Source organism: Hydra vulgaris, chromosome 02 (assembly GCF_038396675.1).
Source record: "Hydra vulgaris chromosome 02, alternate assembly HydraT2T_AEP".
NCBI lineage: Eukaryota > Metazoa > Cnidaria > Hydrozoa > Anthoathecata > Hydridae > Hydra > Hydra vulgaris.
This window is the reverse complement of record NC_088921.1, coordinates 41160082-41304260: the sequence shown is the minus strand read 5'-3', so window position 1 is coordinate 41304260 and position 144179 is coordinate 41160082. Positions and strand designations below refer to the sequence as shown.

The 144179-nt window shown below is 28.3% G+C and overlaps 3 protein-coding genes and 1 pseudogene across 3 annotated transcripts; 2 read left to right on the top strand and 2 right to left on the bottom strand.

Annotated features, from left to right (window-relative positions):
- Positions 1 to 29960: 29960 nt before the first annotated feature.
- LOC136077589 (small nucleolar RNA U3) lies at positions 29961 to 30049 on the bottom strand (annotated as a pseudogene).
- Positions 30050 to 31401: 1352 nt separating this feature from the next.
- LOC100213744 (E3 ubiquitin-protein ligase TRIM71) lies at positions 31402 to 53725 on the bottom strand. Its single transcript, XM_065790942.1, has 9 exons — positions 53464 to 53725; positions 52967 to 53303; positions 49394 to 49608; positions 48872 to 48989; positions 48383 to 48604; positions 47044 to 47197; positions 32942 to 33288; positions 32724 to 32864; positions 31402 to 32077 (listed from the first exon to the last, which is right to left on the bottom strand). The coding sequence occupies exons 1-9, from the start codon at positions 53592 to 53594 to the stop codon at positions 31502 to 31504; spliced, it is 2241 nt and encodes a 746-aa protein (XP_065647014.1). The 5' UTR covers positions 53595 to 53725; the 3' UTR covers positions 31402 to 31501.
- A 1254-nt stretch (positions 53726 to 54979) lies between these two features.
- On the top strand, positions 54980 to 58066 carry LOC100210204 (E3 ubiquitin-protein ligase TRIM71). Its single transcript, XM_065790941.1, has 4 exons — positions 54980 to 55694; positions 55996 to 56837; positions 56926 to 57241; positions 57312 to 58066. The coding sequence occupies exons 1-4, from the start codon at positions 55091 to 55093 to the stop codon at positions 57836 to 57838; spliced, it is 2289 nt and encodes a 762-aa protein (XP_065647013.1). The 5' UTR covers positions 54980 to 55090; the 3' UTR covers positions 57839 to 58066.
- Positions 58067 to 70958: 12892 nt separating this feature from the next.
- LOC100213688 (apoptosis-inducing factor 3) lies at positions 70959 to 125941 on the top strand. Its single transcript, XM_065790940.1, has 17 exons — positions 70959 to 71100; positions 71210 to 71429; positions 80021 to 80065; positions 81570 to 81651; positions 85931 to 85981; positions 90602 to 90663; positions 94911 to 94997; positions 95118 to 95289; positions 106857 to 106907; positions 107764 to 107879; positions 107951 to 108019; positions 112895 to 112958; positions 115180 to 115256; positions 120166 to 120280; positions 121006 to 121104; positions 125460 to 125535; positions 125659 to 125941. The coding sequence occupies exons 1-17, from the start codon at positions 71054 to 71056 to the stop codon at positions 125762 to 125764; spliced, it is 1539 nt and encodes a 512-aa protein (XP_065647012.1). The 5' UTR covers positions 70959 to 71053; the 3' UTR covers positions 125765 to 125941.
- Positions 125942 to 144179: the final 18238 nt, after the last annotated feature.

Sequence of the window (144179 nt, the reverse complement as noted above, 5' to 3'; positions counted from 1 at the left end):
TAACATTGAGCTTATCATGTATAATAACAGAATATTCACCGTTTACCCTAGGCGTTTTGCTTTTTTCAAGAAGTTTCTTTCTAATTATAGTAGCTTCAAGCGAAAAATCTTCGTTAATATAAATTCCCGAACCTTTTAGTTTGTTGGCGTTTTTTAGAATCTTTACTTTGTCTTTATAGCTAAGTAATCTAATTACAATTGTTCTAGGCTTTTTATTGTTGATTATACCAGTTCTGTGCGCTCTTTTTATGATTACACCATTTAGGTTGAGGTTATTTTCAAGAAGGTTTACTACTTTTACTTCCGCATCATCCCAGTTTTCGTTATCATTTTCTTTGACTTCTTCGATTCGAAGATTATTTCTCTTCTAGTTGTCTAAATCTATTTGTTTCATTCTCTCCAATGGTTGTATTCGACCACTTTTTTTTTTTAAAGATGTTTTTAAGTTTTCAAAAAACTTAAAAAAATCTTAAAAATGACACAAGTGTTGGTTTTGATAATAATAGCATAAATGTTGTTAAATCAGTTTTTCAGTTTATAGAAACCTCTTTACATCACATTTTTAATCTTTCTCTTCAATCTGGTACAGTTCCAGAAAAATTAAAAATTACATGAGTCTTATCTTTAAGTCTGGCGATGACGCGGATTCTTCAAATTACAGACCAATATCAATTTTACCATGCATTTCTAAGTTACTCGAACATATAATGTATAAACAGCTACTTAACAGTAAATAACATGTTGTACAACAAGCAATTTGGCTTTAAAAAAATCATTTAACTGATCACGCTTTGACCGAGTTAGTAACTCGTGTAATCAATGCCTTCAATGATGACCGTTTTACATTAGGAGTCTTTATTGATCTGTCTAAAGCCTTTGACACAGTCAACGACGTCATTCTTTTAAAAAAACTTGAACATTATGGAATAAAAAACAATAGTTTACTATGGTTTAAAGAATACTTATCAAACAGACAGCAATACATTCAATATGGTTAAAACAACAAAAAGTATAATAAAATGTGGAGTTCCTTAAGGCTCAATCTTAGGACCGTTACTATTTTCTTCTTATACAAATGATCTCTTACCTCGAACTTATTAAATTTTATTTTGTTTGCGCATGACTCCAATCTGTTTTATTCTCATAAGGATATTAAAACCCTTTTTAAAATAGTTAATAAAGAAGTAGACTGTGTCATATTTATATACGTGTATCACGGCTTGAAGGGATAGTTCGGTGCCGATCTTTGAAAAAAGAATATTATGAACACAACACGGCGCAACGAGTATGTGAATAAATGTGCGAAAAAAAAGTTTTATAGTATTTATTAATTATCTTGAGAATCTTTTATAAAAAATGGCAGAAAGTGGTAAAGTTGGTGTTTTTCCTCCAATGATTTAGTTGTAGATAGGTAAGCTGCATTTTACTCCTAGATTGAAAAATGACATGATTATGTTTTGTTGTTGGATAAAAATCACTTGCATATCAAGCTGCTATGTTAAGGTATACATTTTCTTCAGAAACTCAAAACATTTATGAATCATTAAGTCTAACCGAAGATGAAAAAATAGATCCTTCTGTTATATTGGAGAAAATGGAAGTCTTTGCCAAGGGTATTATTAATGAAACTTTGGAAAGGCATAAATATTTTAAACGTTTTCAAGAACATTGTGAATGTTTTGATGACTTCTTGACAGAAGTAAAATTATTAAGTAAAAACTGCAATTTTTGTAAAACAGCCGATTGTCTTAACAGTTTATTAAGAGATAAAATTGTATTGGGGATACGATGTATCTCCGATACAATTTTATCTCTATTTCACAAACCAACCAAAACAGGAAACCTTCCTTTAAAACTACCCAATCTTAAAATTAATAATATAAATATTAATAGACAAATAACTGTAAACTTCTTAGGTGTTATTTTGGATGAAAATTTATCATGGAGGAATCATATAAGCACTCTTGAAAGAAAAATTCCAATAAACATTGCAATGATGTATAAGAGTCATTTTTTGTAAGAATCAGGCAGTCAATGGAAGTGACCTCCTCCAAATTGCTTGAATTTTTTATATATTGATCAGAATATAAAGAAAACCTGTTGGGGAAAAAAAAATTTTCAAAAATGTTTCGTTCACTCGGAATCTGGGCTTAAATTTTTGAGATTTTTTTAAAAATTTTTAGAAATTTAGTTTTTGCCACCTTTGAACCCATTTTTTTGGCAAGGCAAAAAGTTGCACATAGCTTTTGTAGTTAATATCAGACGTAACCCAAAAGCTCTCTCCAAAAAATATAAAAAAGTTGCGTGACACTGTGCGGTTGGCTAATTATCATAGTTCAAAAGTACAAAATCAATCACTTTTGTCAATTTTTAATCGGAGTTAATTCTAGCGGCGAAGTGTTGCACACAATTTTTCTTTTAGGATTTGAAATTATCAAAGGTATTGAATTTAAAAATGCAAAGAAAGTTATGTGATACCTAAGGCCTATTAATATATTAAGGCTTGAAATTGGAAAAAAATGTTTTAGTATACTTACAAAATGAACCATTACGGCAGAGGCGCTTAGTTTTGTAAAAATGTAAACATATCCAACCGTCAATACAAAAAGGTCCTAACATAATAATAAAAAAAATTCGTGTGATCTTTAGATATTAAGTTAAAAATAAAGGTACAAATTGTTAAAAATGATTAAGTACGAAGAGATATTTTTTTGGACACACAGATGAGGTTTTCGCTCACAATAAAATTTCTATCATCCAAAATTAGCATTTAGCATTACACAAAACATTGCACGTAATGTTAAGAAAAAATTTAAGCGTTTCTGACTATGATATAGAAATCATAACAATTGAAATAAATAATAATAAAAAACAATACATGATCAGAAGTGAATTATTTAAATTTACGTCATAACCAAATAACTTGTGGTGATCGAATGGAAGAAGAATCGCTGATATCACGATTGTGGAGAAACAAGTTAGTGGGCGGTTGTTTACTTTACCATAAAAATGTCTTAACTTTATTTTAACGATCTTTAAAATTTGCATAAATAGAGTAGATATTTTATCATTGCTATTGAGAAATAGGTACTGCATAAATAGAACTTGTTTTTAGTTGAGTATGAAACAAAACAAATATTTTTATGAAAACTGTTGTTGCTTTTCAAAAGGAAATTGTGGATCATTCAAAAAACATAAAATTATAAACAAAATGTTCTACATTCATCAGCTGGGAGATGTTGATGTTAAGAAACACCTCATCAACTTAAAGGTAATTATGTATTTTAAATTTACGCAGACTGTAATATAATTTTTATAATTACATACTTTATAACTTCTCTGCAATAAGATTTTGAGACAAAGTTCTTTAAACAAAAAAAAATAGCTCTTTTAATTAATTCCTCACTCTTTTAATAAATAATCACTAAATTAATCACACTCTTGCAATATTGTATTTTAATAATAACAACAATTTATTTCAAACTTGTAAACATTTTTCGTGAAGAGTCAGATTATAAACAATGCTTTAAATGACACACTTAATAATTGTTTAAAAAATTGTTTTTAGGTCATGCGATTAAACGATAATAATATTTGGGAAGAAAATGGACTTATTGCAAATAGACTTAAAAGAAATCTTGAAAAGGATGAACAAATATGTGCTTTTCACCGGTACACGTTTGGTATTGCATGGAGTCCTCCAAAAACATGCTTTCATCCTCACCATCTAAATATAAAAGGAAAAAAATCTCCCGCTTTAAGGGCGTCACCAATACATGTCGTCATATCAATGTCAAAGCGATACAATGAAGTATTTTCAGTTGGTGCAATGCTGTGTTTTACCCATTTAAAGCAAGAAACTGCTTTATCTAGAGTCAACGAAAACACCAATTTATGTACAGAAACACAAACACTACAAGAACGAACATATATGACACCTGCTACTCCAGATGAAGAATTTGATCCCAGTGAAATTAATGTTTCACAGGAGATTTTGGACGAATCTCTAAGAAGCCGTGAGAGTGTAACTGAGGTTCTTAATGCAAGTCCAATAAAATTTAGATTAAAAAGGAAGTTCGAATATCTGGAAGATACTACTAAAGATAAGTTAAAACGCAAGTATGTTCGCCTAGAAAACTTATTAAAGAAAAAATTTGCGGAAGCTGTTGCTCCTGGACAAGAGGAAATACTTATAGATTTTCTTAACAGTAAAAATGTTGATGAAATAAATAGCCCTCTCCCAATTGAAATTATTCGTGCTCAGAAAGTATATAAGCAAAGTGACTCCATGGGAAAGTTAGTTATCCTCTCATTATTAGACCATACCAAGTATACCAAAAAGTTTATAATGAACACATTTGAGTGTACCAAACATCGTATAGAAACAGCAAGAAAATGGCATGCATCTCATAAAGGGTTGGCATTTCCAGAGAAGAAAGTATTCGTCCGATCTAGTCTTGATCAAACAAAGTGTGAACATTTCTTAGACTTTATATTTACAAGCGGTATTTTGCATGATGTTGCTTATGGAATAACCAAATTAAAATACGACAGCGGTGAAGAACAAAAGATAGTGCATGCAATACTGACGACAAAATATAGCCACGCTATCATGTTCTATCGAAAAAGTTGTAGTGAAAACAATTATATACCATTATCTGGTTCAAGTTTGTGGAAAGTATTGCATGCAATAAAACCTTCAAGTCGAAAAAGCTTAGCTGGATTAGATGATGTTACTGCTTCAGACATGAATGGTTTTCAAACATTACAAAAATTGGCACAAAGATTTAGTTCTAAATCTCTCGAAGCTGCCCTTGAAAAAGGAAAAAGGTATTTGAAAACAAGTTATCAAACCAATTGTAGTGTCAATGACTCAAACATTTCTTCTCATAGCTCAAAACATGCCTTATCAGATCCATCTGAAAAAAATCTTCAATCCAACACAGAGATATCAGAAGTGGTATGTGCCGATTGCTATGATTTGTGCAAAGCTATCGAGATGATCAAAGAACTAACAATTCAAAATTCTGACGATGCTGATTCTATTTATGATTTGGAAATTGCTGTAAAGGATGTATTCAACTACATAAAACACCTGATGAGAGATTCTCAACAGAAAAAGGCAAAAATCGAAGCTTTTAAGCAATTAAACGATGAAACTGCTTTCTGGCTTAAAGATTTTTGTCAAAAAATTCTTCCGGTTCGATACAGAGAGGGCCAAAGAGAGTATTTTGGCAAGAAAGGAATGAGTTTACATGTGGATATATTCTTCATAAAAATAGCAGGAAAGTTATTCAAACGTGTTTACTTTACTTCAATGTATAGGTGTGATCAGGGAATAGGTGATGTTGTTTCGTTAGCCACTGCAGTTTTAGACCAATTCAGAATTGATCAACCGCATATCAAGAAAATGTTTACCAAATCTGATAATGCCGGCTGCTATCAGGGAAATCTTTCAGCTGAAGCAATCTACAATGTATGCAAAGAGAGAGAGATATAAAGTTGCTGAGATATGATTATAATGAACCCTGTTGTGGAAAAGATCAATGTGACAGGGAGAGTGCAGTTGTAAAGACAATTTTAAGGAGTTACGTTGACTCTGGTAATAATCTTTTGACTGCTGAAGATATACACAAGGCTATGCATTATAGTTTTGGCGCTAAAGATGCAAAAGTAGCAGTTGCTCAAATTAGCAATGATAAAACTGTAGTCACTGGACCAAAGATTAAGAACATTAGCAACTATCACTCATTTGAGTTTGGTGAGAAAAGTATGAAGATGTGACGTTATTTCAATATCGGTGAGGGAATTGAACAAGAGTATGGAAATCTTAAAATTCAACCCTCGATTAAGTTGTTGTTGCCATATAGCAAAACAGATAATTCAATTAAGCGTAACAAGTCACTTAAGGAAAAACAGAAAAGAAGTGACAGGCAATTATATTCATTAAGATTTTGCACTGAAATGAATTGTACTTTATCATTTGAAAGTGATGCTGAGTTAGAAGAACACATGCTATCCGGTCTTCATACAGTTACGAAATCATTAACATCATTGGATAAAGTTCGCAACTCGTTTGTTCATAAGATGAAAATTACTTCACAACTAAATATGCCAATTTCTTCATCCTCTAACAGTGCTTCCGTAAAAGACTAACCACATTGCATGAACATTTTTCTATTGCAAGGTTGGGCATTACCAGTTCGAAGTTCTTTTAGATTTTCAAATCAGCAGAAAGAACTGTTGTATAAATACTTTATTCGTGGAGAAGAATCAGGTAATAAAATGAGCCCTGAGCAGGTTCACATGCAGCTGAGGAGAGAACTTCCGCCTGATCAATATGTAACTAGCCAACAGATAAGATCTTTATTTTCAAGGTAGGCATTGTTGCTATCAAAACTTTTGCAAATTAGATTATGTTTCTGACTGTTAAATAGTTCTTTTACAAATATGAAATTAAAATTTAGGTGAAAGTTATAATTTTGTGTGTTTGTTTACATATGTTTAAAAATATGTACAATTGATATTGTTATAGATTTAGTAACCTGAAAAGAAAAGGTAAGCTGGTAGAACCGACAACAGAAAATAATGAAAATAGTCAGGTTAACGATAACAAAGAAGTTTATGGCGAAAATGATGACTTTAATCTGGCAGAAGACAATGAAGATGATAATAAATATGAGGAAGACATCGCCAATCTTGCAAAAGAAATTTGTCTTGTATGGAAAGTGAATGATTGGGTTGCTGTTGCATATGAAATACAATGGAATATTGGATATATTGTGGAGGTAATATTATTCAAAGTATATATTAGTTTCAAGTTTTTATTTTGTTTTACAAAACAGTGCTCTAAAATAAAAGGAATATAAATAAAATGTAAAAATAATTTTCAGAATGACATTATATAAGACTTTACAAGTTTTATTGAATGTAAGCAAAATTAAACAAATCATAAACTCTTTATTATATTATTTTAAATGTTGCGCTAATACTTTTAGGTATCTATAACTGGGATCAGAGTTAATTGTATGATTAACGGGCAAGAGAAGAATACTTTTCGCTGGCCAGTTACTACCGAGGAGATAAATAACCAAACTGATAAAATTATCTGTTTAGTAAATGCTCCTTTTCTAATCAGTGGTTGTGGCGATTATTCATTATCCGAAGAAGACTATAATACAGTCATATCATTATTCTTAGAGAAACTTACTGCAGCAGAGTAGAAATTATGTGTGATGTGGTGGATAATGTGTGTAAATGACTCTATTAATAAATGAAAAACTAATTTTTAAATGGAAAAACATTTAAATGTTTGATTTATGTTTTATTTAATTAGCAATATAGTTATCTTGATGTTTGATTTTTGTTCAGTTTTTAATTCATGTTATATCATGCGTGTGACAAAATCACACGAATTTTTTTTATTATTATGTTAGGACCTTTTTGTATTGACAGTTGGATATGTTTACATTTTTACAAAACTAAGCGCCTCTGCCGCAATGGTTCATTTTGTAAGTATACTAAAACATTTTTTTCCAATTTCAAGCCTTAATATATTAATAGGCCTTAGGTATCACATAACTTTCTTTGCATTTTTAGACTCAATACCTTTGATAATTTCAAATCCTAAAAGAAAAATTGTGTGCAACACTTCGCCGCTATAATTAACTCCGATTAAAAGTTGACAAAACTGATTGATTTTGTACTTTTGAACTATGATAATTAGCCAACCGCACAGTGTCACGCAACTTTTTTATATTTTTTGGAGAGAGCTTTTGGGTTACGTCTGATATTAACTACAAAAGCTATGTGCAACTTTTTGCCTTGCCAAAAAAATGGGTTCAAAGGTGGCAAAAACTAAATTTCTAAAAATTTTTAAAAAAATCTCAAAAATTTAAGCCCAGATTCCGAGTGAACGAAACATTTTTGAAATTTTTTTTTTTCCCCAACAGGTTTTCTCTATATTCTGATCAATATATAAAAAATTCAAGCAATTTGGAGGAGGTCACTTCCACAGTTTCAGGAATTTGCCTGATTCTTAGAAAAAACGGCTCATAATGCAAAACCATTTTTAGATATTAGATCTTTAAAAAGTTTATATTTTTCCTCTTATAGCTATTTAACGTACGGCAATGTGTATGGGCACCAGCAACGCTAAGTTAAAGATGTTAAACAGAAACATGCATGTAGAATTATATTTGTAGCAACAAGAACTGCGTCTTGTGAGCCACTTCTACGTAAACTCAATGCATTAAATGTGTTTAAAATCAACATATTCCTCGTCATGCAGTTTATGTATAAAAAAAAGCATGGACTGTCTCCAACGATATTTTATCTATATTTTAGAGAAGTAAACCATAAATACCCCACCAAGTTCTCAGAAAATAATTTCGTTACTCAAAAATATAATCTATAGTTATGTTCTTATTCTATTTAGTACCGGGGACCAATTTTGTGGAAAAACGTTCAGTATGTTGTTAATATTAAAGAAAAAACATTTCCGCATTTCAAATCGAAATTAAGACGTTATTTTTTGCCAGCCAAAAATGGCGGAACCGTAAAAATATTAAAACAACAAAACAAAACAAAAATTTTCCACTTTAAATAGAAATTATATTTAAAAGTCAGTAGAATTGTGATGGTTTCGTGAAACTTTAATAAACAATATTTTTATAAATGTAGGCTAAAAGTAACGTCAGTTACTTTTAATTTGCAATTATAAAAAACAAGTGCTGAACTGGTAATTCTAGTTTAAAGGAAAGAGATTCTGAACGTTCGGAAAATATCATAAGTATGTATATTTGCATTATGCATACATAAATGTTTAAATACATACATGCATATAAACATACATACATACATATATACACACATACATACATATATACATATGTATGTATGTACATACATACAAACATAAATATATATCATTGTTATTTTCAGTTTGAATTTAAGAAAATTTCAAAAATTTATAACTAAATTGTTATAATACTAATATTTATTTTCAAAAATATTGTCTTTTAATATTTAGAATCACAAAAATCAAATATGGTTATTTCATGCTCAGCCTATGGCTGTAAAAGTAGATTTCAAAAGGACAGTTTTATTTCTTTTCACAGATTCCCTTTGAATGATCAAGATCTTTGTGAAAAATGGATAATGGCCACTAAACGTGTGCAATCTACACCTAGCAAATATAGTCGCATCTGCAGTAAACATTTTAAATTGGAAGATTTTAATTACCAAGAGAACAGAAAACAGGTGTTGAAAAAAGTTGTTGTGCCTTCAATTTTTGAATTTGTTGAGTAGATGTAAGAGAGCTAAAAAGCAGAATCAACTGTGCAATGATGATTTAACAAACACTAAAATAGCCGTGTGTTTTATCTTAAATTAAGAGTTAACAGAGATTACAACTACTAATGCAGTAAACCAAAAATTTATAAACAAGTTTTCTAAACAAAATTCTCCATGAAAAATTTTACTTAAAAAAAAGATTAAAACTTTGAAACAAAAGCTTAGGCGAAAAGAAGAAAAAATTTATTCACTAAGCAGAGTAATTAAAAAATTAGAAAAAAAAAAACATTTCCAACGGCGTTGCTAAAATACTAGAAAACAATTTTTCAGAATTAACCTTAGAACTTTTGAGATTAGAGTTAAAAAATAGATGCAGAGAAAAAAAGGGTCATAGATACTCTGAAGAAATTAAAAAATTTGATTTAATGCTGCGTTTTTATTCACCAAGGGCTTATGATTTTATTAAATCTACTTTCTCATTACCTGCAGTTAGATATCTTTCAAATTGGACTTTCTCTGTAAATTATTTGCCTGGGTTTTTTGAAGATGTTTTTAAATTTTTACAAAAAAAAAACCTTAGAAGATTCATCATACAAAGATTATCCATTATTATTTGATTCTATGCCTATCAGGGCTGCTCTGTGATATGATATTATTACTGGATCATATAAAGGGTTTGCGAATTTTGGAAATGGTATTCTAGCATATGACCCAGATAAGGTAGCAACAGAAGCACTTGTTTTTATGGTAGTAGGTATAAAAGGTCATTAGAAATGTCCTATAGGCTACATACTATTTGACAAAATTTCATCAGCAGATAGAAGTTGTCTTATTACAAATGCTATAAAATTATAAGTCTCTAATAATTTGAATATTTGGAGTGTAACATGTGATGAACTTATTTCAAATTTTAGTGCTATGAAGATTCATGGCTGTTTATTTGGTAGTAAAATCAGAGAGATATGTGGTAGTTTTATCCATCCCACATACGATCATCCTATATATTACATCCTAGATCCTTGTCATATGCTAAAATTAGCTCAAAACTCTCTGTGTAGCATTGGCATCATTGTTGATGAACAATATTGATATATAAAGTGGGACCACATTAAAGCATTGCACAAACTACTTGAAAAAGAAGCATTGAAATTTGGAAATAAACTAGGCAACTATCGCATTGACTTTCATAGGCACAAAATGAATGTTAAAACTGCAGCTCAGATTCTTAGTAATTCAGTGGCTGATGCTATTGAATCTTTGATGGTTTCTGGTCATTCAACTTTTCTAGATGCTCAAGGCATTGTTAATTTTATTAAAACTTTAGGCTTAGTGAGAGTATTGGGAGAGATTCAAGGAAATCCCAGTCAAATATGAATTTTAAAATATCAAATATTGATCAGTCTTTAGCTTTGTGGATATCAACATCTGCTGTCTTCATGTGTCTTCTCAGTCATGGTATTTCTTTTAAAAGCTCTACTTCGGATAGCTCATCATAGAAAGTGGTCAATTTCGGAACTGACACTCTTAATTCTTTTTCAGTTGTTGATAAAAGACTCTTGGCTTAAACAGCCTAAAACATATTTGCTACATCCTTGATCGCTGTTGATCTGGTCTGCAGTTCAGAAATAAAACGATCAATACACTCCAGCATCGCCCTATTGTTTTACTTCTTGCATAGAGAGTCCAGCATCTCTGAGTTGTTACCCTGTCATTCTCTTCTTGAACGTTAATCTTCTTTCAACTGTTATTCCAAAGTAATCTGCTTTTTGTGCATCTTCAATTGCATGCTCCACTAAGTGACTGCGCTTCTCCTGCAGAAAAAGTCTTAATGCCTCCAACTTGGTCACTACTTTGTCAAGACTTAAACCTTTAGTCTGCAGATACTGCTGTGTTAAATTAATTTCCTCAAGTACAGCAGCCCAAAAGTAAAGGTAGAACAGAAACGTGAAATCACAGACAGCATGTAAAAGACCTTGTGCTGCACCTCTTGTTTATACATTTTTACAAAGATCACATAGGGCTTCAATCGCCGCCACACATTCATCAAACTTATCTTTCACCGGCTTAACAGCAACATGATGTGCTCTCCAGCGCGTTGTTGATAGCCTTATAACCGACACTGCAGTGTGTTTAAGTAAAACATCCCATCAATGGGTGGAAGCAGGAAAGAAGGAATACATTCTCTCTAGAGTTGTTACACATAAAATGTTATGCATAAAGCATTTTCAGAAAAAGAGTGTTGACCACACAAGTTAAGCAAATGGTTTACGCATCCGTTAAAAATAGCTTTCTTGTTCTTTCTTTTCAGAATGGCTTGAACACCTCCATGAATTCCAGACATTGTGGCAGCATTATCATAACTTTGCACTCTGCACATGATTATGTCAAGTCCATCACTTTCTAAATTTTTTTAAATGTCTAAACAGAGGTCATTAGCTTTTTTACCCTTTAAAGGAAAAAATCCTAGAAACACTTCTCTCACTTTAACTTTCTGGATTTTCAGACATCTGATCAGTATGTGATATGTCAGGTGTGGTGTCAAACATGATTCCAAAATACCTTGCAGCCTTTATATCATTTAAAAGAATTTCCTTTACATGAATTGTCAGAACAGTTATAAAATCATTCTGAGTTTCTGGTGAAAGATAAGATACAGTTACAGATGCTTTTACTGTTGTAGATTTTACTTTGCTTTTACTTTGCTTTAATACCATTAAGTAATCTTTCAACACATTTCACATTTAGAAAGCATCTTAACCATCTCAAGAATGTTTCATTTGTTCAAAGAAGATGAATCTTCCTTATGGCCACGAAATGCTAGCTTTTGCTTAGCAAGAAACAATGTGGTATCAAGCAACCTGTGCAAGATATCCTTCCTTTTTTTTTATCTCATTACAGCAACACAGTCGGCATCAATTGTTTTGTAAACCTTAAGGCCTGTTTTCTATTTTTCAAGCCAATCTAGATGGTCATCTGATATCTCATAATTATGTAATTTTAGGCTCACTGCTGAAACCCAGTGACAAATTTTGATGTTTGTTCTGTTACATTAACAGTAAAGAGTTGACAGCAAAAACAGTATGATTTCTCACTAATGAGCAAGTAAGCCATTCATGACTGCAGTATTTTCTCACCATTTGGCATCTTCTTGTAGAATCATTCTTTAGACAGATGGTGCACATCTCCTTTAGTCTTTGCACCTTGCCTTGTCGCAGTATTGAAAGACTCATCCTTGTTCTGAAAAGAACAGTTCTAAAATGATCTAAAACAGCATTCCAAAAAGAAGCATCAGATAAAATATTCCATTTTTTCTTATATACTTGACACAAAACATTTACAGTATCATGATAAGAATCATTTTCAGCATGAATTGCTGTTTCATAGTCATTCACTGATGCTTCATTGTGTATTTCTGCATCAATCTTGTGATTATGATTCTCTTCCATTTCTGGCTTTAGTTGTTCTTTTGAAGATTGCGTGCTGCCATGATTTGAGGAATCTATATCAATTGTAGATTGTGGAAGAATATCATTTGATGAACTTTGGCCTGACATATTTGAAGCATGAATCCAGTTAGTGATTTTAGTGATTCGCTTTTTGCATCCACTAAGCTTCTTTGATTTGTGCACTCCATGCGGTATGATGGAATATTCTAATCTAATATATATATATTAAATCAGGGATTTAAAAAATACAACTAAACAAAAAGATGTAATATATATATATATATATATATATATATATATATATATATATATATATATATATATATATATAATATGTTGGTAATGATGGCTATTTGGTAAACAGCCAATTCTCAGTTGAATATCATTAGTCATTGCTATGATCAACATTAAGAAGATTTTTTGCAATGTTAGTATGTCTTTTAATCTTAAAATAATAATAATTAATGGGTTTTATTAATAAAGTATATAAATTATTATTTATAAATATATAAGATCAATATACTTTATTTTAAAAGTGCTGCTGAGCTGTAATTGTAAGAATTCAAGGTAACCATGTATTTTATTTAAATTAGTTAATATTTAAATTATTTAAAATAAATGCTTATTTCGTTAGATTTTTAGAATTCGTTATTTTTAGAATTATTTTAGAATTCGTTATTTTTAAAATTCAATTTTAGAATTCGTTAGCTTTTTGGTGTATTTCAGTAGATTTTGGTAAAATAAATAAAAATTTTTATTATTTTTTGGTGTCACCCCTTGATGGTATCACCCTGTGCGGCCCGCACCCCCGCACCCCCTAGCAACGCCCCTGCATTCTTCCCAGCTTTTTAAAAAAATTATAGAAAAGTATTTAACATTGCGGCTTTATTCATATGGTCAGCTGTACACTAGAAATAAATTGGATAAAAGAATGAGACCATGAACTCGAACGGGTTTGTCACCGATAATTAAGGAGTTTAACCAGCCGAAAACAGTAGTCGAATCACACTTTATGGTAATACATTCTAATCCCCATTTTGTTGCTAGATTAATTCCTTTTACCACGGCTCCTAACTCTGCAAGATTAATGTAAGCCTAAAAATCTTGTTTCTTCAGCCACTTCCAAAACTATGCCAACAGCTAAATTGCTCGCATCGTACTACACTGTTGCTTCAGAAGTGTTTTTGACGTCCCATGACCAATCATGAACGGGATTATCCTTTGAAAGTCTTTCATTTAAACTGCTTACTAATTTGAAAACACGTTCGTTCACCAAAGAGTCCCATCCACAACTACTCGAAACCCTTTTTAGATAGCTGAACGATGCTATCTAAAAAGATTGAAAAATGTCCGGTCAACTGTCCGCACCAAGAAAGGATTTTCCTACGTGTAATTTTTCCTTCAGGAAATTTGGGTATGTTGTCACGTTTCTAACGGACTTGGTTAATTTTTAAGAATTCTTGAACTCTGCAACTTGACACTATGTTATTATTGACAATGATATCATCAATTAATAAATCCGTCCCAGACTCGACAATTTTGTCTAAGGATAATACCTTTTTAAGATTTTAGTAATTATTCTGGGCGCCACATTTAAACCAAAACCCAATCTTGTTAGACAGTAACGCTGCCCTTCATATTCCACAACTTGATATTTCCATAATGCTTTGTCAACACGAATCTATAGATACGTTTTCTTTAAATCGGTTATCTCAAGATTTTCTCCCAACTTTCTCTAGCTGCAAAGTTTGGTACTGCAAACATCGCCATCTGCAGTATGACTGGATACAATTTGATTAATTGATTCAGCTCCCGGTAGTTCATTACTGGACGTACTTTTAATTTGTTTCATTGAATTACTGCCATCGACGGAATGATGCCATTATATCTCCCTTCAAAAGGTTTTAGCCATCTCTGGGCTATCCATTCACTTATTTCCATTGCGTACTCACTTTTAACGTCCTCAGAGAAAATTTGGAATTTTGTTTGTTAAAGTTGTTGGTACCATCAGCCATTTCCAAGACACGCTCCAACTGCCATTTTTGAATTCTGCTACAAAGTTTTTATCAATCAGCTTTTGAATTGCAGGCAAGGATACTTCATTTTTTTTTTCTTGAGAGACTGCAGTAGCACCAATATTTAGTTGTTCCACATTGAAGTTTATGGTTTCGCCATCTCTCCCAACTTGGACACCTCCAAGCAGTCGTATTGCGTCCATACCAAGTAGCATTTGATATTTGGCAACGAGGCATTCCAAATCGATGGTGGTATCATTTATAGAAAGATCAACAACAATCTGGTGTTTTACTTCAATTGCCTTTCCATTCATCATAACAACCTTTTCTCTTGTGTATTTGATATTTTTTGCGTTTACAATATCCCGACTTAAAATTGGTTTGGAGCATCCAGTATCCAACAATGCTTCTATTTTTCTTCCATTGACATATACGCAGAGAGTTGGAAATTTTAAATTTTGTGGGAAGCCGCTCGCACAAAAACGGGTGGCTTCCCTTCCATGTTTTTTGAGTTCGTACACTTTTTATACCAGATGATTGTCCATTCCACACACAAAACACCTCTTCTTCTCAATTTCTTCGCTGCAGTTTCGACTGATATGCGCAACGATAGCACGTTATGGTCTTTTTTCCGCGTCCTTGAGGAACCTGTCTTGGACTAATGGCAACAAGATTCACCTAACTAACAAAACACGATTCTTTACGGCGTAAGATTACCAAACTTTTTAATTTTTCAGCGATCTGGTACAGCGACATTGTTGATATTGAGCATACAGTTCGTAGTTGTTTTCTTGCTTCGTCAGGTAATCCAAGGATAAATGCGCACCTTATCCAGTCTTTACTTATGTGAGATGATATTACCTTGCTCAGCCTTGTTAATTCTGCGAGATATACGTCAACGGATTCGTTCTCTTTAAGACGGCGATTTACGAACTCTTCGTATACTGTTAGCGGAGAAGCAGAGAAGGCAGTAGTCAGTGCATTTTTTACTTCATTGTAGTCTTCTTTCATCTCATCACGAAGACCTTGAAAAACAGCAAACGCCCCGCCAAAAAGAAATATGAGGAGCGCCACTTGCAGCTCGTCAAATATACGTTCAGTTAATAGCCAAAAATGGAAAATTTCGTCATTTTTCTTACTGTATTTTAATCATTTCTTTTTTTTTTTTTAAATTCTTTTTTTTAATTATTTTATTACTTTTTTGTTTCTTAACATCTTAAAATTGTCTTTTTTTTCTGTTGCTTATATATTACGGATAGTTATTTGCATTACGGTTAGTTATTTGCGTGAAATTTATACGTTTGCTAAAAATGACGTTTTGAGAAAAATACAAAAAATAAAGAAAAAGTTTGTTAGATTACAAAAAGAAGCATGACCCCATTAAAAACATAAAGCAGAAGCTGAAGTATAAATAATATAATGCTGTTTAGAAGCTTGAACAAGTTAAAATTTTCTTGTTTAGAAATGCGTTGCTATGGCATTGCTATGGATATCAAAATCCTATTATGGCCAAAGTACGCACATTTTTACATACTTTTTATTTATTTTATTTAAAAAAAAAATCTCAAAGATATTTTATGAACTAAAAATATCAATATTTAAAAAATTAATTTTTTAAATATTTATATTTTAAAAAAAATTTCAATATTGATATTTTGAAAAAAATTTCTGAACTAATAGGGGTGTACCATATTACAGATTATGAATTTAGCTAACACTTTTAATTGCGTTCATTTGAAAAAAAATTTCTTGAGGCCCTTCTGGGGGACCTTAAAAAAAAAAAAAGTTAGCTAAGTTGGCGCAAACTATAAAAATGATTATTAATGTACTATTTAGGGGTCCTCCATAAATTACGTCACACTCTAAGGAAGGGGAGTTGTAGTTTTGTGACAACCCATACAAAACTTGCGACTAGAGTGTACAATTTTGTGACGGGAGGAAGGTGGGGGAAGGGGGAGGAAGAGGGGTGTGAGGTCAAAAACGGTTGAAAATTACGTGACGTAATTTATGGACGACTATGTGCAAAATTAAAAAAAAAATTACTATTTATTTTGGCAGCAATTTTAAGCCAGAAATCTAATATTACTTTTAGCTGGTACCAAATATAAGTGCGTATAACAGCCAAAACAGTAGCCCACTTTTTATCTATAAAAAAAAAAACCTAAACATTTTTTTTTGTAAAAATAAACTTTTTCAATATTGTTAAAAATTGAAAAAAAAAAAAAGTAATTTTATAAAAATATATTTTTTTTTCCGTGGTAAATGCCATGAGCCAACTTACCCCCGTGAAAATTTTGCCTACTAACCTCAAAATAGGGAGTTTTGTAGCATGATATTTTATCGCGGAAAAAAAATACTTCGTTTGGTTTTGAAAAACTTTGACCAAAAAACCGTGTCAGATAGTTAGACCTACAAAAATCTCGACCTACTAAGTTGTTCTACTAAAAGAACATCTAATAAAAAGTGGAACTAATTTTCAGATAACCCACTGAGGCCTAAATTGTTTTAAACCGATTATAGTCTTTTATTTTCAACCGATTTATGACGTTTTCGTTTTCGACCGATTTATTTTTTAAACCTATTTTAAAGATTTTCATTTTCAACCGATTTCAGATAAATTAATTTTCAGCCGATTATCTGGTCTGTGTTTTTAACGGTTTTTTTTTAAAAACTACGATCTTTTTTTTTTAATTAACAATCAATAAGTTTTCCAAGCATTCATCAAACCTTATACCTCCAGATTCAAAAGGACAACGCTTTAACCATTGCGCCAAGGTTGATCAAATTTCGCTTGCATTCAAACCAACAAAAAAATATACAAAATATATAATATATAAACAATTACAAAATATTTACAATAACAATTACAAATACAAAATATATAATATATAAAAATATACAAAATATATAAACAAAATATACAAAATATATACCGGAAAGGCGTAGTTATAAAATTGAAAGTACAGTGGGTTGAATATTCAGTTGGTTGAAAATTTAGTAGGTCAAAGATACAAACTTACTCATGAAAATTAATAGTATATACGTATATATAGATGTTATTTTTGTTAGAAAAGGATGTACTACAATAATTCGTTTAGGGACGATGTTTTGCTTTAGAATTGATAAACTTATTTAATTTTAAATGTTTTATTTTTGTTTAAATATAAGTAAATTAAAATAACTCTTTCGTCCCCACATAAAAATAGATTTTGCAACTATTTGTTTATTATGTGAATAAGTTGTAGTTTTTTTTTTTTGTTTTTTTTTTTGTAGTTTAAAAGGGTTTTTTGTTTTCCAAGTGGAGATTTTTTAAATTTCCCCCGTCTTTAGATATTTTTGAGTGCAATCAAAACAAGACTAAAAATTTTTACACACGTTGAATTTTGTTTTTTATATGGCTGAGATTTTATTACAAATTTTTACTTTGTAGCATTCTAAAAATTTTTTGTTGTTGATGTTGTTGTTGCTAACCAATTAGTAATTTAATTACCAGTTTATCAGTAAGTTTTATTTATAACTTACAATTTACTTTTTTTACAACTTGCATGTGTGTCTATGTGTGTGTTTTTTGTGTTTATGTGTATGCATATACCTCATCTCTATTTAGAACAGTTTGCTCAATACCTATCTCGTGTCGAAATCTTGCTTTATTTATCTCTAGGGGTTCTCGTTTTTTTCATTACCTGATGACGCTGACCACAATAGGTCAACGAAATATCGTTAATATATTATTATATCTAAAATATATTTAAAAAATAGTTATACGCTGCCTTTTTATTAAAATCAATTTATATATATATATATATATATATATATATATATATATATATATATATATATATATACATATATATATATATATATATATATACATAAATGTATGTATATATATACATATATAAAGCAATATATACAGTACTGTGAATAAGTTTTAGACCACTTGTATGATTAGACGTATTTACAAGTTTTTTGCAATGTAATTTTTTAAAGCGTCCTTAAGTTTAATAATATGAGAAAAGAAAAGTTGAAAGAATATATTATTTTGAATAAATAAACAAAACTGATGATATATATAATACATCTAAAATGTATATAGACTACAATATAATACATCTTATGATGATATATATTGTAGATGTTGTGTGGATTTCAAATGTTAAACTGTTTTGCAGCAAGAAAGCTTTAACCAAAAAGAAGAATAGATTAGTTGACGCTATCAGAAAATTAAAGAAACGATGAAAAATTATTATTAAAAGTTGTTAGATGTAGCCTTTTTTCCACCGTGGCAAATTTTCCTCATAATACAGTGAATGCATCTGAAGTTCCTATAGAAACAATACTAATAAGCGAAAACAAAATGCTTAAACTAGAAATTAAAATTTTAAAAAGGAAAATGGAATCTATGATTTAAAAATGGGTTATTTTACATACCTAATAGATTTTAAAGATTTGTTTGAAGATAATATAGAAGAGTTATTAAAAGCAAAGTACTCTTTTCTGAACTTTTATCGCATAATCTTAGGTGTCGAATGTGACAAAAAATTTTTTTGTAAAACAAAGACTCAAAGAAGGAAGCAAAAGAATAAACTTGTCTTCGGAGAATTATGTCAAAATCTCCTTATTTTCATTCAAATAAATTTAACACCAAACGAACAATCTTTAATTAATATAAGTAATAATTTAAAGCCTCGTATAACACGTGATGCAACTGTTGAAAGCAAAAAAAAAGAATTAATGGAAAAAATTCAGGATCCAGGATTAAACAAACCGATAGAGCAACAAAAAAAAAAAAAATTTATCGAAAATTTATTAACAATCCATCTGATTTTGTACAGAAGAAGATTCTTATAAGGTATTTTGGGAACGTGAGCAAGTGGTACAAATTGATCTATTAAATGCTAAATGAACCACATACCTTGTTAAGTATAATAACGAACCTGATGAAATATGGTCATTTCCTTTATTAATTGATTTTGAACAAGGTGATCTTATTCTTTTTAGCTAGGATTGTGAGGTACTTTTATTTAATGAAAATTTAGAATTATGCTGTAGTATGTATTTATCTTATTTCTTTTATTATTATGTTCCAATAATTTGTTTTTACTGCATTTACAGTGGTTTTTTTCTTTATAAATGGTATAAATCATATTTGATATGTTTGTATGTGCCAATTTTGTTTAATTTAAAGATATTTTTATATTATCAATAATTTTATCTTTATGCTTTATTACACATTATTATAAATAATAAAATTAAAAATAACAAAAAAAAGGCTTTATGCAAAATTACGATTACTTTTACATAAACTGCCTATCAAATAAAGTAAAGAATCCAGAATTGGAGGGCTAACGTTAGGTTAAGTTAATATTACTTCTACATGAACGGCCTATTAAGTAAAGGTAAGAATTCAGAAATGGAGGGCTAACATTAGGCAACATGACGGCTCACTAATGGAGTTCAAAGTCTTATGGGTTACCTTCTTGCTGGTGTACTTTATTAAATAAGTCAGACAATTCTGTCTAATTTATAAACGGAATAGCCAAGGCAAGTTTTGTATAAAATTGTTTGATGACTCAGTACGCACGCACACACACACACACACACACACACACATATTTATCTGTGTGTTTGTACTGTTAGAAAAGGGCGGTCAAATTTTTTAAAACTTTAGTAAAAACTTAGAGAAACATTCAAAGCTGTCCGCTATCCCCTAATTTTTTCTAACAGTAGGTTACTCTTATCTTAGGGTAGCATACTCTGAAGTTTGAATTGCAGTTTGATAATAAAAACTTTTTTTCAGCAAACTTACCGATATGATGTCCGCGAAGTTTTAAATGAATTTTAAAAATCTAAATTTCTGAGTTCAAATAAATTGCATCATATAGACAAATTTGAGTACGTTAATTGTACGATTATTTTTTTAAGACAATGATTTAAGACATCTTTTAAAACATTTAAGGCATATTTTGCAACTTGAAATACAAGATAGTCCATTTAAGTATTCTGTTGACTAAATCTGTTAATTTAGGTACACAATCAAATAAAACAATTCAACGAGTTTTTCATTCATTATTTTCTAAAAAATTCAAAACCCTAAAATTATAAATTAAAATTATAAAATAAAACCCTAACCCTATTTAAAAAAAGAAAAGCTCTTATATTATCATAGGTGGGGAAAATAATAAATTAGTCTAAAGAACAGACTCTAAGCGGCTAAATTTCTTTTTGAATCAATGATAATACTAAAATTATTAACAAATCATTGGCTAACATTTTTTTTATTTGTGTAAAAATAAATTTTAGCTTTATCCTTATTTTGTACGTATTTCGACGTTTTCGGCCAGTTTTATATGGGTAAACGTTTTTCACTGGATAAGTTGTTGAAGAAAGTTCAAATAAAAGTTAATTTAAATTAGTATTTCTCCTCAAATTTTTTTACGCCTAATGTATTATAAATTAAACCATATAAAAATTTAAGTTATGTTAAAAAAGTTTAAAACATATTCTACTGATAAAAAAAATTATATTTATAAATTGTTCAAGTAATTTTGATTTACGATTTAATTTCTAAAAAAATTTTATTAAAAGTTTGTTTAACGCGGTAAGTTTTTACGCAAGAAAATAGATTATAAAAAACAAAAAAATAAGTTAAGTAAGAAAATAAATTATAAAAAACAAAGAAATAAATTACGCAAGAAATAAGTTATAAAAAATTTTTTTTTTCGGTGCCAAAAATATAACAAAAAACTAAAAAGAAAATATTTCATAAAAAGTCTGTGAATTGAAAATATTAAAACGCGTATATCTTTGGAAATAAATAAGCTACAGAAGTGGTTGGAACCTTTTAGGAAATGAAATATATTAAGGAATCCAATGCATTTAAATGAAAAATATTTACAATCGCAATAAAATTCCCTACTCAAAAGCCTTTATTTCAGAAAACAGTCTAGAAAAAAGTTCCTGAAAAACGGCAACTTATGAAAAAAAGTCTGACTGGGAACAGTTTTTTTTTTGTTTGTTCTTTATTACAATATTTATGATACAGATACAAATATTTAAAAAAAGAAAAGTTAACAAGTTAAGATATCGTTAAGAAATAAATAATAAAAATAAATATAAAGAACGCGGATACTCAAAGAAACCCATCTGGCCTTGTCACAGAGAAACTCCTATTGAAAATATAAGGTTTTTTTAAAATTTTTTTTCAATTTTTTAATGGTTATTTCTTTTTGTTATGGTGTTTACGGCTTGCATCAATCAAATTACTATTATATAGTAAACCAATTGCGACTGGAATTTTTAAAATAATTTTTTTTTCGTAAGGCTATTTTTTTTTGTAAAGTAAAAAGGAAGCGATGTTCCAAAAGTAACGTTTTTGCCCAAAAAACAAATAAATCCTAATATCTCCCATACGCATGCGCGAATCCTAAAAAACTATCGATCTAGTTGCTGAATACTGTTTTGGAATGAAACTTATTATATGCTACAAGGTAAAAAGTTTGTGATGAAAATCACAAACCTGATTTTCACGAATTTTTCACAAACTTCAGTTTGTGAAAAATTATCTAACACAAAAATAAAAAGTAAAATAAACATAGATAATAAACATTTTTTGAAAAGTCATGAAAATTTCGACAAACCAACATAATGCGGCATCCAATACTAAAAATGATGTTGAGAGAACCAAGATATTCCTTCTAAAATTAACACAAACCTAAGAAATATCCAACAATTGAATCAGTGGAAAAACACTCGAAATATTATTAATTGGTTTAAGGCCAAAAAGACCATAACTTGTTTATTTTTTTATTTGTTTCAAGGCCATAATACGCCTTTATATATATATATATATATATATATATATATATATATATATATATATATATATATATATATATATATATATATATATATATATATATATATATATATATATATATATATATATATATATATATATATATATATATATATATATTAAACATCTTTACTTCCAAAAAAGCTGCAAGCAACCACATTAGAGTAGGAAGTTACTGGAAAAGAAAAGATAAAGTTTATAGAGCAAAATAACAATTAACAGACGATTTAAAAGATTGCAAACTATATGAAACAGGAAAACAAGATGAATGGAGCGAATTCCTCAGAAATTATGTTCGAGGAAAAAAGTTAGACGAATAAAAATTTTCGGGGCACTTAAGAACAGTCACAGTAAAAGGATGAGTCTTGGTTGAATGACTAGTGATACGAGAATGAATTTTAGTAGATGGCACAAGAGACGCTAGCTCTTCAAAGCAGCGCCCATTAAAGGATTTATAGAAAAGAGAAAGAGAAGCAACATTACGACGATATGACAATGGTTGAAAATTGGCTGCAAAAGCGGGTTCAACTAAAATTACACTGCGTTTTTGCACGTCGTCTAAAAGAGAAAGGCTATCATTTGAAAATCCGCCTCAGATATGGTAACAGTATTCCATATAAGGACGGATTAGAGATTTATAAAAATAAAGAATAGAATCCTGAGTAAGAAAATGGCAAGCACAGTAAAGAGCCACTAAGAACTCCATGCTGTATTAGAAGTGAGATCCTGTTGTGTTGGCTTCTTATCAAGACAAGAATAAATTGCCGTATTTTCAGCAAACAATGGCACTTTAGATGAGTACTGTTCATACATCTAAAAAAAAGTTGTTTAAATTTCTTAAAGATTTTAGAAACATAAAATAAATGATAGAATCCAAACCTGATCGTTATTAAGAAGAAAAGATTTTCTCGCGTGAAAAATCAACGGTATGTTCTTTTTATTTATAGTGAGGTGTTGTTCCACAAAAATTGTTTTTGTGGAACAACACCTCAATGTAAATAAAGAGAACATATCGTTGATTTTTCACGCGAGATAATCTTTTCTTTTTAATAACGATCAGGTTCGGATTAAGCAATCATTTATTCGATGTTTCTGGTGTAGAGATTTTGAGCCGGCAGGAAAATTTGTACATTTTCGAATTTCATAATTTTATAACAAGTAATACGTTGATAAAACGTTAGAACAATGTTAGAAGTTCTGTTGACACAACATCGGTAGGGAACGTTATTTTTATATCATTTTGGTTACAAATGCGAAATTGCCAACAAGAATAAAAGATTAATTATTTTACGTTGATTCAACCTAAGATTGCTTAACGTTGCATTTGATATTTATCGAAACTTTTTTTTATATATAAAAAATTTTTGTTTATATATATATATATATATATATATATATATATATATATATATATATATATATATATATATATATATATATATATATATAATATATTGGTTTATTCTCCTTCATACAGAGGTCACATTACCAAGGCCCGCGATGGTAATGTATAGTAAGTAATATATATAGGTATTGTGGTTTATCCTCCTCCGGCTAGTTGCGATATAGAGGCCACATTACCATGGCCTACAAAGACAAATTCAGCTCATTAAAGTGTATTGTATCCCGCTTTGCAGACCAAGTGTAAGTGATTTTGAGAAGAACAAAGAATTAGAGTGAAAGTCAGAAGAAGTCGAGTTAGAAAGATAGCATAGAGAAAGCGGACAGATATTGCACTAGATGTTAGAATGTGCGATTATGGCTTATATATTTTAAAATATATATGTATATATATATACATACTTATAATATAACAGTATAACTTAATATAAACAGCATCATAACCCGCTTCGCAGACCAAGAGTAAGTGAGTTTAAGAAGTACGAAAGATAATAGAGTGAAAGTCAGAAGAAGCCGAGTTAGAAAGATGGCATAGAGAAAGCAGAGAGATTTTGCACTGATGTAAGAATGTGCAGTTAGTACTATTAATTAGATTACCTAATTAATATACTACTCTGGAAGCAATTCGCGAGTGAGTAACACCGCGTCAAAGGTTATATAATATATATTGTATTTTTTACCGTCAGCCAGCTACTTGTCTTATTGACGTCCCTCTTAGAAGGGTTAATCTCGTGATCAAAAAAAAAAAAAAAATTCGAATAAAACGAAAAAGCGAAATAAAACGAAAATACGAAATTCGAGCAAGTTAAGATTACCTATAATAGTTCTTTATATCAGCGACCAGATTAAGGTTTCCATTTTTAAAAATGTTTCTTATCTCATTAATGTGATTATCTTGTGTCTTGTTTGTTTTTATTATTAGAAGTTCTTTTTTTAATGTACTTTTAACTTTATCATCAAATTTCTTGAGTAAAAATTTTATACTAAACATTTTCTTATCATAATATGACTTCATTCTGTTAAAAAAAATTTCTACCATGAGAGTTTCAAGTTAAATATTTCCAAACTCTCTATCATGTTTCTTTACGCTATATCCACATAATAAAAATTTAAGAGAATTTTGATGGGGGTATTCAGAAGGGTAAAGTTGATCAAGAATGTCTAAAACAAAAAGTATTAAAGGCGTATTTGGTTTTATTGCAATTGTACATCATATGCTCTATAGTTTCGTCTTGAGCTCCGCATTGCGGGCATATTTTGTCTACTATTAATTTCCTATTAAACATGTTTTCATTTGTTGGTAGTATAAAATGTGCTATTTTAAATAGTGTATCACTTGCTTTTTTATTTGTGTTTCTTTTGCGTGTTTTTAAAAAGAATTGTTTCCAGTCATCTTCGTTTAGTATTTTCATACAATTGTAATCACTCAATGACCATTTTTTATATCTTAGATTCAAAGGGTTTTTTGGTTTGTTTAGGAGTTTGTACATAGTTAGTATTGTAATATTTTTATATTCATATTTATCTTTTCGTTTTGCTAAGAAATTGGGTACTTTGTTATGGTCATAACTTTGTCCTTCCTGTTTAATTTTGTTATGCTTTTTAGACATACTACTGTACAATTAATTTCAAATACCTTTTGAAATTAATTGTACTGGGCCTTCCAACCTTGGGTTATGTAATTTGGAGACCCATTGCATTTAGATTGCCTTAAGTTTGTTTATTAGACTTACAACTACAACTCCACCATTTTTATTTTTTGTTGTGTTGTTTGTTTGTTCAGGTTGGGTATTTTCCTGCCCCATATAAAGTTATTTAGTTTTGTTTCCATTTTGCTTAAAACTCCATCATTTGGGAGGGGTACTATAAAGGCTAGATGTGTTATTTGCGTGATTATTAAAGAGTTAATAATAATTTTCCTTTCTTTTAATGAAAGTTTATGTTTACTCCATTTCTTTAGGGTATTATCCATTTTCTAGAATCGGTTACTCCAGTGGGTGAAGTAGGAGAAACTGCCTAAAGCTGAGAAAGTGATACCGAGGCTCTTAAAGGATAATACCCCCATTCAAAACTTAGTAATGGTTCCTTATCTTTAAATCTATTTTCTCCTAACCACATTCCTTGGCATTTGGCTAGGTTTATTTTAGCGCCTGTGGCTTTTTTGTTTAGTTTTAAGGCTTTTCCTACCATTTTTATCGAATTATCACCCGAGAGGTAGAAGTTGGTATTATCAGCGTATTGCTGGATTTTTGTTTTTTCTCCTCCAGTTATAATCCCCTTAATATCCTTATTTTATCTTATACATGTTGGAAATATTTCAGCCTGAATGATGTACAATATCATTGATAAAGGGCAACCTTGTCGTACTCCCCTTAAGATATTTATATTTTCGGATAAAAAGTCATTAATTTTGATTTTAGCATTTTATTATAGATTGTCTTAATATGAGAAATAAAAACCTTTGCAAAACCAAAGTGTTCAAGACTTTTAAATAAAAAAGTTCTATCTATTCTATCAAAAGCTTTCACTTGGTCTATGGAAAGTATACATGTTTCTAGTTTATCAGTATTAGAAATGCTGATAATATCTCTAGAGTAACTTAAATTGTTATTTATAGTTAGGTTTTTGATCGAGGCTGTTTAGTTACTATTTATAATTTTTGGTAAAACTTTGTCTAATCTATTGGCTAAAGTATTTGTTAGAATTTTATAGTCTACATTGGTATAGGTCTCCAGTTACCGATTTCATTTTTATTTCCTTTTTTGTAAATACATGTAATTAAGGCTTCTTTTTGTGAGGGCGTCATTTCGCCAGTATTCAACACGTTATTTAACGTGTCTTTAAGGTCATTTTTTATCAGGTCGAAAAATATTTTATAGTATTCTATCGTTATGCCGTCTGATCCTGGTGAATTATTATTTTTCATTTGTGATAGGGTTTATTTAATTTCGTATTCTGATATTTTTTTTTCTAATAGCACATTATCTTCTTTAGTAACTTTATTAACTTTAGAATTAATTAAAAGAATTTCCTGGGAATCGTTGTCGTTTTTTTTATTTTTGTATAGATTTTTATAGAACTCTCTGAATTCATAAAGGATTTCTTCAGATGTATATTTCAGATAGATTTTTATAGAACTCTCTGAATTCATAAAGGATTTCTTTAGATGTATTTTTTGTTTCACCGTTTTTGTCGTTTATTTCTGAAACGTATTGTTTTGCTAGTTTGTTTTTCTTCAAACCGAAGAATAATTTTGTACAATTATTTCCCTCTAATCGCCATTGAATTTTTGCTCATATAGCCGCCCCTTCGGCTCTTACTTTTTTGATTAATTTCAATTTTGTTTTAATGTCTTAATATAAAATTTTCATATTTTTATTTAAGTGCATTTTCTTGGATGTATTTTTTAGAAGTTTTTTTAGTTTATAATCTTTTTTATTTATATTTTGATTTAATTTTTTACAAAATTTTGTAGAAAAATTAAATCAAAATTTTTTTTGTCTCCTCTCTTCTTTTTGTTGTCTCCTCTCTTCCCAGGTCGTTTCTATTAGAGTTTTGTATTTGTTGTTTTGAAGGAGCGCGTTGTTTAATATCCACGTTCCTTTTCCGAAAGTTGTTTTGTTATTTGTTATTTCTATAACTTGAGCATTGTAATGATCCGTTAATATTGTAGGTTCAAAGTAGGTTTTTATATTTTGTCTACTTTTCTTACTTATATAGAAACGATCTAGTCTTGAGTGAGAAACTCCATTAGCGGACGCAAATGTATATTCATTTGCATTCGGATTAAAAACTCTCCACGTGTCTTCTATTTCTAGAATATTTAGAAGAGTTTTTAAAACTTTATTTGAGGGACATTCTTTTTTATTTGAGAAAGGATATCTGTCTTTAATTGAAAGGTATCCACAAAATCTCCTCCCATGATAATAATAAAATCGTTGAGATCTTTATTGCGAAATATATTTCCTAATTCAATATATAGCTTTTTCCTTAGGGACTGCGTGTTTCCGCCTGAGGGAGCATATATATTTGTAATTAAATAGTTTACGTTTTTATTTTTATTGCTATATAATTAAAATTCCCATGCGTATCATCAAAATCACGTGCTCGTGATGTGTTTTGCATAGAATTGCAGTTCCACGGGTTTCGAATTCCTAGGAGAGAAAAAAATGTCTTCTTTCTATTCATTTGCTAGTAAATTTATTTTCTCATTATCTAAATGGGTCTCTTGTATTAAAAAGAAATCGTGATTTTTGTTTTATTTATAATTGTTTTTCTCTTACTTAAATTATTCAAACCATTAACGTTTGACGTAAAAAAACTTATTTTCTCCATTTTTAATCGTTCAAATAAACATTTTTTTTTTTTTTTTAATATTTCCTTTAAATCTCATGAAAAAAGCATAGTGTTAGTTTTTCGTATTTCTTTCCTAAATCAAGGGAAAGGTTTTGATTGGAGCACATAGGCGGATAATATATAGTGTAAAAAACGGTCAACATTATATAGACTACAAATAAAATAAATTGCAATAACAAACTTAGAACATAGCAAAAAATGCACATACCACCGTATTCTCTGTGTGGATAAAATTACTTTTGCCATTTTTGGTTTTGTTTTTTTTGGCGTCTTTTTTCTTTCAGGATGATTTTCTCTTTTTCTGGTGTTGGAGGTTGCGTTTGTTTCTTATCGCTCGTTTCGTTTTCTTGATCGAATCTTCTGCTCGAGTCTTCCTTTATTTCGTCGCCATACTGTGTATTTTTGTTGCATCGGTTGGTGTCTTCTTCATTTTCGCTTTCTTCTTCTTCTCTGTCAATAATTGCGTTTGTTTCTTGTTCTTAATCTACTGTTTTATTTATTTGTACTTTTATGATTTTTTCGATTCTTTATTGTTGTTTTTTTGGTTTAAAATCTATGTGTGGTATTTCTTCTGTTGTGGTTTCAGAGTGTTGTTTTTGTTGCGCTTGTTCTTTTTCTTCTTTTCTTCTGGCTTCAGCAAAGGCAGCATCATTCCTTTTTTGTGTTTCTCTTACTTTCTTTTTAATTTCCTAACGGAGACTAATACCTATTTGGTCGTCGTCGAGGACAACAAATTTAGGAATATTTTTTTTGCTTACATATATTGAGTTTTTTACCTCTCCTTTTGGTTCTGTTTCGCGTTCTTGTTGTCTTTTAATTTCAATTGGGATAGTCATTGGGATGGTTGTTAAGATGGGCTGGTTTATTTGAGTTTCTTTAGTTTTGCACCTTTCTCTCGGGATATGGGTTGAGCCACATGTTCGGCAGAGGAATTCTTTCCGGCAAAATTAACAGTTATCCTTTGCCCGTTTATTTCGATTTCGTGTGGCAATTCTTTAACTGCTTTCGTAAGATTAACTCTAAATAGTCTTCGTCCGTCTTCTATGGTTCTGTCAAAATCATATGTTGCATGTTTGATTGAGTTTATATTTTTAATGTGTGGTTTTAATTGTTCCGAAAGTACTTCGTCTGTAATAATTGGATCGCATTTGATTGTTATCAGGAAGCCAAAATCTTCTCTTTTTCTAAAATAAATCGGTTTTTGAGATTCGGTCAACTCGAATTCCGATCGAGCTATGGTGTTGGCATCGTTTATATTTCTAAACACGGCTATCCAGTTTCCGTCTCTATGATATGTCAGATTCTCAATTTTTCTTTTACCAATTTGTTCGGCAATTCGTTCTGAAATTTCTTGAGCATTTTCAGTTATGTATCTTGGATTACTAACTTTTGAAAAATCAATTCTCGTCTTGAATTCAACAATTCTTTTGGATCTGTTTATATGAAGCTTGGTTGCATGCATGCATGCAACCAAGCTTCAGGTCCGAGTTCTTAGTTATTTCTTTGTCATTGCAATTTCATATGTACATGTGCATATGAAATTGCCATGACAAAGAAATATAATCTGAAAATCTTCTTCCTTGAAAGTCTTTCACTTAAAATCGCATTTAAAAACTTTTAAATGTCTGAACAAGCTTAAAGACGCATACTAAAGAAATGATCCTAATTAGTACGGTCTTCTCCTATTCTATTATACGGTCTTCTCCTATTAGAAATTTACCTATTAAAAATTCACCTATCAAAACCAGAGGTTATATGATATATGTGAATACATTATATATATATATATATATATATATATATATATATATATATATATATATATATATATATATATATATATATATATATATATATATATATATATATATATATATATATATATATATATATATATATATATATATATATATATATATATATATATATATATATATATTTATAATATATCAAATGTAAAGAAATAGTTCATCTCTGCTTTGATTGCGGTTTGATTTTTCAATACCCACGGAAGATTTTATTTAAGTTATATATGTTTGCGCTTGCAACCAGGGCTGGCGCGAGTAGGTGACACGTTATTGGGAGGGGGAGGGGTAGCCATTACAGTTATTTGGCGAATAAAAAAAAAAGCAATAATGTTTATAATCTAATTTTGATTCAACGCATTGAATCAAAATTAGATTATAAACATAAGATCATCTTTAGGTTTAGATTGTAAAAACAATCAACTTTTACGATGGTTTCACATAATTGCCACAATGTGCCTTAAGTGGAGCACACATATTCTATCGGATGTCTCTAATTCGCTATAAAATCTTAATATGCTAAAAAAGACATTGTTTGATGAAAACATGACTCTAAAATTATATAAGTTGTTTATAAGACTACACCCTGAATATGCAATGTCTCTTTGGGCTCCCTATTTAAAAACTATAATTGATTGAATAGATCAACCGAATTCTGGAACGAACCAGAGCCGACAATACCGGGTGTGTGTGTGTGCGGGGGCTTGTGCAACCCAATTTTTTTCTAAAAGACCTTTTTTTTTATTATTATTATTTTAATTTTTTAAGAAAATTCAAGATATTGAAGACTTTTTTTAAAATTGACGGTTTTGCCCCTCCACTTCGAAACCTGCGTCGTCGGCCCTGCGAACTGCCTAAGCAAGTAATTTTCTACTCCACTGTGCTTTCTATTAAAACTAGAATAGACACCTTGTTGTGGAAAAATATAGAATATTTAAAAAACTGGTTGTTTATAGTGGAGTATTTTCTCTGCTCGCTGTATGCAGCCTTAAAGTATATATTATATGTATATTTAAACGCTACAGTTATAAAAATAATAATAATACCTATAACAACATCAATAATAATAATAATAATATCAATAATAATAATAGTAATAATAATAATAATAATAATAATAATAACAATAACAATAATAGCAATAATAATAATAATAATAACAATAATACAAATGATAATAATAGTAATAAAAATTTTATTAAGGTGCTTCAAGAAGTACTAAAAACTCAGTGCACCGCGCATATATTTTTAGTATATTGATATTTTATCTTTTAACTGACATTATTAACTAATTAAATATATAAAAAACTGCAAACAAAATAAAAATTAAAACAAATAAATTTTGTGAGTTCCTCTATCTGCCACAAGAATATTTCCACTAGATGACACAAATAAACCAGTTGGCTTTGAAAATATGCCTGCAGAAATACTTCCTTCCGAGCCAAGTACTTTAAGAAAGTTTCCTTCCTCGCTAAAAATCTGCACGTTGGCGTTTCTAAAGTCAGCTATGACAATGTTATTTTCGCCATCTAATCCAATTCCGGATGGGCACATAAATTGCGCTTCAAGCGTTCCTTTTGAACCAAATTTTGAAATAAATTTTCCATTTCTATCAAATACTTGAACGCGATAGTTATTTGTATCAGATATTACAATATTGTTTTCCATGGTTACAGAAACGTGTCGGGGAGAATTCATTTTTCCATCTTGGATTCCGTAACCACCAAACGCAAGTAAAAATTTTCCATCAAGATCAAATATTTGAACACGATGGTTGTCTCTGTCGGTAACTATGAGCCTATTTTCCCGATCAATACATATTCCGCAAGGACCTTTTAATTGTCCATCTCCTGTTCCGCGCGAGCCGTACTTCCTAATAAATTTTCCATCTCCAGTATATGCCTATGCAAAAGTTATATTGTTGTTTTAAGTGGTTGTATATTTATGTGATTATTTTTATAATATCTCTTACTGTAGATATAAAGTTGACTCGATGTTGTATGTTATGAGTTGTCAGACTTTGTTTTTATTTATTTCGTCATTGTTTGCGGTACTTTCCTAGTGAGAAATTGGCTAGTGATTACCCAGTGGGCACGGTACGTTTTTAAAACGTTTTTTAGACGTTTTTATAAGGTTTAAACCTAATAAAAACGTGCAAAGAACGTTTTAAAAACGTACTATGCCCACTGGGTAGCAAGCAACATTTATGATAATAAAGACAATTTGGTAAAATGATTGCTAGTTGAATCCAGCAGCTTGGAGAAAATAAATCTATGTTGTTGAAATAACCTTTATTGCCTTAGAAACGAGTACATACAACAATAATAAAAATAAAAAAGTTGCTCAATTGTTGCTAGCCTATTTCCCACCGGGTTGTTACCTTGCGCAATAGTTTTACAAATTGATGCATTTGTGCTTACGTGTTGTGTTCGAATGGCTTTTATTTATTTTTTTTCATTTGGTTACATATAAAATTGTTATAAATTTATATGTAACCAAAGAAAATCTAAAATGCAAAACTATTTTAATTTTATAAATTTAAAATTACTTGAATTCTATGATTCCCATGATCTGCCACATAGATGTTGCTATATTTATCTACGGCTATTCCAGTAGGGTACCATATTTCTCCATCGTCTTTTCCTCTTACACCAAATTGATGAAGTAGTTTCCCGTTTACATCAAAAACCTTCAAATAAAACTTATAAAAAATTTTTCAAAAAAAAAGTTTGCTTTTATTTTAAAAATTAAAAGAAAAAATATTACTTGAACTTTATGATTACTATGATCAGTAACTATGATATCGCCATCTTTATTACAAACCAAGCCCCATGGTTCATAACTGTCATCTTTTGCAAGAGAACTTGTGACTCCTCCTGAACCAAATTTTGTTAGCATTGGTCCAATTTTTTCTATATCTATTCCTGAGGAAACATTTACTTCAAACGGACTGTTCTGAATAGCTTTATCGCGTATATAAACAGCTACTAGATGTTTTCCTTTTGATTTTACTTTGTAGGTAACAGAATATGTTCCATTATTATAATCAAGAACTTCTGCATTTGTCGTAGTTCCCTTGGAATCAGTTACTTTTACACTCAAAGCATCTCCTCCTAAACAATGCTATTGTTGTCTTTAAATTATTTTTTAATTACAACGGCCATTACAAAAAATGCGTTTAACTGGTTGTATTGTAAAGCTACTAATATTTTTATTTAAAATATACGTTTATTTAGTGTTTTTTTTATTTATTAACATTATAAATGATTTTTGTTATTTAATATATAATAATTTATAAAAATTATAAAATATAATTATATGAACTTGGTAAGAAGCAGTATTTCAGTTGAAAAACGTACCGAAAACCGAAAATTTTGTATGATCTTAAATTTCTATTTAATTTAGAAAAGTAGTTTTTTCTGACAATTATCACAAAATATTTTACTATTTCTAAATGGAATACAAAAAATTTCACTATTTCTAAATAGAATATAAGCCCATCGTTCATAAATTACTTTAAATATAGAGACCGCAAATAATCAAACCATTGTAGTGCTCATAATATTTTAATCTTACACTGATAGGGGTCGTCCATAAAGTACTCACGCTGACGCTTTTATATAGAACCCTCCCTCCCCATCCCAGTACAGGATTTCGCTGTAGGCTTTTTTGAATACCCTCCATCTCCCTAAAAGTACCCTCGCTTTTAACTACCTACGCAACATTTTATGATTGCAGACCCCTCTCGGATGGGTATCCGAGCGTTCGTACTTTATAGACGATCCCATAACGTTTTGTTTAAAGTAAAAAAAATTGTTTAAATAGTTTAAATAGGGAACATGTGAACAAGTGGACAAGTGGACAAGTGTGAACAAGGATGAACAAGTGAACAAGAATGTTTTGTAGATTTACGCTTTTAGTTACTTTTATCGAATTTTCTATGAGTAATTTTATATTTTATATTATTTAATTATGACTTAATTGTTAACTTATTATTATCATTATTATATAAGATGGTAAGAGAAAAAATATATAAGAAGTCCTCAAAAAAAAAAAATTAAAAAAAACAACAAATCTAAATAAACGACAAATGTAAAATTTGTTGTTTATTTAGATTTGCATTTTTTTAGATTTTCTAATGAAATTAATTTTTGGTTAGCCGAAATTTCGGTTTTAGTTTTGATAAAATGTATTGTCGAAACGTCAGTTTAGGTTTGGGCATCGAACTAGTATACCCGAAACTTTGGTTTATTTCGGTTTCGACATATTTTCTGTTTCGGTCAATCACTAAAAAAAACAAAACAATTTTTGGATATAAAGTTGCTAAAACAGAAGCTAAATTTCAAGGCCTTAAGCCAAATGCTGCCACACTCATCGGGCGAATAATTATAAACGCTTTTTCAAAATAACAACTAAAAATAATGAAAAACGCATTATGTTAAAACCCAGAATTTTGTTCCACAACATTATTTTTAAAAGTCTCCTCAAACCTCTGGATCTTCAATTACATTAATTTAACTCTTTTTATGTTAATTTTCTATCCTCGCTGTTCAAATGATGAATGATTACATAATATACCAGCTCCTATACATCAGTTTTTTTCATTTTTTTAAAAAAGAATATAATAGACTTTTTGAAGAAATGCTTTTAAAATTTAAAAAAATATTTACTAATGTCTCCTCGTGTAATAAAAAGATCATAACGGTATGCAGAAATACCCCACAATGCTTGTAAAAATATTGTCTCAACTTACTACAACGTATAATTACCTCCGTCATTAGCACATATGAAGATGATGAAGAACATATAGTTGTCAACAACTTTAAGTCATTTCCTGAAAATATATGATACGAAATTTCGGAACAACCAAACACACAACATTTTTCTAAACATATTGTCCCCTCAGTATTATCATGTTCTATTTACAAATGTAATAAATAAAATGTTCTATCTAATATATTATATAAATGCAAAAAAAAATTATGTATAAACAAATACAATGTTCTATCTAATATAATATAATATATTTTATCAGGTAGAACATTGTATTTATTATATGTATATATTTTTTTGTATTTATTTTATATATTAGATATAACATTTTATTTATTACATTTGTAGATAAAATAAGATGATACTAAGGGAACGATATAGCTAATTTTTTTTAAGTTTAAATAACCCTTATTTTTTTTTTTTGAGATGATCAATAGTGTTGGTCCTACCTAGGGAATCTAATACCGTTATACCGGGATACCGAAAACCGGGATTTCGGTCAATTTTGTCTAATTTCGAATACCGGTATTAAAAGGCTTAAATACCGGTATTTCGGTATTTGAATGGTTGTTTTGTATTTATTATTTTTAGCAATATTTGTATACTTTATATACTTTTTTAAATTGATTTATAACGAAAATTTTAATTAAAGTATTACAACATTTAAGTCCCAGTGGGCACGGTACGTTTTTAAAACGTTTTTTAGATGTTTTTATAAGGTTTAAACCTAATAAAAACGTCCAAAGAACGTTTTAAAAACGTACTGTGCCCACTGGGGTAGATATCAAAACGCAACTATTTTTGAGACGTATCGCATTGTCGTATTTCAGATTATAAATATACAAAAATTCGTAAACATTTGTTGCTTATTTTTAAAATATCTTTTATTCTATGTGTTTAAACTCTTTGTTTAAGTAAAAACCTAATATATAAAAATAAAGTTGTCAAACTCTGATTCATTGACAACTCTATGATGAAACTCTTCTCATTATTACATGACTCATTTTTAAAAATTAATTTAAATTCCCAGGAGGTTTATAATTACGGGTTGTCGTTTTTATTCTTTTTTGAAACAATCTTAAGCGGGTATACTTTAAAGCAATGGGTTAAACATTCTTTAGTTCTTGAGTTCTTGATTTTACATTTTTAGTTATACGGCGAGGATCTAAAAGTAAAAAACGAGTTCACATTTTTACCGATTACAAAATCTTTACCTATTTCTTTGATAGATTTTTTAAAATAATTACCAAGAACAACTTTGGTAAGTTCAAAAAATTAACATTTTCAAGTTTAAACTTATTTAGATTCATTTCATTTAAATATTAAATGTTTTTATGTTATTTTTTTAAATATTTAGTGTTTATATCAGTCACATTATGTAATTGATATTAACATTGTGAGGATAAAACATGTGACACATATTTACAAATTGAGATAATATTCTAATTTAGCCGATGGAGAGTGAAATTAAAAATTTTATTATGCATTCAAAAGGTGGAGATAAATATTCTGTTTGATTTTCTTTCTCAACGACGAAAAAGGGCATAGTGCAATGTGTAAGAAGTGCGCAAAAGTTATAAAAACAGCAGGTGGCTCAACAAGCGGCCTTCATACACGTTTAAAAACAACCTCATGGTGAATCTAGTTCAATATCTGATACGCCTCCTCCAAAAATTACTAAATATATTAAAAAACAACGGAAGACTCGCTGGCAGCAATCTTATCTAGAATGACAGCACTTGATGGGTTTCCATTCAGAATTTTTATAACATCCAATGATCTTTAAAAATCATTAAAAGCATTAAATTTAAATGATAAACTTCCAAAATCCGCCACGACTATACAAAAAATTGTCACTAGTTATAGCGAAACTATTCGACAGTTAATAATTAAAGAAATATCAGAATATAAATTAAATGGAAAAGGTTTCAGTATTACTTTTGATGAGTGAACTTTCTTAAGGAACCGGTAATACATAAACGTGAATCTTCACTCAGAGTCAAAGTTTTGGAATTTAGGACTTCTCCGAATCAATGGAGGTTTACCTGCAGAAAAATGTGTCTTACTTTTAAATGTAAAATTGAATCAGTATGGTTTGTCATTAGAAAAGAAAATTGTTTGTTTAACAAATGATGGTGCAGTAGCTATGCAAAAAGTAGATAAATTAATACCGGCTGCTCAGCAGTTGTGTTTGGCCCATGTAATTCAACTTGCAGTCGTAGATGTTCTATATAAAAAAGAAACAACCGAAGAAAGAACCTTTTGCGATTACGATATGCAAGAACGATACGATATGCAAGAACAAGATACAGAAATAACACATAACCAAATTGGTCCCCTTAAACAAAAAGTAAGGAAAGTTGTACAAACATTTAAACGTTCACAATTTTCCTTACTTTTCCACAGAATTCAAACGTTCACTACAGAATTATGTTAAGTTTGAATTTCGTAAAGAATACTTCTTAATTGCAGATTCCAAAACTAGATGGAATAGCCTATTAGCAATGCTCGAACGTTTTTACAAATTAAATTCATGCATTCAAAAATCAGATATAGATTTAAAACCTAATATAAACTTTACAGAAACTGGTTTTGAAACAGTTTCAACTACTATCTCAGCACTTTTGCCGGTAAAATTAGCCGTCGAGTCACTTTTTTGCAAGGATGCTAACTTAATTTCTGCGGATGCAGCATTGACATTTATGTTTGACAGGCTATGTGAAATTAAGTCATCATTGAGCATAGAATTTATGAGTGCATAAAACAACGTATTATTGCAAGAAGAAAGCATTGTCCAATTTAATTTCTTATCTGCATAAAAGTCTAGAAGATGGTATAAGGAACTCAAACTTATTAAGTTTTAGCTTTCCACGTGCATCAAAAGCGAGTAATCTCAATTCACTTTTGGGTATTGTAAATCAGAAGGGACTTTAGAATCAAAGCACTGCTGTTAAATAACGAGCCCAAAAAATTCTTCACTTTGAGGTAGCGAAGTTGAGATTGATAAAGGAAAAATTCTGAGAAATCAATGAAAAAAGACATGTACAAGACCATTTGTAAACAAATAAACTATAAGGTTGTCGGGAAACAACCACAACGCGCTGGTGATATAATCAAGTGTCTAAAAAATGAAATGAGTCCCTTCGAAGATGAAGGTGTGCGAGGAAAATTTCTCCAACAGGTTTATGATCTTCTTTTAACAATTTGGTCAACTAGCGTTGAATCCGTAAGAGCATTTTCTGCTGCCGGTATTATTTTAAACAAGTTGCGGTGCAGAATGGCAAAACTCTAGATGCTTTTGTTTTTTAAGAGGTTTAATGGAATAAAGATTAAAGATTCTACCAAATAGACCAATAAATTTGCATTCTTTTCAAGTTTTCGTGATTCTTAAATTTATTTACTTTGCTTTAAAAGTTTAAAATATTTAATACCGGTTTTAATACCGATATTCCAGTATTATATTTTTATAATACCGAAACACCGGTATTGATTTTTTGACCGGTATTAGATTATCTAGTTCTACCTATATAAACATAAAAAGCTGATTAGTTCATTTTATATTTATCACAATGTATTCTTGAAAGAATTATCAACACGCTTAACTAACTGTCAAGTTTTTTTTCTCCTTCACATTTAAAAATGAGTAACCGTTTACCGATCGTTAGAAGCATTGATTTAAAAAAAATCTGTAATAAATAATATACTAAAAAATATTATAAACTTCCAAAAGTTGACAAACTTATCAAAATTTATAATCTAAATTTCTCAAAATTTTTCAATTTGAAGAAACAGTAAATATAGGCCGGTGGCCAACATTGATTATCGCTTCATCCCGTTGGACACATCTAATAACTGAAATTTCTATATTGAATCAAGCGTTTCTTAGTATTAACAGTTTAAAAATGTAAACTTGCCCCTTTTTTACTCTGCAGTTTTTTCACAATCTATCATTTTACTTTCCTTTATCGTGCTTGATCGTTTTCTAACGATTAGTCTATCGCTGATAATTAGTAATTTACGGAACAACTAAAGCGACCGAATGTTATTTAAAACTTTATAATAAATCTTTCCGTAAAATATCTCTGTCACGTTTGGTTAAAAATATAAACAGACAAAATGGCAGCATCGTTAAGCGACAATATTTGTTTAATTCATTTTGATGATATACCTAATAAATGCATTAAAAAATGCAGTACTAAAGCTATAAAAAAAATATTTAGCACACGAAAAAGGTGGTGCAAACTTCGAAATAAACATGGAGATGTGGCAAGATTTTCTTTTAGAACCATTAACGCTAAAATAGAAGAGGAATTCAACTCAATGGCAGATATTGTAGAAATGGAAAGCTTTGCCATGGGTTATTTTTACCATCCAAAATGTTACGAACGTATTTGTAATGTTTTCAAACTTGAAAGTGCAGAAAATATTAAGCAGACAGAAAAAATTGACTGGGATGTACACCAAAAAACTGAGCTAAAAGAATGTAGGAAAACTAGTATAGATGATGAAATACAACAATCGACATCTATAAATGCAAGCACTGACAAAGCTCAGCCAAAAAGAAAAAATTTCGGTGTAGACAATTGGGTGAGAGTAATTATTTGTGGCCAGATATTAATGTGGCCAAACCAGTTTTATCTTTAATTCAAGATTGCATTTATATAAGTTCAAATCGGCACAAACAAACACCTAAATCTGTGGCATTGTCACAATGGCAACAAGGCAGATAACTGGATCAAAAGAGTTGATAAAAATATTGAGTGGTTTTGGTCATTGTATATCATATTCAGCCACAATGAGGTATAAAACTGCATTAGCATCTATCAATCTAAAGTAAGATGTAGTTTTACCACAAGGTAAGATTAAACAATATCTATGATGAAAAATAATTTTAATTCTAAAGTGATCAAAACAAGGCTTTTGTAAGTGTTATCACCATAATATAAACAATAATATATTCAAAAAATCAAAATAAGTATATAATTTATCTTAATAATAGCTTAATTTTTTTATCGGGTTTATACAATAAATTTCTGGTCTTCTAAATCTAATTTTTATTCAGGAACTAAAGACACATCACTGTCAATTTTGGTTTGGGACAACATCAATTTCGGTGAGGAAACAAGATCTGGGAAAGGAACTACTCATATGGCTAATGGAATCATTGTTCAACCTTTAAATATTGAACCAACCCAAGAAAAAAGAGAGGTATAAACAGTGCGCAATGTGAGGGGAAAAACTAAAGGGACAGTTTTCACTAATTTATAAATACAATTTTTCTTGTCTAATCTTTGCTATGTTAGGAAAGATATAGAAAAGAATGGATTATAGTCTTTAAAAAGGTGGCTGGATGACATCTTGCTCTTCCCCCCTCACATGGAGCACTGCATCTCAATTATACCAAATCAAAATTAGAAACTTTATGATCTTTTTTGAAACATTTATGTTGTTTGTTAAAACTACATAGTTTTATAGCTAACAATTCTTTTTTTTTAGTAGGTGTTCATTCATTTATGTTTCTATATTGGATTTAGCTATTTTCTATAAAAAAAACTTCATTCTTTTAGTAACCCACTTCATACCATTTCACTTTTTTTTATTAGATAACAGTTTCAAAACGACCTCGATCTATTCAAGAACCACTTTCTAGCATATTATGTTATCAGATTGGGAAAAAAAAATCACCCAAGCTTAAAAAGCTAATCGAAAAAATAAACATTGATCTTGTTATTTTATCTATATCAATAGAGAAAGTCAAGGATCAAGATAGGGCTTATCTATTATGCAAAAGTCAAATTCAAGAAAATTCCTCTCCAAGTTTGACTGCTTTCAATATTGGTCAAAACAAAGCTGCCTCTCATGTCTCGTACATTGGATATTTACCAGTTGTTGATGCTCCTGTTACTGATACTGCAGCAATATACACAATATTACGTAGAAGTGTTGATATTATAAACAAACTAAATTTGAAGTATGGAGTAATTGCCTGTGATGAGGCTGTGTATTAAAAAATTCAAATGGTTCGGTAGAAGGAACCTGAGTTTTCGAATAGATTTGTAGTAAGACTTGGCGAATTTCATACTATGATGTCATTTATGACTGCTATTGCTAAAAGATTTGATGGATTCAGGTTTAAGGTATTTAATTAGTTTTAAACATAAGGATGAAAATTTTAGAACATAGCTATTTCTATTTAGAGATAAAAATATTTTGACAAATTTTGATTTTTTGTGTTAAAGTTTTTGATAAAATTATAAACTTTAATTTTTTTTAAATATTTGCTAGCTATCATTTATTGGTTTATTAAAACTGTAAACTTTGGGCATTAGTATATCAGTCTCAATTTAAGGATATTGTCATTGAATCTGGTCTAGTGGCAGAGGGAGCAATTAAAGGTATTCTCACAGGTTAACACTATTACAGAAGCATAATGGTGCATAAAATCATGTTTGAGGCTTTAAGTCGCCTTAGATTTGAATCATTCATGAACTCCTTGGATGTTGACAACCGACGTGAAGTAGAGGATTTTTGCTTGTTATTAATGGAATTACATGGAACTTCTGAATTCCACTGGTATATTGAAAGTGGTTTGTTTGTTGAAGTTAGAGTAATTATTATTGAAAGTAGTATTCCCGCCTCAGTTGGTATCATAAAATCAACGAAGTCGAAGCTTATAAACATACTCGAAGATAAATGTATTGATAAGTTATCAGTGGATATTCCTAAAAACAACGCATTAATTTTGGACGGTACGGCTTTATTGCAAATAGTTAAACCTATACCCGAAAATTTTGAGAAACTCAGTCGATTGATATTCACTATGGTAATGAATTTTGCCATAAGTCAAATAGAGTTGACTTTGTTACGGACAGGTATCGAAATATTAGTATCAAACACGCCGAGCGACAAAGACGAGCTGAATCTGGTGTCCAGAATGTTACTATATTTGGGCCTGATCAAAAAGTACCCAAACAATGGAAGAAGTTTATGAGTGTTGGCAGCAATAAAGAGGAAATGGTTAAGTTTCTCTTGGAAGAATGAAAAGGTTATGCAATAAATGAAATAGAGATATTTATTACACATGGTGATAGCACATACTGCTTCAGAAATTCGATTTCAAAAATAATGTATTAAATTGTGCTGTTTATCTAAACTAATTTTGTATCTGAAAACGTAAATGTTTGAAGTGTTTCTACTTATTACTTAGGTTGTGATGCAGTGTCTGCTTTTCAAGGAAAAGGTAAATTATCTGCTCTAAAGACGACAGGAAAGAAAAAATAATATTGTACAGCATTCCGAGGTATCGGAATGTCACAAGATGTATCAGATGACGTTGTTAATGGCATACAGAAATTTGTTTGACACCTTTATGGTGCAAGCAAAGAAGATGTTGTCAATAAAGCACGATATTACTTGTTCAAAATGGGCAAATCTATAAAAGAGATGCTCCTCCAAATTATGATTCGCTTATTTTACACATTAAACGTGATAATTATGATGCTTACATCCAAAAAAATGCATTGAAAGGTATATTAAATGTTCCTTCGCCCGATGGTGGGTCTTTAAATGGAGACCAGGTAAACTTGGTTTGGACAACAATTCCACCTGCACCCGATTCACTTCTTGAATTTGTTCACTGTTCTTGCAAACCTGTTTGCGTCACAAATCGATGTTCTTGTAAACAAAACAAAATCACATGCACTGATCTATGTGCATGCGGTGAAGCGTGTGAAAACACCTCGTTTGAAGAAAGACTCTATGATGATGATGATGATGATGATGCAAAAATGGGGCAAGTTTCTGTTTTTCGTATCTTGGTACCATGCTCTAACAATATCGAAACAAAAAAATTAGTTATTACAAGTGTCCAACGAAAACTCATTTTTAGTCACATTTTTGCTATATGGCCACCGGCTTAATAAAGAAGTTTAAACATGTAAAAAAAACAAAAAAAAATTACTGTTTTATCAATGAAAAAATGTTTCCAACAAAAAGAATTCCGCATTTGCCCTGAATCATGACGGACAACAAAACTTAAATTGCGCAAAAAAAATACTTTCTTTCAACTTAACTTTAAGGGGTTAAAAAAACTAACTACAACAGATTGCATAAGTTTACTGCATTTAACAGAAACTGGCTGGCTCGTAATGATTTTGAAAAAATGTGTAAAAGCAGACCATAGCTTCAGAATCAAGGAAATTAACAAAAATATTAAATAACTTTAAAAACCTAATTACAAAACTTGAAAAAAGTTTTGGAACAATATTAGAAAAATCCAAAAATAACTGAAGAATCTAAATTCGAATCAATTCTCGTTCTTTCACTATTGTTACTCTCCTACAATTACTTACAATAATTACTAACAACAATTACAAATGCTGTCATATTCCTCAGCTCATAGCTCATATATCAATGAGATACTCACCTCATATTCTTTATATGGCTTTAAAAGTTTTATAATTACATTTAATTGCGTTTGTAATAACGGAGCCGTGCCAGAGTATTTTTCAACTTACACAATGTTCCACAATCATCAAATGCCATCAAAAGGCCCCCTAATTATTGAAATACTGCATATCTAGTACCATACATATTTTTATAAAAATCTTTGAATATATTGTAATGCATTATGTGTAAAAAAAAAAGAACCACTCTCAATTTAGTTTTAAGCAAAATAGCTCAATCCTTCATACAGATTTTGTTTTGAGTGAAGCACTCAATCTCATTCATTAAAGTTCATTCAAAGAATATTGATAAAAATGATAAGAGCGTTACATGGTTAACTTTGTTTGAGTACATATATTTCACATAACTAAAAAAAAATATATATGAGTCAATTTCTCATAAGATGGTTTTGTCGCAGCTAATGTTGCATGAAAATAAAGTTTGGACTATCTATAAAATTTTATCAAGTATGTTAATTTTCATCATTAGGGATGTACAAAATAGATTTGGTTTTGCACGAATATGCTTTTTAAATGTTTTTGGAAATCATCAAGTAATGAGGCCCAATAATATTTTCCACTCCGTTACCGTAACATAAATGTAACTACATCTGTGAATTATTATTATTTTTGTAACAAATTCTATTTTTGTAATAAAATATACTGAGTACTATAACTACAACCTACATGTTAAGTATATTAACCAAATTTAATGACATAAAAAATTTAATTTATGTGACAATGTCTGGTCCGTTACTGACATTTGCTAATTATTTATTATTTAAAAGCAAAACAATGTAAGTTACATTTCAAATTAAAGGGAAAATCTTAGTATACAAATAAATTCAGTACATCGTTTTTTTAAAAAAGGTAAAGCGTCTTTAAAAAAAGAAACTAACTCGAAAAAAATCTTTTTCGGATTTAAATTGTACAAATACCGTCCGCTCCGTTACTGGATCATTATCAGTATCAGTATCAGGCCCGTTGGAACAAAAATTATATTGGGGGACAGTGCTCGATTAAAGGGCTTTGAAATAGTTTTAAGGACCTTTTATTTTTCATTTTAAACTTATTTATTTTATAAATATTTTATTACAAAAAATTTTAACCAATCTATTTAGCGGTTGTTGACGAAAAATCCTTACGTCCTTCTAAGAGCTCCCGCGTTATTCTATTTCTTGATAATGTTCTTATAAAATTTTAGTATATATCTATATTTTGTATTTTATCATAAAAATTATAAATACAATGGATAATTGATATTGTTATTTATGCATATTGCGTATACATTAACATACTTACATTATGAAAATCAAAAAATCATTTCTTGAGTCATGTCCGCAATCGGTAGAACATGCTTTTGTTTAACAGCTCTCTCAATACTCTATTGTTTGTTATGGTTTGAAAACAATGAGAAATCCTCGGATTTTCTCCGAAACAGACGTATTACTTTTATATGAACCCTTTCTGTTTTGAAGTACCTGATTCGCTCCATAAACTCTTACTTCTTCTACAAAACTGCAAAGCAAACAGAACAGCTCCAATGTAAGAAAACCATGCTCCTTCCATAAACTAATTGCCTTAATATCAAACCCACATGAAATAGTAGACCCAAACAAGAACACTTCACAGTAATATCAAAGCCACTTAGATAGTCGACCCAAACAACATATACTACAATTTGCTTTAAACTATCATATTATTGCCCACTTAAACTATGAGTGAGACTATATTCTTTGAAGTATGTTTGCAATTATCAGTCATTTGCTGTGATTAAGAAAACCATTTTCTCTAAATCAACTGTTATTTTACCAGAATTCATAGCAAAAATTATTTTATTACTGTAGTAATATGTTTTGTAATGTTTTATTAGTTTCAGTTTCAGTTGAAAGATCATTTCATCATAATCCAACTCCATATTTTTGTTTTGGAAATCTTTCAGAGAGTATTACTATGTGACACATTACTATGTAACACAGTTTAAAAATGAATCTTCGCTGAACCTTTTATTGAAAGTTATTTTATCATCCAGATCTTGAATAAGATGCCTGAGATACATAATCAAGTTTTTATTGAACAAAATCTCTATTCTTTTTATGGTCTTAACAAATACTATAAAGTTAGTAGCTGTGGAACTAGCATGAACTGTAGATCATTATCAAATTTATTACGCCAGTCTACTATAAGCTTGAATATCATTTTAAATGAAGAGATGGCTGTAGATGTTTTCAAGAAGATGCTGGTTTTTCTCTAAGACTAGGTTAATTGAAATTAAAAAAAAAAAAAAGACTTTTTTTTTTTTTGGTTCACTAGTATCAGTCTATTTTGTCTATTCTTGAACAGTAATTTAATATTGTTTCATCTTGTTTATTTACACAGTTTAACTTTTTTTTCACGTTAAAAAACAATCCTGTAATCAGTACTGACGTATACCTCTGTGAATCTTCTTTGTAAAACTTTTTCATTAATTTTTTATATTTTTATGAACCGAATATGAACAGAATTGAATAATAGCTAGTGTATTATTTTTTTAATTTACAATCCCAAGATCCTTTTATGATCTTATTGGTCTTAGTATAAAAAAATGGTTGCACGATTCACTCATCTTCTTGAAAACATCTAAAACCATCTCTTCATTTAAAAACTGTTTAGTATTAAAAAAATGGTCTTTTCTAGATCCTTGTTAATTTTTTCAGACTTTAACTTTTATTGGGCTTTCTCAATAATTAATTCTTTTCTATTATGGCTTAACTTTTTTTTTGTTTGTTTCCACTAAACTTTGATAAACATTAACGTGTAGAACAATTGTTTGTGCAAAAGGAAAAGGGAGATTAGACATGAGAAGTCACTTTACAGCAGAAGTAATATAAATTGGTGCAGTTGCAACTTTTTCGAAAAGTGCGATTTCAAACCTTGTATAATGGATGAAGTGCTCATTTTTTGAGGGGGTTTTTAAAAATTAAACTTTTTTTCTTGATACTTAATAATTTATTATTTTAATGCCGTGTATAGCTCATTTTCAACATTTTTTGACTCATCTCCGTATTCTTTTTGCACACAGAATTTATTCTATTGGAATTTAGTCATTCTTCTAAAAAAAGTTTGACAACTTTTTTTTTTTTTTTTCACAGTACAATATAATGATTGTGCTGTATGTAACACCCTCAATTTAATTTAACTATAATAATAATTTTATTGGAATATGAGCAAACTAAACGTTGATAGACTTACTATAAAAACCTTAATAAAGGAAAGTTTGTCAGCTTCATAAATTATTGAAAACGAAAAGATCTTCAGATTTTTTTGTTGCAATAGTTGAATTTAATCAACTTTTGACCAATTTTTTTTTGGTTATTACAATAGGTTTAAAATCTCATCGACATCTTTTTTTATATAAAAGATTGTTACCAAGGAAACCTAACAGCATTATAAAAATAAAATTACAATATAACTATTGAATTTAGAAACATTAAAAAATGAATTTTTTTAAAAAAAAAGTAGCAATTTTGATTAATAAAAATGATTTAAAATTTGAAACTTTAGTTCAAATTTATTATAGCCGTAGATTTTATTGAACAGTTGGTATTATTGTCCAGAATTTTCTATTTAAGATATTTAGAGTTAACCAACTAAAATAAAAATAAAGTCAACCTCTAGGTATAAAATTTCCAAATCTGTCTTTTGTAATTACTTTGAACTCCGTTGTATGCCCCATTGTAGCCTGGTGAAGACCATCACCTTTTGCAACGCAAAATAAAGGAAATGTATTACTTGTGCTAAGTTTTCCAAACTTATCAACTTCATCCTTTTAAAGTAAAAAAATTTTAAAACTAATATAGCTAAAAAAATGATTTTCCTTTTAAAAGTTAATGCAGTATAATCTTTATTTTATTCAAAAGAAAAACCCAATAAAGGATAGACGATACCCATTCATAAATAAGTGAATAATTTCTAGATGATACCGCATTCACGTATAAAGAAAATGAATAAAGTGGCAACTCGAGGATAAAGTAAAGCTAGAGAAAATCATTTAAATGAAAGTTACCGTAACGGGATTAACATGGGTTTGTGTGTGTACATAACCATTGAGTTTTCATTCTTGTGATTTAGATTTTTAATTAGAAAAAAACTTGTCGTTATTAACCCTACTACAAGATGTTACTTGGGGCAATGGATTAACTCAAGTTCAAGTAACTTAGTTCAATTAACTCTTTCTATGGGTTTACTTGGCTTGCATGAATGTTAATATACTAACTCAAAATACAACGGAAAGAAGCATTTTTGGTGAATATTTATTAAAAAAACAATAGTATAACAACAACTAAGTTTGCAGATTTTCGTTTATAATTGCAACTCGTTTTTTTGTGGAATAAAGCTAAAACAAATGAAATTACCTTTTTTTTTTTTTGTTTGTTATTCACCTCCTCAAGGCCGAGATGGCCACTACAGATGAGGAGGCTACTTAATAGTGGTTATAACCCTCTCTCAACTCAATAGCTCTGAAACACGAACCTTGACGAATAAGGCCGCTGCGCGGAGAAATAAGTTGAGCGCGGTACTACCAGGGACGTGGTGGGGGTTGAACTCGGAACCTCACGCTTATGTAGCGAGCGCTTTACCACTACACCACTACCGCACCTACTTCGCTATTATTAGTAGGTCTATAAGACCTAACCTTATGCAAAAAATGAAACGAATGGGTGAAAAATGATAAAAACAAACATATTAAAGGGAATAAGCAAAATTTTGGAGTCAATTCAAATATGTCCCAAGAAACACTGAAGAAAAACACAGCTAATAAACTTTCATCCAACTTTGTTATCTCAGAAAAATGTTTGTAAAAGCTCAAGTATGAATTAACTGTGAAATATGAAATGTGAGGTGATATCAACCTAAAAAACTAATATTACTCATTTTGTTCCAAGTAACACCACTGTCCCAGGTAACCCCGTTTTACGGGAATAGAAAAAAACAAAGTTTGAAAAACTACCTTTAGAGGTGCGTCTTCAAAAAAAAATTCAATAACATCGTTTTCTTCGGGTTCTGTTTGAGGTTGATAACTACATAAATCACGCAATCTCTTTGTCATAAACCTTTTTACAGTCATTACTTCAGCTTCGTTTCCATAGTTCATCATATTTTCTACAAATTCACAACTTGAATGAAAATTATCGAGGTCGAGTTCCAATTCATCTTGTTGATCATTTATTACCTATGTGTTAAAATTTTAATTATAAATCTATCAATTTAGTTTAGTTAATATCATTATAAACTTTATCTTGACTGACAGATTTTTTAAATTTATAAATTTTAATTGCGGCTGATTATACGAAAAAAGTACGCAACTGTTTTTTATTTGGCGTAACGTTTTCTAAAAAAAAATAACTACGTAAAATTTTTTTTTCTTCATATAACTAAACTCTTGGTTCGAATATTAATAACATGTTTATCACGTCTATATAATTTTAAAAGGATTTACCGATTCTTTTTCCAAGTAGATTTCATCGAGCTGAGAAAGAAGTTGTGTTTTTCTTTCTTCCATGTATTTTATAAGAAGATCAATCTTGCTTTTTATCAAATGGGCAATTGAGATGCGTCTAAAAATAAATGTGCAATTGAGAATAAAGAAATGTCTAAAGAAACCCTTGGTAGACTCTCTTGTCAGATCCTATTCTAACGCTGTCCTTTCAGTCCACAAGTATGAAAAAAAAAATTCTCCTCAAACCTAAATCCTCAGTCGATGTATGTATTCTCACAACACCTCTCCCTATTCAAGCCTGTCAAAGTATGTACGCTCCAATGCGCCTATTCCTATTACCCCAATTTACCTAGCCCCTATAAATCCAAGTAAGCGGACGCGATAGACGCTCAACGTCGGAACAGGGGTTTGACAAGAGAGCCTACTGAAACCCTTAGTTTGCAGATGATTGAAATTTTTATTATTATCATTTTATTATAGTTTGGAGTATTTAACATTATTAATCTTACGAAAGAAAAAAACCTTTGATTTAAGTTTTCTTTAACTTCTGCTATTTCTTTTAAGGCAAGTTTTATAACGGGAATTTTTCGTTTAGCATTGTCCAATAGATTAGTTACTCCGTTTCTGTGGAGTTTAACTGCTTCTTTAAGATCCATATAATTGTGATCTCTGTGTTCACATATTGCACAATCTCTACATATTGCTTCATCACACGTTTCACAAAAGTATTTTAGTATCTAAATAAAAAGATTGAAATAAAAATGTTGTTAACGACAACAATTATTCAAAATGTTCAAAAACTAACCAATCCTGTTAATATCTTGTTCTCAACATTATGTGTTCCTTGCTAACAACTTTATGCTAAATCTATTTACCATTAAGTAATTGGGTTCAGGTTGAGTCAGAATTGGCGGGTTGAATTCTTTTGACACAAATATAACTTGTATAATTAACAGATAAGGCTTGTCAAGTTTTTCGATTCAACTACTTAATTATATTGCATTTAATGAACGAATCTTTTAGTTTGTTCTATTCAATAGTTTCAAATTAATAAAGTATGAATATACTATCTAATAAGTTTAAAGAAAATTAGATTTATTAGAAAACTAAATCAAAGAATTAAATGCTTGCTTTCTTTTACGTTTACTGGTAGAACTTTCTCCACGTATAACTTTCTCCACAAATATAACTTGTCAAGTTTCAGAACTTTCTCCACGTAATACTGCATATGATGATAGCACATCTTTACCCGTAACACGTAAATTTGTATTGTACTTAGAATTTTATTTAACTTCTTGGAAACCAAAAAATAAAAATTTCAGGTTAAACATTTGAAAATGTTTTAGTATAAATTAAAACACCCGGTAAGAAGACTAAAAATGCTATATATATATATATATATATATATATATATATATATATATATATATATATATATATATATATTATATATATATATATATATATATATATATATATATATATATATATATATATATATATATATATATATATATATATATATATACATATATGTATATATATATATATATATAAATTTATTTTTTTATGATAAGGTCTCTATTAATTCAACTTAATTTTACTAATTTGATTTAACCATTTTTACATATTTTAACTGATGATGGCTATGATATAGTCGAAACATGTTTTTATAAAATAAATGATTTTAACAAAAATTAAAAAAATTGTCTTATTTATTAGAATATTTACTCATTTTGTGCTGAAGAGAAACTTTATATATATATATATATATATATATATATATATATATATATATATATATATATATATATATATATATATATATATATATATATATTATATATATATATATATATATTATATATATATATACATCGCGATTCTACGAATAAAATGTGTGAGGAGGAGGTGAATCCTTCAAAAAACTAGTTTCTTTAAAAAAAAAAGGTCCCAAAAGCTAAAATTCACCCGACTGAATGTGTTAACGCGACTACCTAAGTATATTTGTTAAAAAACCGACTGAAAATCACCTTCTTTGGAGGAAAGCGGGTCAATACCCCCTCCCCATCGCTCTTAAAATCGCTTCTTTATATATACACACACACACACACACACACATATATATATATATATATATATATATATATATATATATATATATATATATGTATGTATATATATATATATATATATATATATATATATATATATATATATATATACTATATATATATATATATATATATATATATATATATATATATATATATATATATATATATATATATATATATATATATATTTATATATATATATACATATAAATGATACCAAATATAGCTATTAGAATATTATATTAGAGTACAAGGAAATATACAACTTGAAGTGACATAAAACTTTTATTCTTTTATATTTTTTATAATATCATATTTTTATTATAACAACACTACATAACAAAATCTTTTTCCTTGGATAAAAAGTGTTATATTTCAATCACTCACATCTAAAGACTGTGGAAAAACATTGAACACAAATTTTGATTTTATGATCAAGAAAGTTTATTTTTATATTTCCTGCGATTGTAAGTAAGTGCTCCAAACGTTCTTATTTGCCTGGTTTTTTTATTCGAACATCATCCTATGGAACTCGCTTCCTTCGTCTTGTTATCCTGATATTTCTTTTTTTAATTTTATTTATGTGCCCCAAGAAGTTCTAACGATTTTATGAAAGAGCATCGCGGATGAGCATTAAATTGGAAGTTCACGCCTCCTTCCTATCCGATGTCGTAAAACTTACCCAGAAATGAGGTTTGAACAACGGATCTTTTGTTTTTGAGGCAAGTGCGGGGGGTGATTAAATCCTTCAAGTGCGGGGGCCCCAAATGCAATACCCCCGCAAATTGCAACTTACCCCCAAATGCAACACTCCTGTCATACTTTAGTTATAGTGTTTTTAACCCAATTTTACGTATTTTATTACTAGAATGAGAATAACTCCATATTGTTTTCCATAAACATGGAAAACTGCGTGCAATGAAAATAGACGACTTCAAAATATGAAGTCGAAATAATAAAATAAATATAAAAGCCTGTTCCAATTCAAGATAAAATAGCTTTCAAAATGAGTTTCTAAAAAGAGTTAAGATCTTGGAAAGACAGTCACACTTTAAAATCTTCTTGATCACTAGTTCAACAAAGATAAAAACCCTAACCTTTGCTTTGTACAGCTTCAACCACATTTTTTTTGGACATTTAAATGAAGAAATTATTTCAACTATACATATACTGTAATTGCAGTCAAATAAATTATTTTGGTTATCCTTTTCCTAAAACAAATCTCCATCAAAAATTTCATTTTTAAAGTCTGGAAGATTTGTTTCAAAGTCCCCGTTTTTTAGGCAACTCAACTACTTCAGCTTGTATATCGTGTATAAAACATAATTGCTGATTTGCAACAAGCAACAAACAAACCACCCACCATCCGTCATTATAGCAAAAAATATTGCGTGTAAATCAAGGCTGTGATCATTAAAATTTTTTCTAATAACAAGTAGGGTCAATTTTAGCAGAAAATTAAAGCATTTTTCTGAATTGACCTCACTGTTTACAATGAAATAAGGTTTTTGGTCATAAACGTTATACTTATACCAAAACAATTTTGTTGTCGACAAAGAAAGACAATAAAAATATTCTACCCGAGCTTTGTTTGTTTTTTATTTTTAAGTTGATGAAGGATAAAAAGTATAATGCTGACCTTATTTTTGCTTTATTTTACCACATGACAATGAATACCTAATTAAGATTGTTGTTATTGGCATATTTATTAAATAACATAGCAATAAGAGTTGTACGTAAGTATGTAATCAGTAAGAGCTGTGCGTAAACCTTTAAAAACAAAATCTTAGACTGTCATACACCATGCGTGTATGACAGTATGAGTTTAATGTTACTTGTATGGTTATTGTAAAAAAATCGGTATTATTTATTACAAAGTAACAAAAACAAAATTAAATTCTCCTGAGATTTATGGCATACAATAAATGTCAGGATTGCATATCAAGACTATAGCATGTGTATTAAAATTTAAGTTTACCTCTCTATCATGTGTTTTGCAAAAAGAATGACACTTGAGTGCATCATGAACTGCATTGTTTTGCAGTTCCTCAAATGTAATTATTTTATGCCCCTTTGTTTGCCTAATACGTTCATGTGCAGTGACGCATCTTGTACATAGATTTTCGACGCAATCTAAACATCTTGAATTTGCTAATTCACGATCTTCACAATTTGAGCAATTGGTTGGATTTTCTATGGCAAGAATGTTAAGCATGTTGATGGCAAAAGAATTTGCAGGAAATGCATCTAGTCCAGTAGGATCAACTTGAATTTCAACAGTACATGTTGGACATATCAATGTTTGCTCGTGCCCTCTAAAGATATAATGTTAACAGTTATAGGAAAAATTACAAATATAACTGATTTTCGAAGATTTTACTAATTAGCATTTTTATTGATATAAAGCATTTTTATTGATATAAAAATGCTTAATAGAAAAATATAATACAATATAAAAATAATAAGAAAACTTACCGAATGAGCTCTTCCAAACACGAGTAACAAAAGGAATGCAAACAAGGAAGAACTTTTGGATTCTTAAATGTTTCAGAACATAATATGCAACGAAAGTCGTAAATATCTCGAGCAGTTTTTAATGTTGCCATATTTTGCAACAAAATAAAAAAAAGTGTTTTATTTTATTTAAAACATTTATTGTAACTAAAAATAAATTTAAAAGTTTAATTTTGACACGTGATATTTACTTGGAATTTTAACTGGTTACTTGAAATAATATAAAGGTTGTGTAACGAACCGTGCAGATATGAAGAAAGCTCACATTGTGCGTAGCACACGTGACATAAAATTATTTATTAGCACACGTGACATAAAATTATTTAATTTCATTATAAAAATCTTAAAGTCTAATTGATTCGGAATAAGTTAAAATATAAGAATAACATTTGTACTTTTTCTTTTTTTTAATTTTTTAAAAATAAATTTCAATAATAGTATTTTTTTTTAATGTTAAGAGAATGGCAATCCTTAAAAGCACCTCAGTTTCAAAACCTCAACCACTCCAGTTTCAATCAAACAATTTTAATCACACCTTCAAAATAAAATCTAACCAAATGAACAAGGATGTGATTTTTAGTGTAACATTTTTTTGTAAATTCTTCTTGTAATCGAAATAGATATTGATATTTAAATCAAATTTGTTTTTCGATTTTAGGAAAACTTTTAAATATTTTGTCTAAACAATATTACCGCATATCAATTGAAAGAAATAGTAAATACCAAGTGACTTTGCAAATAAACTTGTTGGAACCTTATTTATATATATATTTAAAGTAAAGTTACAAAAACAACAATGAAAAAAAGTTAATTCGTTTACGGTGGGATCTATTAAACAGCGCGCGAGCTCCCTAAACAGGGCAAGGTTAACCGAATTGTAAGATTTGTGTTGTGCTAATTATGTCACTGAAAATATCAATATATTTAACAAGATACTAATACTATTATTTATACTATTATTTATAAATACTATTTATAAAACTATTAGATTATTAAGCTAAAATACTATTAAACTATTAGATTATTAAGCTAAAATGCGGTAAAAACTTTATTCTTATTAATTTTTAATACCCAAATAAAAAATACTAACAAAAATATGTATATAAAAGTTATATATAAAAATAAATTTAAAAAAAAAACAATAAATAAATTAAAAAAAAACTTTTAGGCAAATACTTTGTTAAATTTATAAATATAATATATATTTAGCATAAATCTATTTAGATATCGAATAAAGCGTGCGGCATAGAGGTTTTTTTATGCTCATCGAGAATCATTGGTTTAACAACATCAAAGGCATCGATGCAAAACATCTCTTTTATGACAAAAAATACGGCTATTTGAAACTAGCTTTTTATTGCTGTTTTATTTGCGTTTATACTTCAAATAAAATGATGGCAGAAGATTTTAAACGTTTTTGTCTTTTGCTTGTGTTTTGTTTGCATGTTACGTGTTTGCAAATTAAAATTAAAATTTATTTCATTAAAAAAAAGTTTAGTTCAATTAGATTATAATTAAAATTAAATTAGAAATTTTTTCACTTTATTAATTTTTTAGATATAACGAAGATATAAATATGACATGAAATATGGAGAAGCTTGACGATAAATGTAACAGAATTGAGTTACAAAAAAAAGAAAAGGATATTGACATCACGTGTTACATTTGTAAACAAACTTTCCGTTATCCAAGAGTTTTAGATTGTTTGCATACGTTTTGCGAAGAGTGTTGTGCCAACAATATCAATAAAATAGATCATGAACTTGGAGAGCGTAGTATAATTAAATGTCAACGTTGTTTTGAAGTCACTATACTTCCTGATAACGATCTTCAAATGCTTCCTTATAACTTCTTTGCTAATAATGCTATTGACTTTCTCCTCATACAAAGCGCAAAAGAAAATGCTATTTTATGCACGTGCTGTAGCGATGAATCTGACGCAGTATCAAGATGTGTAGAATGTTCAGAGTTTTTATGTTTAAAATGTGTTACGGCTCACAAAAGGATTCGTGTAACAAAAGATCATAAGGTTATAGACTTAGATACACTCCGTTATGATAAAAGTTCTGTACATCGTCCGGTGCATTGCTTATTTCATGAACAAGAAGCATTTGCATTTTACTGCGAAGATTGCGATGATATTATTTGTAACGAGTGTACAATCCTTCAACATAGAGGTCATAGGTATGAAAGTAAGTACGTTTTATATTTTTACTCACCAGCAACCACTAGTGACCAGAAGCAACCACTAGTGGCATAAAGCTTATAAGCAATTAAAATAAGCAGACATTGAACTATCCAAATAATCTAAATCTCTGTCGCCAATTAATACACTCTCAGGAAATAGTTCATATAAATTTTAGTTCTTTTTTTGTTTTCAAAACAACTAGATCAAAATAAGGGACTAAACTGAAGCCTAATTTCTCCATTATGAATATAAACCTACATATTTTCATGTATTCTTAAATTCTATAAATTTTTTAATTTCTCTAGAGCTTAAGGAAGCGTTAAAAAATAAGAAACCATACATGATGTCAATTTTGGAAGATAACGAATCTAAGAAAATTCGTCCTATCGAACGTGCAATTGACGAAGTTCAAGACATGGCTGCAAGGTTACACGCACGTACGGTGGCAACAAAACAAGCAGTTAAAAATTGCACTGCTCAATGTATAAGGGCAATAGAGTTTCGCTGTCACGAACTACTTTCAACAGTTGATGCAATTTACTCAAACAAGAGTAGGTTGCTTTATGAACAACAACTTGGTCTACAACTTCGATTAATGAAAAATAAAACTGCTAATGACTTTGTAAACTACGCTCTCAAAAATGGAAGCGAAGCAGAAATATTTGAACTTTTAGATGTTATGAAAATACGATTGGAGTATTTAAATAAAGAAGAACTAGAGTACAAAGAGCCGCATGAAAATGATGTCATAGACCATTTGTTTGACTTTGATTCTGTTGAAAACATTGCAAATAATTTAGGCGAAATTTCAACATCGGCCATTTTTTTAACAAACACGATAGTTAGCGGCCAGGGTTTACGCACTGGAAAGGTTGGGATTGAGACATTCTTTATTGTTAAAGTTTTTGATCGCTTTGGATCTCCTTGCATAGAGACAACAACCAATGACGCAATTAGAGTTAAAATCCAAGCTCCTGAAGGTTTTTACGTTAATAACAAAATTTTAAACAATAACGATGGATCTTACTGTATCCGGTATACACCAGTAACTCGGGGGAAATATAACATCACTATTAAGATTAGGGGCCGTCAATTTCCAAACAGTAACCATACTGTTAGGGTTTACGATGGTATAGATTATTTAAAGGTATTGTTTTTGAAAAATGATTCAATATTTTTTGGTTGAACCCTTTTTATTCTGCTTCATTATATCTTTTTGTTTTGTTTCCCTTTAGATTGAGAACACGTACTTAAATTTTGGTGTTCTAGGCAACAAACCTTGTGAAATGAATCTACCTTGGGCAATCGCTATTCACGAGGATGGTAGAATGTTTGTTACTGATCATGGTAATAATCGTGTGCAAGTTTTTAATGAATTAGGTAAGTTTATTACTGAATTTGGTTCAAAGGGTTCAAAAGATGGACAGTTTCTTGGACCCACCGGCATTGCTATAGATCAAAACGGGTGTATTTTTGTTTCCGATTGGGAGAATCATCGAGTTCAGCAGTTCAATCAAAATGGAGTGTTTATGGGAAAGTTTGGATTAAAAGGTAACATTTTAGTATTTAGATGTTATAAAAATTCATAAACAGTTATAAACATTAATTATTTTCTGTATAGGACGCGAAAAAGGTCAACTACTACATCCAGCTGGCTTAGCCATTGACAAAAATGGATGTGTTATAGTTGCAGATAGAGACAACCATCGTTTACAAATATTTGCATCTGATGGAAGACCAATATCAGTAATTGGCAGTTACGGAAACGAATGTGGTCAATTAGATTCTCCAACACATGTTGCAATAATGGATGACAATTTATACATTGTTTCAGACGCTGGGAATGACCGTTTGGTACTCTTTGAAGAATCTGGTCGTTTTAATTCTTTCTTTGGTTCCAAAGGAAGTGATCCAGGTTTTTTTAATCGACCATCAGGAGTTGTAGTTGACAAAGAGGGTTATATAATATTAGGCGATTTGTATAATCATCGAATACAAATATTTGACCCAGAACTAAAATACTATTGTCACTTTGGGGGAGAAGGAAATCAGGATAAGCAGTTCCGCTATCCATCTGGTATAGCGTTAACAAATGAAGGTAGAGTTGCTATAGTTGATCGTTACAACCATAGAGTTCAAGTATTTTAGAAAAAAAAATTTGTTTTAAGTTTTTGTAAATTGCCTAGAGTTATAGATATGATGTTGTTTTAAAGAACAAATATGACAAACGTTTATGCAACAAATACAACCGCAGTTTTAAAGAATTCATTTTAACAATAAATTTGTATTTTTGATGAAATATAAAGTTTTAAAAATGTTATATAAAAAATTGAATTTATAAAAAAGATAAGAATGGTAAAAATCTAATTACAAAAACTAATTTGATTTTATCAATATATTTATTTGAAAAATATTCACAACATGATAAAAAACACATATGTTCAGAAAGTCCCAAATATCACTATCTGGGTAATTTATAACTTTTTTTATATCATAAATTAAAATTATTTTTAAAAAAATGGTCTTATTTAAGCTACGAAAAATTTAGAATTTTAAAATGGAAAACTAAATTTTTTACTCTAAACCGTATTATCTTTAAAGACATACAATCCAACGAATAGTTGGGTTGTTACTCTGTACCATACAGTGACATTAAGCGTATGTAAAGACACACTTTTTGCAGACTTTGGATATATACTCTGTACGCTGTACTCGTGATCCTCCAATTCAAATTATGTCAGATATTGTCCATAATTTTTGAATCAGTAAATAAATTGGCAAACTATTGGTGGTAAAGGTGAATTCTTGTCAAAATTCGCGTTGTGTTGCGATTGTTAAATTGTTATTACATGCATAAATCAACACTTTTACATCTCAATGTAATGGTAATTATCCATTATTAGATATTTTAAGTTTATCTTTAACTACCTGAAAATAGAGTGATTAGGTTAGAGGGAATAAGAAAAAAAATTAGTTCGTGACTTTATAGTTAAGGTGTCATATATATTTATAGTTAGAGATAGGGTACCATATATATTTATTGTTAAAGAAAAGGACATTATATATGTTTGTAGTTAAAGGACACAATATATTGAGAATGTTGAAATATGAGAATGAAAAATCCGAAGGCGTGGTAATAAGAGCAAAGATTCAGTACAGGTTAGAAGGTGAAAGATGCTCCGGTTCAGTACAGGTTAGAAGGTGAAAGATGCTCCGGTTCAGTACAGGTTAGAAGGTGAAAGATGCTCCGGTTCAGTACAGGTTAAAAGGTGAAAGATGCTCCGGTTCAGTACAGGTTAAAAGGTGAAAGATGCTCCGGTTCAGTACAGGTTAGAAGGTGAAAGATGCTCCGGTTCAGTACAGGTTAGAAGGTGAAAGATGCTCCGGTTCAGTACAGGTTAGAAGGTGAAAGATGCTCCGGTTCAGTACAGGTTAAAAGGTGAAAGATGCTCCGGTTCAGTACAGGTTAAAAGGTGAAAGATGCTCCGGTTCAGTACAGGTTAGAAGGTGAAATCTAGAAGAGTAGAAGAACAAAAACTAGCTAATCAATATGTCTCTGAAATGAACGACAGAGACGGGGAGGTCAAAACTGAATCCAAAGAAATGTTATAAGAATCTAAAAATTTTAATAGAAATTAATACAGGTTTAAAAAAAAACGACAAACCATCTTGAGAACTTTTGTTCTCAAACGCCAAAGTTAAAAAAATAAACTAAAGAAGATAATATAATGTTGAAAAAAGAAATTTGCGAGAGCGAGATAAAACAAGTTCTAAGGTAAATGAAAAATAATAAATCCCCCGGTTTATCCGTTGATTACTACGACGGTCTATCCATTGATTATTACAAACATTTTTTCAATATAATTAAAAAAGACTTGATTAAAAGTTTAAATAATATTTTGTTTACTGGAGAAATGACAAACTCTCAAAATAAAGCTCTATAAGAAATAAAAAATAATATGGAAACCATATTATTAACAAATGTGGATTACAAAATCCAAACAGTTTGTTAATAATATGGGAACCTATATTATTAACAAATGTGGATTACAAAATCTTAAGTTTTGGCTAATAGCCTAAAAAATATTTTACTGAACATAATACATAGCAACCAAACAGCGTGTGTTAAAAACAGAACAATATATTTTAATATCAGTCACATAAGAGACACTATTAGCATTGCTAAAATAAGTGATTTAGATGCTTGCATACATTCAATAGATCATGTGAAAGCTTTTAATTGGGTTGATAGAGCTTTTTTATTTGAAATATTTTATATTTGGGAAGGTTTTTACATCTTTTGTGAAAACAATTTATAATAAGATAAATGCTAAAATTAAAATAAATGATTTGTTATCAGAAAAAATAGATATTTTAAGAGGGGTAAAGTAACTGTACATCATTCAGGCAGAAATTTTTTTAACCCATGTTGAAAGGAGAGAAACAAAAATGCAGCAAAACGCTAACGACACCAACTTTTTTCTAAGCGGAGATGATTTCTTTAGAGATGGAAAGCTCAATCGAATACCACAGGCGCTAAAATAAACCTTGCCAAATGTTAAGGCATATGGTCAGATAAAAATATTTCTAAAGACAAAAATCTAAATTTCAATTAGTATAAGAACTCTTTTAAAAGCTTAGGAATATATTTTTCTGAATAACGGAAACTTCCAATACGATACCCAATGAAAGGAGCATTTTAACAAAATGAAAGCTCTTTGCGAAAATAAAAAAATTACAAATTATCTTTAAAAAGCAGAAAAGCAGTTATAAACACTTTAATAATCCCACAAGTAATACACTTAGCTTTTATAGCACCCCTACCAAGAAAAGGAACTTTGAACAAAATGGAGGCAAAAATAAATAACTTTTTTGGGGGAGGTAAAGTATGTAGACTTAACGAAACAAAAACAGAACAGAAAATAAAAAACGGTTGAGCAGGAGTAAAAAGCTTAATCAACTTGTCAAAACTTAACTTAACAAACTTATGGGTGTCAAATTGCAATGGGTGTCAACAAACTTATGGGTGTCAAATTGCAATGGGTAAGCAAATTTTACAATGAAAATATAGATGGATCTAGGAAGGATGCAATGGTTCACATACTAAATCAACATAGAAATGCGAACCAAAGCAAATACATTTTAGAAACTATCCCTACTCAAACTAACTCCCTTTTTACTATCAGCTATTAGTCAATTGGCATATATTAAAACAAAAATATAGTTTACCTTTAACAGAAATTGAAGAAATTTTGAATCAACCTCTTTTTTTTAATACAATGAATAAAAAGTCATTTAAAATATTTTTAAACCCAAACAAAACACACGTAAAAAACAACATTGTAACAGTAGCCGATGTTACTAAAACATTTCAGCCAGATTTTTTACAATGACAGCAAAAAATTTTAACGGACTTCCAAAATTATGATTATAAAACAAAGTACGAATATAAGAATCTAACAGTTTTAACTTTAAATCACTTATTAAACCAATAAAAATACAAAAATATAAGTTTTATAATTGGAAGCATTTTTTGAAAGCATGAAAATTTTAAATGAAAAAGATTGGAAACATTTTTTTTTAAATCTTCATAAAAGACGCACCAACAATAAAGCGAACAAAATTCTCTTTAAAACGGCATATTTTATATTACCCACAAGCGAAAGGATGTTTGATTTTAAGAAGGGAAAAGACAAACTTAATCACAGGTTAAAATAAAAAAATGTTCAAATTCTTCAATCTTCTCTGAAGGCAGTTATAATCGAGGTTGCCCTCGATTATTATAAAGGTTTATTTTTATTTGTTTTAAAGGATTTATATTTTGTTTAGTATGCTAAGCTAGGCACATCTGTTTTTCGGAATGATTAATTTGTTTGAAAAAAAAAACAGCTAGTTTTATTATGACTTAGTCAAGCTATTATATTTTTATGGTTATTTATGATGGTTAGAAATTAGAAACAAAAGAAACGTTAATTAAAAAGAGTTTCAAGTTTGATTTAAAATCAAGAAGCATAAGGCCTCTCGTGAAGGATCGACAGTTTATGGCTTTGAAGTATATGGCCTCTCGTTCGACAGTTTAAAAATGAATAAATGCTCATTTAAAGTATATAAAAAAATGCATATAAAATAATTATATGCGTATATAAAGTCTTTTTATTAAAACATTTCTCACCGATTTATCAAAGTTAAGGTAGAACTTGCGAATGCATTCGAAATTTTAAAATTCTATTACTTAAATTTTTTTATAGCCTGGATTGTTTACATATATATATATATATATATATATATATATATATATATATATATATATATATATATATATATATATATATATATATATATATATATATATATATATATATATATATATATATATATATATATATATATATATATATATATATATATTTATATATATATATGTATATATATATATATATATATTATATATATATACATATATATATATATATATATATATATATATATATATATATATATATATATATATATATATATATATATAATATATATATATATATATTATATATATATATATATATATATATATATATATATATATATATATATATATATATATATATATATATATATATATATATATATATATATATATATATATATATATATATATATATATATATAATATATATGAGTTTTTATGCACAAGCATTGAAGTTAAGGTTGCTATGTATTTTTTGAATCAACTTTATGTTGTGATTACAGGAATCAGTACAATTAGCGTGAATCTATATGCAGTAATTAGCGGGTATCATCTAATTAAAACGCTGTTAAATTTTTTGCTTTTTTAAAATAATATCATCACGCATGAATAAATCTGTGGCGCGAAATTTAGGTGCTAAAATAATGAAATTAATTTTTTCATAAAGAAAAATATGTCAGCTAAAAATCCAATACTTTTTGGCTTGAAAAACAGTGCATAGAACTGTTTAGTTTTGATTTTATTTAAAGATGCCATTTTTGTGTGATATGAGCATGCTTAAATTACCCAGTGGTTTTCATTGAAATTACCTAGTTTAAAGTCCTAAAATAGCAATGGTATTAATTGATTTTTTGAATAAAAATAAAATATAGTAAATTTTTTTAATATTTTATCAATACTAAATATTTTTCTGTAATTTAAATTCAAAAAAATTGAATTTTTCTCGTTCAAAGGTTTGAGTTGATAAAATTGAAAAAATAACGAACTAATTTTTTTTTTCTTTTCTTGCGGAAAACATAGTAGTGTTGTTTCAACAAAAAGTGGCTTAAAATTTGATCTTTTAATGATAAGTTTTGTTAATAACGAATCATTATATTCCAAAAATTAGTTATAATTGTCAGGTTGGTATTTTCTTTACAAAATTAATGTTTTTTTGTGAGCTAATTTAAAGTGCTCATATTACCAAGTGGTCTGGGTAACATGAGCATTTTTGTAACTTTTTTAAAACCTCTGTGTTTTTAAGAAAAAATTTCGGGTGCCCAAATATATAAGTGGATCATGAGAAGGCATCCCTAAATATTATTTATTCGCAAAAATTTTGGATCCAGCATAATTATTTTTGAAACTATTTCAATTTTTGCTTAAGGTGCTCATATTACCCTAATCTACCCTATACATGTGTGTGTGTATATATATATATATATATATATATATATATATATATATATATATATATATATATATATATATATATATATATATATATATATATATATATATATATATATATATATATATATATATATATATATATATATATATATATATATATATATATATATATATATATATATATAAAAGATAAAAACTCAAAACTGTTTATAATAATTACAATGGAATTATGAAAGTTCCTGTGCAAAGAATGTTGATATATAAATAATTGAAGAATATGTAAGAAAGGATTTATCTAACCAAAGAGGTATAATAGATTGGAGAGGAACGAAGTTAAAATACGTCATTTTTCAAGGGACAGTCTTTGTAATCAGCGTAGTTAAGGTCATTTTCAAGATATTGTGGTCAGTCAGTTATTAGTTTAAACAAGAGAGATTTACCCGTAAAATATCTGGTATACATAATAAATAATCAGATAGTTTATTGGGAAAACTGCAACTGCCAGTAATTCAGTTTTTTGAGTACTCCTACTATATAAGTAGAGAACACCAAAATAGTGAAAGAAACAGGGTTTTAAAGAAGTTATTGGGTTTAAAAACTTGTTAATAGTTCTAGCTATTTTGATATATATGTATAATTATGATACTCAAGTTTTAGATACTTTGTAGTTTTATTGAAGACAACAGATTGATGTAAACAGGCTGAGCAAAATCTCATTAAAATTCATATTTCGACTTTATGAAAACTATTATTTCTGTATATTAAAAAAAAATCATAATTTTTTTTATAACACTATCAGAAACAGTTTTATTAAACAAAAATAAAGTTTTATTTATTTTATTTCATTTGCCTGTTGAAAAAACAAAAGGTATACCTTATTTCATAAAAAAATGCAAGAAGAAAATCTTCCCCTTAAATTACCAGATCTATTTTTAAATAACATAAAAATAAAAAGCAAGACTATATAATGCTTTTAGAAATAATTGTTGACAATAGTTTATCTTGGCTTCCCCATATTAAATATTTACAATCAAAAGTTAGTAAAACCATTGGTATGATGTACTGAGTTCGTCCATATGTAAGAACAGTTTGTCTAAAGTTAATATACTTTTCTTTAACTCATTGTTCTTTAACTATGCTAATATTAGTTTGCGTGTAGAATTATTTAAGGGAAAAAAAGAGGGGAGCATACTAAACCCTTAATGAGAAATATGAAAATGATGAATGTATACGAATTAAATTTTTATTAGCACCTAGTTTTCATGTATAATTATATTAATAACCTCACTCCAGCTAATTTTATTTGTAAGTTTGAGAAAAATGTAAATGAAAAATATTTCTTAAAAAAATCAATCAAACTCCTTCAAACTGCCGAGGAAATTAAATAAATATGCAGAATATAGCATATCGAGGACCTAAGTTATGGAATTCTTTTCAAAAAACTAATGCAAATATCGTAAAATCATTAAACTCATTTAAGTTTCAAGTAAAAAAAAAAATTCTTAATTTTGCGGAATAATCATTCCAAAAAAATTTTGTAAATTTACTAAAATGAATTTTACTTATTATTCTTAGTAGTTACTAATGATACATGTGTCTTTTAATGTATTAATTATTAAATATTTGTGTATTTGTTTGTATTTATTTCTAAATCTTTGAATACCTAAATTTGCAATATAGTTATTGCAAAATATTTTTGTCATTGTAAAAAGAATTTGCTTTTTTTTTATTTATCTTTAGTTTATTTTATATTTTATTACTTTTATATTTTTAATGCATTTTTATAACTCTTTTTGACAATATTTTATTATATTAAGGGGCTCGATAAAAAGATATTGCGGATAAAGATAAAGAGATGATATTGCATCATCCATATCTTCTTTGAGTCTCCGTCTACTTTTAAAATATTTTGTTTGTTGATTTTTACCATGTAAAACTCATCTGTAATTTATTTTAACAGCGAAATATAAAAAATGAAATCAAAAACAAAAAAAAAGGATCAAAATTGTCAGAGAGTAAGTTTTTGTTGGAAGTTGTTGGAAGTATATATTAGAGTAAGTTGTTGAACTCGAAGTTGTTGGAATTAAATATTAGAAAGACTTAATAACTCTAATAAAGTAAAAAACGTAATCAACAATAGTTATAGGATATTTTAAAAATTGGAACGACAGATGCCAATTTCCAACAGACAGGAAAAAAAGTTTCAGTTAAGCACTTATTATATAGTTTAGAAAGAATCGATAAGACTTTTTAAGAAGAAATCTTGTCCGGACAAGAAGGTGTAAATAAGTTTATGTGTTAAATAATTTCAGCAATGGAAGTAGCTGTATACAAAAATACCCAATTTATTGGATATTTTTTGTCCCCAGTTACCAACCACCGCAATTGACTGCAAGTGAATAAGACACCTAAGTACAAATACAATAATTGATTGTTTGGTGCTGTTCCTTATTTAGTCAGAAATATTAAAAATGTTTGATAAGTATATTAGTTGACTATTAAATCTTGTTGAAGTCTTTATAAGTAAAGAAAAAGATGAAGTTTAAAGGTAACAGATTTACAAAAAACAACAAACTTGATAGCAAAACCATGCAGTTTGAAAAACATTGTTCAAGTGACAGAAAACTAAAAAATAAAAAATGCAATAGTTTATTTAAAAACAACGACGGTTAAAACATTCAAAAGTATTGGTAGCAAGTAAACTCTTTGTTTACTTGCTACCAATACTTTTGATAACAATAGCATTATAAATTGGGTATTCGTGGGTATTTATCAATGAACGGTGTTGTAATTTCAAGAGAAAATGGAGAGTGTTTAGACATAGCAATTTTATCCAAATATTGCAAAGGATGTGCCATGTGGAAAGAGAAAAAACAAATCAGGATACCTGAACCGGTAAACAAATCAAATCTGCCAAGCAAACCACAAAAATATTCTATAGAGACTGGTAATGCAGTTTTAATGTTTTTATCGATTAGTAAAAAGTACGGTTTGCTTTACACCTCATAAACTGATGATGATACATCATCTTTTGATGAAGTTTTAATAAATAAAATTCAAAACCATATGGCGAAGAAATAATTAAAAATTAGAATGTGTTGGGCACGTTCAGAAGCGATTAGGTACACGATGCCGCAATTTGCTTCAAAGTATGAAAGGAAAAATACTAAGTGGTGGAAAAAAGTCAAATGGGACAGAAAGATTGACAGATAAAACAAAACAAAAAACTTCAGAATTATTATGGAATGGCAATTAGGCAGAATAAACTATTATACAAATGAAAAAATCTGTTTGGGCTGTGTTATTTCATAATGGAAACATAAGTTATCAAACGCCATCAGTTCTGCCATCAATCCAGAAACGGTTTGTGTTTGTGACAGGTAAGTTAAACAATTAAAAAAATACAAACATTGAATACTGTCAATTGAAGCTGTTCTTCTTCCAATTTTCTAAATTTTTACACGGACAAACAACAATGAAGCTTTAAATTCTATAATATGGAAATAGTTCCCCAAAATTTATTTTTGCACAAAAAAAGGTTTTGGAGATTGGAGTTTCATCTGCAATACTACAATTTAATGAAAGTCCTACTGGTATTTGCAAAGTTTTTGAGCGTATAAAAATTTATAAATAAAGCATTTATTAAAAAAACAACGAACAAATCAGAAAATCATTAATAAAAAACAAAAAAACAAAAACAAAGAAAAATCCTTAAAAATATAAGAAAAGGTTACTCAGAAATAAAAATTAAAACAGTAAAACAACCAGCTTATTTCCAGTCAACAAACAACAAGGTGGTTGGTAGTTGACTGGGAAAGCGTATTGTTTTTAAAACGTGTTTTTTTACCATTCGAAAATTTTCAATATATACGATAACACAGAATAAAATATTTCAAGATCTAAAGGTGCAATTGTAATGAAATTTTATAGGTAAATTTATTATATATATTTATGCAGAAGTTGAAATAGGTTTCAATGTAAAACAGTTCATGCAATATTGCGTAATATGTCCGCCAACTGACATCTGTCTTTACTCCTAAACTATATGCATTAGAGGTATGACTAAAAAACACATTTCATTTTATTGGAAATGACTAGCGGCAAAAGATGAAATTTTACTTGTATTAACTTAAAATAATAATACCTTTTCCAAATCGAAAAAAAACTCCCCTACCAGTGCAGATTAAAATTTGGTCCCAGCTATCTGAAAATGCAAAAAATTCAAGTTTTTGCATTTATAGTAGGGGCAGGGTCACTTAACAAAATTTCAAAGATGCCAGGAGAATTATTTTTGTAGCTTGATCTATCTATTTTTAGATTATGTTTTGTTTTTTGGTAAGAATGATAGAAAGATTTGATCTTAACCATTTGCAATCATGTGTATATTTGAAAGGTTGGGGGAGGAAAGTTGTTTAATTTTTTTTCATGTACTTTAACTATAAAACATTTTTGTAATTGTACATTTTTTATTTAAAGAAAGACTATTTTATGATTTTTATCCAAAAAATTTTATCAGTTGTTTTAAATTTCAAATAATGACAAGCTACAACCATTAGGTTTGCTTCTCCATCTTCTTTTATTTCTAAACGTTTCAATGGGTTGTTGAGAGTGGGAGGAGGGGGAGGAGAGGGAGAGGATTCAAAAAAGAGTTTTGTGAAATTTTTTAAATATTTTTGTAAATAAAAAAATGTCAACAAACAATTGTTAAAACAATATATCTCATTCTAAAGTTTTTCATGTTGGAAAAAGAATTGAAATTATATATAACCTATTAAACATAATACATAACCAATAACACTTGCTTATTAAGAAAACTGTATTCCAGAGGTTATCATATGTGTTAATTTTCCAAACATTCTTACAATTAATATAGCTTCATGTCAAGAAGATGTAAATTTTTTCAATGATCAGAAAGGATTGCATGTTCAAAAAACGTCGCGCGAAAAAAATTTTGCAAAATAGAAAGTGAAGTAAGAAAAAAATTTATAGGTTATAAGAGTCCATTAGGAAACAAACAAAGGTTGATTGGTAAAAAATCTGAGACAATAAAATGTTTAGATACTTGCGATAATGTAGATAATAAGATAGACAGTATCTTCAGCCTTTTAGAAAATTTAAAAAGTATATTGTTCCTAATTTTATTAATTATCTGTAAAGTAATTACATAAATTAGCTCGAACAGAAAAGTCTGCAAGTTATATAACAATTAAAGATTTTTTGGACTTGAAAACTAATTTTTCTTTGATTTGTTAAAAATAACATTACTTTAGGCAGAATGGCTGAAAACCAGTTCACAAAACTGGAACATATTGCGGCTATGTGCTATGTTTATATATCGCAATATATTATATACTTATTTCCAGATTTAAAAAAAAGTTGTCATTGGTCTTTTTGTCGTCTTTTTGTTCTACATTACAGTGCAGAACGTGCTTCTATTTCTAGTCAAGACCTCATTGAAACTTCTATTAACAAAAGTAGACGGAGAAGTGAACTTAATGGTTGTAGCTTAATATTGTTTAAAATTTAAAACAACTGATAAAAATTTTTGGATAAAAATCATAAAGTAGTCTTTCTTTAAATGAAAAATGTACAATTACAAAAATGTTTTATATTTAAAGTACATGAAAAAAAATTAACACCCTCAACCGCTCAAATATACACATGATTGCAAATGGTTAAGATCAACTCTTGCCATCATTTTTACCAAAAAACAAAACATAATCTAAAAGGAGATAGATTAAGCTACAAAAATAATTCTCCTAGTATTTTTGAAACTTTGTTAACTGACCCTGCCCCTACTATAAATGCAAAAACTTGGACTATTTGCATTTTTAGACTGCTGGGACTAAATTTTAATCTGCACTGGTAGAGGAGTTTTTTTTTCGATTTTGAAAAGGTATTATTATTTTAAGTTAATACAAGAAAAATTTCATCTTTTGCCGCTAGTCATTTCCAAAAATATGAAATTTGCTTTTTAGTCGTAATATGCATAAAGTAGATGATTTTAGTACAACTTCTACATCAATATGGGACCTATGCTGTTGTAAAGTTTTGGAACAAATAAATGCCCCTATCTTGAGATATTGCATTCTGCGTATTTACTTTTCCTATGTTTTCAGGCAAGCTTAGGTAAGCTTGCAGTAAGTGAGGCAATTTTTTTTTTTTTTTGCTACTAATTATTTCAAAATGTGTATATTTTATTTTTTTATATATGTAAAACTTATAACTTGCAGTTTTTAATACATTAGTTAACATTTTAACAATAGCTTTACAACCACTATAAGCATGAAAAAGCACCGGCGAATATTGTATTCATTAAACGAAGAACGAACAGGGTGGCCTGGACCGAACAACTTTATAACCGTGTCTTTTCCGGTATGCATTTTATTTATTTGTCGTTGATTTGAATCAGAGCTGAGTTTAATCAGCCGTGGCGCAGTGAATGGAGTGCTGACTTATAATTGAGAGATCCAAGGTTTGATGCCTGGTCAAGGTAAGGCAGCATGAAATTTCTTTTTAAATGCTCTTCCGCGCAGCTCTACGACAAAACAGTTAGGTTTTGTTAGAGCATCTTAAAAATTAGAAGAAAAAGAAAAAAAAAAGATTTAAATGGCAATATTTTACTCTCCCAGGAGACTTAATGGTCTTATCGTAGAGCACCAAGGAAGAACATTCAACAAGGATGTTTACGCCTCTTCTCGTACCAATGTCGCTTATCTGACCTCTTTTTTTATAAATTACTCTCGAGTCCTTAATACAAGGTAAGGGGGGGGGGGGGAAGGTTAGAACAAAGACTAGTAGGTTGAAATGAATAATCGCCTATAATCGGTTGAAAATCAAATTAGCTAAAACTGGTTGAAAATAAAAGCCTCTAAAATCGGTTGAGAAAAGAATCGGTCGAAAATGAAAACTTCATAACTCGGTCGAATTAAAAAAGAACTATGATAGGTTGAAAACAATTTAGGCGTCAGTAGGACATCTAAAAATTATTTCCACTTTTTAGTAGATGTTTTATTTTGTAGATCAAATTTGTCGGTGCAGATTTTTGTAAGTTGAGCTATGCGACACGAAAGAGGTGATATCTATATATACGACCGGATATAAGAATTATCTGAAAGTAAAATATCCGAAGCTTTTATATATTGTGTTGGTATACCGGATATAATATCATCCGGTACGAATCTAGAAATGAGTCGTATCTCATGATTATCACTCATATCTTATCAAAATCATTTACGACACATCAGTCGTATCTTATGATACACGGGTCGTGTCTTATGATTTAACTTATCATAACTTTTAATTTTTGAATATTTAATTTAAATTTCCAGCTACCGAAAAAAAAAGTCAATTTTAATAGATTTTAATATTTACTATACATAAAAACATTAAAAGATTTTACAAATTTGATTTGTAAAATTTTCTTTTGAAAAAATTATATTTTGAAATTATAATATTTTTATATGATATTGTTTACCATTAGTTACTGTTATAAATTTTATAAGTTTATGTCAATTGATTATCGTTTTGCCAACAAAATGTCATTATTTGTCAATTGTCAACTATAATTATAGATCTTTTACGATCAATTTTAATTTTTTTGTAGATAATTTCATTGAATCAATAATTACTATAACGAACTTAGACCAAATATAATTATTTTGTAATTTAAATTTTTTGTATTCTTATTTTACCTATTGAATTAGCGAAAAAAAATTTTTAGCAACATGATTAAGCAAATAGTTTGCAATGCTACTGATCTTCGTGAAGGAGAGTAAGTTTTAAAAAATTCATAATTTTTTTCCGATGAATCTATCTATATGGCTAGACAAAACTTAATCTAGTGAAAAGCTAAAATTAAGTATTTTTCTTTTCATTTTTAGGCTTAAAGAGTTTGATTTAGGACCAGGAAAAGTTTTATTATCAAAAGTAAATGGTCAAATTAGTGCTGTTAGTTCTAAATGTACCCATTATGGGGCACCTCTTATAACTGGAGCATATAAAAATGGTAAAGTTAGATGCCCTTGGCATGGAGCATGTTTTAGCACTATTACTGGAGACATAGAAGATTTTCCAGGTCTTGATTGTTTGCAAGCATTCAAAGTAATTTAATAATTTTTTTTTAAGATAATTATTTTTAATTTATAATTTTAGTGAATTCATAATTTTGTTGTTTGAGTTCATATTTGTATATTAAAGTTTGTTCAAAAGCTACCTTGGAAATAGTACAGCTACACTCAGTGTAATGCTGAGCTATTGTTAATGTAATATTGGTATAGTGATATTAGTAAGGTGATATTTATAAGAATTATGGAATTGCTTTAATTTCTATTTGGTCATCAATTTAATGATGATTATGTTATAAAATTTTATAAAGCTACTTTCTATAAATTATGTTGGTAAAACTAATATTTAAACATTAAGAAAATATTAGATACTCAAAGTGAAAAATTTCTAATACTGATTATATAATAGCTTTTGGAAAAATCTGTTAATGCTTGAGTTTAAATAGTGATCATTTTGTAAAGAATCAAACCATCTGAAGCAAGGATATGATCATTTTTTTCATTTTGCCTGATTCAAGTTTTTAAATAGTAACTAAATAAGTAAAGCAGATATAATATGGCTCAACTCTTTTGTATAATATTTGACCATAGATTATGAAAAAGGCCAGAGACAAGTAGCTTATTTTTTTTAAGTATAAGCTATGATTTCACTAAAGTCTATTCTGTACAGAGTTTTGGTGGAAAACTTATCAGGCGTACAAAAAATGACAGTTTTTAATGAAATAAAGTGAACCATAAGTAAGCTTTTGAAATAATAATTAACTAAATTAATGTTTATTAAAAAATCCCGTAATCAGTTTTTAACTAATAAAGTTATTTATAAAATATTATAAAATTATGATGAAACTTAGCATGAAATGTTATATTAAATGCTAGATATTGTTAATAAAATATAAATTTTGTTCAACCATGCTAAAGTGCTGATTTTATCTTCTAGGTTTTGTTGTTAGGCTTTTTTTTCCAATGCTTTTAATAACTCCTCATCTCTGTTTGTCTGTGAACATTAAATCTTGCAATCAATTTTTATGTTTTCAAATTTAAAATTTTTTTTAAATTTTGGATACATATTCTTGCTTGATGACAATACAATATTTAATAATTAATTTTGCAATAAGTCAATTAATTTAGTTAATTTTAATTAAGTTTTTTTTTTTTTTTATATGGAAAGAAAAATAATAGTTTTAAAAATAAGTATATTAATTGTTTTTCTACTTACATGCGCGTTTAGCTTATTTGGATAAGGCGTTGTCTTTGTAAACAGAATGTCTGAGGTTCAAGACCTGCCTCTTCCTGAATTTTTTTTGTTTTTTTACACACGCATACAGCCAATTGTTAATAAAATAAAATAGTAATATCAGAAAAAATTTGTTGCAAAATTTACGTTTTAATAACATATAAAAGCATTGGGTTTTAAGAATTTGTTTTTAATTTCACTTGTTTTTTTTTTCTACTGATTTACCAGCTCAAAGCCAAGGGGGCATATTACAGTCAAGACTGCTTGTTTTTGTTGTATTGTTGTTGTTCTCTCTCTTAAGCAAATATAAGTTCTTTAATACAACTAAAGAGGCTCACTATTATGTGTATGTAAAATTTGCCTTGTTTTATTTCTTTTGGATTGTACTTGGTTACCATTTTTTATCTTTAAACATTGCAAGCAGTGTTAAGCAATAACATTTAAATGCAACAACATCAATATTTGGAAAACCTCTGGTATATAATGAAGGAAATAGAGGATCTGGTTTTAATTTATTCATAATAATCCATAATTTAATCAGGAGGTAATCATATAGCTTTTTTTTTTTTATAATTTCAATAAAATACTACTAATCAATCTTTCAGTTTTTTTATGCCCATTTATTTTATCTGTACTGTTTTATTATCTCAACATTTGAATTAAATCATCATGCAATCTTCTATCAACTAACTTTGGAAGTTTCATCTTTTCTAACCATTGTTCATATTTAATTTTTTTTGTAAACAACAAATAAAAATATTATAATTGAAAGCAGTGAAGTGAAGGATTAACTAGCTGAACTGGAAGATCAAAATCGGCGAAATAACCTCAGGTTTAATGGTCTTCCAGAGAGCGAGAACGAAAATTTGGAAGAAGGCGAAGAAAAAATACAAGAACTTTTAATAGGTAAACTTGGATTCAAAAAAAATAAAAACATAGAGAGAGCCCATAGAATGGGAAAAAAAGAAATAGGAGGTTAAAAAAAAAACAACCATTAAAGTGAAGTTTTTAAATTACAACGATTAAAAAGGCTATGAATAATTATTTTAAATCAAAACTTTGGGCAGATCATATTTATATCAATGAAGATTTCAGTGAAAGAAATGATGGAGATAAGGAAAAAGTTACTTTTAGAAGCAAAAGAGTTGTTAAAGAAAGGGAAATTTGCAAAGATGATTTATAATAAATTAGTTAGGCATTTTTGATAGAAGTTCTTTTATTTGTTTGTTAATTACTATCTATAACTAAAGTGGCTTCAAGTAAACTAAATTTTAAAATAACTTTTAAGTTTTTTCCAAACAAATAATTTTGCGATTGATGAAAATTCTGACCCAGATCTAAATTATTTTAATGAGGCTCATTCTTTGCAGAGTAACGGCTCTTATTTTTTTAACAATGAAATAAAAGGATTTCTTGAGCGCAACCAGTCATATGTGTTGCATACTAATATAAGAAGTATGAACAAAAATTTTGACACTTTTTTAAATAATATGGAGGATATTCTTGATATTTTTAATGTAATACGCATTACAGAAACTTGATGCAATTCTAATGAAGCCAATTCTAATTCAAATTTTCTTTTACCAGGTTTCACTGTTATTTCACTAGAGCATAAATTAAAAAAACGCGACAGGCAGTATTTTTATTTATATAAAAGAAAACCTGCAGTTTGTTAATAGGCTTGACTTAACTGTTTCTGATGACGATAAAGAGGTTTTAACAATTGAAATGTTAACCAAAAAAAATGAAAATATACTTTTGAGTTGCTGTTATCGCCCACCAACTGGTGTAATTAAACATTTTAATACTTTTTTAAATGAAGTCATTTTTAAAAAAAGTAACCATGAAAAGCAATTAAACTATTTAATTGGTGATTTTAATTTGGATTGTTTACAGTATCACGTCAAATACAGCATTCAAGAGTTTTACAATGACTTATTTAAAAATGGAGCACTTCCGATAATAACGAAGCTGACAAGAATTACTGAATCAACGACTTCATTAATTGACAATATCATAACGAACAATATTTTTAATAATTCTCTTGAAAAAGGAATCATTAAATGCAATATCACAGATCATTTTCCGATTTTTTCTCCATAAATAAAGATACTAAATTATTACTAAATAAAAAAAAAATCTTTTGTAAATGCATTTATAGTAAAGCAAATTTAGGATCATTTAATGACCAATTATCAATGCTTCCTTGGCAACATATTGATCATTCTCAGGACGCAAGCTTAGCTTATAGCAATTTGATGCAAGTTTTCCTAAAATTAAAATAAACTAAAAGCTCAAAATAATAACATCCCATGGGTAACCAATGTACTAAGAAAATCTTCCAAAATTAAACAAAAATTATATATTAAGTACCTGAAATCCTAATCAGTTGAAAATAAAACCATTTACAAAAATTATGCTAGAGAATTCGAAAGACAAAGAAAAAATTAAAAAAAAAATACTATCTTGACTTAGTTGAAAAAAACAAAAACAACTCAAAACGCACTTGGCAAGTGTTAAGAGAAATCACTAGTAAAGTTAAAACTAAATCAGGCGCTTTGCCTAATGGTATTAAAATTAATGATAAAATTTTATATGCTTCAAGTAATATTGCAGTTGAATTAAATAAGGATTTTATTTTAGTGGGGTCTAACTTAGCAAAAAGTATTCCAAATACTAGTAATTCTTTTGAATTTTTACCTCAAAAAACAACAAATCTTAATTGCATTGAAATATCCATTAAAGAATTTGAAGCTGCTTTCAAAACAATTAAACCAAATAAAGCAATAGGATTCAACGGTATCAATGGAAACGTCCTTATAAATTCTTACAATTTTATATAAAATATTCTATTTAAAATCTTTTCGTCTTGCGTTAGCCAAGAAGTTTTCTCTGATCAACTTAAAACTGCCAAAGTGAAGGGCAATATTCAAAGGAGGGGATGCAACTAATGTAAATAACTATCGCCCTATCTCTGTTCTCCCTGTATTTTCAAAAATTTTAGAGAGAATCTTATATAACAAAACCAACACTCATCTTTCTGCAAATAATATTTTATTTAGAAATCAATATGGTTTCAAAAAAAATAACTCCACAGAGCATGCAATACTTCAGTTTACACATAGTATTAACGAGTTGTTTAATAACTCTGAATATACATTAGGAATTTTTATTGATTTATCAAAAGCTTTAGATACTATTTTTGATACTAAAATGCTCAAATTATGGAATCACAGGAGTTGTTTTAAAATGTGTAAAGAGTTATTTAAATTATTGTGCTCAATATGTTCACATTAATGATAAATCACCAAAAATGTTACTAAACATTACTTACCGAGTATAAAACCTTGTGGCGTGCCACAAGGTTTTATACTCGGACCTCTTCTTTTTCTTATATGTCAATGATCTCCATAAAGCATCCAGCCTGAGGACAATAATGTTTGCTGACGATACAATTTTATTTTTATTGCACAGCAACATTACTATATTATTTGAAATTATGAACTCAGAACTTAAAAAAGTTTCAGACTGATTCAAAGTAAATAAACTTTCAGTAAATATTGACAAAACTAACTGGGCTCTATTTCACCCACTTTCCAGAAAAAAACTAATACCATATGAAACGCCATTTATATTCATTAATAATGTTCAAGTAAAAAGATTAAAAAATCAGTTTTTAGGAATATATATTGATGAAAATCTTACATGGAGACAGCACATCAAAAATTTAAGCAACAAAATTTCAAAAAGTATTGAAATATTATACAAATCAAAAAACCATTTAAAAATGCACACTTTAATGCAACTATATTATTCACTTATTCACTGCCATATTAACTATGCAAATATTGCGTGGGGCAGTGCTAACAAAAGTAAACTAGATCCTCTTCATCGCCATCAGAAACATATAGCACGTTTAGTTAATTCTTGTGATCAATGAACTCATTCAAAGCCTCTCTTAAGAAAAATGAATGTTTTAAACATATATCAACTTAATGTATATAATATTCTTTGTTTTATGTACAAATGTAAAACAAAATTATCTCCGTCTCCTTTTCATAGTTTATTTATAACAAAACAAAACAATAAATGCGATTTACAAAATGATGATTTTGTGATGCAACCATTTTCAAAAACTAATCATTGTAAATTTTGCATATCATTTCGTGGATCATATCTTTGGAACAAAATTGTCTTAAATTACTTTGATTTTTCTTTTGAATGGAATTACATATCTTTACAAAAAAAGTTGAAAGAAGTAGTTTTTGAAATTGACAATATATAAATGTACTTTTAAAATCTTTTGAAATTCTTTTTATCTATTATTAATATCAGTTTATATGATTTGTAATGTATGATTTTAATTGTATGATTTGTATTTCAATTATTTACGATCTGCAAGCCTGTATTGCTATTATATTGTCTGTCTATATTATCTGTAAAAAAAATTTTTGAAATTTAAAAAAAAAATTTTATTTTTATTAAATCTCTTTTTTCTTGATATGATTTTAACTCAATTATTTATGATCTGCAAGCCTATATTGCTATTATATTATCCGTCAAATTATCTTTAAGGAATTTTTTGTGAACTTTTTATTTACGATGTTTACTAGTATTACAATTATTTTATTAACAATGACGAAGAAATCATCTGAGTCATTTTAAAATAAATTTTTAAAATTTTGTTTGTTTTTATTTATTTCTGTTATCTTTTGTGTCATTTGCAGGCCTCGGCAGGAGTAAATGAGTGCAAGAGCAGAGAAAAGCTCTCCTAAAACAAACATGGAAAGCCATGCGAGCTGCTCTTCTAACCAGCTTCTTATGAGAGCTTTCGGTTTTTGCTCAAGCTATCCGTTTATTCATTAAAATTGCTTATATATACAAACTGTTTAGATGTTTAGACAATTTAAACATTTCAGAAATTTGCTGAAAACACTAAGCTAAACTAAACTAGGTAATAATTAAACAAGAACAGGGCGCGACAAATCGACAAACATGCGGATGTTTGTTAAAAAAAATTTTACTTCAGCAAACGTTGGCATTTGCTTGAAATTTTAAAAAACAAACGCATAACTTCAGTAATTTTTTTTCCAAATAATTATGCAATTGATAGTTATTTATTATAAAAAAACATATTTATTATAAAAAACAATAAGTTACTAAAATTTAAAACGCATTTTCAACAACTTTAAAAGAAATGTTAATACTTTATTCAATAGCGTCACTTTTAAGTATAATAATTAAGTACGCAACTGAAGAAAGTAATTATGTTTTAGCATGTTTTTACATGCGTTTACAAAAGCATGTGCAATTTTAGTTAATATGAATACATTTGCAATTTATTTAAAAGAAACCATGCTAAAACATTGCTTCCTTTAAAAGCGTGTGCCTTTTTAAATTTTCTTATTACCGTTGAATTAAAGTAATGGCCTTTTTAAAGTTTTGTAAAGTTTTTTTAAATTTGCAAAAGTTATAATTTAATAGAATATATAGAACTATTATGTTTATTATAGTTTTCATTTTTTAATGTGCGTTTAACAACACTAACAATATGATATTTTATTAAATACTTAATATAATAATATAATATCAAATTAAGTATTTAATAATAACTTATTAAATACTTATTATATTATTATTTTTAAATGTTTTAAAAAAAGAAATGTCAAAACAACTTTTATTTTATTTTTAGTTCTCTATTATTTAAATTTCTTCAAGTTTTTTTTATAAGTAAATAAATTGAACAAAGTAAATTGAAAAAAATTCACTATTTTGTATTAACAATTTACAGTCATATTGTATATTAGTCATAATTATTTTGCGCGCACTTTGCAAATGCGTGAAAAATTGTTTTGAATTAATAAAAATTTTATAAAACTCAATAAACATCTTTGATATATCTAATTATTATATATCTTAACTAGAATAAAAGTTATATGAAAAAAAACTCCCTTATAATTTAATGAAAAATTATTTAAATAAAAAAAATTAAAATTGAAAGAATTGAAAATAAAACTGGCTTATTCATGGCAAATGGCACAGGTTTCAAAGTGGAGGTGCACAACCTCCACTTTGAAACCTGTGCTATTTGCCATGGCACAGGTTTCAAAGTGGAGGTTGTGCACCAGCTCTATTCCAAAAAAAAAATCCTCTAGAAGTTCTCTTAAAAAAAAACACCAAAGAAAAGGGCCTTTATAAAAAAGTGGGGGAAGGAGGCATGTGCCCCCCCCCCTTTTTTGGGTTTGGGGCCTCCACAACAACCCAAACGGGGGGGGGTATGTGGTGGAGCCACATACCCAAAAGGGGCACATGCCTCCTTCTCCCACTTTTGCTATAATACTTTGAAAAAACACTTCCCTCTTCCTTCCCCTACTTTATGCTATAATACTTTGAAAAAACACTTAAGAAATATGCAGTGATTTTAGGTCTAAAATCACTGCATATTTCTTAAGTGTTTTTTCAAAGTATTATAGCATAAAGTATAATGTTAAAATGTAAATTAAAGTATAGTTGAACAAAAATTTAAAATTCAAATTCCAAAAACAAAAATAAAAATATTAAATAAAAAAACTGTTGTTCATATCGACTTTATTCATATTGTAATATATATTTTAAAACTTTTAGGTTTTTTTAATAATTCTTTATGTCTTTATGTTTTTTAATAATTCTTTATATTCATCATTCTCATTTATCATTTATCATTAAATGATTGTTAATCATTTAATGAATGAATGAATGATTGATTGAATGATTGAATGAAAGAATGATTAACAATTATTTATTAAATGAATGTTAACCATTACTTTGTATTACTTTGAAGTATTTTCAACTTTAAAATTTGTTTTACAGGCTATCAGATATTTTAAGTTTTTGTTTTTAAAACCGTTTTTTTATTTGTATTTATATTTGTTATATTTGCTATTGTGTTAGATGACATAAAATTCTGCAAACAGTAAATGTAATTAAATGATTACATTTGCTGTTGTCTTACTTGGTGTCATTCTGCCGGACAATATTTAAAACATCATTGGATAGATTGGGGGGAGGGGTGTATGTTCAGTCCTTATTCATGACTGATCACATCATAAATATTGAAATAAAATATTCAAATCTTTATTAAAAATTAAGTTGAGATATTATATTCAAAAGTTGATAGTAAAAAGTAAGAAAATCTTTTTTTTTTTAATTCATTTAGCCATTACATTTTATTTTATCTGCCTTTTTTCTTAGCTTATTAAAAGTTTTATAGAATTTCTATAATCTTTTGAAACCTATGGTCTATGGAAATTTTATAGAATTCTATAGAACTTCTATAAGATCTTTATTAATTTTTTACAGAAGTTTCTATAAAAAGTATTTATTAAAAAGTTTTATGTTCACCAAGTTTTTTTTAGGTAGAAGTGAATGATGGAAAAGTTATTGTGATAGCCAATGAAGAGGTTTTTTTTTATTTTTTACATTTATTTTAAAATTATAAAGAGTTAAATTTGCTTTATTATTATATATTACTTATAATTTACTATTGAGTTTTTTTTTTTAATATTTTTACTAAAAGGTAAAAATAAAATGCTAAAAAAAAAACATTGTTTTAAGTTCTTTAATCAGTCATCATGACTGAATAATATAATCTTTAATATGTATCGATGTCTACATTTCCATGATATATGTTAAGCTAACATGTGCATTTTTTTTCTATTTGTGTCATTGGAGGATTTTTGGATACATTAAAGCAATTAAAATTGTGCTTTGAAGCTGTCCAGAAGTCCAGTTGAAGCTGTCTCTAAAGGTCTAGAATCATTTAAAACTTATGATTTAATACTGCAGAGTTACTTTTTATTATTATTTTTCAATGTTATTTACCTCCCAAGGCTAATAGGGCCACTGCAGTGGAGGAGGCTATTTTATTGTGGTTACAGCCCTCTTTCAGCTCTTTAACTCTGAAGCAGGAATCTAGACAAACAAGGTTGCTGGGCAGAGAAACAAGTTGAGTGCGGTACTGGTGAAGATTAAACTTGGAATTTCTCGCTTATGAAGTGAGCACTCTCCAACTACCAAATGTAAAATTTAAAACTTGTGATTTGAAGCTGCAAGTATAAAGTCATTTAAAACTTGTGAATTGAAGCTGCAGGTATAAAGTCATTTAAAACTTGTGGTTTGAAGCTGCAGTTGTAAAGATGTAAAGATTTTTTACAATTTATTGTAACATATCAAGTTGTTAAACATAGATGGTATTTGAGTTTTTGTGTACATGTGGTTTCGGGTTTATCTGCAAGGATGAGGCAATTAGTATCATTTATGATGATTAATTCTTGTTAAAGTTTAAATTATTTTTTTAAACTATCAAATTGTATGATACGTAAAAACATTGTCACTTTCCTGGTAAAAGAAAGGAATAACAATGTTTTTCCAAACATTACTTTCTCTAACATAACATCTTACCTCTTGTAAAATTCCTATTTGGGATTTTCTGTAAAATTTTTAAATGAATAAAAATTATCAGTTTAATTTTTTTAGCATAAGTATTATGCATTTTGATTTTCATACTAAATATATTCAGAGACAAGTTTACAAATTACTTTTACTTTAATTCAACATTAAATTTTACACCATTCCTATCAATAAATAAGTAAATATGAAAACTTGATATTATTATGGTCTTTTATTGTGGATTTGAATTTGTATAATAATTTCAAAAAGTAATTATTGATTGATTTATAAGAATGCATTTTGATTGGAATGTTTTTTTGATTTTATTTTAAATTTATTTCATTAAAAAAAAGATTTTCTAATTTAATTTATTCATTTAACTTAATTTATGTATTATTTATATATAATTTATGCATATAATTTGATTTTTGCATTGTTTACCTTTCATATATTAAGGTTGTATATCTTGACATATATTTAAATTTATGTACTAAATAATTTAGTTAATAATTTTAGAGCTTAATCAACTTTCGCCGTGTCAAAAGTATGGATGGATATTGCAGCGAAAATAAAAATATTATTTTAATTCTTGGTGGAGGTAATATATATTCAACTTTTTTTAATATGTTAAATAATTTATAAATTCTATAATATATAATTTTTTATATATTCTAAATTTTTTTATATGAGAATCAATTGAAAATCTTCAAGTATATCTGTAAATGTAACTAACTGTAATCAACTGTAAATTATTTTATATGTAAATCAACTGAGAATCTGTAAATATTCCTTACTGTTTTTATTATTTAAAGCAATCATTGTTTTTTTTTTATTAAAACCTTTTAAGTTTGAACATAAAGTATGATTTGTTTAAAATTCAAATAATTATCACAAGACTAAACAGTTAGCACTCTATAATCAATAGCACATTGTATAATTATTACAAGACCAATAGTTAGCACTCTATTATCAATAGCACATTGTATAATTACCACAAGACCAACAGTTAGCACTCTATTATCAATAGCACATTGTATAATTATTACAAGACCAACAGTTAGCACTCTATTATCAATAGCACATTGTATAATTATCACAAGACCAAGCAATTACCACACTATAACCAAGTAAACAAAATTGGCTCAAACAGATTATCAAACATTAAAATGAATCAACTTTATTTTTTGTTTGTTTTTTTACATCGGATAAAAAATACAAAATAACATTCAAAAACAAAGCAAAAAAGGTTAAAATAGGCAGGCAATGAAAATATAAAAGCCAAGAAAATTTTGTTTTTATATTTTAAAGTTTAAAGAGATAAAATTTTGAATATTGTTCGAAGTTCTATGGAAAAAGTTTTTTGAATTTACACAATTTGTTGAAAATAAGTATTGTCTCTTGATATAGTTCTTTTAATACAATTTAAATTTTTTTTGAATTTACACAATTTGTTGAAAATAAATGTCTCTTAATATTATTCTTTTAATCTAAAAAGAGGTTTTGTGGCTCTAACTAGTATAATAAAAAAAATATTTTTTTATTTTTGGCTGTTATAAACCCTTTAGTGATCTAGGTAGTACCTGCCCAAACCCTAACTCTTGGTCAATGCATTAGCTAAAGCCCTCTAGAAAGTTGTTGCAGTGTGATGTCAATCAATATTGTGGGACTCAACGTCTAAATAAAATTATAGATAGGCTAATTATCAGGGCACAATTTTGGTAGAAAAATGTAAATATCATCTGATACATGTTCTGACAAAAAAATGATTATTACAGAGATCTAAAAAGCTTTGCTATTACATACTTTTTTTAATCAAGTATTCATCAGAGGATTTATCAATAGGATATTAGATTTGTCAGGTACTTTTTACTAATGACATTGGTAAATCTTTTTATTTATTTTTTTTTTGTTTTTCTTATTTTGTTTTATGTTCTTATTTATAAGCTTTATAAACTGCTTCTATGATCTATAATCAAAATTACAATAGCTTTCTTCTATGATATAAATACCCAGGTCACTGTTTCCTTGATTCCATAGCGTTCTTTAGCAGTTAATTATAATAATAAAACAAAATTATTTTCACTCTCATTAAGTAATTAATAAAATTAAGTAATTAATAACTTACTTATAAATAAAAAAAAAACTATTATTATATTTTTTTTAAATAAAGTATTTATCTTTTAATAAAAATAAGTTATTTTTTAAATGAAAAAACACCACCATCTGCAATTGATCTCAATTTTGCTCTGACACCTTTCATAAGCAACTGTAAAATCGCAATAGTTTATCGCAGTAGTTTAGATCTTCGTATATTTATGAATGGTAATGTACTTGATAAGTCATCTACCCTTCATCTTTTAAGATTAACTCTTACTTCCGATCTTTCTTGGAAACCATATATCAAATCGATTGCAAAATAAGCACCTAAGGTTGCATCTCTTTATCGAGCTCAATACTTTACAATACTCCGCATTCTATTCTCAATCTCTATAAATCTCAAATCAGGCCTTGTATGAAATATTGTTGCGATATCTAGGGCGGATCTTCTAATGATGCCCTTTCTCTTTTAGACAAGGTGCAAAAATGCATTTTAAACATAGTTGGACCTGCTCTTGCAGCAAATCTCCAACCATTATCACATTTTCATAATGTTGCTTCTCTTTCTCTTTTCCACAAATACTATAATGGGCAGTGCTCTAAAGAGCTAGCATCTCTTGCGCCATCTACTAAAATTCATTCTCGTGTTACTCATCATTCAATAAATCAATTTCTTGTAGTATTAATTTAATTCGATCAATCAAACTTGCTCTGTTGAAGCTTGCCAATCTCCCTTCTGTGCCAAATGTCCCCAAAAGTTTTCAATTGGTCATGCCTGAGGCACATTTGGGGGATTAGATTCTTTATCAACGTAATAGACATATTGGTCTATCCAATTTAGAGAATCTTTAGAATAATGAGAACTTGCTAATCTGGCCAAAATAAATAGTTAAAGTCTCTATGATACTTAAAAATTAATGGAAGTTCTCGTTTTTCTAAACATTCATCGATATAGATTGATGAATTAATTACTACAGCCTTGGAAAGCAAAACAATGGCTCGGACATACCATGGTCAGATATGGGTATCCACATTAATAAATTTCTCTTTTCCTATAAAGCAAAGACTTTCTGGGCATGTTTTTTTGTTGTTTGTGTAGTATCCAGAATTTCTAGGCATGTTGTCCCTTGCAAAACAAAAGTATTTTTCGTCATTGATGACCAGATTTTGTGTTATAGAGTTGGTTAACTAGTTTCCTGCTTTAGTTCTTTGCCTTTAATTGTTGTTCTATAGTGTATTTTGGAGTCTTTTCATGTTTTCGATATTTAATATTCTTTTTTTTTTAAACAGATGACCAGTTGTCGATTGATTTACACCGAATTTAAAACCTATTTTTCTTTGACTGATCTCTTTTTGATTGTTTACAAGTCATGTTAATTTGGCTTTCTTCTCTCTAGTATAGGATGTTGGGCGACCAGAAAAGGTGCTATCAGAAAAAGATTGAACAGTTTCAAATCTTTTTAGGCTATCATATATTGTATTTCAAGCAAATTCTTTTTTTTCAAAATGGTTTATGATTTTTTTAAATTTTTTTATTTAGGTTTATTTACAAAAAACATTTTGAGTTGCTTTTGAAAAGATTTTCGTTCAGCTGCATTTAAACTCATTTTAAATAATTGTGTTTCAAATAATAAAGTTTATATTTTATAGAATGTTTATGCCTAGGCACAAAACCACAAAAACAAATTATTATGCAAAAATAATTAAATTCAGATTTGTCCAATAACTTTCACATCACCTATTATGATTAATCTCAATACTAAATAAACTATTTTTTAAACAGTTATTATATTATTGATCTCAAAATATATAAAATTTATATATATAAATGGTTAATAAAAAGGGGTGCAATGGATGCCCCTGAATTTAATATTTATTAAGTATGCGTAGTTCATATATTTCTTTGGCTCTCCAACTTCACTTTACTTCTTAAAATGAATAAAATTTACAAGATTCTACTTTTATTGACATCATCATTTAAAATGATGTTTAAAATAATTATTTAAAACAAAATGCAACATAAACAGTACCTCGAATTGTCATCATAGTTTTATCATTAATTATTGTCATTTCAAAAATCACTTGCAAAGTTATTGATATTATTGTTAATTACCTATATGATTTGAGTTTGTTGGGCTATTTTAAAACCACCTAGTTCAAAATAAGAAATAAAAAAATTTAGTAAAAATGATACTTATGACTATTCATTGCCGAATAACCAGTCGATGAATATTCTTTGCATTGTCATTCAGCCATAAATATTCATTCAATATTCATTATGAATATTAATTGCAAAATAACCAGTCAATATTTCTTTTTAGTTTTTTATAATCTAGCCAATTAATAACAAATCAAATGTTTCTTTTCAGTTTTTTTATAGTCTATACATAGTTAATAACCAATCTAATGTTGTTTTTTGGTTTTCATAATCTGTACATAGTTAGCATGCAGAATTTATTAAATTAGAAAAATAAATTAAGGAAACTCAGGTTATAAATTATACACAAAACTACTGTAGATAATGATTTTGATAATGATCAATATTTTGTAAAAAACTTTTCATTATTAGAATATTTGAAATAATTAGAAAAGGATTGCATATATATTAGATGTGGAAGACATCAATTAAAAGGTAAAATCATATAGATTAGAAGTCGAAAACATATAGATTAGAAGGTAAAGACATATAGATTAGAGTTTGAAACATAGATTTATATTGTTTCATATGTAAACAAAGATTTCAATATAATTCAAAAAATGTGTTTTGTTTTTTAATTTAGGTGTATCAGCTTTAATTTGTGCAGAGACCTTAAGACAAGAGGGTTACCAAGGTAATTATGTGTGTCTCTGTGTTATTGCTGATGTATACCAAATCATATACGAGTATATAAACTATACATAATCATCACATTTCCAAAACTCAAATATAAAACTTGATCTTTCTGTCATAGCTGAGATTCCAAACTATATATCTCTTTTTAGAAAAAAAAAGTTTTAATGATATTAATAGTGCAGCATGCCCTTTTTTAAAGTTGTATTAAAAAGTTCTTCATTATCAGCTTTACTTTTGTTTACTGTTTTTCTTTGTTGCTGTATGTTAATAACTTTGACCAATTGTATTTTATTTAAACATTTTTTTAAACTATATTAAAGCTATGCAACAATATATTACAGTGTTTGATACTTTATTAATATACACTATTTATTTGCATTGTGTTTTTAATTGTTTATTTGATATAAAATAATACTGAATGTTAGGTATTTTCTGTCATTTTAACTAGTCTTTTTTTTTGTTGTTGCTTTGTATATGCCCTATTGCTGAATAATCTTTGACTTCTTATTGATGATAGAGGATTGATGCCATCTTTTCTAATTTTTTAAATTGCATCTCACATTTATCCCACTACAATAATGGTTTTTCATAATTTTCTAAATGAGGCAAAGGTAAATAGTTATCTATTTTCTAAATAATTTATGCATTCAATTTTGTTTGTTTTTTAATTGCATTTGCGACAACTTCAATGATTCTGTTTTTGTCTTGGAGGGTTTTACAGCCTGTTTTCTTCCAGCTTTCAGATGATGGTTCAATACTTTAATTTGATAATTGTTTTATTCATCAAATTGAATTAAATATGTTTTGAAAAGTTTTAACATCAAGGATATTTACAGATAGTTATACTTATTTGATGTAAATGCTTATAATAACTATATTTATCTTAATATTTTGTGAAATTGTCATTTTGCTTCTTAATTGCTATTTTGCCTTATGGTAAAATCTTATGGTAAAATCTTATGGTAAAATCTTATGGTAAAATCTTATGGTAAAATCTTATGGTAAAATCTTGATATTTTACAACATGACTTTTGATATTTTACCACTTGGAATGATATTTTACATTGTGAACAATATTTAATTTAAATTTTGCAACAGAATGAATGAGCAGCGCATACATTGACTGACTTAAGTAACGAGAACACACAGGAAGTGTACATAAAATCGGAAGAAGGGTTAAGGCTATGGTTAGCAACAAGATTGCCAATCCTTGAATTATTTTAACACATAGTATAAGTTATATTTAATAATATATATAACACATAGTATAAGTTATATTTAATAATATATATAACACATAGTATAAGTTATATTTAATAATATATATAATAGGTTTCAGTTTAAGAAAGAATAAAATATAAAAATTAGTTAAAGATGTTTAAAGTAGTATAACCCAATTGAAAAGAGAAAAATCTAGATAAAAAAATACTAGATAAATAGATACTTGTAGTTAAGATAGTAAATAATAAGTTATAGAAAGGTATAAGATTCATACATAATATATTTTTCTAAGACATAGATTTAGAAATTTTTTTTTATTAAAAATATTTTTCTGCATTTTTATTTGCTTTGATATTGTATGGATTTAGCCATAATGAGCAGTATGATATTTATGGACTGGTAATTTAAAATTGCTAGCAGATCATAAAATATGTTTACAATTTTCTATATAATTAAAAAAGTGAATATATTATTTAATATATTGTTAGTGAGGTTATTATGATGTTGGTTCCAAACATTTAGGCGATTTGATAGTTAAATAAATAAAAAAGTGTAAAAGTGTATAAATAAATAAAATTAAACTATCAAATGTATAAATTAATTTATTTAATCAACTATTATATGTATAAATAAATAAAATTAAACTATCAAATGTATAAATTACTTTATTTAATCAACTATTATATGTACAAATAAATAAAAAAGTGTAAAAGTTTGAATTACTTTGATGTTAATGAATTTGACAGCAAAGTAATTTCACTTTTAAAACATTGTTTGAGTCAGAACCATTGGTATCTTGTGTTCTTCATATTTTTTTCATTATTAAAATAACATAAAAATGTTACATAATATTTTAATAATGCCAAGTCTGTCAATTATTTTAGTAATATATTATTTTAATTTAGATTTTTGAAAGCAACAAGTAAATAAGATTTTATGCTTAATGATGACTCTATGGTTATTAAACCTGTAACCTGTAAGCTGTGTATGGTTATTGAACCTGTAACCTGCGTATGGTTATTGAACAACAGTTCTTGGTTGTAACCTTGGTTGTAACCTTGTTTGGTTATTAAACAACAGTTCTTGGTTGTAGCCTTGGTTGGTTATTAAACAACAGTTCTTGGTTGTAACCTTGGTTGTAACCTTGGTTGGTTATTGAACAACAGTTCTTCGTTGTAACCTTAGTTGGTTATTGAACAACAGTGGTTGTAATAGTTGGTTATTGAACAACAGTGGTTGTAATAGATTGTAATAGTTATAAAGTTAAAATAAAAGAATCATATTTAAATATAATAAATATTTAAAATGATATTGAAATATAATAAAATCAGTGTGCGACAATTTAAAGAACATGCAAACAAAACAACGAACATGTTAAAAAAAAGACAGAAAAATGAACCTCATGTTTCCTTACTTTTACTTATGCAAATCTTGGCATTCGTCTAAAATTTTAAAAAACAATTGCATTACTTCAGCAATTTTTTTTCCAAAAAATTATGCGATTGATGGTCTTTTATTTATTATAAAAAACACATATTTATAATAAAAAACAATTAGTTACTAAAATTTAAAACACATTTTCAATGACTTTAAAAGAAATCATGCTAAAACATTGCTTTCTTCAAAAGCGTGCTTTTTTTTTTAATTTTCTTATTATCGTTTACGTGAAGCAATGTTTGTTTGCATACTATAAACACTTTTAAAAGTTTTAAGAAGATTTTTTAGGTTTTGTCTAATATATATAGTTTAATAGAATATATAAAACTATTATGTTTGTTATAGTTTTTTATTGTGTATTTAACAACACCAAGATTATGATAATTTTATTATTAAATACCTAATATTATAGTTAAAGAGCGTTTTTCTAAAAGCCGCTAAGTCCATTTATTAAATAATTGAATTTTTCAACATTCAAATTTTTTATTGAACAAGGTACAAATCTAACTATGCTAGTATCAATAAAAAAGTTGTTCATCATCTTTATTTACGATTACAAAATTATTGATATTCAAAAAATCTTTGCCAGATAATCAGTCTTTTTTGTTTTTCTCAAAACAGCGAAAATTTGACTTAGCGCTTTTTAGAAAAAACGCTCTTCAATTATAATAATATCATATTAAATATTTAATAATAGCCTAATATTTAATAATAATAATAATTTAATATAATAATAACTTAATATAATAACTTCTTAAATACTTAATATTATATTATTACTTTTAAATGTTTGAAAAAAGAAATGTCAAAACAACTATTATTTTATTTTTTAATTCTCTTTTATTTTAATTTCTTTAAGTTTATATGTTTTTTTATAAGTAGATAAATTTAACGAACTAAATTGAGAAAAATTCAATATTTTGTATTAATGGAAAACAGTTTACATTCATAAGGTTATTGCATATTAGTTATTGTTAATTAATTTGTGCGCATTTTGCAAATGCGTGGAAAAATGTTTTGAATTAATACAAAGTTGATAAAATTCAAAAAGCATCTTTGATATATCTAATAGCTTATTAACTAGAATAAATTTTATTTGAAAATAAAACTCCCTTATAATTTAATAAAAGATTATTTGAATAAAAAAAATTAAAAATTGAAAGAGTTAAAAATAAAACTGGCTTATTTGACATGTACCTCTTAAATTAGATATTCGTCAGTAAATAAAGAAACGAGCGTCAACGTTTATTTAAAAAAAAAACGATTTGATGCACCCTGATAATAAAATAATATAGTTAAAACAAACTAAAGTTTTCTTAAACTTCTGCAAAAGTTTAAACTAGATCAAAAAGTAATCTTCAAAAAATAGTGCCATACTAAGCATACTTCAAAAAATAATGTTACACTCAGCATAACCTTAGATTCAAAGTATATTTCCTGTGGTTTTCCTTTATTGGCTCTGCCTTATTTATTTTCTATATAAACATCTTACTTGATGATAGTCAGAAGAAGAAACATTATCAACACTGAACTTCTCACCTTTAATGAGCTTGATCACACTTTATTTAAAACTTTATTAATTGAATTTTTTTTTTTTTGTACTTTTGTTTCAAATTCATGATATCCTATAGTAAAACTCTTGAGAAATAAATGAGCTTGAAATTAAGTCTGTAGATTGTGTCCGTAAAAGTGTATTATAAAGACTTTAAAATGAGAATAAAATAAAACAAGATTTGACTAAAACAACAACTTTAGTTTTGCTTGATATACATATATTTAGTTTTGATCAAAAAAATTTTTTAAATTTGAACACAACCTGTGTTGAGAGGTAGTCTCTTAAAATCAATAATAGTCTCTTTAAATCAATAATTTCCTTTCTAATAAAAATCTTCAAGAGAAGGTTTTTCTCCAACTATATATAATTAATTTTTTAATCAATTGATTTATTTTTATTCTAAAGGTGAAATAATCATGGCAACAAAAGAGTCACATGTTCCTTATGATAGAACAAAATTGAGTAAAGTAAGTTGAAACTTTTGACATAGTAGTTTGAATATTTTACTTAGGTTAAAACACTTTTTACTAATAAAAAACTAATAAAAAATTACAAATAGCTGGTTAATATAACAATCTAATCTTACACACAATGCAAGTCACTTGAAACTAGTTAAATGTCCTAGCTCTATACAATAGTTGAAACTATATTGAGTAGGTTCAATTTTAATTATAACCAAGTAATGCCAATAATTTTAATGTTAAATATTATTAGTTACTGATATTTTTAAAGTTATTTAAAATTTATCAAAAAAATCTTTAACAACAACTGGGATTCCAGTATCAAATTGGCTTTGTTAAATCTTTTATAAAAAATGTGGTGTTGAATAGTAAAACAATTACATTGTTTATAAATTAGGTACAAATTAAATATTTGTTTGTGTAACATTAGTTTAACAATATGCCTTTTTTTGTTTAAAACACAACTTGTAATAAATGTTTATCAACTTTACGAATGTTCATCACTTTAGAAATAAACGAAAAATTTTATGTTTAAAATAAATAAAAAATTTACTTAACGCTGATTTTTTTATTTATTTTATTGAATAATTAGAATAATTCCAGCACTAAAGCTACCTAATAATCATTTTTTTAATGATAGACACCAACAGAAAAGTAAGCCTAGCTGCCTATCAATACCAAACATCACAACAATAACATTAAAAGAATAGCACACAACTATAGCACATAAAATAAGATATTGTAAGTATTTATCATTTAGCGCATTTTGTGTTAAATAATAAAATATTAATTTCTAAGATCATCAGTAACACCTCTTGGCGCAAAATGCTGCCAAGTGACACCACAACTTAATAACATATTTTATTTATTAAAGTACTTGAACTCGAGGGATTTATTTACTAATAAATTCAAAAATAGTAGTAGAAATTGTACATCCCCAAAAATCCCTCAAAATTCTTCAAAAGTTGGTGTACTAGTATTGGTACCAAATTGAAACACAGCTGATTGAAAATATGAAAAAGTTGCAAGAAATGGTTACAAGAAAAAAAAGTTTTATTAAATCTTAACTCAGATAATACCAAGTTGTTACTTTTTGAAAGTTGTTAACATATAACTAGAAAGCAACAAAAGGCTAATGGTGCAAAAACAAAATAATCAATATATCTCCCACATACACATACCTAGTACCTAGGAGTAGTTGCCATTCTTTAAATCAAAGTTTTCATTTTGAAAAAAAAAATTTACTATGACATCTAGGTTTGAATTAAAATGCATTTATTTTTAAAAGTAATAAAATTTTTCAGTCTTATTTCATTGTTTATTGACTTAAATATATGTACAATTAGAGTGAATAGAAAAGCATTGTCACTTTGAAAGTTGCGCCAGTGGCATTGCTTTTGGGTAAAAATTGTTAAATATAAATATGTTTAACCAAATTATAAGTATTCTTAAACTAAAGTAGTTTTCAAAATCAGATATCATGGCAGACATCTTGGAAAGGTTAACAAAGCAGACATCTTATGATGGTGAACCAAGGAGAGTCTAATAAAATAAAATAAAAACCAAAATATTCAATAAAATATTTATTACCAATAGTGATGATTACACATTTACAGATTATGCACATAATTACTTGCTTTTATAGATTATGCACATAATTACTTGCTTTTATAGATTATGCACATAATTACTTGCTTTTATAGATTATGCACATAATTACTTGCTTTTATAGATTATGCACATAATTACTTGCTTTTATAATAAAAAAAACTTATTATTATATATTACTTATTATATTTTAAATCAAAACTTTATTTATGAGATCATTTTTTCAAGGGTTTCAAAATATTAAGATATAAACAAGTAGTATTTATTTCAAAAAGTATTGTCTTGGCTTTTAGTAAATGATTAGCAGCAATGAGTTTTAGTAATGAACACCAACAGCTTTGGCATATACATATAACATATGTTGTTATTAACTTCTACATATACATATACAGTTTTAGATTTTAATGCCAAAAAATAACGGGGTTTTAGTAACAACAACTGGCTTCTTATTAACAACAATTGGTGTCCTAGTAACAAAACTAGATTTGTTAAATTTTTTATAAAAATGTGGTGTTTAATACAAATTCGATAAATGGTTTATAAGTTATTATATTTTTAAAATTAACATTGTTTGTAAAACATTGTTTGTGTAACATTGTGCAATATGTTAAATGACATTGTAAGGAATGTTCATCAACTTTAAAAAACAAACTATTAATCTTGTTCTCGAACATGTGTCAGAGTTTGCCATGTGAAGAAGAAGTAATGCATTTTTCAGAGAGACAATAATTTATTAAAAGTTCGACTTTATAAGGAATCAATATCCTTTAAAAAAATTATGTTAGAATTAATTTGGTTGCACGCATACCTTCAATAGAGTTTTGATGCATAGCCCTGTTTTAAGTCTAAATTTATAAGCAATGATCCAATTTTAATTACTAAAACCGTTGTAAGGAAAACAGCTCGATAAATAAAGGTTTAAGAGCATGATGAGAAAAGATGATTGCAACTAAAAATCGTAAATAGATGCTTCTCGTGAGAGTGAGTTTTGGTTGTTTGAGCAGTGACCTTAATAGTATTCAGAGAAAAAGAGAAAGAGATGCAACATTATAAGGGTTGGACAGAGAAAAAGAGAAAGAGATGCAACATTATAAGGGTGGGACAGAGAAAAAGAGAAAGAGATGCAACATTATAAGGGTGGGACAGAGAAAAAGAGAAAGAGATGCAACATTATAAGGGTGGGACAGAGGCTCAAGCTTGGCAACTAAATTAGGTCCAATTATATTAACAATTCATTTTTGGACCTTTTCTAGAAAAGAAATGAAATGATTAGAAAAACCTGCCCAAATATGATAACAGTAAAAAGACAAATTAGAGATATAAAAATTTTCTAGATATATCATATGAAGAGAGTTTATGGAAAAGTCCAGCATGCCAGATATGCAAAGAACAATAGCCTTTACTTCAACACATCATATTATGCGAGAACTTTTCTGTTAACAAGCTTTAGAATAAGAGGGTTGAAATTTTTAAATTGTCAGTAAGACTCATGATGAGATATTAGAAATTTGTTAATTAAAGTCTCAAAGACCTTAGTAATAACAGAGAGAAGGCTGATAGGATGAGAGGGATCAGAATATTCTCCAGAGTTTAACAAAAATTGAAACCACATTTGAAACCACGTTTTCTTAAGCACCTTATAAATAGTTTAGAGAGTATTGAAGAGTCTGGAGAAAAGAGTCTAGAAAATAGTGTATTCAAGAGGGTAAATGTTTTTTACTTAATTGAAAAAGACAATCAAACTTTGTATTTAGCTCATACCTTTCTACCATATAAAATCTGAATTGTATACATTTCAATATAGTCACAATGTCAGTTACACTCTTTATAGAAATAAGAAAATAGTTTTAATGACATTAATCTAAATTTCGGAATAATGATTTTTTCTCTTTGAAATTTTTAAATTTCAACCTTTCTTTCTTTTACGCCATTTTTAAATTTTAAGTTTCTGTTTTGCACAGAAGAAAAAATTATATATCTTAGGTTTATTATTTAAATTTATAAAATAGAATAAGATAATCATTAAAAATAATTAAAAGTAATAAGTAACAAAAATGTAAAATGGGAGTTTGTTGAGTCTGCCTAATAAACTAGTAGACATTTTTTTGTAGCAATTTTCTGTACTAACAAAGGAAATGATCAACATCTATAAAATATGTCATCAGCTCTGTGTGAAACATACAAGTCGAAACATACAAGTGCGCCTTACTTTTAACACTATTAAGTACTGTATTATTATTGTAGATATTAATACAGTGGTGGCATGACAGTAATACCTAAAAAATTATTATTATTATTGTAAAAGTAATATTTAATAATATTAAATAGTCAATAGATTTTAATTTTGTAATGTTAAAAAAAGGTTGCAGACACAATGTCAAGCAAACAAATATGCTTTTTTTTTAAGAATTACTAAAAGTAATAATACTTCATTAAAAAACTTATTACAAGAAACAATACATTAAACATGTTACATTATGCTATTTTTACTGTTTTATTATTTTTTTGCTTTTTTACTATTTTACTATTTTATAAAAAAGACACTATTTATATATATATATATCACTATTTTTATATATATATCACTATTTTTATATATATATCACTATTTTTATATATATATATCACTATTTTTATATTCTTAGGCACTAAATACTAAAGCAAGTGATTTGTATTTAAGAGATATTAATTTTTTAAATGAAAAAGGTATAATAATGGCTTTTAATAAACTTGTAAGTAACAATTAATTTTAAATTTATAATAATTTATTTGCTCGAAATGTTTTTTAATTATGCAAACTTTTCGTTGTATTTTATATTATGAGATAATTTTTTTCTTTTTTTTTTTAATAGGCTGTCTCTGTTGATATAATTCAAAGAAAGGTTTTATTTGCTGATCATTCATTTCAAAGCTATACTAAATTGTTTATTGCAACAGGCAGTCAGCCACGTCATCTTGATATACCTGGAAATGATTTAGAAAATATTTTTTACTTAAGAACTCCTGAAAATGCTAATGACATAGGTCTGTATAAATTTTTTCCCATAAAACTTATCATAGTAAGTTTTCACTATGTGAAATTAAAAACCTTATTAACTTATTTAAAAGTATGTTAATGTCACAAATGCTTTATCAAAAACTTTTTTTTTTATATCAGTTTTTTACATATACGTCTTTCCTTTTGTTGACATGTTTTTTTTTGCAGTATTTCTTGTAATACCACTACTAGGGTGTTTCATTTTTCTAAAGTTGTGGTTTTCACATAACTTTGTTAGGTCGGCAATGCTAAATGTTGACCCTAGTTCCAAGGGCTGCCTTTCAAAGAGAGAAGTTATGTGAAAAATTTAGTTTTTTGAATGTACTTTTTAGTACATTTAAAAACTAAATTTTTTTGAACAAAAAAGGTGAACATAAAAAATTCAACTCAAAATTCAAAAATTTTAAAAATTGACTTAACATTTGGTGGGACACCTTTAATTTGAATTATTGCTTTGATTAGTAGGGTGTGTCTATTATTATTATTATTATTTTTTTTCAATTCCAAAAATGTCAAGGTTACTTTTTATGAAGATTTTTATGGAGATTCCAAATCTGCAAAAAAACAAATTTTTAATGTCTTGCTGGGTGGGTCAGCGTTGTTTTGAAAGGAAAAATGACTAAAGTGTGACTAATTAACAGGGCAAAATTATGATTAAAAAAAAAAAATTCTAAAATTTTTGATTAACTCAGTAATTGTTATTTTGAGTTTTAAGAAAATTGATTATTTGGTTCAAAAAGTCATAAAATAAACACAGAAGGTTATTGTGAAGGGTATATTTTTTACAAAAATCAGGCACTTTTTTCATATTTTAGACAAACTATGTTACAGTAAAGTGTGTTGTTTTTTTCCTGTTTTTATCAAACTTTAAAAGTAAGGGGAGTTCATTTTTGTGGGGAATGTTAAAGCGAATCTGAATAAATAAATAAAAATAAAATATTGCTTGTTAGGGGGGATGCTTAGTTTTCAACAAAAAAATGACTAAAATATGAATAATTAAAGAGAAAAAATTCTAAATTAAAAAATTTTTTTTTTCAAATACTTGATAAACTCAATATATACTATGTTGAACTTTATGAAAATATTTTGTTAAAAAGTAAAAAAATAAACACATAATGGGGGCTTTGTGATGGTTGTTTTTAGAAAAATTAGTTGATTTTTCCATATTTTAGACAGTGAATGTTATTGCAGGGTGGGCTGTCTTTTCTATAACTAATAATAAGTCAAACAATTTTGTTATAGCAAACAGTATATTATATACTAATACATTTTATAATACATATATAATACTGATCGTTATTAAAATTTACATATAGTTAGCAATTAATAGTTTATAAATCTTACTTAAAATTTGTGATTCCAACTAAGTTATATTTAGCATTGTTCGTTCTCATAAAACCCCTACTGATTTCTTGTGCTCTTATATATCCTACTCGCTTCTCATGGGAATATGTTTTTAAACAAGCCTCTGTAACCTATATTAAACATTAAAAACAATTTAGTAATTAAAAAAAATTAAATAATTTATTATATTCATGTAATTGTATAAAAAAGAAACCTGCTTAACACAACTTTCGATGGATTGGGAATGGCATGGCCAATCTGCTACAACAATAGGCTTGTGAAAATATTTTCTGACTTCATGGGTTCATGGGTGGTGAGGCTTGTGATAAGTAGTGGTTTGTATATTAAATCTTTCAACTCAATAAGATTGGTCAATTTATCAGCATCAGTATTTATGCATGGGGTTTTGCGAATTCTTACTGAAACTCTCTGAACTGAATATTATCATCTCCTTCCTTTCTAATCTCTAGCACCTTTTGCACTCCTAAATTTAATTTCTCTTCATCTTCGAACACAAAAGAGTCTGAATAATGCATTCACTAAATGAAAACTATGCAGATCTCTTTACAGTTTTCATTCTATTGCAACAACCACTTTTTTTTTGATATTTTAGTTGTTTCAATTGGAATAAAATACGCTGAAGTCCATCTAACCAGGAATGTTTAACCTTTATTTGAAACCAGCAAGAAAAATACACACCAACTATAAATTCAATAATTAAACGCAGATTTCTGGGGGTTTTTTCTGTTTGAAAATGAATTGAAACCCACAATCTACAAAAATAGTTGTCTGTAGTGAGCCAGCTTAACGCAACCTTGCTGTTTTTAAGATTGAAAAAAAAAAATTGACACAACCTATTTGATTAGGCATTTTTAGAGGCATTGACTCAAATAATAAGTCAACAATTCTCATATCAATCTTTTGCCAAGCCCTCTTGATTTGTTCAAATAATTCATTGCTAGTAATTATATATATATATATATATATATATATATATATATATATATATATATATATATATATATATATATATATATATATATATATATATAAATATATATATATATATATATATATATATATATATATATATATATATATATATATATATATATACATACATTTGCATTTCAACTTACTTGTAGTTTTTTCCCATTCTCCTTTACCCTAGAAGTCCAAAAATCACAAAAAAATATTTGTATCTGCATTAAAACAGATAGATGTAAATATTGGTTTTTGACAGAAATTGAGCAAATAATATAAAGTGGAAAAAAATCTTTATTTAACAAGTAATTCATACAGTTTTAAATTATTTCTTTTTGATCTTTTTTCTGTTGTCTCTTGCAACTAGCATTATATTTTGCTTCATGTCCTCAGATTTGTGTGAGTTCACAAAATCTTGAATTAACCGAATATTTTGCTCTGCACAATCATTGACGCACATACTGTTTTTTGCAAATGATATGAAACTTTCAAGACTAGGGGTGTTTTGGTCCTCAACCCAACTCTCCACTTCAGTGGTGTCAATGTCTGCAACCTTCAATAGAACCCAACTCTGAGGCCCAACAAGATCAAACAGCTCAGTTGATTCTTGTATTGTTGGAGGTTGGTGTTTGCTGACCTTGAACTTTTTTGGCACACCAAACTTCAACAGTCTATTCAACGTTTTTACCTTTACTTCATAGTAAAGGTAAAAATATTGAATAGACTGTTGAAGTTCAACACTTCTTTAAAAGCATTAAGATCATTGTTTGGAGCATTGTTAGTAAGATATGCTTTCAAAAACCATGGAGTTTAGCAGATTGCAACAAAGAAAGAAGCAGTTTCCACCATCGTTTTCTCTTCTTCATTCATGACTTTGGATATCATTGAAGTCATTGTGAGTTTAAGAAGGTACAATGTATCTGCCATGAATCTTGCTTCATGGCAGGCTCCTGGTTGGTGAAGAAAGAAGTTAGGAACTTCTCCACCTAGGTAAAATACCACTAACTCACACAGCTCCTTGTAATCACCTCTTGAAAAAGTACCCAACATAATAACTTGCTCTCCAAACTCTAGGGCTGCTCTGGCTGTGGTATGTAGAGGAGAACCAACTTCTAGTTTACTCCAATCAATTTTCACTAAATCATATATATTCCGAGATTCTTTAATGTCTTGTTATCCTTTTTGCAGTCTTGTGTACAAACCTTTGTTTTTCCACCTGTCAAAGCCTCCATGAAGTGTGAAATATGGACTTCCGATATATCCCTACTGCACATAAGCATAAAAGTAAAACATCTAGACTGGAGGCAAGAATGGTAACAGCTCCAGAAAACATCCCAGTTTTTCATGGTGTAGTGTCACAACATATAGCATAAACTTGATCTGTAATACCATAGTATCCAAACATGTTAAGGATAACTTGATCACAACCTTTGGAGCTCTTGGCTTGAACCACTCCTAAGAGTATGTCATCTGTATCTTCTATGTCTGGGGAAGTGATACTTACAGCTATTCTTTCAACTGTGACAGTTATGTTCAGCTGTTCTTCTATCTGCTTCACTTGTTTTCCATTAAAATGAAGACAAAGTTTCTTTCCTTTCAATGTGTCAAACATGTCCTACCTTATCTGATCACCTAATCCTTCAATTTATTCAAACCTTTTTCTATGAGCTGTGCTTCTTGATAAGTTTATTTCATCCAGATTTACACCACCTTTTTTACATATAGCTGCTACTATTGAAGTTTGAGGTCTTGTGCCAACATTATATCTTGCAGCAGCTGCAGTTGTGCATTCTATCAGTTCTTCAGGACTGATATGTATGAAAACCTTTGGTTTAGATTTATGTCTGGTATTTTCCTTATCAAATCTTAAAGAATCTTCTCCAGAGGATGGTTCATTATCAGATTCAGGGTCAGAATTTTCATATTCGAAGGAATTTTCCTGTTCATGCATTTCTGCTGGAGCAAAGAATGTATTGATTTTCTTTTCTTTCTTTCTTTTATCCTCATGATATCTCTGATATCTTTGTTCTTTGTTAATCATGGCTTTTTGATAGTTTTTATCTGCTTCTTCTGAAATATATTGTTTCCTTTCACCCTTTTGGTCTTTGTAGAAAAGCAAATCATCATCTTTTACATTCTTAGAACAAAGAAGGTCAGATGCAATCTTATCCTCAATATTAGAAACAGAAATATCAAAGAGACAGTTACTTTCCTCAATAAAATCCAATTGCATCTTTTCAAATCTATCTTGACTTGAATCCCAGTTAAAACTACATAATTTTTGCATCTTTTTATACTTCTGATCTAGCTTTAAAATCTTTTCTCTTTCAGAAGCTCCCTTCAATATGAAATCACCAAAACCAGCTTTTTTCCAGATTTCTATTACAGATGAAGAAATGTACCTTTTACTTGTTGTAGACCAAGGTACATCTCTTCAAAGTAAATCAAACCCAACATGAGCTTGTGGACATGCAACCAGTTGCTTGGTTGGTTTGAATCTTGCATATCTAAAATAAACAAAAAACATGAGCTAGATTTTAAAAAGGCAAACGTGAGAAAATTCAATTCTTTTGTTATTCTGTCACCTTGTTGACCGGACATACTCCAGATGTCTCAACATACTGCCAACACTTGGAAGTTGATTCTGTTGAAGCTCATTCAGTGGGTATTTAAGAAGGTAAATCAACCTTCTTGGGTTTGTTTGTATAGAATTCTTCCTCTTTCCTCCACTTGCTTTTCTTTTACACTTAATTCTTCCCATTTTATCAAAATCATATTTTATAATACTTAAGCTAATACAAATTAAATGAGGTTACTAAATATTATTTCACAGTGATGAAATTTGAAAAGAATATAACACAAATCTTAAACAAAAAAACTTTAAGAATAAACACAGGTCTAAATTGAAATCTCAGCATGCACCAGACTGGATATTGCAAACTGCATACACTCGTACTGTAAACTGCATACACTTGTACTATAAATTGTGTACACTTGTATGAGTTGTGTATACAGTAAAAACTGAATGCCTACTCCAATAAGCACAAGAAAATATTAAATGTAATGATCATAAGCTTTCTTACTAGGAGTAATATGCATATTGTAACAACAATTGGAATTTTACAAATATTTATTACATTTTTCAATTTTTACATCTATCACTTTTACAAGTGTAAAATTAAAAATGTTTATATTTTTAGAATCAGGTCATCAAGTAGAATGAGAAAAAACACCAACTAAAATTTTTTCGAAATTTTGGGACACCCTAATATATATATATATATATATATATATATATATATATATATATATATATATATATATATATATATATATATATATATATATATATATATATATATATATATATATATATATATATATATATATATATATATATATATATATATATATATAGTAGCGTCTCCATGCTTAACAAATTTAGGGGAGTGAGTTTCCATTGTGGACACGTAAAGAAGAGCATACAACTTTAGTTTTGTTTGTTTTCTTTGAGAAGTTGTTACATTACAGCTAAATATGCCAAAGGCCAAAGTCAAAATATATAAAAATATATGCCAAAAGTCAAAATTTGCATCTACCACTTCTAATCATCCAAGAAACCTAAAATTAATATTTTTTAAAACCTTGGACCTTACAGAATGGGATTAGCTTCTCGGCCTAATATTTTGATATACCTATATATCCTGACACCCTAATGGCAATTAACTAACCCTATGGGCAATTCTACAGCGGAAAATGAAAAAGTCAAATTTTATTCTCTTTTTTGCCAACTTTTAGCAAATGAATATTGATGTATTAAAGTTTATTTAAAATACTACTAAATACTAAAATTAATTAATTTAAGTCATTTTTATGCTTCTGAAAGTTGCGGTTTTTCTAATTGTTGCAGCATAAAAAAAGTATCATTGTAAAATGTTATTTTAACCATGAATTTATTTAGTGTGAAAAATAGAGCTAACATTTATTTTATTTAGTGTGAAAAATAGAGCTAACATGTTTAATTTGTTGTTGTCAGATTTTATACTTTATAAAATATATATATTTCAAGAAAAGAACAAAATAATATTTGCAATTTTTATGCAATGTAAGTTAACAAAAACGTGATAAAGTTTTGTTTTTTCTAAAATTTAGTTAAAAAACTTAAATTTTTTAATAATATATGCAAAAGAATATTAAATGCCATGTTTTAAATGTTTTTACATTTAAAGTTTTGAAAAATGATGCTTAGTTACAGCACATTTTAGTTTTAAATTTGTGTAACCTAAATTAAAACATGCGTTTACTGGCACTTTTTCATAAAGTTTTTGTTGCATACAAAATGAACAATTACATTGTTACATAATTCCTATTTGGGTAATCTTTTTGTTTTAGTAAACAAATCTTTTATAAATGCAATTAAAGGGGTCATCCATACAGTCACCAATATTTGTTAATTTTTAGTCCCTTCCTTCCTGTCACAAACGATCACATATACCTGCACCCCCACTCCCTCCTAAACTGTAATTATGTCAAAAATATTTCAAAAGGTTTAAATATAAATACTTGGCAGCATTTTAAAAATTCAACCTAATGAAAATAAAGAAATAAGGCAATGCGCATAAACATAAGAAGTGTAAGTAAAATTTTCTAAAAGATTTTCTTATTTAAATGATTAATAAGTAATATTAAAGTTGTCATAGTGAAGTTATTTTTTATAGTTGCTATTTTTTATAGTTGCTTTTTTATAGTCATGCAGACAAAACTGTTTTTGATTTCAGAAAAAGAAAAGAAAGAGTGAAAAACTTGTGGCACTCAGAAAGAGTGCCACTAGTTTTTTAAAATTGTTAATAACTTTTGATAAATGAAATAAATTCTTTTGTTATGCTGTTAATAACTTTTGATTAATGAAATAAATTCTTTTGTTATGCTGTTAATAACTTTTGATGAAATACTTTTGGAATTCTTTTTGTAACTCTAAAAAAACTCTTAAAAGTAGATATAAAAAATCCATGATAATAATTGCTCTGTAACGTAAATGATGTAACGTAAGTTAAATATATAGTATCAAAAAACAAGTTTGTTTTCCTTAGCCGGTCACTTCTGATGAATTTTTAAATATTTTTTTAATTGGTATCGAATTTTAAACATTTTGTGAAAATTTCCAATACAATCCGCTTTACTGATTCGCAGAAATCTGACCTAAAAGTTGATACAATTTTTTTACCTTGTTTTCTGTAACATAAGTTAAGTGGCATTTTCAGAAATAAGTTCCTGGTAGTACCGCGTCCCCACGTCCCTGGTAGTACCGCGCTCAACTTGTTCATCCGCGCAGCGGCCTTGTTCGTCGAGGTTCGTGTTTCGGAGTTATAGAGTTGTGAGAGGGTTATAACCACTATTAAGTAGCCTCCTTATCTGTAGTGGCCTTCTTGGCCTTGAGGAGGCGAATAACAAAAAAAAAAAAAAAAAGTTTACCCTCTTTTGGCCATACTCAACTTTTTAGCTTATTTTATTCTAAGTTTAAATAGGCAAATATTTGATAAAGTTGTTGTGTGTGTAATGTAAGTTAAAAATGGAATTGCCCAAATTAAAATTGAAATTGTGTATTGCAGTAGCAAATGCTTACTTGTTTAGTTTATCCTATTAGTTTAGTTTATCCTAAGGCTTTTTTAGAAAAAGAAGTAAAAATAAAAAGATTGCTGTCCTTTGAGTGAAGCTTGTTCATTCTATATATAACGTACTTTCTCTATGTACTTGTTATACATAAAGTGTTGTTATACATGTTACTTCTACCTTAGGGTGTCCCTAAAAACAATTTTTTTGAAAAAAATCTGCTCCCACCCTTTAAATGTGTTCTATATAATACAAAAACACTAGGTTTAAAATTTTGTTGAATAAAAAATATTTTTAGAGGTCCCCCAAAACCCTTTAATATTTAACGGGTCCCTAATATTTAAAAAAAAAAAGTTTCTCGAAAATAGGTCAACCTGGTACTCAAATGAAGCGAAATTATATAAAAATTTCAAAAATAACATTCATTTTGAAATAATATAGTTATTTTAGGTTTTACTACGTAAAAATCTTGTTTTTTAGCAAAAAATGAAATAAGTGAATTTTTCATGATAATTGTGATAAATAAGTTTAAACTTCAAATTTATTTTTCAAAATGAATATTATTTTTGAAATTTTTATATAATTGCGCTTCATTTGAGTACCAGGTTGACCTATTTTTGAGAAACTTTTTTTTTGAAAATATTAGGGACCCGTTAAATATTAAAGGGTCTTGGGGGACCTCTATAAATATGTTTTTTTCAAAAAAAATTTAAACCTAGTGTTTTCGTATTATATAGAACACATTTAAGGGGTGGGAGCAGATTTTTTTCAAAAAAGTTGTTTTTAGGGCCACCCTATTCTACCTCTACCTTTTTCTGCTGCAGTTTGTGTTTCAGTTTTGTAGTTCAGTTCTCTGAAGCGGAATTTTCCAGCTGCAAAGCGCCATCTGTTATTCCTATTTTCAAATATTCTGGAGAGCGATCTGACTCATCTAGCCCCATTAGTCTTCATCCTATCGTAAGCAAGGTTTAGTCTTTAATTAACAAACACTTAATTTCTCATCTTGAATCTAATAACTTTCTGATCATCAATATGGAATTTGATCTTTCCATTCTACTGCTGATTTGTTAACAGTAATAACCAATAGGCTTTATCATGCATTAGATAGATGTGGAGAGGTTAATGCTATTGCCCTCAACTTTTCTAAAGCTTTTGATAAAGTTTGGCATGCTGGTCTTCTCCATAAGCTCTCTTCTTACGGTGTATCAGGTAACATTTTTAAGACTATTGAATCCTTAGCAATCCTAGTATAAAAGTTCAAGGGTTCCTCAAGGTTCAATCCTTGGCCCTATACTTTTTTTATTTACATTAACGATCTCCCTGAAATTCTCACCTCCCAGGTGTCATTGTTCGCTGGTGATGCAACCATTAATTCTTGTCTTGTTAAAAAGCCATCACTCATTGATTGCTTGAAGGGGATATTTGAGCTTGAAAAGGATCTCAATTTTGCTACAGCATGGGGCTCTAAGTGGCTGGTGAACTTTAACTCAGATAAAACTTTTTTTTAGCTGATCATTGCAACAACCTTGATCTTTCTATATTTATGAACGGTAATGTACTCAATAAGTCAGCTACCCTTTGCCTTCTATGATTATTGTTCTTTTCAATGTCTTGCCATGTCAGCTGTTTAAGTTAAATTACTGTTTTTAATGTCTGAACTCTCATGTAAGCCCTTGCATGATGTGATACCTTCCTCTAGCAGTTTTGTTGTTATCAGTCGCTAAAGATTCATTTGGTTCAGTGGCTAGGCTTACATCACACAGAACGCTAGAAGCTATGGCAGCCGTGGCTTTAAGTGATACTGAAATCTTTAGCTTATTAATGCGTGAAGTTAAGGTATAGGATTAGTTTTATTCATCAGGTTCAGGTTTCTTATCATCAAACATTACCTCATCTTCTAAGAACATTGATGTTTATGAGGGTTTATCACCATCAGGCTGCAATGAGCAGGGCACAGTAGATTTAGAACTAATTCTAAGATTAGTTCTAAATTAGAAGGAATTTTTCTGTCTTCCTAACAGCGCAAGGAGATTTTTGATTTCAAGCAATCTAATGCACATTAGGCACTTTGTTCTCAGCAAGGAATGTTTGTTTCTTACAGGGAACCTTGGACTCCTTCAGACAATTGCAGTATGTAAATGTGGAGCATTTACAACTGCTTTATCAAAAATGAAGTGGTATTTTTCTTTAAACTTCTTCACCCTTGCTTTAGTTACCATGCTTTTCTCTATTCTTTTATAAACTTTATAGATCAAATTGCTTCTCTGCGCTAAGACTAGATCAACTTGTTTCTTGGCAACAGTGGCCTTGTTCATCAAGGTTCATGTTTCGGAGTTATAGAGTTAAGAGAAGGTTGTAACCACAACTAAAAAGTAGCCTCCTTGACTGTAGTGGCCTTCATGGCCTTGAAGAGATGAATTAAAAATAATAATAATAAAAAAAGATATGATATAGTTCTTGTGATAAATAATATATCAATACATAAATCATGTCAAGGATATGCTTCTTTGAAACTGTCAGAATAGAAGTATTAGAATACAGTATTTTCAGCTTTAATTAAACTTGCTCTGTGATTGAAGAAAATTAGGGTTCCTTGTTACCAGTGTTTCAGCTTCAAGATGCTAACTTTTGTGAATGCTGCATTTAATAACATCCTCTTTTGTTGGTAGCACTCTAGCAAAATCTGTCTGTGATCCAAAAATTAGGCATTTAAAATGCTCCTTTCAATGAAAATTGTGAAGAATTTGTTTTTGTTTTGTTTGTTTTTTTACTACTTTTTGTTTGTTTTTTTATGTTTTGTTGCTCACTGCTAGCTCAGTTCATTATCTAAAACTAAAAGAAAATCAATAAGATATAAACAAAGTAATAACCTTCAAACCAACAAACTGAGACTACTTTATACATCACTCTACATCATTTATTAAAATACATTATTATTTTAATGCAAAGGTAACTGGTATAAAATTTACCAGTTTTATTTACAAGAGCTAGATAAGTTTGAGATAAGTTAGATATCATTTAGACATTTAGAGAAAGATGTCATTTAGACAATTAGAGATGTCATTTAGACATTTAGAGATAGATGTCATTTAGACATTTAGAGATGTCATTTAGACATTTAGAGATAGATGTCATTTAAACATTTAAAGATAGATGTCATTTAGACATTTAGAGATAGATGTCATTTAGACATTTAGAGATAGATGTCATTTAAACATTTAGATATCAGTTAAACATATTATAGTCACATTAGATGTAACATCAAAAATGTATTATTGATATTACAAATAAATATATTATTATATTCACTATTATATATTATAATTTTATAGTAAAATAATCATTTAGTAGTAAAAACTTATTTGTTGCATCAAAAGATGAAATCTATAATAAAAAAAGCTATTAAAAAAATTTTTTTTTAGTTACTTATTTAGCTTTTTTATTTTTTTTTTTTTTTTTTTTTTTTTTCTGTTACTGAAGAACTTGAATGACCCAAATTAGTAATTTATTTTTAATTTCTTGTGTGTCCTTTCTTTTTAGGTGTAAAAAATAACATTTTAAACTTTTTTAGATTCTGCTTGTGTTAGTAAAGATATTGTTATATTAATTTTTTTAGATTCTGCATGCATTAATAAAGATATTGTTATATTGGGTTCAGGATTTATAGGTTAGTTAAAAATATTATTCAAATTCAACAAATGGAACAAAAACATGAAACAAAAGATATATATTATTATGTTGTGTATTTATATATATATATATATATATATATATACACACTAAAAAAAAAAGGTAGAAATTTCTACCTTAGAGTAGGATATGTGATATACCCTTAGTAAGGTATAATTTTCTACCTTTTAAGGTAGAAAATTATATTAAAAACAATTATTTGTCATACAGTTTTCTAACTTAAAGGTATAATTTTCTACCTTATAAGGTAGAAAATTATACCTTACTAAGGGTATATCACATATCCTACCTTAACTAAAAATTTCTACCTTTAGTTTTTAGTGTGTGTATATATATATATATATATATATATATATATATATATATATATATATACATATATATATATACATATATATATATATATATATACATATATATATATATATACATATATATATATATATATATATATATATATATATATATATATATATATATATATATATATATATATATATATATATATATTAATAGTTTGCATAATATAATTAAAAAATAATAATTTTAATAGATAATAAATAATTAAAAAATTTACAAAGATTAATACAATGTGTGAGTTAATATGGAATTAAAAGAAATTTATAACAGTTCAGATTTTTTAGTATGTATCATTAAATAAGGGTTGTATTTTTTTGTTCATTGAAGTTTAACTTGGGTAATTTATCTTATTTGAATAAGAATTACTCATATATGCAAACTTTTTTGTTTTGTTACTTTAGATATAAAACATATAAATTTATAACAATGCTCTCGATATTATAAATACATTTCAAAATAGAAAATTTTTTAAGGTATGGAGTTAGCATGTTACTTTATTAATAAAGCAAAATCAGTTTCTGTTGTTGGTCGTACAAGTGTTCCATTTGAAAAATTGTTGGGAGAACGTGTTGGAAAATCATTAAAAATGGTAATAAGGACTAATAGTAATAAGTTTTATTTTTTTAACTTTCTATTTAACTTTCAAAATGTTTTATTTAGTTACATATCGCTAAAGGTGTAAAATTTTTTGAATCTTCAATAAAAGAGCTGATTGGTACACAAGGAAAGGTTAATCTTTTATCACTTTTGAAAATTTAGTTTAATTTTTTTTTAAATGTTTGACATACCTAAATATAAGTATTTGGGATACTTTTATACTTTCGTATACTTTTTAAAATTATTTCATTTTAGTTTTGTTTATTTATTATTTAACTTAGTTTTAAAATTGTGCATATATATAATTTGAACCACAAATTGTTTTTTTGCGTCATGTTTGCCATATGTCAAATGTCAGGAACCTCAGGAGTTATGTCTTGTGCTGTGGAAATGTCCCAAAAAAAATATTGTGATGGATTGTTCCTTATTTTTGTAACACCCTTAAATTACACAGGCAAATAAAAATTTATTTTTGTAAAACTTTTTGAACAAATGCAGCTGATTTTTAGGTATCTTTTAGGTTATGTGAACATATGACACCACAATTCTCTCACAAAAATGACTTCAATTTAATTTTAAAAGGTTTAAATAAGTTTTATAAGCATATAAAAAACTAGGTGTACTTTATTTAGGTAAAACTAGGTGTACTTTATTTAGGTAAAACTAGGTGTACTTTATTTCGGTAAAACTAGGTGTACTTTATTTAACTTTTGTTTTATTAAAAATGTTGTTTAACACATTGTGTATTAATTCAATGTAAACCATTATATTAAATGTTTATTTACTTTTAAGCTTGTTTTTGATGAGTCTTCATTTATATACTTAGCTCCAAATTTATTTATTAGACCATTTATATTCCCTACAAAAACTTATCAATTTAACTGTTGATATTTTGTTCTACATTGATAAATAGATGTTCCAGGTGCCAACAAATATTTTTTCTTTAGAGCCAAGCAACTCAGATTTTTTTAAACTTAAACCTAAATCATTATTTTCATCTTTTACAAATAGTTTTTCTGTTGAGGTTATGTTGAGGTGAGGTTATGTTATGTTGAGATAAGGTTATGTTATGTTGAAGTTTTATTGAAAATATCCATCCATCTTCATCAGACTCAATTTCACTAGACTGATCAAGTAAAATGTCATCATCATCTAGTCCATCTTCAGCAGACTCAATTTCAACAGGCTGATCAAGTAAAATCTTATCTTTATCTGTTCGATCATTAGCAGATGTAGTTTCATTGACCAACTAATATGTCATCAATGATATGTAGTGATATAAGGACAGAACGTTCTGGATCATGTCTAACAATTTACTGAAGGAAGATTAGGATAGTCAATTTCATTCCTATTTTTAAGTTATTCTCAGTAACATTAATGTTACAAAAATAAGTAAATCTGAATGATTTTTTGGTTCTCTCTATATCATGGTTATTACTTCAAATCTAATAAAATTTACCCTTTTTAACCAATTTCTAATGTCTTTAACAGAAACATAGCTTTTTTTTCCTCTTTTTTTAACAGCTTTGCTTTCAATAAGGTTGCAAGCAACTACTAATTATATGAATTAGGAAAGCAAGATGAAGGAAGCAAATTCCGAAGAACTGATGTTCGAGGAAAAAAACTAGACGAATAAGAGTTTTTGGAGCATTTAGGAACAGTCACAGAAAAAGGATGAGACTTAGTTGAATGACGAGTAAAATGAGAATGAATTTTAGTAGATGGCTTAAGAGATGCTAGCTCTTTAGAACAGTGCCCATTATAGTATTTGTGAAAAAGAGAAAGAGAAGCAACTTTATGACAATGTGATAATGGTTGGAGGTTTGCTGCAAGTGCAGATCCAACTATGTTTACAATGAGTTTTTGTGCTTTGTCTAAAAGACAAAAAGGACATCATTAGAAGATCCGTTCCAGATATGGCAACAGTATTCCATATGATGCCGGATTTGAGATTTATAGGGGTAGAGAATAGAATCCCAAGTAATAAAGTGTTGAGCTTGATAAAGAGATGCAGCCTTAGCAGATGCTAATTTTGCAACTGATTTGATACATGGTTTCCAAGAAAGATAGGAAGTAAGTGTTTATCCTAGAAAATTAGATGATTTATCGAGTACATTACCATTCATAAATAAAGGAAGATCTAAATAATTGCGATAACGATTAGCTGTAAAAAATTGAATTTTATCTGAATTAAAGTTCAGCAGCCACTGTGAGCCCCATGCTGTAGCAGAATTGAGATCCTTTTCAAACTCAAATTCCCCCTCCAAGCAATCAGAGAGTGTGGCTTCTTATCATGACAAGAATAAATGATAGTATCATCAGTGAACAATGCCACCTCAGATGTAAGAATATCTGGAAAATCGTTAATGTAAATTAAAAAGAGTATTGGGCCAAGGATTGAACCTTGAGAATCCCTGAAGTTACAGGATATGAAGAAGAATGCTGTTCATTGAGGACAACTTTTATACTATGATTGGAAAGGAAGGATTCAATAATCTTAAAGATGTTACCTAATGGGACGGTAGTTAGACAAATCAGATCATTTTCCAGAATTAGAAATAGGGATAACAGAAGAATCCAGAATTGAAAATAGGGATAACAGATGCTGCTTTCCAGCAGGCTGGAAAACAAGACTCTGATAAGTACTTGTTGAATAGTTATGAAAGTATAGACAACAGCTCTGGAGAACACTTCTGCAAGACTATAACAGGTATGTTGTCCGGGCCACAAGCTGTTGAAGAGTCTAGGCAGGAAATCACTTTAGATAAAGAAGCTGGAGTGATACGAATGTCAAGCAATGGATCAACCTGTTTGACGGCTATATTAGGTAGAACGCGACTGGTGGAATCAAGAGATGATATTGATGAAAAGTTAGCAAACAATTTAGCTTTATTTTTAGGTGAGGTGACAAAGTCTGAACCATACAAGAGAGGTGGAGTTACAGATTTGCCCTTATTATCAATACTATTAAAGATTCTCCAGGAGTCACAAGAGCCTAATTTTTGTGATGAAATATAAGATTTCATGACTTGAGAATAGCGGACTTTGGCGCTAGACAAAACCTTTTTACAATGGTTTCTAGCAGTAATAAACAGACGTCTGTTTTCTGGAGAATTGTTTTGCTGATAGATATGGAAGTATCGGTTTTGATTGGAAATTGCAGCAGCACAATGGAAAGCCATGGAGAAGAGTGAGTTGACCTGGAATTGTCGAGAGTGAATAAAAGATTCCATGCCAGCCTGAATCCACGAAGTTATGTAAGAAGCACATTTGTGAGCAGGAAAACGAAAGTTTTTTACTCAAGGGCCATCACAAAGAAAATCATAGAAAGAGTCCCAGTCAGCTTTAAGGTACGATGATAGGGGGATTCCGATGATGAAGAAGAATGATATGATAGTTTTGGAGAGATCAAAATGTTATCAGTAGCATCTAAGGGTGAATGTGGAGAAACTGAGCACTGACTAGGATCAGAAACAAGACATAAGTTGAGTAGGGAAGGTAAATGATTCTGGTTGTCTGGATTGCCTGCAAAAAAAATATCTTGTGCGAAAATCAAAATTTTTCTTGATCACTGAATATTATTCTAAAACATTTCAAGTATACTGTTTTAATAATCTCTATAATGTTTCTATGATATTTTTTAATTACAAGTTTACCACATATATAAGTCTTCCTTGAAGAAACTCTTTGTACAACTCATTGAAAATACTCTCCTACAAAAAAATTGTTAGATATGTTTTTCAACTATGTTTAGCTATAATTACATGAGCACAAGTGGGTAACAAGTTAAAAAGTGAGGTTATGTTGCCTGAAAGTTAATACTAATTTAATTACCGATTGAACAGGCAAGTAATTTTTCCATAACTCAACTTGATTTCATCCAACTAGATCATGTGTATGTAAAATTAATAAGATTTTGAATGATAATGATAAGGATTGGCAGATAATGAAAAGGATTGGCAGGTAATGAAAAGGATTCTTATTGAAGTTATTCCAGTTATAGAAGAAAGACCAAGTTCAATAAATCTAGTTAGTTAAAGACCAATACATCTAAGTATGAGATTAAAACTTAATATTAAGTAAAATATAGCACCAATAATGTATATGATTGAATGGTTGCTAATTGCATTGTAAGTAAAATTTATGTTTAAATTTTTGGGGCTCAAGCAGAAGTGAGATTCTTAAGTTGATCAGGAGCAAATTGAAACTAGTGGGCACCATCGTATTTACTTTTTAATGATAATAAATGTGTGTTATAGATTGATTAGCAGTTTAGTTACCATCTCTCGAAAAAAACCTTTGAGTGGTCTTAAAGAATAAAAATAAACTTCATATGTTTTTTTTTCGCACTTTTTTTTAAGCTTTGAAGAGATTACTAAGTATAAAAATAGTTTTCGATTGGAGAAAAGTTTTACTGTAATGAATACTAACAACAAATAGTTACCAAAGTAACTAAAAACGTTATATATTATTATTAATGAATGCATACTAGCAACATACACCAAAAGTAACTAAAAACTGATGTCCTTTTTATAATATGTTACAAAAATTTTAAATGTCTAATATGATTTTTTATTGTTGTTTTAAAATTAAGTGATTATAAAGTTTTTAATAATCTAGCAATTAAAATAAGTCTTAAGTAAAACTAGAAAAAAAAAATCAAAGTATAGATAATTATTAAAAAAAATTTTAAAACAAAAAAGAACTTTTTTTGAAAAGGTTAAAAATAGAGCGATTATTAAAAAAAGTGAATGTCCTGGACTATGTCTGATAAATTGCTGAGAGAAAGTCAGGATAGTCAATTGCATTCCTATTTTTAATGAATAACTATTAATTGAGTTATTCTTTGTAACATTAATGCTTCAAAAATAAGTAACATCGAATGAACTTTTGTTTCTATAGTTACTGGAAATCTAATACATTTCCTTCTTTTTGACCATTTTCTTATGTCTTTAACACAAACATAGCATATCAGAGACAAAAAAAAATTTTTTTTTATTTCATTAGGTTGTTGGAGTTGTACTTGCTGATGGAACTGTGATAAAAACTGATGTGGTTATTTCAGGAATAGGTTTACTTTATAAATATTTTTTGTATGGTTATAGAAATAGAGTTTAAAAGTATATATATATATATATATATATATATATATATATATATATATATATATATATATATATATATATATATATATATATATATATATATATATATATATATATACACACACACACACATATATATATATATATATCAGGCCTTGTTAAGAAGCGTTTGCAGCTCGCATTTTGCTTTGGAAAAGGCGATTTGCCTAAGCGTTCAGCAGTTTTGCGTTACACAAAAACATTTATCTTTTAGAATATTTAAATTATCTTTTGATATCATTTATGTGACGTTTATTCAGAAGAAATAAAGTCGTAATTAAAAGCATTTAACCGCAATCGTAAACTAATTGATTTTTTGTTAAAGAAACAGTTTATTTAATAATTTTGTTGTTGTTGTTAAAAATTAGTTAAAGAAAATAAAGTGTTTTAAGTTTTATCTTAAGGAATTAAATACATAAATTCCTTTTAAATATATAAATTATTTTTTGTCATAATAGTTTAAAAAATGCACGATTTATTTTGATGTAAATATTTTATTAATAAGATATTATATTTTAAGTTTATTGTCAATTCAATAATGTAAAGTTTTAATGATGTTCGTTTAATTTATGAAAATAAACTATGATCACAAATATGTTATTGGCAGCTGATAAAACTCTTTATTGTTTATAAAGGTTTCACAAAATAAATAAGAAAAAATTTGTTAACAGTTGATAAAATAACCAAAAACCAACTGTAAAATTATAAGAAAATAAACAAATATTATGTTACGTTTTATGAAAAAAAAATATTTTTTTCAAAATAAAATTTGAAAAAAATGATAAATGATTTTCAAATAAGAATTAAGATTTTATTTGTAACTTTTGTTATAGTGATAAAAAAAAACTGCCTGTATGATTTTTAACGCGTTAATAAAATAACTTTAATTACAATACTTGACAATATGCTAGTGACGCAATATGAAAAACTTAATCATCTAGGCTTTATTTGGGATACACAAAAATCTATTTTTGCCTCACTCAATAGAACAAATATCAATAGGGTATCAAATTTCCAAACAATAGTGCAAACTCTGATTCAATCTGGTATCCGGTTTGTACATCCATCTTCAATTATTCAGTTAAAATAGAGAGTCAACAATGCAAAGACTTAATAAACTTGGAAGAAATGCAGTTAAGTCATTTTTTAATATCTCTAAGTATAGCAAAAACTAAATAAACTCTCTATTTAAAGTTCGGGAGATATCGACTTACATACAACAAAATAAAATAAACCTATTTATCCGTCTATTAAATAATAAAGTAACTTTTGAAATCATCAATTCTCAACTTAACTATTGTTCAATAAAATATTCATTTTTAGATGATATAAAGGAATTATGTAAGATCCATAAAATAAATATGAAAAACTTAATTCAGAATAAAAAGAAAGTGAAAATTAATATTTCAGAAAATATAATTCCTGAAGATACTTATCAAATTTTAGTCCAGGCAATTCAATGTTGGAATGCAAAGCAACAGCGAACAATTTTTAAAAATACTCTTGAAGAAAACATTCCCAAGTGATATACTTTATTCTCTCTTTATATATCTTAAACTATTTTTATGTATTTTTACCTTGTAAACACATTTACAGAGGGTGTTTAATAAAATAATAATAATAATATAATAATAACTTCTAACAATACAAAATATATTTGCTGAGTTAAGTTACTTTGAAATGCATTACACGTTTTTGTTACGCAGCGAAATCTTGTAACAAGACCTGTTTATATATATATATATATATATATATATATATATATATATATATATATATATATATATATATATATATATATATATATATATATATATATATATATATATATATATATTTATATATATATATATATTCTTTCTTTTTTTCAGCTTTATTAGTTGAAAATTTTCTACAAAAAAATTTTTATTCCCCGTTGATACGCACCCTTTTATAGAATGTGAAGTTTTATAAGATATCCTTCGTTTTTTATAGAGTGAAGATTTTTGTAAGATAATTTGCCACCTTTTAATAGAGAGTAAAGGTTTATAAGATAAAATGCCAATTTTTTTAAAAAAGAGTGAAGGTTTATAAGATGCCACTCTTTAATTAATAAAATCACATAGGTTAATATATGATTTTCAAAGTGTAAAATAAATATTTCTTTAGGCGTAAGCCCTTCCACAGAATTTCTTGAAAATTCTAGCGTTGTAAGAGATGAATGTGGCTTCATAAAAGTAGATCAGGTGAACATTGTTTTTTCAAAGCTATATAGTTATAATACAGTTATAATTTGAAAAAAAAAAAATTCATGTTATTAAATTACATTTTCTTAAAAAACTAAAAGTCTTTGTCGTTATATTATGAAAATTTTTATTAAACATAATCATAAAATGTATAAAACACATTTTTTAAAGTACAAATTATTAACATGTATGTTTAGTATGTAAATATACAAAATAAATATTAAACTAAAAATTAAAATAATATTAAACTATCTTTCCGGATTCATAAAATACGGGTCTTGGTAAGTCTTTTCACCATTTATACTTATTCCTTATTTTACTGTTTTTTAGTAAGTGGTAGAAAAACTATACATATCGTCTACCTTTTAATGTTATGAATAAAAAAATAATTTATAACATAATTAACTTTTAAAAATTTTAAACACTTCGGTAATTGTTGTGGGAACTGCTTTTTTATCAACAGTTCGGATATTAGTACTTGAAGCGGGTAATTTAAATAATGTTTACCCACTTGAAATGTGCGATTAATCACAATTGGCATAAAAAGTAAAAGAAAACATTTGGAATTAAACTTAAAATCATGTGGAATAATGAAATTACAATGACCTGTATAATACGAGTCATGGTAAGTCTATTCCACTCCGATCATTCTATACTTATTTTTCATATATACATTTGTTAATGTTAAAGGGATCCCAAACTCCCAACACATATTGTGTTCATATTAAAGATGATGTTGAAAATAAAGGTTTGAACAAAGTTTTTTTGATTAAAAATAAATAATGAATGCATACCGAGAAAAACTAATCTTGTCGTTTTAGTCGAAACTCACCTTCATTTTACTCAAAAAATTGGAGTCTTTAAATTATATCTTGCAATCTACAGACTTCGGTAATTTCTTTGAAGCGTGTTTAATTCATAAAAGTTTTAGTATTTAACATCACGTTAGACTTTTGTCAAATGAAACTCTGGAAAAATTTTAATTTATTTTTATTCATAAATTTTTTCATTGTATGTTAAGTTATTTATTTTCTAATTTTAAAAAGATATTAAAAACCTCAAATATTTTATGCTCATTTGTTGCTATAAATTGTTATTGCATATATTGTATATTTAATGTTAATAAATGATGAAGTATTTATTATCTCAATCAAGATTCTGATAAAAAATTGTTTTATATTAATTACTCGTAAAAAATTAGTAATTTTTATTTGGTTTGAAAATATTTTGTCTGAATTTGCTTTGCATGAAGTTCAGGAAGTCAAAGAAAAAAACTTAGTTTAAATAATCATGTTGAAATATATTTAAAACAAATAATTTTAATGGCAGGGGTACTAAAGTATTTTTATAACAAAAGTTGGTAAAAAATAAATAATTAAATAAAAAGTTCAACATTGAACTTTTTTTTTAAATTGTATTGCAACTGTAAATATTAAAATATTAACTTGAACTAAATTTACTACCCGTATTTTGCGTGAAAAAGTCAAACATCACATTGTTATAATACAAATTTGTTTTAGCATGTAGTTAATACTACAATGTACATACGTACTAAAACAAATAAATTTGTTTTAGTATGTAGTAAAAGTACCTTGTAGTATTTAAAAAAAATACTAGAACATATTTTTTAAATAAAAGTAGAAAACTGCAGCTTTGTTTAATTACATTTTGTTTAATTACATTTTTTCAAAAGTTTACCATGGCGTCAAATACTAAAACTTTTATGAATTAAACGCGCTTTAAAGGAATTATCGGAGTCTGTAGATTGTGACATGTAGTTTAAAGACTCTGATTTTTTGAGTAAAATAGAGGTGAGCTTTGACTAAATTAACAAGATTAGTTTTTCTCGGTATGCATTCATTATTTTTAATAAAAAAATCTTGGTTCAAACCTTTTTTTTTCAGCATTATCTTTAGTATGAATAAAACATGTGTTGGGAGTTTGGGATCCCTTTAATGTTATATTAATTAATGATTAATGCTCAATACTTTATAACTTATTGTAAAATTGTAAACTTCTATAATAAAAAAATGGGTATGGGCATATTAATTTTTTTCTTTATTAAGTTTCTATTATGTTTTTATTAAATTTTTTTCTAGACCATCTGCAGCTTATTAGGACCCTTGTCTTATAAATTACTTTTGAAGAAAATAAAAGTTTGAATGTAAAATTTTTTTTTCTTTAAGAAAAACAGTTTCATTAATGCGTGTTAAATGCGCAGACTTACCTGACTTACTAATTACCTGAGCGCATTAAAATCATAAGTATCTCTATCATGACATATGCACAAAAGATTTCTACCACTTTTTGATGTTAATAGAAATATAAGCTTTTTTAAAAACTCTCTCCCTTTTGTTTGTTATAGTATATAATATCTTTATATATTTTATGTATATAACATCAGTAGAACTTTAAAGATGTTTTACTCTAGAACTTTAAATAGATTTAAAAAAAAAAATTTGCAAGCAATAAGATTTGAACCTTCGTTGTACTTATATTTTGGAATTGTACTTCAGAAGCGCAGTGAGCTAACCATTGTACTTTCGTAGCGCAGTGAGCTAACCACTTTGGCCAATAAGGCAGTCTTCCGCATCACATCTTCCGATTTTTAACACTATTTAATAAACAAAAGATGGAATAACTTTATAAAACCACAAATAAATGCTATAAATTAAAGTTAAGGAGATTTTGCTGCAATGCAATTTTAAATAAAAGTAAAACTTTCTATATAGAATTTCAAAAATGTTTTATTTTGTATTTTAAAAAATCAAAAAATATTTTAAAAAAATGTGAAAGCATAAGTGTTTGAACCACAGCAGTTCACTTCAGAAACACTGTGAGCTCTAACCACTTTGTTCACTAAGACAAATTGATTGACAAATGTTTTAACACTATTTAACAAATAGTGTTAAAACATTTAACAAATAGTGTTAAAACAAAAGGCTTTGTAAAACAACAAATAAATTCTGTAAATAAGAATTAAGGAGATGTTGCCACAATGCAATTTTCAAGTAAAAATAAAACTGTAAAACTTGATATCATTTTTAATATTACATAATTTGAAGTTTACATAAGTTAGATATTTGCATACACTTTCGTTTACATTTTCTTTATAAAACTTTCTTATAAAAATCTTGCCACTGACTAGGGTGTAATGGGTGCCATGAGTTCTGCACAAACACGCACGAATGAGTAACGTTAGCAGCAGCAGCAAGTTCAGTATTAAAATATTATAAGATTTATCATATTCTTATTGTTGGCAGCCTAAATTGATTTAACCCTTTCATACCGGAATTTATTTAGGCAATTTAAAAAACGCAATACTATGCCACGTAAACACTTAAATAGATGGGTTTTCTTACAAAATAAGTTAAACAAAGTATATATTATTGGAAAGCAGGCAAAATTCAGAATCCGAAAATTAAATTAAAAAAGTAAAAAAATTGAACTGATGACATCGACATTATTTCATATTGATGAAGTAGCATTGCGACTTTTAAATATTTGCTAATGAAGCCTTTCAAATAGCTAGCTATATTCTTTTAGAAGTGATTAAAGGCTTGTAGAACGGTGCAAAATTTATTCACCTTTCATTTGATGGGTTTTTTTCTAATATAGATAACTAGAAAATAAATAAATAACATTTTTCTCTGGTGACGTAAATTTTTTTTTTTTTTTTTGTACCTAATTTTGTTATTCAATAAAAATATTAAAAATACCTATAAGGAAAAGTAACTAATTTAATGGGATACTTTCCTTATTTAGATAAGTAGAAAATAACAAGCCCACACTTTGTTTAAAGCAAAGAAAAATTTTTCAAGCTATTTTATTTATTATATTTAGTCAACACAAGTAGTTATATATATATATATATAATTTTAAAAGTAAAACTATGAATGCCACATATTCCAACAATTAGAGACTGAATCAAAGCATAAATGGACATTGCATAATGAACAAAAAACACGTGATCTACGAATACCTTTTGAATGGCGCTGGGACTGACCAACTAAAGTAGTTTTTCGAACATTTTTAGAACAATTTTTGCAATCTCTTGGCTTATCGTTCACCAAAGGTTTATGAACTCCAACATTTGTATGTCGTAGTGTAATGTGTTAATAATAGAAAAATCCACACCTATTTTTTCTGTTGAATCATCTTCGGAACAAACATATTCTTCAGATGATGAAGATGAAATTATTTTTGATGATGATGACCGACTTGCTGACAATGCCATAGTCAATGGAGCTGTTGTTGAGCAAATATCAGTTTTATTCTCTTGGAATTTGTTGTCATCAGACTCTGAAGACTCAGAAGACAAATCACTAACATCGTCCATTTCATCAAGGATTTGAAGAGCTTCATTCGGATCATTTATAATCCTATTTCTCAAAGCCATCTGCGCTGAAAACGTCTAACAACTACATATATTTTTGTCAATTATCTTTAGTGTTTTAAACATGAAAACTATCCGTGAATTGAAAGTTCCAAATTTCCTAAGCTCAATTTATATGTCTACAAGCACAAAAGGTTATTATTTAAGACTAAAAAGGGTTGAACTAACTTTTAGAGAGGTGTTTTGATTGGTATGTCCAAGGCGCACATATGTGCGCCTTCGGCACGAAAGGGTTAAAGAGCATTTTTTTAGAATGTGTTTGTTAAGTCAAAGTAACTCTAAAGAAAAGTTTAACGCTAAGTAAATTGTGATGATTTACTGTATACTTGTCCTCAACTCTCTGGTTCAATCTTAAGAATTCACACAAAAAAGACAAGTGCTTTAACCACTGCAGAACTATAGCAAAAATAACAGAAATTTGAAAACTGACAAACTATAAATATTCAGACAATTATAAATATCATGACTTTGTAATTTGTACTGCAATAAAAATAATTAATTTTTTTTTTTTAGTTTATGAGGTGCAACACTGATGTTTATGCTGGAGGTGATATTGTGTCTTTTCCATATGTTTATGATTCTGGTAAATATATAAATATTGGTCATTGGCAAGTAGCATCTGCGCATGGTGAGTTTTTTTTTTTTTTTTTTAAATTTATTCATTTGATTAAGAAAAACTAATAATAGGCAAACCAAATATCCTCCCAGTTTGCACCAGATGCCCATCTGATGTTTGCCTGACTTCAAGGAACTTTTTACAGGTTATCTATGGTTGAAAAATTTTTATATTAATGATAAAAAATGATGAAATGCTTGCATTAAAAATCTTTTATTTATTTTTTGCTTTTTATTTGATATTAACTTATTTTTTGTTATTTGTTCACTCGTTTTTTGTTTACTTATTTGAGTCATGTGATTAAATGTTAATTAATAATTGGTTTATTCAAAAAACATTTTTATATTAAACTACTTTTTAGTTTTTCATTTTCAAATTTTTAAATGAAGTAAAATAAATTTCTATGATAAGATCTTTATTAACACAATGTACTTTTGTAACAGTTTTTAATAACGCATATAAAGCATGGAAAATAGTGGTTAATAGTCCTTCTTTTTGAAAAATTTGTCAGAAAAGTTTCTAGTAATAATGTAAATCCTTCCTTGGAAATTCTTTAAGGTCTTTGAAATAAATTTTCACTGGTTTTGATTATTCTTACTATTTTATTTATTAACTTAGTTTTCAAAAAATTGTGTTAGGTTTAACTTTTTCAAGTTTTTATGTTAATTATTTTAATTAAAATTGTTTTATATATTGATTATGTTCTAACTTCTTTAAAATTTTTTGTTACCTTTTAGGGCGTTATGCAGCTCTTAACATGCTCGAAAAGAATGTTCCACTTGTTACTGTGCCATTTTTTTGGACTTCATTGTATGGAAATTCACTCAGATATGCTGGTTATTATTTATTTTTCTCAAGTTTGCTGGTATTTATTTTTCTCAAATTTGCTGGTATTTATTTTTCTCAAGTTTGCTGGTATTTTTTTTCTCAAGTTTGCTGGTATTTTTTTCTCAAGTTTGCTGGTATTTTTTTTTCTCAAGTTTGCTGGTATTTTTTTCTCAAGTTTGCTGGTATTTATTTTTCTCATGTTTGTTGGTATTTTTTTCTCAGATTTTAAAAGCCTTTTATTATTCAACTTATTTTTTTTTAATAAGTTTTATTAAATTTATTAATATTAATTTATTTTTATTATATGATTTTTTTACTTTTATCTAAAAAAAAATTTTTTTTTAATTCTTGATTATGAAGATAGTCCTTTTAGATATTTCTTTACGCCAATTTTGGGAAAATTGTCTGATTATATTCCAAAAAGAAATATTTTTTCCATAATCTGTTTTAAAATGATTTAAAAAAACAAACTCAGTGTTAAGTTAACTTCAACTCTAATGATGAGAAATATATGAGACATAAAATATCTATACATGATTTTGTAAAAAACATTGTTAGGTTAGAGGGTGGGGTAATCAAAGCCTAATTTTAGTTATTTTTGATATTGAGAAAAAGTATATAATAAACATCTTTTTTTTTTTGTGAAGAAATCTTAAAATCATGATTTTACAATCATGATAACACAAATCATGATTGGACAATCGTGATAACATAAGTCATGATTGGGCAATCATGATAACACAAATCATGATTGGACAATCGTGATAACATAAATCATGATTGGACAATCATGATAACACAAATTGTGATTGGACAATCATGATAACACAAATTATGATTGGATAATCATGATAACACAAATCATGGCTGGACATCATTTTTACATTAAAAAAAGTTTTTTAAGTCATCTAAAGAGCATGAATTTTAGTTCAATAGTTTCACATTAAAGTAATTGCACATTACCCTGTTTAGTGGGGTAATGTGGTCTTAGTCACATTTTTATGTTTTTTGGGTGAAGTTTACCAACTTATGATAAAATATGACTGAGGTCATTGAATATGTATTATATTTGAATTATTTAATTAAAAGTTGAAACATAATAGTACTTCAATTAAAACATAATGTAAACATAACAATACTTCAATTGATGTTTTGAATGTAAAAGATCTTTACTCTTTCAAAGCACCAAATTAGAAATATAAAATAATTTTTTCTTATCTCTTTCAGTTGTTTTCCAAAAAACTTAGCGCTTTCTTGCGGTTTAGTTTCAAAAATTTTATTATCACTGCTAAATATATAAAATAAATATAGTTCTCCATATTGAATTTATAATACTCAAATTTGAAAGTCAAAGTACTTATAAAAAGTCAAAACATGATAAAATTTTGTTCAAAGAAGAATTTTAAGCAGAAGCTCAATTGAAAATAAGCTAAAAGTGAGTTTCATAAAAACTCTGCATCTATCTGTCTTAAAACTAATTGAATCTAAGTATCTAGTAATTTTTCATGCAGATAAATCATTTTTTATATGTTAGAGTTTTGATGTTTTTTTGAAGTTTAAGATTTTTGATCTTTGTTTAAATGTATGCAAAATTTTGAATCAAAAGCTTAAGAGTTTGCTTAGTAAACTAATTATTAAAAATTAAAGAGCCGGTAACCACCTATAACATAAAGAAAACAAAGGCTTTTACCTAAAGCCTTTCTTCGGAAAAAAAATTTCATTTCAGAGGCCTGGTGTCGAAATTAATTTGATGTAAGGAAAAAAGTTAAGATGGTTACTTTGTTATTAAAAAAAATCAACTAAACAATACTGTCGCTGCTACTATTAGTTCTTAATTTATCATGATTAAAAACCTAAATGATTAAAAAGGTACTTTCGAGGAGTTGCAAAAGAAAATGCAAATGTATTTACGTTTTTAAAAGCTAAAAGAAAAAAAGGAAGCCTAATAGGCTATTGAATATTGTTATTAAATAGCAAACATGTATTTTTAATGAAGTATCCTCTTAAAGTACCGAAAATTACAGCTGAATGGTCATCAAACAAGATATTTTACGATAAGAAAATTAGTGAAGATATCGTTTACAGATGTTGTGACCATAAAAAGGAAGGGAACTGCGTCTTCCTGAAAAAACAAAAAATGCTACAAAGTTGCAAAATAAAATAGTTACCTGGTTAAATGTTGCATGCATTAAATCTATGATTATAAAATTATATATTGACTATTTGAGATCAGTTGTTTTACTTTTCGATTGATTTATTCCTAAAATAAAACATTGAAGTTGTCCTGTTAGTTCTAGTAGGATGTATACTGGGTTTACTTTCACTTTTGTGTTTACTTACTTTCACTTTTGTGTTTTTTAAAACACAATAATGATTAAATACTAAATACAATAAAAACTATAAAAGAAAAGATTTAGGCTCTTTCTTGCACAGAACAGTTACAAAGTGTAATCATTTTTTAAAATTAACTGAGTCCTAAATAAAAAAGATGACATTTGCTATATCAGCATATCCAGAACTAAACTATTTTTAAACAAGTGTATCATTGTTTAAAAATTAAACTAACACTTTTAAGAAATGGCTGTTTAGTTGTAACGTGTTTATTTTGTACAAATGAAATTGAAATTTGAAAGCAAATCAACACTAAAATTGAAAATATTGACTTCTATATTATTAAACTCACGAAAGATTCAAATTATAATAATTGAAGAAACTTCTTCTAACACTTTTAAAAATAATACCAAAATTGTCGCTAATATCATTTGAAATAAGACTGAAAATACTGATGTACAAAGAACATATGATGGTTTAAAAGGCATAGCATATTTCTCATTAATAGATAACTTTTTAATACTGGTATTGTAAATATTGACCTAAGTAACCGCATGGCTCCAAAATGATTTGGTATTAATTACATAAGCATAGAACAAAATACAAAAAAGTAGCATGATTACAGAAAACATAAAGTTACAGCTACTTTACTATCTAATTTACTTGGTTTTTTTGGAAAACTTTTAAAGTTATGTTATATTGGAATGTTTTTTAGAATGTTTTTTACACCAGGCCTATACCATTTAGAAAATATTCAAAAAGGTAAATTATTTGAAAACTTTCTAAAGCAAAAGTTGAAAAATACCTATACTTTATTAGCCTAATCAACAATAAATATGGTTGTAGCCCTGATAAATTAGATCTATCAAGAAGTTGGTAGACTAGAAAACTCAAGGTTGTGTTAATTGTGTTGGGCCATGAAAACCAAGTAGAAAGTTTTCTTTAATTTTATGTTCAATGCCAGCTACAGATTGAGTGTACAGATGCAATACATCATACATTTTTAAATTAAACAACTTAATACCTTATTAGTAATTGTTGAAGAAACAGTAAATTCAATATATGATTAAAAGAAAATGAAAAACTGAAATTATCTTGAAATCAAGTTTTGCAATCTAATTTTGTTATGTTAAAAGTCAAATTTGAAAATCTGGTTTTGTTATGTTAAAATCATTAAGAAAATTTACAAAAAACTTTAAGTTTTTTGCCATTGTATTTTTTTCGAGATAAAAGCAATTTTAACATTTTGAAAATTTTATTTTTGAATTTGCATATATAAATGGTTCCTTTTATAATTTTTATAACAATAATTTTCTCTCTGCTGAATTTTGTTTTTTCATATCACTTTGTTTTTATGATTGATTCAAATTTTGTTTTAGCTAGTCGGTTTTTTTTGCATCTTCTTTCTTATTATTCAACTGAAATAATGTCTGGCAAATTGTTTGTATTAAATCTCTCTTTTTATAAAGTTGTTTTAAACAACTTCATATAGATTTTTTGTACACTTTCTGATCTTGGTAAACGATAGTATTTGAGCAGACCATTCGAATCTTTTGATTTAAAATTTTTATAAAGCATAAAGCAGAAGTACAATACAATTAAAGCGTTTTAAAAATTTAGCCAGAAAAAGTATAAATATTAAGATGTGGAACACTTGTTGATACTTTATCAAACTTAAAAGCTACCATTTTTATTTTTTTCCCTATATCGTAAACATAAGTGTGCGGGCCGCGTCTAATGAATTTGGCTAATACCTCCGTGTGTATATGTGCTTCAATAAAACTTTATTTATAACTTCGTGTGTATGTGCTTCAATAAAACTTTTTTATACCTCCGTGTATGTGTGCTTCAATAAAACTTTTTTATACCTCCGTGTATATCTGTGAAAGATTATTTTCTTTTATGCTTATTTGTGTATTTGTGTGTGTGTGTGTGTGCGTGTGTGTGTGTGTGTGTGTGTGTGTGTGTGTGTGTGTGTGTGTGTGTGTGCAGGTTACTGTTCATCTTTTGATCAATTTTTTTCTGTGTGTAGGTTACTGTTCATCTTTTGATCAAATTTTGTATGAAGGGAATGTTGAAGAGCTGAAATTTGTCGCATATTACTGCAGGTATTGTTGCAAGTTTTTTTGATTCGTAATAATGTCGGTTTCTTTGTTGCATAATGTTGTAGAATTTGTTAAAAGGTAAAAGATTTTTAAACGTTTGTTTATATTTTAAATGTTATTGTTTAGAGATGGACAAGTTCGTGCCGTTGCATCAATGAATTGTGGCGCAAAAGCATCTGAAATGGCTTTCAAAATTGAATCTGGAGATATCAAACCACCTGATAACATTTAGTTTTGTATTTATTCGAATATATTTTTTTAGAAAAGAGATTTTTTTATATAGAGGTTTTTGATATTATTTATAGTTTTTTTATCTTATAAATTTTCTTTGTAAATTATTATTGGTTGATGTATATTTTGATAAATATTAAGTTTAATTCTTAAAAAATGAAATAAATTTGAATTCCAAGTCAGAGTGGTTTGCTAGCCAGTTATAGTTTTTGAATTTGAAATCTCGAGGGGTATTAAACTTTGAAATGGAACAAAACAAAGATAATTTTTTTTAAATTGACAGGAAATTTATTCGAAAAATAATCTTTTGGCATTATAATTTAAATAATATTTCTGGCATATGACCGCCACGGCTGGCTCGGACGCAGTCTAAACTGGAGGTTTAATTTTCAATGACTTTTTCCTACATTTGTGGCCTTATAACGGCTATAAGAAGGCGAATATTGTTCTCTAAGGTCAATTGTTTAGCTTATGGACGTAGACTTGTTCTCCAAGGTTAATTGGCTTATCGGTGTAGACTAGCGACTTCACATCCCTACAGAAGATAGTCTAGCGGCGTTAAAGCGGCATGATCTTGGAAGCCAATTCAGGGGTCTGAAGCGTGAAACTATGAGGTTATCAAACGTTTCTTTTAATAAATCAATTGTAGCAATTCCTGTCACGGTAGCGGATAGACTGATTCGAGTCTTCATCTACGCTACACTCTACAGCAACAATGACTTCTTCTGGACGCACTGTACAGCGTCTCTTTGGATGCGTATTATCATTTAAAGTAAACGTGGTGTGAAAATGTTCCATAGTTAATCGAACTAATTGCTCTGATGGACGATTACGTTAACGGTAAAATGGACGTAGTGCGCGATACGAATTTCAAAGAGGACCATGATTTTCAAAATAAATTTGCACAATTTTGAAGCGTTGCTCAGGCGTTAGTCTATTCATGTTGAAATGTCAAACCAAATAGAACATTAATCACTTGACAGCTGAAATGGCCGCCAGGTAAAAAGTGTTGCCAACTTATAGTTCTATACCTCAAAAAAAACCACCTTTTTGTTTACTATAGCACTGTTTCTAAAGAATTGCTACTGTATTCTAAAATTTTCTACTGTGCACTTTGCAAAGAGTTAGACAATTAGTTTAAATTAATCACAAAAAATAATCACAGCACATGAAAAACAAGTTGTAATTTTTTATCTAAATGTGGGGAGGTTAAAAGGCACCCTTTTATATGTGTATATATATATATATATATATATATATATATATATATATATATATATATATATATATGTATGTATATATATATATATATATATATATATATATATATATATATATATATATATATATATATATAAATGCATATACACACATATATATATATACATATGTATGCGGTAGTGGTGTAGTAGTAAAGCACTCGCTTCAGAAGCGAGAGGTTCCGTGTTCGATCCCCACCACGTCCCTGGCAGTACCGCGCTCAACTTGTTTTTCCGCGCAGCGGCCTTGTTCGTCGAGGTTCGTGTTTCGGAGTTATAGAGTTGAGAGAAGGTTATAACCACTATTGAGTAGCCTCCTCCTCTGTAGTGGCCTTCATGGCCTTGAGTAGGTAAATAACTAAAAAAAAATATATATATATATATATATATAATATATATATATATATATATATATATATATATATATATATAGCTCTATAGTTTGTTGGCTTAAGAAAGAGCGGAAGGAAAAAAGTGATTCTTACGCCAACACATACGTCACTTTTAATTACTTTTGACTTTCGTCCAACATTTCCGTGTTGGACGAAAGTAAAAACCATTAATTTAATTACAAATTAATCTTTTTTTAAAAAAACCACAAAAACGCAAATTTAATTGACCAGAATGTTTTTAAAAACATTCTGAATGTTTTTATAACATTTTGAATGTTTTTAACAATATAAACAATGTTTTTATTTTTATTTTTTTTAATAAAATGTTTTTATTTTTATTTTTTTTAATAAAATGTTTTTATTTTTATTTTTTTTAATAAAATGTTTTTATTTTTATTTTTTTTACTGTAAATCATGCGCGGAGTGTTGCTACATCGACTATCTTATAGCCTGACTCGCAAGGGAGTGCTGCTACATCGACTGACAAATAGCCTGACTCGCAAGGGAGTGCTGCTACATCGACTGACAAATAGCCTGACTCGCAAGGGAGTGCTGCTACATCGACTGACAAATAGCCTGACCCGCAAGGGAGTGCTGCTACATCGACTGAGGGTTTGGTTGGGGCAGGCAGTCTATCATTATTAAAAAAAAAAAATTCCGGTCTTGCATTTTAATTTTTACTTTTTGTCAACAAAATATCGAAAAAACTTTCGGACAACATCTAAGGGTTCTATATATATATATATATATATAAAAGGGTGTCTCTTAACCCTTTCCCCCCCCCCCACTTCCCCCACATTTAGATAAAATATATATATATTTTATCTAAATGTATATACATAATAATAATCAATTTTTTTGATTTGAGAGTGGTCAATATAAAGTGAAATAATCACAAAATAGATCAATAAATAAATAAAAAAGATGAAAAAAAAGATGAAAAAAAACAACTTTTTTACGGCACTTAAAGTTTCATGCCGTTTGCGGCACTCATCAGCCATATATTTAAATCAAGAAAAAACCGTTCAAAAATACAATTAAAAAACCGCTACAAAATTAAAAAAAACAATGGAATGAGTTCTGACGTCAAATAATAATAATAGTAATAATAATGACAACAATAATAATAAAAATTATAATAATATGGAAAAACATATTTTTTAATCGCCAGTGTCATATTGGGAAAGAAGGAATCTGTTTCTATGTCTACACTTAGAAACAATCTGACTCCTTTTATTCAATAAATTAGTATTTTTATAATATAGAATTTCATATTTTTCGGTGAGACATAATTTGCAAGATTTGGATGTTGGATTATATGCTTTACATCGCCTGAGAATTTTCTACTTAACTATAGGGACTAAATTAGCTTCTTTTAACTTCTATACATGTTTTGAGAGTTCAGTATCATTTTTGTATTTAGAGATGTTAAATGATTTAACGTGATTAGCGTATCTTAATTTAAAAGGAGTCTCACTTATCCCAATGTAGGATTTTTCATTAGAAGATGAATCAAAATTATCAGTTGTAACAGTTGCTTGATATACAATGTTGCTTGTTAAACATTTATTAAACAACGGACAGAGATTTTTATTATAGCAGTTACAGTCCTGTTGATTAAGTTTTTTAATAATTAAAGGAAGTATCCAGAAGTTTCCAGAAACATGCAGAAGCTTCCAGAAGTTTCCAGAAGAAGCATCTGGAAGCCTCCTGTAGCATCCAGAAATATCCAGAAACATTCAGAAGCATCCAGACGCATCCAGAAGCTTCCAGAAGCATGGAAAAGAAGCATCTAGAATCTTCCAGAACAGGTTCACACAGGTTCATTTTACTATATAAGAGACATGTAAATCGACATGTAATTCAGTCAGTATATGGAAGTCAATCAGTCAGTATTATCAAGACAATTTATCGAAGTGAAGTTGGCAGCAGATAACAAAGGTGGAAGACCGCGTTCCACCACTTCTAGAGAGGATTCTATGATCGTCAGATTTGTCAAGAAGGATCCCTGGATATCATCAGTCGAGATACAAAAGCAATTAGAGCTGCCTGTATCGGACCGATCAATCAGACGACGTGCTGTTGAAGCCGGATTGTTTTCTCGACGCCTTGCAAAGAAACCGCTGATTTCACTAAAAAACCAGAAGAAAAGACTCCTGTTTGCTACATCTCATATTGACTGGAATGTGCAGAAATAGCGAACTGTCCTGTTTAGTGATGAATCGAAGTTCAACATCATTGGGAGCGATGGCATTTGCCGTGTACGTCGACCGGCCGGAAAACGCCTCGATTTACGTTACTGTCATAAGACCGTGAAGCATGGTGGAGGCAGTGTAATGGTCTGGGGGTGTTTTTCTGCTAACGGTCTAGGTCCAATACACCGAAAAGATGGAATAATAGACTGTTTCATGTATAAAAATATCCTGAAAGATGTTATGTTACTTCATGCTAATTGGAATATGCCAATAAAATGGGTTTTTCAGCAAGACAACGATTCGAAACACACTGCAAAAGTAGTCAAGCAGTGGTTTCAAGACAACCTCCTATCGGTGATGGATTGGCCGCCTCAATCTCCGGATCTCAACCCTATTAAGAACCTGTGGGAGATCGTCAACCGCAGAATTAATCGTGAAGGTGTTCGTAATAAGGATCAACTATTTGAACAAATCCAAAAGACCTGGGCAGCAATTCCACAAAGTTTCATTGTTCACCTGATCGAATCTATGCCTCGAAGATGCAAGGCTGTGATCAACAACAAAGGATTCGCCACAAAATATTGATAGCGAAATAAAGCTTGATCAACATTTTGTCAAGTTGCACTTGTTTTGTCCAGAAGGAAATCAACTTTTTTTAATACTTTTGATTAATTTATTAATTTTCGTGTCCAAATAATGAACTTTGTGATGAATAAAACTTGAAGAACTTTGTCTCTAAACAGTTACATAGTTATTTCTCTAAATTGAAAAAATGCAGCAATTTTATATAAAGAAACTAAATTAGCATTATTTGGTTGCACTCGTTTTGTCCGATACTATATATATATATATATATATATATATATATATGTATATATATATATATATGTATATATATACATTTATATTCACACACACACACACACACACACACACACACACACACACACACACACACACACACACACACACACACACACACACACACACACACAGTGGCATCGCTTAGGTTAGTGGTCTAAAAAAAAGAAGATCCTTTAGAAAAAATAGTTCATGTATATTTGTTTTTTATTCATATTGGTATCACTCCATTGTTTTGTCACCCCATTGTTTAATTTTTATTTTTTTACTGTATAGCACGCGCGGAGTGTTGCTACATTGACTATTTTATAGCCTGTTGCTACAAGGGAGTGTTGTTACATCAACTATATTATAGTCTGCTGCTACAAGGAAGTGCCGCTACATCAACTGAGGGTTTTGTTAGGGCAGGTACATATATATGTATGTGTATATATACATATATATATAGGAATTTTTAATACATATTATAGCTTTGACTTAATTCATCGAATTAAGTCAAAGCGCTTTCTCGAAACAAACGTATATATATTATTCTATAAATTTTTTGCTAAATTTTAACTATTGTGTGTGAATCCGCAAAAAATACCGTTATAAATAAAATAATTCTATAAATAGAAAAAAAAAGGTCCTTAAATACTAAAACTCACCCGAATGAATTGTGTCAAATACCCGAATAGTCGACTTAATTTGTCCAAAAACTGACTATAACTTGAAAACCACCTTCTTTGTTGGAATAGAACGCCACTTCCACAAAACTTGTTAATCTAAAAAAAATTGTATGTTTTGTATTTTGTGAATATTTTACACCGTAGTTGAGAGAAGTAATGCTAGAAATATGTTTTATACAAGCACAAGAGACAAGCTCGGAAACATCTACTATTGCTATTTCACAAAAGTAATGTAACTAAGAGGCTACTATCTCGTAGAAGGCCTCTAAGGAAAAGACTTAAGGGGTAAACAGATTCTATCAGTTGACCAGCCTTGCACCCCTTTTTCATCTATTAGGCTGACGCAAATGTATTTTTAATACATTGTTTAGGATGTTGAATGCTGGATCTTCTTGACTCAATGCATGGGTTTTGCTTGTGTCTCTGTTTTTATGACTAGGTAACTTATTCTATTATCATCTAATGAGGGTACAGCTCTTAAACTGAGTTTTATGGTTCCGAGGCCGGCTGGTGGTCAGGTTTTCCGTACTCTGTGGAAGTCTCAGACAGGCTGATTTCATTAACAGCTAAAAAATATAAAAGTAATAAAAGTGCCATGTTTTAACTTTTGGTGTGCATTGCCAAGGCCACATTTGGAGCCCTTTGTTACGGCTTAGGGTTTATTTATAGTAATGAGGCGATTGCTTGGACTATTAAATAGTGTACTGAGTAGTATTTAGATTTTGAGTCAAGTTATTTAACAAATTTAAAAATGACTAAAGTACCAAAAACTATAAAACACAAAAAACCATCGTCATCACCAAGTTCTCTAAACCTATCATTCACTATCATTCGTGGTCTTCAAAGTAGTTTTTCTTCTGTTGAGTCTTATCTCTTGCAAAGTTCACCAAAACAACTTGCTCTTTGTGAGACTAATTTGAGTTCAGCTGTCTCATCTTGTGATCTTGGTGTTGATGGTTATCTTCCTTTAATTCGTAAAGACTCCAATAGTCACATGCTGGACATTTACATTCGTAAGTATTCACCCATTTGTCTTAAAACTAGGTTTGAATCCACAGACTATTCTTTTATGTAGTTTCGTTTAGCACCACTTCACTCTATCGCCTTTCTCTTTGTTCTATATCCCTCTCCTTCATCTCAAAACTGCACTCTTTTTGATGTTATTTCTGATCATATTGACCCAGCCCTCTCTCTTTATCCATCAGCCAATATTGTTGTTGTCGGTGACTTTAATGCTTATCACACTGAATGGCTTGGCTTTAGTGTCAGTGACTCTGCAGGTACTAAAACCCACAACTTTTGCTTTTCTCAATCCCTGACTCAAATATTCAACTTTCCAACTCGCTCTCCAGACAACCTGAATCATTTACCATCTCTACTCAACTTATATCTTGTTTCTGATCCTAGTCAGTGCTCAGTTTTTCCACATTCACCCTTAGGTGCTTCTGATCACATTTTGATCTCTCTAAAACTATCATATCATTCTTCTTCAACATCTGAATCCCCCTATCATTGTAGCTTTTACAACTACCCTTAAAGCTGGCTGGAACTCTTTCCGTGATTTTCTTTTTAATAGTCCTTGGGTAGAAATCTTTCGTCTTCCTGGTGACAAATGTACTTCTTACAAAACTTTGTGGATTCAGGCTGGCATTAAAATCTTTTATTCCCTCTTAACGATTTCAGGTAAAGTCTTACATTCCTTCATGGTTTTTCTTAAATTGTGCTGCTGCGATTGCCAATCGAAACCATTACTTCCATATCTATCAGTAAAACAAATCTCCAGAAAACAGACGTCTGTTTATTACTGCTAGAAACCATTGTAAAAAGGTTTTGTCTAGCGCCAAAGTCCGCTATTCTAAAGTCATGAAATCTTGTATTTCATCACAAAAATTAGGCTCTTGTGACTTCTGGAGAATCTTTAATAGTATTGATAATAAGGGCAAATCTGTAACTCCACCTCTCTTGTATGGTTCAGACTTTGTCACCTCACCTAAAAATAAAGCTAAATTGTTTGCTAACTTTTCATCAATATCATCTCTTGATTCCACCAGTCGCGTTCTACCTAATATAGCCGTCAAACAGGTTGATCCATTGCTTGACATTCGTATCACTCCAGCTTCTTTATCTAAAGTGATTTCCTGCCTAGACTCTTCAACAGCTTGTGGCCCGGACAACATACCTGTTATAGTCTTGCAGAAGTGTTCTCCAGAGCTGTTGTCTATACTTTCAAAACTATTCAACAAATGCTTATCATAGTCTTGTTTTCCAGCCTGCGGGAAAGCAGCATCTGTTACCCCTACTTTCAAAAATTCTGAAGAACGATCTAATTCGTCTAACTACCGTCCCATTAGTCTTCTTCCTATCACAAGCAAGGTTTTTGAATCTTTAATTAATAAACATTCAATTTCTCATCTTGAATTTAAAACTTACTATCTGATCATCAATATGGATTTCGATTTTCTCGTTCTACAGCTGATTTGCTAACAGTAATAACCAATAAGTTTTATCGTGCATTAGATAAAATTGGAGAGGTTAAGACTATCGCTCTTGACATTTCTAAAGCGTTTGATGAAGTTAGGCATGCTGGTCTTCTCCATTAGCTTTTTTCTTAAGGTGTATCTGGTGACATCTTTAAGTTTATTGAATCCTTTCTTTCCAATCGTAGTATAAAAGTTGTCCTCAATGAACAGCATTCTTCTTCATATCCTGTAACTTTAGGGATTTCTCAAGGTTCTATCCTTGGCCCAATACTCTTTTTAATTTACATTAACAATCTTCCAGATATTCTTACATCTGAGGTGGCATTGTTCACTGATGATACTACCATTTATTCTTGTCATGATAAGAAGTCACACTCTCTGATTGCTTGGAGGGGGCATTTGAGCTTGAAAAGGATCTCACTTCTGCTACAGCATTGGGCTCACAGTGGCTGCTGAACTTTAATTCAGATAAAACTCAATTTTTTTCAGCTAATCGTTATCGCAATAATTTAGATTTTCCTTTACTTATGAATGGTAATGTACTCAATAAATCATCTACTTTTCTTGGATTAACACTTACTTCCTACCTTTCTTGAAAACCATATATCAAATCCGTTGCAAAATTAGCATCTGCTAAGGTTGCATCTCATTATCGAGCGTGGCACTTTCTTACTCCGGATTCTATTCTGTATTTCTATAAATCTCAAATCCGGCATCGTATGGAATACTGTTGCCATATTTGAGACGGATCTTCTAATCATGTCCTTTTTGTCTTTTATACAAGGTACAAAAATTCATTGTAACCAAAGTTGGACCTGCTCTTGCAGCAAACCTCCAACCATTATCACATCGTCATAAAGTTGCATCTCTTTCTCTTTTTCACAAATACTATAATGGGCACTGTTCTAAAGAGCTAGCATCTCTTAAGCCATCTACCAAAATTCATTCTCATTTTACTCGTCATTCAACTAAGTCTCATCCTTTTTCTGTGACTGTTCCTAAGTGCTCCAAAAACTCTTATTCGTCTAGTTTTTTTCCTCGAACATCAGTTCTTTGGAATTCGCTTCCTTCATCTTGCTTTCCTAATTCATATAATTTGCAATCTTTTAAGTCATCTGTCAATCGTTATCTTGCTCTACAATATTCATCTTTTCTCTTCCAGTAACTTCCAAATCTGATTAGTGGTTCCTTGCAGCCTTTTTGGAAGCGAAGATGCTAAAAAAAAAAGTAACATATAACAACTTGAACGTTATATATGGGATAATCCTATTTAAAACATCTTATAAGAATATAGATTTAGAAATTATGCAAAACCTTGTAAGAGTCTTATTCTATAAGATACCAGAAGTAAAAACATCTTATAGGTTTGCATCTACAAGAATCCTAAAAAGTCTTGTTCTAAAATTTATAAGAGTATATTTTTGTACTTTTGTAATCTTATAGAGACACCATATTTAGAAAGAATCGATAGATTCAGTCATATTGAAGTCCTGTACAAACCTGATCTAAATCTTTATAAGAATGATCTTTGAAGTTTATATAGAATAATCTTATGAATTAAATTTAAGAGTTGTTTTGTAAACTCACTTCTACAAAAAGTCTCACGAACTATTGTTCTAAAATAAAAGAGTTATTTTGTAAACTCACTTCTACAAGAAGTCTCACGAACTATTGTTCTAAAATACAATAGGGTCTGTTGGGGTAATATGGGTATAAAAAGTACCTATTTTCAACTTTAAAGTTAAGATATGTATTTTCCTTTGTATAAACTTCTCCACAACTTCCTTGTACTATTCGTCTCTTTGCCTAAGAAATTTTCATTTTTACGCATATCTTCAGGTTGGTCAGGTGATAGTGTCTTTCTTATTAGTAATGCCTTAGTTGATAGGCCTTTTGAATTTAAACAATCTAAATTGCTGGAAGGTTTCATGAAGTTTCCAATATTATTTGATTAATTAGTTTCCTTCATTGAGAAATTCCATGTTCAGGATCAGTTTGGGTTAAAATGTTGGGTTGGATTGAAACAAAAATGCTTTCCAGAATGGTTCAATTCACTGGGTAAATACCAAATTCTTTAAAACCGTTATTATAAGATTAGATTTCAATGAGATTGTTAGAAGTATTTTTAAATGACTTGGAAAAATAGCTTTATCTACATTTTTAAGACGTGACACACGGTGCCATGTCTTTAATATATTTTTCCAATGATTTTTCATAGGAGCAAATACATAAACGTCTAATGGTTGAAAAGCATGTAACTTATGAGACGGTAAACATAAAAATAAAAGCCCATTATTCCCCTACATACGGGTTACATTATAAATCAAGTGGTTTCCATTAAATAATACTAAAACTGGCTTTTCAAGGTGTTTATTGCTTGACAATTGCTTTTAACCATTTTTCAAAAGTATAACCCTGCATCTAACCAGATTCTGTAACCACATACAGCATACCTGGCGGCCCTCCTTTTATCAAAATAGATTGTAACTCTCTTTTTCCTTTATAAATAACATTACATCAAGAAATGTATTTCTATGCTTCTTATGATGCTTAAATTTAAAAGTTGCATTTGACAAAATTTTTTATAACCTATATAAAACTATTTTTATTGCTCCAAATGCCATAAAACTTTTAATGCTGTTTGTATCTATGGGAATCTCGTAGATGCAAGAGAATTGTCATACTTTGTAATCGTATTATTATTATACTACATAAATCAGAATCTACAGAAAAAAATGAGAAAAGATCTACAGTGGGTGGCCAAATTAATAGGGATACTTTACTTTTTTTACTAGTTTTTAAGTTAAAACTACTTAAATGAATAAATACGTATCTTGTAGTTATTCTTTATTGTTTTATCATTAGAGGTTTTCATTTAGAATATAAAACAACATAAGTACTTCTTCATAGCTATTTTTTTTTTTTTTTAATTTTTAGATTAACGAATAAAGTAATAATGTTTATATTTTGTAATGCAACCTTTTGCTACAATAACGGCTCTCAGGATTCAGACATGCTTTCTATGCAGGCTTTTGCGTTTTCCTGGAGACTGGGGTTGTTATACCACTCAGTAATAATGGTTTTTATCAAATGGTGCTTGGCAGTGATGATCTCTTTGACAATATCCTGTTTTTCAAACTTCAATAGATTTTCTATGAGGTTCATGTTAGGTGAATACCCCGGTCAAGGCAAAACGCGTGCATTTTTTTTGTTGTTGTTATTGTTGTAGTTATTTTAGGTGCTCCCAGAAGTCCTTACGGACTTATCACAGAGCACCGCGGGAGAGCATTTAACAGGAAATTCAAGCCTCCTTCTGTACCAATGTAGCTTGTTGGGCTAGAGCTGGCGTCGAACCTAGGACCTGTGGGTTCTGAGCCAGAACTCTAACCACTGCGCCACGGCTGCTCAAAAATTCAGATAAGGCTTCCCATATTTACAAACATCTCAATTCATCACAAAAATGCAAAATTCAACAAATCTTGATTGCTTATCCATTATTGACAGAGCTTCCTTCCTGAAGAAGTAAAGTTTTTACTTCCCTTTTTCTTGGGGTTAAGTCTAAAGACTTGCTCATACTAAAAAAATCAATAAAGTGAGAATGGTTACGAATCAGGATTTATGCATTAAAATTAGCAACAAAAAAAAATTATTAACCATAACTAATTAAATTATTAACCAATACTTATGTTTCGGTAATCCAGAACTAAAAAAACTTGGAAAAAATTGTTCCAAGTATGAATAATTGAAGTCAATTTTTAACGAACTTCAACCACACTTTTCAACAATTGACAGTTAAATGAGTAATAAGTTAACTTTTTGACAGATATGGTGGACTGAAAGTATTGCCACAATTTAAAAACAATGATAATGGTATTAGTAACTAAAATACTGAAGAGAAATTTTTAAAAACAATTTATTTGCTCGCATAACTCGTTTAACCTTTAACATTACAAAAAAAGTAAACTGTCCCTAATATTTTGGCCACCCACTGTATATACGTTGCTCTCCAATAGGACTTAATATTACAGTATTTTTGTTCAGTTGAATATTTTAGTTTCATAAAGGAATGTTCTATATAGTTTTTATAAGTAATCCTATAGGACTTTTGAACTGAGGCTGTTTTTAATTTCTATTGGTGCCGTGCAAATCAAGTAAATAATCATCTCACAAGTTCAGTAAAAATCCTTTATTCACTGGTATTAAAAAAAATTGTGTAAGACTTATAATAATTCTAAAGGGTTTAATTGGACTTTAATTTTAATTGCATTTATTATGTAATTTATTTCATGCACGCAAAAAATCTTTATACTTATTTGAAAGAGGATTTTATAATCTATTTAAATTTAATTTAATTAAGTTAAAATATTATTTAAATATTGAAAATAAAATGGTCAAAGTAAAGCACCTCGAAAAAATTATGGAAATTTTTTTCCAAAAAAATCGAGAAAAAGGTAAAGCGTTTGTTGCTAAGCTGTTTATGGAATGTTTACCCAGATCAACTGCTCACGATAAAATCGTAAAATTGGAGAATGGATCTCTAAAAAGAAAAGTTGGAAGTGGTCGAATCGCTAAGGTAGCTACTAAAGAAAATATTCCAAAGATTGCTGCATTTTTTGAAAATGAGTCAGGGTGCTCCCAAATGAAAGTACCTCAAGTTTTTAACTGTAGTCAAACTCGAATTTCTCAAGTATTAAAAACAATGACTAACATTCGAACTTTCAAAAAAAAAAATTGTCCAGATCGTAGCCATCAGCAGAAGAAAGCTATGCGTCCTAAATGTCGTAAATTGTACGAAAATTATAAAAACTTGGATTTTGTTATGAATGATGAAAGCTGTTTTACCTTAAACAATAACACATCAACTGGTAATGATAGGTTTTATGCCGCTGATCCTTCTCAATGTTCTGACCAAGTATGATACAATTTGCGTAAAAAGTACGAGGAAAGGCTCTTAGTTTCTTGTTGCATCAGCTCCCGTGGAATCAGCCCTCTTTATATTCATTACAGTAAGCAGGCAATCAACCAGTACACTTATAAAGAGATACTAGAAAAAACTTTACTTTCTCTAGTATCAGAATATTATAAAAAAGACAATGAGTTTATCTTCTGGCCTGATCTAGCTCGATCACATTACGCAGAGTCAGTCATCGAATTTTTAAAATTGAAAAAAATCAAAGCTGTACCCAAAGATATAAACCCAGCTAACGTTCCAGAAGCAAGACCAATTGAAAACTTTTGGGGTGATTTAAAACGGCTAGTGTTCGAGAATAATTGGAGAGCTGAGAATTTGGAAGAGCTTGAAGCAAGAATTAGATATTGTTACTCAAAGATGAATGAAAAAATTTTCCTTACTCAAATAAAACATCTTTCAAAAAAATATATAATATTGCTGAATATATATTTGAAATAACTATTTTAATATATTTATAAACTATGTATACTAACATCTTAACAGTTGAAATAATAAATAATAAAACTTAATAGTTCTTAAAATATTAGTTTTTAAATTTTGTCCAAAATTTTATTTATGAGGTGTTATCTTTAAATAATTTTTTATCTTATACTGATTTACTGTTATAGGAGTTTTATAGATCTTAAACGAACCCTATAACTCCTATAGGCGAACAGCATTAGTCCTACAGCAATCATATGATCCTACTACATATATTATATAATCTATAGGATTCCTTTATCATCCTATGAGACCTTTTAACTAGATTACCTTATTTCTATAGGAATCCTATTAATCCTAGAGGATAACTTTACGTTTGGTATAGGATTCCTTCAGACATCTTTAATTAATCCCATGAATTTACGATAGGAGAAAGATCCTTTGATTGGGGAGGCTAATTCATTTTATTCAAAATTTGAACGTTCTCAAACTCAGTCAAATAACTTAAATAACTTTATAAAAAATATTTTTTATATTTAAGCTTCAAGTCATTTTCTTCTGAAAAAATAAATGGCTTGCCATCAACCCATCTTTCCAAAGATGTATTCAAGATGTATCCAAGGATTTTTTAAGTACAAGTAAACTAGTTTTGTCATTACTCCCTCTATTTTTACAAAGTCACCTGTGGCATTCCAACCAAAACAGCTCTACACCTTAACATTACATCCATCATGTTTTACAGTCGATAATACACACTATTTTATCATACTTTCAACAATTTTATCTTCCAGACAATCTTATCTGGAAAGCAAAGTTTTATAACTTCGACACATGGGTCCATTTTTTATGTAGTTTTGCCCACTTTAGCATTTTTATTATTCTTATGATTTTTATCAAAGCATTTTAATCAAAATACTTTTAAATTATTTAATAGTGCAAAAATAAACATAAAAAATAGCATTTTTTTTAAAAGGTAATGTTATTCGAATAATTATGAACGGTAGAGTATATGCTTAAAAAGCAGTAAAGGTTGCTCAAGACTTACCTCATGTATAAAGTGACGGATGCAGCATTTTCTGGTGTTTTAAAATTTTTAATCTCCTCAAATTGAGGGGTGTGGGGGTTAAACTTTATCTGATCATTATTTTTGAACGCTGAGAGATAATACTATGAAACTTAAAATTTATCGATGAATGTAAGTCTAGATGAGAATAGCACAAAAAATATCTTATCAACTTATTGCCCTCACATTTGGGGTGCGAAGGGGGAGGGGGGATAAAATTTTAGGGCTTTTTTGTTTCTAGTCTCCGATCATTGCAATTTTTTGCAAAGCATCATTATTTGACATTAGTATAAACATACAAATGTTTGAAGTTTGCTCCATGTCTGGAAGATCTCAAACACCAAAAAATGCTGGATCCGTCACTGAATGTATAAACTCTGAGAAACTTAACTTTAAGTTTATTGTGAAGGACTTAAAAAAAAAGAAAATTAATTACAAACTGCAAATACAAACACAATATTTTTTTAATTATTAATAATAGTTTTTTTTTTTATTAGTGGGTAACCTTTTTAAAAGATTAATGCAAATAAATTTGACTTTAAGTTATGATGGATAAATGTTCATTAGAAAGTAATATGATATAACATGTGTTTTAAAAAAGTCAGCACCTTAACTCGCATCGAAAAAAATATATATAGAACTTACATCTGTCGAAATATGATAGTGTTAGAGTAGTCAAACACAACAAAAAACGTTCTGAATAATGTTTGTGAATCTACTATAAAAATAATACAATGAAAAAATTTAAAATAAAAAAATAAAAAAAAACTTAGCCGTGAGCCAAAACAAAGTCGAACAATTACGAGTTTTTATTCTTTAACTTTTTTTAAAAAGTTTTGAAAATTATTTATTGTTAGCAAAACTTTTTTCGAATTAGGACATAGACGCTGTGATGAAAAAAAGTCTATGTCAGGTTTTAAGGATCCCTTACATGAAAAAGTTATAACGATGGCTGAATATCTATCTGCAGTCAAGAAAACTGAGAAAACAACCAATCGTTAAACGTTTTGCACCGAAATCACAGTCATATGTAACGATATCTTTTGCGAATCTCTCAATCTATATAGCCCAATAAAAATTTAATAATAAAAATATGTTTTTAATGTGAAAATATCTTTGAAAATAAGTAATCCTGAATCATTCTGACATTGAAATATAAGACATGAAAATTTGTTAACGTTATTCATACATGTTTAAAACTTTCATGTCATTAAGTAACATTTTCACGGCGATCTTTCTTTTGACTTACTAAGTAAATTTTTTGAGATGTCAATGTTTTATCATTCGGTCTAACTTTTATAACATTTTTCATTCCGCAATTTCAACTTGAAATAAGAAGAAAAAAAGATGACTGACGGCATTGATATCAAAATTTATCCATCGCTAGATCAATTGCAATCCATGTATAAAGGTGCTTGTATAAGCTTGAAAAAAACTGTAAAGCGTAAATTAAGAGATGCGAACATATTAAGATCGAGCTCTACGAACCCCCACCACAGGGAAATATTTATTACGAATGTTCAAAAGCTCGTTTTTGCTGGGGTTTATGGAAATCTCATCACAGCAGCAGAAAATAAAAAAGTACAGCTCTCACAAAACTCCACACCACTATTTGAAGTTTTTAGTATTGAACGTGCAGCGGCTTTATTTGGTAAAAAGTCTTTGTTACGATGTCATGACGGTAATGATACAACTATTATCACGCCATGGTATATTACAAATCAAATGACAAGTGCACTTACAATAGAAACTAAAAAAAATATTTGTTTAAATAAAGGCCAGCTAATTATCCCTTTATTTGTTAATACTGACTTTGTTCGTGTTTTTGTTCCATGTGGTGGCCCTGACCCAGAAACTGACAGTGTACCAGATTATGTTAGGGACATTTATCTTGACCAAATCGTGGATGTTGATGTCACTTCTCTAAAGTTTGTTCGCGCTTTAGAAAAACTATCTCTTTTAAGAAATGCAGACTGGACTGTAATCCCTAAAGGCCAAGTGGAAGAAAAAGATATCATCTGTTCGCGTGGAGTTTTTTACAAAGTAAAAACATTGGAGGATGATTTTAATAGTCCTTCAACTCATAATATAGTAAAATTTACAACTGATGCAACTAGAAATGTAAATAACCAACCATTTAAAATTGCTAAAATTCCAAAGTTGCAAGGATGTATTTGTGATATTTTGCTAGAGTTTGTCAGCATATACAAACCGGTATCTATTGTTTTGGAAAAAATAGATACAGAAGATATTGGAACTGTAGCAATAAAATTCCAGAATGGTTGCTTCAATAGCTTAGGATTTATGATTCACGATACTGCAATATTTTTAGACACAAATTAGTTTTATATATATATATATATATATATATATATATATATATATATATATATATATATATATATATATATATATATATATATATATATATGTATACACATATATATATACGCACACACACACACACATACACACATATAAATATATATACATATATATATAAATATATATATATTTATATATATATATATATTTATATATATATATATATATATATTTATATATATATATATATATATACACACACACATATATATATATAAAATATATACATGTATATATATATATATATATATATATATATATATATATATATATATATATATATATATATATATATATATATATATATATATATATATATACACACATGTTTATATATATAAATATATATACATATATATATATATATATATATATATATATATATATATATATATATATATATATATATATATATATATACATATATATATATATATATATATATATATATATATATATATATATATATATATATATATATATATATATAATAATTAGAGAATTATAATAATAATAATTAGAGATTAAAGTGCCATTATTAACAACAATCACAATAGTGATGAAGTACTTCAGAAGCACTAAAACAAGTTGGCTATGAGTTTGAAAAAGCGTTTATAAAATGTTCATATTTTAGTCTTTTTTAAATTTTTTTTAAAATGTTTCTAAAGAGGTTGAGTTTCGCGTGTTCATAGATAAACCATTCCAAATTCAAGGTGCAGTCATACAAAAAGAATTTGAGCCCAGAGAAGTTTTTTGTTGACAATGTGTAAGTTGACAACTGTCTAATGATCTAGTATTTTGTTTTGAAGTTCGGACTTCTAGGAGTTCAAATAAATATGCAGGAGATTTAGATAATAAAATTTTATATGTGATAATTGATATCTTATAGATTATTATTTGATTTATTGGTAAGCAATGAAGAGATTTCAGCAATATTTCTGATTTTAAATGAATGGAAAATGATTTGAGATAAGCCATTTTGAATTCGTTGGAGTTTTTTAATATTTTTTTGATACGTGCCAGATAAAAGACTGTTACAATAGTCAAGCTGAGTGTTAACAATACCACATGCAATTGTATTTGCAGCTTCCTTAGTCAGACATGGACGAATATGGCGAAGTGCACGAATATGGTAACTGCAGGATTTAATAGTGTTGTTTATGTGCTTGTCCATAGAGAGCGATGAATCTAGGGTGACACCAAAGATTTTTACTGAATTTATCGTAGTTAGTGTTGTTATGTATGTATGTATGTATGTATGCATAAATATTAGAGCCCTGCGAATCAATTCGATTTGCAAATCAAGTGTTGCTTAAATTTGAGAATCCAAAAAAATGATTCAAGTTTTTTGAATCATTACTTACTTTGTTTTTGTTGTGCTTTTTTTAGATATTCAACGCTTTGGTGCAATGAAAATAATTTTATCTGCAAATAACTTCATAATGAAATGCTAAGGTTAACTAAGGCATGAATCACCAAAAAGAGTTGATTCAAACATTATATATATTTTTTTCAAATTGATTTCATAATAAAATGCTGAAACTAAGATTTCCTCAAATTTTTGATTCAATTTGCCAATCATAATGTACTTATATTCGAGATTCGATTCGAAACTAAAAATATCGATTCGCAGGGCCCATATTTATATATATATATATATATATATATATATATATATATATACATACATACATACATACATACATACATACATACATACA

What these genes read in the sequence shown, in the direction of transcription:
- LOC100213688 (XM_065790940.1), top strand. Translation starts at nt 71,054, where the DNA reads ATGATTAAGCAAATAGTTTGCAATGCTACTGATCTTCGTGAAGGAGA. An exon ending in ATAGAACAAAATTGAGTAAA is followed by an intron (nt 90,664 to 94,910) that starts GTAAGTTGAAAC and finishes TTATATTCTTAG; the next exon opens with GCACTAAATACTAAAGCAAG. An exon ending in TTGGAAAATCATTAAAAATG is followed by an intron (nt 107,880 to 107,950) that starts GTAATAAGGACT and finishes TGTTTTATTTAG; the next exon opens with TTACATATCGCTAAAGGTGT.
- LOC100210204 (XM_065790941.1), top strand. Translation starts at nt 55,091, where the DNA reads ATGGAGAAGCTTGACGATAAATGTAACAGAATTGAGTTACAAAAAAAA. An exon ending in TAGAGGTCATAGGTATGAAA is followed by an intron (nt 55,695 to 55,995) that starts GTAAGTACGTTT and finishes TAATTTCTCTAG; the next exon opens with AGCTTAAGGAAGCGTTAAAA. An exon ending in ATGGTATAGATTATTTAAAG is followed by an intron (nt 56,838 to 56,925) that starts GTATTGTTTTTG and finishes GTTTCCCTTTAG; the next exon opens with ATTGAGAACACGTACTTAAA.
- LOC100213744 (XM_065790942.1), bottom strand. Translation starts at nt 53,594, where the DNA reads ATGGCAACATTAAAAACTGCTCGAGATATTTACGACTTTCGTTGCATA. An exon ending in TCTACTTGGAAAAAGAATCG is followed by an intron (nt 48,605 to 48,871) that starts GTAAATCCTTTT and finishes TTTAACACATAG; the next exon opens with GTAATAAATGATCAACAAGA. An exon ending in TGGAAATTTTATACCTAGAG is followed by an intron (nt 33,289 to 47,043) that starts GTTGACTTTATT and finishes AGCATTGTTTAG; the next exon opens with GAGGAGATGCTTTGAGTGTA.